Source organism: Watersipora subatra, chromosome 10 (genome assembly GCF_963576615.1).
Source record: "Watersipora subatra chromosome 10, tzWatSuba1.1, whole genome shotgun sequence".
Taxonomy (NCBI): Eukaryota; Metazoa; Bryozoa; class Gymnolaemata; order Cheilostomatida; family Watersiporidae; genus Watersipora; species Watersipora subatra.
Window position 1 is genome coordinate 12,398,417 of NC_088717.1, and position 110,437 is coordinate 12,508,853.

Genomic DNA, 110,437 nt, shown 5'->3' on the forward strand with positions numbered 1-110,437 from the left:
AGTCAGCTTAATTAAGAGAGCAAATGATATAACAGCACTATTTTATAGTGGTTCGGTGATATAGTTTAATAGTGGCAGTGTGGCTGCTGCTTGCTAGCTTTGGTTGGTTGATGGAAATACGCACAACTCAGACCGGATGGTTCAGCTGCTGTGGACACCTATTTATGGTAGTTTACCTTCAATAATGTTATTCTGTTCAGTGGCTATTTCATTTTTAGTTGCCTCTTCCTGATCCCCTGCCTTCACTTCATCTGCCTGTAATTTTAAGTAGTGTTATAAAAAGGGCTTTTTCTTGGCTTTTACTGAAATCATAAAATAAGAGGACAAATTTATTTTAAACATTAAACGCCTCCTTATAAAGTTTACACTAGGAACTTATGTTGCTTGCTGAACTATTTCTTTTGTTATTTTTTCAGTAGATAAAATTTTAAGTTTGAGCAGCATTTATTAAAATCTCTTACTAATTTGTTATAACAAAACAAAATAAAATTAATTTGCTTTTAGTCAAAACAATCATATGCTGATGATCAGTGTTGATGTCAAAATAACATTAAGCTTCCCACCTGATTGGAAAAATAAATACACTTTTTTTAAAGCGAACAGGAAAACAGCTCAATGTGTTGAGCTCATGCGAATGTAGGTGTTCATTGCCCAATTTTATATAACCTTTTTCTTCATGCCTGCTCGTGTATCTGAATCTAAACCGTGAAATTGGCAAATCTTTTTGTCAAGTTATATTTTGTTTACTGTTGATTGTTTTGGTATACTGTATTGAAAATTTAGGCCCATTCTTATAAGGTAAGTCTATTAATAGTATTACCTGAGAATTATGATAAAAAATATACAACCTTTTTTGTCTTTACCTAATGCTCTGACTGGCACTTACCACTTCCATTACATCTGATAAGAATGAATGCTGAGAGATCTCTGATCCTAAAACACATTTAATTTAATTAAAGAAGTCTAAAATCGTCTGATTGGTAAATCAAATAAAACATTAAAAATAGCACCAATTAGGTGTTGTTATAATAACTTGTAATGACATGTGATTTCATTTGTCCTTTTATGTCCTTGTCCTGCTTATCCTTTACCTGTACTTATTGACCTATGAGTTAGGCCTTACTGTCTGAGTTCCCTTCGTGACGTTCCGTTATGCCTTATGTTATGCTAGTCAGTCAGTTGTTCAGAATATATGCAAGCAGCAACAACACAGTGCACTGAATTCACGTTTTAACATTAGAATAATGCATTGAAATTCTGACTTGTGGATAACTTTATACAATTGTAGTACCGTCAGGATTAGCGGAAAAATGTTTTATCTTTTATACATACCTAAAGATATTTCACTCGCAACACTTCCCATTGATTGGACTTCAACTGTAATGAAATGCACAAAATAAATACTAAATGTGTGGATCAGCAAACCTAATGAGACGCAGCTTCTGAAAAAAAGAAAAAAATTTACAAAATGGTTTATTTCTATTTTTCCGCACAATATCTAAGAGGCCGTGAAGTTTAGCTATGTCTGTCAGTGGCTGAACACAGTTCCCTTCAAGTATGCTTTGTGTTTTATTCACACATAGATATAATAAACCCTAGATTTATACGCCTATTAATAGCCCTAGAACCCTATTTATATGCCTCACTTATTTTCATTATTCGCATATTTAGGGTTTATTATATCTATGTATTCACAGCATAAATAAATCATCACTCTTTTACGACTTTAAGATTTAATGAGTTGAGGGGTTGGACAGCCGAGGTAAATATTTTGATACTCTGCAAGATACAAGATTGAAACTTAATTGTTTTTAATAGCATAGCTGGAGTTTTACTTGCATATGAAGCTTTTCTAAAATTTTATCTTTGACGGTCTTAAATCGATTGTACAATGCTACAGCCAAATGAAAGTGAATATACAATAAGCTTCGTTATGACTCCACATGTTGGCGCTCATCAGTAGTGTTTTCAAGCAAAGAATAAAAACATAAAATAATAATAAACTCTAATAAAAATAAAAACATCACAACTTGCATGAGGTTAAAACAGATATTTTATAGATAAAAAGAGCACAAAGCAATTCTAAGTTATCTCTGTTTCATAAAAATGCTCATTGAAATTGATTCAAAAAAGACCAAAATATTATCTACATGTATAATGGTCGACATGTGCTTTAATGTAAGTGATATATGTGTGGCTGCCTTACTGGATTGACAAAGCTTTTAAAGTTATTATATAAGCTGCACAACTAATATTATGTAAAAAATAAAAATCGAACTGAAAATTTATGTATCATTTTAAGTTAGCTCATCGCTAGACGGTGTATTTCAATCATTTTTTCAACACAGCATGAAAATACAGGTTCTTCACAAGAGCGCATAGTAATACTTCTGGATTTGACAAATCATAGAGGTACAACTAATTGTTGTTAATTAGTTTAGCTTCAACATACAGTGAATAAGCACAGGTTAAATAGTCTTTATGTGCACTGAAGAGCTTAGTTGGCATAATATTTAACTTTTTTCTAATGTGTATAGCGTAATATTTAAAAAAAAATATGGTGAAAACTGTCAAAAAATATCAGTTTACTTGTTTGACAAAGTACATTTTGGGATTTTTAGATCAAATAGTAAATAATTTGTGTCTCCTATTGTCCGAAACTGTTTTACAAAGAAGCGGTGACTGATTTCTGTTCTACCAGTTACCGAAATATAAAAAGTTTATGGAGGTGTTTATTTAGATTGACAAATGCTTGATGAATTGTAGATAAAAAAGAGATATTGCTCATATTTTACTGGCTAAAGTATCCTGTCAGGCAATATTCGCTACTTACCTTGTTCGATTGAGATTGGAGAGTCTGTAGCAGGTGACCAAACTGGTTCTGGAAGAGCCCCGTCTTCTTCATTCATTGTTTCTTCATCTTCCTCTTTGACTTGATTCATATAAACTCGGTGTTCTTTTCTTTCCCCATATTTTACTCTCTGTAAGCGAAATTTAGAGTAAACTTGTTTACAGACTCTCTTAAGACAAAAAGTTGTAGAAAATAAATAATGAAGACACTAGTTTCAAGCTATAAAAATATATATACATGTATATACACATACATGTATATTTACACATATATATATGTGCATATATATACATGTAAATACATGTATATATATATAAAATATACATGTATATATATACACATACATGTATATTTACACGTATATATATATATATATATATATATATATATATATATATATATATATATATATATATATATATATATATATATATACATACATATATACACATAAATATACATGTTTGTACATGTATATACACATATATACATACATGTATATTTACACGTATATATATGTGTATATATATGTACAAACATGTATATTTACATGTATATATATGTGTGTATATATATGTACAAACATGTATATTTGCGTATATATATATATATATATATATAAATATATATATATATATGTATGTATGTATATATATATGTATGTATATACGTGTATATATACATGTATATATGTACACATATTTACACGTATATGTATGTACTTTGGCATATATGTATACATTTGCATATACATTTGTATATGTATACACATTTACATGTATATGTAGTATATATGCATATACGTGTAAATTTACATATACATGTGTATATGTATACATTTTTACATGTATATGTAGTATATATGCATATATGTATACATGTACATATTCATGTGTAAATGTATACATGTACTGTATACATGTATATGTATATGTAAATGCATACATATCTGCATATATAAATGCATACATGTATACATATATGTGTATAGATGCATATGTACATAAATGTATACAGCCATACATACCTAATGATCGCACACAAGTGCTACTTGTAAATAATAATTTTTTTTTCTCTGCTATCAAAATATTTACTACATTTCTGACTTGGTCGTAAAAAAGTAAGATCCTTCGGCCAATAATTTCATTGTACTAACTACAGCTAGAGCTAAAAAAGATATTGTATTTTAGCTCTATTTTAGATGCATTTGCTGCTGTTAACCTCCTTTAGTTGTTTACCATTACTATTGACAGCTCAAGATTACTTCATTTTTTTTATGTTCTTCGTCTGTGAAAACTTATTACATGTGTTTAGAAATATTACAGCGATATTTGTTTTTTTCTCTGTTATCGCACTTATTTATCACATCTGATTTACATGTTTATTCCATTCATATTTATGCCTATTTATATGCAGTTATAAGTTATATATATATATAAGTTAGCTCTGAATTATGATCACTGAGTGCTTATATCATAGATTCAAACCTCTACACCATATGAGATAAATTGATATATAGACACATAAAAAGAAAATAGATGAGAGAATAACCTTAATGCTTAATTTCCGTACGCTTGAAGCTCAACTTACACAGAATTAGACAGATGGGTTGAAAAAAAATTATGGTTTCTCAACATTTGTGATTGAAGCATAATATTTGTGTATTTAAAGAATAGAGAAAGCATAATATTATTATGCTTTATTAGTTATCTTGAGGTGTTGACTGATGTTCTAAAAAAAAAATCAAGGAGATTGACCTGCTTCTATACAATATACTTCTACTGCTGCAATAAGTTCTACAGTAGGGTACATAGTATATATCATCGGTATAGCTTCTTCTATATATATATATAGAAGAATATATATATATACATATATACATATATATATATATATATATATATAATACATATATACATATATATATACAGAACTGTATATATAGGACAGATAGTGCAGTTGGTAAGGTATCGGTACCGTGATCATTAGGTCCTCGGTTCAAACCCCAACAACTGCTCTTTTCTGGTGGTCCTTAGACAAGACCCTTGCTTGTATAATGTCTACAACCTCTATGATGAGTGCAATAACCAAAGCCATGCCGGCTCGGACATCGCCCGGTCAAACAAGGTCCGCGCTGCCTGTAGCTGAACCAGGACAAGGCAGTGAAAAATGGGCTACTGGTTCAAAACGGATGAAATGGACTCGGGCTGATAACATGGAGGTCATGCAGTGCTACTTTATGAGTGAACCTCAAAAATGGGGCTACATGGGAAGGATGCGTCAACTGTGGATAAACATGCACCCTGAATTGCCACTAACCGCTAAGCAACTTGTAGCTCAGAGGAGTAGCATAATCAAGCGGCACCTCATATTGGAACTTGAGGTAGATGAAATTAGGGAGCAGTTCACCCAGGTAACCTCGACCAATGAGAAGTGCATATCAACACACACTGTCACACATACACGATCATGTGTTGACTCACGGGTTGAAGAAGACATGCACTTGGACCTTGACCCAAGGGTGAAAGAGCTTGCGAAAAAAACACTCAACAAGATGCTAGCTGCTAATGATTATGGAAGCAAGGTTCCACTACGAAGAGTTAGCAAGGCCATACCTAAGAAACTGTTAGAAGACATTAACTTGGCACTGGAGTCGATCTCAACTGGATCAATCAGTGAGACTAATGCCCTAATCTACAGTACAGCAACCGTCATCTTGGAGGAGATGGGTATTAAGCCACTGCCAACAAGGCTTCAAGCCATTCCATCCTGGCAGCTGAGGCTACAAAATAAGATCAAGGACTTGCGCAAGAAAGTTAGTAGGCTCAGTGAAAGATCTAACCACAGTTTGAAGCGTCCAAAAAGAGAAGCCACAATAGAAGCCCTAGAATCTGCCAAACAGCAGTTAGTAGCACTCTCGGCACGACTGAAACGGTACACCAGAGAGCGGGATAACAAGAGAATGAACAAACTGTTCATCAATAATCCATCTAGAGTGTATTCCCAGTTCAAAGGAGAACTGCAGAGGCCAATGTCTGAGCCTCCCCAATCTAGCACTTCAAAGTTCTGGAAGGACATCTGGGAGAAAGAGACTACGCATAACACCACTGCAGATTGGCTGAAGAGGCTTAAAGAGAGCCATCAACACACTGTGGCTCAGCAAGGACTTACCATCAGCGAAGAGGACATCAAGTTCAGAGTGCAGTGTATGAAGAACTGGGCAGCACCTGGCCATGACATGATTCAAGCCTTCTGGTTAAAGAAATTGACATCATTTCACACTAAAATGGCTAAGCAGATGGAATGCCTAATAGAACAAGGTGACCATCCATAATGGCTAACCAAAGGACGAACTGCACTTCTGATAAAAGATCCAAAGCAGTGGCCGATTCCCAAAAACTATCGACCAATAATGTGCTTGCCCACCACCTGGAAACTGCTTTCAGGAATAGTTGCAGACAAACTGGAAGAGCACATGCGTCACTATATGACTAGTGCTCAGAAAGGATTTGGGCGCAACACCCGAGGAGCCAAACATCAGTTACTGGTGGATCGGACGGTCTGTCAAGACAGCAGGAGAAGGCAAACCAATCTTGCCATGGCTTGGATTGACTACAAAAAGGACTAGGACTCAACTCCCCATAGTGTGATACTTGAGTGCCTCAGTATGTGCAATGTTCACCCTGCTCTTGTGGCATTCATCAAGATGTCAATGACCAAATTGAAGACGGAACTGGAAGCTAATGGCAAAAAGCTGGCAAGTGTAAAAATTAAGCGAGGCATCTATCAAGGTGACTCCTTATCAACGCTGCTCTTCTGCATATGCCTAAATCCTCTAAGCAATATGCTGGAGGAGACTCAATATGGCTACCAGTTTAAGAGTGGCACCAAGATAAAGCACCTCTTCTACATGGATGACCTCAAGCTGTACGCTAACAAAGAAAGTGACATTGATTCGCTAATACACCTCACTCAGGTATACAGCAAGGACATCGGAATGACCTTCGGTATTGAGAAATGTGGAAGGCTAATTCTTAAGAAAAATCATTCTATGCTCACAGATGGCCTAAGAATGCCAAATGGTATCATCAAATATGTAGAAAAAGGGTACAAGTACTGGGGATTATGCAAAGCAACATCAGCCACAAAGCCGAGGTGCGTCACAAAGCCATTACCGAATACAAGAAACGCCTTCGGCAGGTCTTACGGAGCCAGCTCAATGCCAAGAACCAAGTCATGGCAATAAATACCTACGCACTGCCAGTAATAAGATATCCAGCAGGCATAATAAAGTGGACTGAGGAAGCCATCAAAGAAACAGATTTAGAAACTCGTAAACTGCTGACCATGCATGGAGCACTCCACCCAAAATCTGATACTACTAAATTGTATCTCGATAGGAAAGATGGCAGTAGGGGACTCAAAAGTGTACAGCAGACAGTGAAAGAGGAGGAGCAAAGCGTCAAAGCATATGCAGCCTCCATGGCTACTTCAGATAAGTTGCTAGCTGAGTTTCAATCGGCTGCTCTTACAATGGACCTACGCCCTGCTGATGAGGAAATTGACTGGCACACGAAACCTCTTTATGGTGCTTACCACCGACAAATATCTAAAGTTGGAGATCTTCACCAGACATATATGTGGCTGAACAAAGGAAACCTAACGGCCAATACAGAGTCGCTAATCATGGCAGCCCAGGAGCAAGTGCTCCCAACAAGGCAACTCCAAACGAAAATCTATCACACTAGAGACGATCCTAGATGCAGACTGTGCAAAGATGCACCTGAGACCATCCAACGCATCATCAGTGGATGCAAGCAGCTAGCAGGAAACGCATACACTGAGCGGCATAATCAAGTTGCAGGTGTTGTGTATAGAAGTCTATGTGATGAGTATGGCCTTAATAAACCACAACACTGGTGGGAAGCTCCTGGTAAGGTGAATGAAAATGACCGCGCTAAGATCCTCTGGGACTTCTACATCCAAACTGACAAGCATGTCCTAGCAAACCAACCAGATATAGTGGTGGTAGACAAAGAGAACAAGAGGGCTACTATAATAGATATAGCAGTACCCAATGACTACAATATAGCCAGCAAAGAAAAAGAAAAGGTAGAGAAATATCTCCCTTTTGGAGAAGAAATTGAAAAATGCTAGAATGTAAGAACAACTGTAATCCCAGTAGTCATTGGGGCACTGGGCGCAATAACACCGGCGCATAAAATGTGGCTTGCCCAAATACCAACAGTAATCAACTCAGGTGAGTTGCAGAAAAGTGTGCTATTGGGAACAGCTAAGATCATAAGGCGAGTGCACAAACTCCAAAATCTCTGGTAGGAGACCCGAGTTAGAGCAGAATTTACCACCCATACGGGGTATTCGAGGTGAGGAAACAATTTTTTTTATATATATATAAATCTCATAGTCTGTGGTTCGATCTGTTCAGCTATAACTATTAAAACCTAAGAATGAAAGGATTTAATCTGCGCTGGACTTTATGTCCATAACCTTTTGCTCGCCAGGCAATAAATTAGCTAATTACCTAAGCTACACAAGACGCAATGGGTTCATTAGGCGATTTTACAGTTATTTCGGTTAAAATAAGCATAGCACGCAAAGTCACTAAAGCTTGCTCTCACGTCTCTTGTTAGTAGGTTTAACAATACGGATGGTAGCTTACTCGAGTTACTTATTGACAATATGCCAGGCTAATGGCAAGGGGCAGAAAACTACATTACCTGCCACTGCTTGTAAGCTGTTTTTAATATCTGTGCAATGCCAGACATTGGGCAAGCACATGATATAAAATAGAATAATATATAAAACAAAGAAAGAGAAAAAAATAAAATAAAATAATTTTAAACTCTTTTAGGCAATGGCTAATATTTTACTTAGTTTGCATGTGTGTATATAAACATTCAATGAAAATAAACGCATTAGAATTACACTTTATAAATGTTTATAACTAAGCTAGGATTCATCAAGATACTTTTTTGCATTATAGTTGTAAAGAGTTGAGAAATTTTTAAACAGCGTTATAATTATATTAAAATACTGTTTTTATATACATGTAATTATAAATTTTTTTAAATTATTTATTGCCTTTTACAGCAATAATGGAAGGGGCTTAATTATATTTCAGCGTAGATTTTATTTTTACTCTACATTATTTAGGTTAGTTATTATACTGCCTAAATATAAACCTAGAATTATTCTCCACTAGTAACTAACCAGAGTTAATTACTGTAATAATAACACTGTCCTTGCGTCCATCTATCTGTCGGAAGCATAGGCTAAAGGATAGAGAAAATATTGCACATCATACGAGATGCTAACATCAGTGTGGCAATCCACCCTCTAACAACCGCTAATCAACCACTTTTTGTTTATATTAAAATAATTTTGAAGCTGCTGATTTTCTCTGTGCTTTATAGGCATGCCTGAAAATCTCTCATAACATGCGAGACTGCCAGGGTATTAGTCTCTACCTGAGTTTAAGATTATAAGAGTTTAGACAACGATATCATAGTTGGTTATCCGTGGCTGTGGAAATGCCATGTCTCCAATGGATTACATATTACTGAGACACTAACTTTTATCTTTCAAAAACCCACTTCAAAAAGTAGCTAGATTTACTTGACCACAACAATTGTACTTCTCCATTCTTTATTTTGTTGATAATTCCCATATATTACAAGTTTTCCTCTCCTAATTTTTTTCAAAAAAACTCTAAAATTTTATATCAAATAATTGGTAAAATCCATTTTTTGAATAATAATTAATGTTGTAATTATTATTAGAATTTAAAGTTCTTTCTTAATTTAGACTAATATAAAAATCTTCCAGTTAATATTTATTTTTAGCACTGGTTCTATGCTTCAAAAAGGGTAAAGGAAATTCAGCTGAATGCAAGTGTATGCAAACCTTCTGAACGTATGCCGCCACTGGAAGTGAGGCTTTATATAAAACAATGTTTACATGATTGTCTACACTTTTCTGTGTTCTACTCAGGTCTCTAGTCTAAAAGCTGTGTTCATCCGTCTAAAGACACGCTTCGAAGTTGGAAAAAATTTGAACTCGTGACTTTTGTCTTTCTAGACCAAAAGTTTCCCACCTGCGCTAATCAACCACATTGTCTCTTTTTAGAATACTTATATGTATAGTTATTACACCTGATGATCTCTCGTAGCGCTCTGGACTACCAGGGTACAACCACTTCTAATAATTTGAGTTTGCATAAAAATTGCATAATAATGTGCCCTTTGAATTCGCAAAGTATTCTCTAGAGAAATTTGCACTCGTACTATGTACTAGGGAGAAACTTTTAAAAGAATCAACTGATCGATGCTATTAAAATAAACGATCCTTTCGTCAACTGGCAATGATCAAAGGCTGTTTAACCCAAACAGGAGCAAGAAATTTAACTAAAAGAAATGAACATGACTGGAGTAATGCTGCAATACCAAAGTATTTATGGAATACTAACTTTGAGTTTGTTCAAAATTGGTTTTCATTTGAGAGTTTGTAAAAATCTCTCAGCTTGAAGCTATATTTAATTGTGACATCTAAGGGTGTAGCCCATTGTAGTTAAAATAATGGTGGGTTGGTATTATTTATTGGTATATATTATTATGGTGTTAGTATTTATTGGGTATAAGATTGATGTTTATTACTGCCTATTTATTAGCTTGCATACAGTTATAACAAATGCATCTGATTTTCTCATTTTTTACAAAAGATATTCGTTCAATTTGCATAGAAAATTTTTCTTGATGTTTCTAACTGATGAAATATAATATTTTCAGTTGCAGAAAAATACTAACAGTTTGAGCATGAGTTGAACCACTTGGTTATAACCTTTTAGTAAAATTACCACCCAATATGCAGTAAAATTGTTATTTTAAAATTATTTGTCACTTACTTTGCTTTACAAGTGATGCTCTTAATACTCAAAGTTGTTTTTTATAATAAACTTTGAATCAAGAGCTAGTAGATCAGAATTAAATGACATGAGTATTTATATTTTGGGATGACTTTTAAAAAGTAGTATTTTATTGCTTTAAATACAATTGATAGCAAAAGGGAAATATGAAGGCCTTTTGCAAAAATAAAAATCAATGTTCCAAGCTTTTTATAGAAAGTTTATTTGCTTTGCATCAAAAGCTAATAGATCGAAAGTATAGGCTATGTCATGAATATTGTTATTTTGGCATAAAATTTAAAAGCTAACAACTAGGTGTTTTAAATAAATTTAGTAACAAACCAAAATAATTATGAAGCCGTTTTAGATACATGTAAATCAAAATTAATATTTTAAGCTGTCCAAGTAAATTTTAAATCTGAGATTAACTTTGAGTTTGTTCAAAACTGGTTTTCATTCCAAGGACATGCATGTAGTTGAACTCATAGCACTTTTTTCATGTCTACCTCACCTCTGACCTCACCTAAATACTTTTAGAAAAAGATTTGTTTTTTAAAACACAACATCAAATTGCCTTTTAATAATTTATTGAAAAATATTTGCAATAAATCTCACCTTTCCTCTTGACTTGTCTACTACAACAAACTTGTACCTAAACTTTAGCCCTCGGCTCAAATACAGAATTGTCTCCCAAACGCCTGGTTTGACTTCAAACATAACGCGAGAGTTTTTTGGTCTCCACCTTCCTAGCTCTAGTGTGCTTCCTATTACAGCCACTGACTCAGTTAAACTTTCTTGCACCTCGTGGTAGGTTCTAAACACAATCGGCATCAACATCTGTTCTTTTTCATGGGATTCTGCAATGACAAAATCAAATGCGACTTCTGTTTACGTAGCAATTGCCTAGTGACATTTTTCTTTTCTCAACTTGGCAATAGATAGGTTTTTCTTTTCATAAAATTTTAGAAAGCTGCTCCAAAAAGACTCTTGGTAGCACTAGTTAAGTTGTTATCACTCCGTACTTGCAAGCACAGAGCTATTTTAATTTCAAACAGTTCAACAGAATATTTCACTTAATTTTTTTGACGTATTTTTTTACGTCTTTGTTACTTGAAAATTTTTCAACACTTTCCATGAAAATACCAGTTTCTATTTTGATGACAAGTGTAGGCAACTTCTACTAAGTTCCATATATTATCTTGAGGTGCTTGTATACTTGAGTATCTAAGGCATAGAAATTGTGCTGAAGAGTTGATGATTTATGCATTATGAGAGTAATTTGGCATATTATCATGACCAGTTCTCCGCCTGAAACAAACTAGCCAAGGAATACTTGTAAAAAGTGTTTATACATGAAAAATAAGGATTTGAATATACAAATGAGTTAGTTTGTGACTATTAGAATTAACCAAAACAAAAAGCTTAAGAAACTTTTTTTTAAGTAATGATAAGGTGAGTTACTAAGTAAGGAAGAGGTGTTTATAACAAATATAAAAAGGATTGAAAAGAAGAAAAAGAAAACGATAGAGACCAACAAACTGGAAAACGGCTAGTAAAAAGTATGTAAAGTGATAACTAGAAGACAAGAACTTAAAAAAATGCAGTAAATTAAGATAAAAAGGAATACAATACAAAGTGGGCAATGAAATAAAGAAAGACTAAAAAATATTCAAAAATTGTAAAATAATTTGGAATATAAAGTAATAACATATATATTAAGTCACAAACCGGGGCTGTAACACTCCTAAGACCCTTGACTTATGTTCTCTTGTACAGGCTCAACAAAAGTGAAATTATTTATGTCGATTTATATCACTTTTATAGGTTGCAAGGTGTGAGAAAAAAGTCAAAAACTGAACTGAATGAAACTGACTGGCCTTCCTTCTTTTATGTAGGATACAAAAAGAAAAATTTCTACAACATCATGAGTCAAAAACCATATTTAATTTTTAATCTTTTAACTTTTTATGCATATCGAATTTAAAAAAGCTTGCTGACTCCTTAATATAATATTTGACTTACTAATGAATATGGACTTTTCATCCAGTAACAACGAAGCAAACAAAATAAAACATTATTTAATGTCATCACGCAGATGCTTGACACAGAAAACGCAAGCTATTAAAAAATGATAGCATTTTACCTGGCTGAAGAATCTCGGGTAGTAGTCCAGAGTAGTTGCCGAAGCAGTCTTGAACGGTCAAGTCTGTGTCTCCTAACTTTATTGTTCGTTGTACTTCTTTTTCTTTTATAGTTTTATTGTCTAGATGCATGAGCGTCCATCGGTAGTGGAGCTCCACATTTTTAGGAAGAGCTACATATGCTACATGATGTCCAGAGTCCTTTGGAATTTCTAAGGCTCTTATAGATCCTCTCCAGTTCCTTTATAATATTTATGCGTGAAGAAAAGAGAATAAGTAGGCATAAACCATGTTGAATCCTTAATACAGTATTAACATAGTGTAAAGAAAAATGTCAGCTCCATTTTTTCTCCACAAAGCAGTCAAACAACAACACCGAGTGTTAAGTGCCAATAAAATATATACATGTATTGTATTTAATAAATATATTTACACATACACGCGTAACAGGCAACCAAGAAAATACATGCAGAGAGCTTGCGTGCAGAACGACTCTTGCTCAATGATCAATTCCTCCTCCTTTTATATTTTTGAAAATAGTCTAGGCTCCGCTCGTTTTGTTTGTTCTTTAGTTGGTTTCTTCTCGATCTTCTTCTCTGTCTTCTCCTTGGTTTTCTTTTTGGTCATCTTCTTGGTCCCTCAGGCTTCTTCTTGGTCCCTCAAGCTTCTTCTTGGTCCCTCATGCTTCTTCTTGGTCCTTCAGGCTTCTTTTTGGTCTTTCGGGCTTCTTCTTGGTCTCTCGAGCTTCTTCTTGGTCCCTCAGGCTTTTTGTCATTAATTTAAATTCTTATCGGTGGCCAGGCCTCTCTTGGTACCTCAAACACTCGGTTTTATGACCGTGGTGGCGAGGAGGTCTATCGCTGTGACTCTGATCACAGTGCTCTATCGTTCCAATAGTTTTATGTCAATGTAAAAATAATGAGATTGTCCGACTAACAGTTCCATGTATACAATTATGTTTAACATTTATTGAGTGTAATAAGTTGCAATATACTTTAAAGTTAAAGATGACTGTCTGATCTCATGATCATGCTGCTGTTTTACTCACTGTTTTTAAATTTGACATTTAATGTCGCTTAAAAATGTACAAAATTTAATTTGAGCAAATTTAATAAGAGCCAAATAACTGACATCACTTTTAGGTTTGCTAACATTTAAGCTCACAAAATTTATATGTATTATATCATAGTGTTTTGTTTATTTTAACTTATGATACTAGTACTTAAGTTTTATTATTGAAACTTGAAGGCTTTTGCATATTACTAGTTATGTTAATTAAAAGGTTTTGTTGGCTAAATTATTTTTTCTTTAGCATGTTTAATGTGAATAACTTGTAAACTAAAAGGTTGCATTAGCTGAAAGGTTGCTTATGTTCAAGGGTTTTGTTACCTGAAGGGTTTTGTTGGCTAAAGTTTTTGAAAGCTAAGTTCTAAATTCTAAAAATATTTGCAATCCGAACAAAAATTTTTATCGAAGAGTCTTGCATATGAAAGTTTGTTTTACCTAAACAGTTTGTTAACCCTAAAGGTTTTTTAAGCTGACACCGTGCTGTGAATAAAAGAAAAAAGTTAATGAAAGACCGATGATTAGGAGGTTACTATTCAGGTAGAGATGTGGCTAGATTCAAGCACTGTGACTTCAGTAAATTTGGCTAAATCAGCTAACTCAAAGAAAGTCAGTTATGACATTTTTCAAGTGCTTATGGCTAGATTTTCTAGCCAATTAGATGCAAGTTTCAGAGGCTGAGCAATTCGGTATCAACATCCTTCAGACTTGCTAATAGTTGACTATTGTGATTGGATTTACTCTCTCAATTGAATTTTGTCTCCCTTGCCATAATGTTTACTCCTATTATTTTTGCACTTCTCAGTGAGTTTATTCATTCCATGATATAATTTTTATGTAATAACTCTGTTTATTTTTTGTTATCATTTCTCACATTTTCGTGATGGTTTATGTTTACTGTGGTCTTTTCCGTAGCTAACATTGCTTTAATATTTCAGCAAGTTAAACTTAACACCCGCTAAGCAGCCTTGTGACAGCATTGTGCTTTTTCACAACACACAAACTTGTCACGTTTTATGTGTAATTGATTCTTACTCATCTGTTAACAGGTGTACAGTATGTGTTTTTCTATGTTCTGCTAAGTCAGCGCAGCAGGTTGGCCATGCAAGTGAGCCTGAATTTCACCACGCATGTGAATGATTATACTTCAAAAAATGTTTAGTTTTTGTTTCACTGCTAGTTTAGAAAAACCTATTTTCAGTTTTGTCTTGCATATTTTAAAATTGTAATAGTTTGAAAATAACATTGCTTAAAATAACGTTACAATAACAGCCGCTTTTTAAAAATTAAAGCAAAATTTTTACGTTATTCAATCATTTTGCATTTTAGGCACCAGCTAAAATTTAACCTAATATTTGCATCAACTATAAATGATGCAAGATAATATATTTAAAACAAAAACTGTAAAGTCTGGGAGCATCAGCACCTACAATATTAACAGCATATGAAGGCACCTTTTAACATAAATAGTTCAGAACTTATCTTGAGCTCTCGTTATCAAATTTAAAAAGATTAAAGATGTTTGCTTGTCAAAAGATTCACAACTAGAAGATTTCAGTGATAGACATAGAATTCAATGTTTGTTGACTCACACATTCTTGTGATATACAGTTGAAAACACAAGATTAAGCTTTTGTTAAAATTGATTGAATTTAAAAGTCATTTGCACCAAAACTTCATAAAGGTGTTTCAAGTAGTCATTTGAGTACACTGACAGCATTATATACTTAGCTTTAGCGTAGCAGTTATTTAAGTCAATCTTTGTTTTTTTGTTTTGAAATTCCTGCTAATAAAATCTACTGACTTTGTTTTATCAAGTTGTTTACGAAATCTGAACTTATCAAAAAAGTTTAAACTTATATTTTGGTTTCTTATGTTAAATTTAATAACAAATAACTAACAGGCCATAAAATTCAAAAAGAGGAAATCATGGAGTTGAAAGTGTGTTCAACATATATGATTTTTCATCATCATGTTTATGTAAGCGCTTACCCAAGGTTTGGTGCTCCTCCTTGAAGAGTGAAACCAGTTTCTTCATCTTTCAACTCCTTTACCATTGAAAACTTCACTACTATGTAAGTTCGATTTGCTGAATCTACATCCAAAATTTAATAGTTAACTGAGAATTAAAGTTGCTCAACATAAGAAAAAATTAATAATTAGCACTTTTAAACCTAATCAAGTATGTATAAGCAGGTTCCCTCATCTTAGACCAAATTTTTATCAACTTTGAAAGCGTGTATAGTTCAATTCCTTTTTAATTAAATATCATATTAAAGCTTGAAGCTTGCACAAAATCAATAAAAACAACTACATGTAAAATCAAATAGAGTCAATAGCTTTTTTCCAAAATTTTTCAAAGAAGTGATATTTTAAAGAAAACTGAAAAACAATTATCCCATTACGCCGAGTCTGATAGAGTGTGTATATCTGTTATGAATAGAAAAACAAACAGTTTTAGTGACAAACTCCTATTTCTGAAGCTTTCTAGCTTTGTCTTATTTTGAGCCTTTGTTACAAAGAATTTCAATCAGTGTGTCAAGAGAAATTAACGTTCTGTCAGGAGCAGATTTTCATTTCTCGGTTGGTAAAAAATGCTTTTGGTATTTTGCCAATAGAAACTATAGCCCAATGAAGTCAAAACTTTGGAATTATGTTCCAAATGTACTACACACAAAGCAATAAAACTTCAATAATTCTATGTAAACCAAAAATTTAAATTATATAATTTTAGTTTTATAATTCTACATGTATGTAAACTGAAACACGGAAAAACAAGGCAAAACTACACAGCTGGGCTTACACGGATTAGGATCAGGTGAGATGACAACTCCCCAATTACATGTATTTCAGACTTATGACTCAGTGTGTTATATAATTATTTTGCTATAACTTGTAGTTACAGTGTTTTAACCTTTAGATGAGTGGGCTAAACCCAACAAAGCCACCTATGCAAAAATTTAAATCGTTTCTATTCAAATTTTATTTGTATCATTACGAACAAACTCAATTCTGAATGGGTTTTACACTAAAAACATCATTCTATAATAAATAGTTTGGTTAAAACCAAACACATTATTTTTTACTCATAAGATGCTTCTACTTATAACAATAAATTAAAATTATTCAATTCTTATTGTAATATATAAATACGTCATTTACAATTTATAGATACGCCAATTTCAGGCATGTAAGCTTGTTACAGAATTTACAAAAGCTAGCTTTCTTATTTGTGCTTTCAATTTCAAGCAATACATTGTGCTACTGGCTTTGGGTGAAATTCATAGAAATTTTTTTTTACGACTGAGCACCCAAGGTTTGAAGTGCTGAAAATTTGTATTTTGAATGATGCTGTAAGAAAGCTGTTATAGCTTGCCCATAATTTGTAGTAGGACACAAAATAAGTATGTATTAGAAAGCTGAGAAAATTCTGTACAAGCTGATATATTTTTTTTGTTAACATTAAAAGATCTTATAAGTTGAGTTGCATTTGATTGAATTTCTTTCAATTTCCTAAAATGAAATTCATTTTCGGATTTCATCAACAGATTTAAGATCAAGTGTCAAATCAGAACTGAAATGTTTCTCATTGAATAACTTTTCCTAGTTTTAGAGCACTTTGACTGGGCTAAAAAATTGATCGAGAGACTAAATCTTAGGTTTTTTGTCTATTCACTATGATGTCATGAGTCATGTTGTTCTTCAGGATTCTTAGCAGAAAATAGCAAGTAATACATTTGCATATTTGAGTGAAACCTTTATTCAATATAAGAACCTAATCGCGGTTCAAAGAAATTTGCACAGTAAATGGAAAGTACATGCAAGTGTTTTCTCATAACTTTTGCAACATTTTTATTTGCTAGTTATGATTTCTATTGAATTTCTGCATGATGAAATAAAATACTACAGTACGGGACTGTAAGATATAACTGCAACAACACACATGTTTTAAACTTTGTTTTAAATAAAACATTTTAACTAAAGAATTCCAAGAAAACTTTAATTAAAAATAAATAATGTTAGCCCAATGTTTCTCATTTATGAATTTAAAAATTGGCTTGTTTTGCAGCATTGTTTTCTGGATTTACTGCTGCTGCTTTGTTTTATGTTTTAATCATCTTTTTGTCAAACATGTCCTAGATCACTCTCAGGTACAAGCATGTCAATTGCAGCCTTTAAAAAAACTCAAATTCACTTCTAGTTGTTCCATTGTCTGTGGATTGGCCCAATAAGCTTTTATAGGTCATATTACTGAGGTCAAATAATGGCAACTAAAGTGAAGTCATGCTTCACGTCCATCAAACGTAAATAATAAGAATAGCGTTATAAACACTCGGGCTACCGAGAAAAACCATCGAGACTGAGAAGAAACCGAAAAGACCGTGAAAGAGAAACCGAGCAAAGAACAAAGGAAAGGGGCGGAGCCTAAAACGAAAGCGAAAGTGAAACGGAAGGTTTGATCATTTTGATAGAGCGGTATGCGCAACCTTTCTGCATGCTTTGAATGTGGTTATTGCCTGTCATGCATCTAAATTTATATATTTATTTAATAAATATATATTTTACTGGCACTTAACACTCATGTTGTTGTTGGACCTCTTTGTACTACGCAATAGTCTGCGTAGTACTGCTCTATACTTGTCACAATTGTCTTGCTTCCCGTGTGAGTTTAGGCATTTTTCTTTTGGCCAACAATTCTAGGGTAATTTTAACTGACGTTTTCAGCGTGAATCCATAGAAGATTGACATGTGTAATAAGCATATGCACAATTCATTCCTTAGCATAGCCATTTGCAGTTTAATGTATTAGATAAATGTTTCTTTGCAGAACTAGAGGTTCCAAGCTCAAATCCAACGCACAACGGTTTTTTTATTTCCGAAATTTTTTTGTTATAATGGGACACATAGACCGGACATGGACACAGACCACCAAAAAAATACAAACACAGAAAAGGCAAACAAAAGACAAAGTTTGAGGTTTTTAATATTATTATTATTATTATAGATTTATACTAGCAAGAAAAGAACAACTAAAAGCCTAAGCAATGCACTTATGAACCATGAATCATGCTAAAAGCCTAAGCAATGCACTTATGAACCATGAATCATCTTACACCTTAAACTTGCAAAACACTTCACAATTGAATCTCTGTTGAATTTTACCAATTAACAGTTGAATTTAGAAGCTGTATGGTCTCAGTGTCTGTTAACTGCCTTTGGGACAATTGTATCACTCTATGAAATATGCTGAAGTTTTTTTTTGAGAATCTAAGGCTAAGCTATAATGTTGGTCTACAAGGTTTCATACTCAACTTCATTTCAAAAGATTAGTGTAAGTTCTCGGTCTATCAACCATGTATCTTAGTTTTAAAAGGAAATGACTAGTAATTAAAACATTTTAAATACTCATAAAATGAAAATTAATGTTTACACCATGTTTATTATTTTTGTTTAAACTTCCTTTCAAATGAAATATTTATAGCATTCTAAAAGTTTCGCTTGTACACAACGTGTTAAGAGAAATGTTATGTTTACAACTTCATATGATTTTGTCAGAATCGAAAAGTACCTAATTTTTTAGAGTAAAAAACATTCTTTGCAGCTGTTTCATTCGAAGCGCATCAAATGAGTTGGCCAAAAGCTGTTTAGCTACACAATAGCAATCTGCCCATGTTGTAACTTCATAGCTTTATAGATTTATAGCTATAGACTTTAACGCAAGCTGACTAAGATGCCCTACTATCAAAGGAAGGCTCAGAATGCTTGCTCAAGCTCAAGAATATGTTACAATGGTATATGACTGCTTTTGTAAGGGTACAGTCAGTCATACTATTAGAGAAATTTGGGCATCAGTAAAGATTGTAGTGGTTCTGGAGGCAGTCACAAACTAATAGAAATATACATGAAGACCATTTCAGGTTCGAATTAATCTTATGTACAAAATATATTTACTCCCTACCAGGTAGGTTAAAAATTGGGCCTTTTTCCTTTACAGTAATAATGGCAAGCTACACTAAAAAAATTAATTTGTTTTAAATTTTCAAGTTTTACCATAGGAATTATCAAATCAATTATTTTAATGTGAATATTCTGTCTGTATGTTACTTATGACACCAGTCAAATTTGTCATAAAGATTTGAGTGAATAAAGATTCAACTTTGTGCGGCTGTCAAGAGCGAATAGCATTGAAGACCGCTTTGTGCTAGAGTTATTTTCATAGCCTGTTGTCCTAAAGTATTTAAAGAGTTGACGTTGCAAGGTATGTTTAAAGAGTCTTAACAACCACTGTGCTATAATTCTGTTGGTCATACAAACATGGTTAACATTCATTCAACTCTACCTGTCCAATCACTGATCTCTGTTGTGTGCTCTCCCTCGATGTTTTTCATCGGAACCCTTGCAATTCGCTGACGGGATGTTGATCTGGACCTTGGCATTCTGAATCTATAATGTTACACAAATTGACATGAAGAGTATTTTTAATAATCACTAATAGCTTAATTTGTTTTTACAATATGTATAGCATATTTTTCTAATTAAAAGCATTTTATAAGTTTTTATTTGTTATTATATTATGCACCATTTTCACAGCATACAAAACTTTGTTGCCATGTTAATCTGTTTATTAAATTAAAGGCCATATTTTGCTCCAAACAACAAAAACTTTGTGTCTGCATAATAATTACCTTTGTCAAATATAATTTCAGGTTATAGCTCAGACTGCCTGTAGCATATACATTGTCTCCTATGTACTTTCGGCACTATTCTACTCTTTTGTCTATCAGATTATGTAGTGGTCGGATGTTGTCAAATGTTGTGATAATTTTATGGTAGACATAGAGTAACTGAGCATGCAAGAAGCCTGCGCATTATTCTTGAAATTCAATGAACATTGAATTTCATAAATATGTTTATGCTTTCCTATTACTAAACAACTAGCTAGTTGAAACCACTTAATTCACAAAACCGCAGCACTACTAACTACATTACTCATTTTGTGAAGTGGCTGTGTGGCTGACTCCTTTTACTTCAAATATTTTGTTTATAGCATACTAAAATAAAATTAAAAGTTATATATTCTTATAATCTTCTTAATAATTCTTAAATTGTATATACATGGTCAGGCTAATATTAAAGTTTATTAAATATGATAAACTAAGTTTGTTTTACCATTAATAGTTGTAGTAATAAACACTAATTCAACCTATTATTATATTCCACTAAAATTTATTTTTATGTTTTTACTTTATTAAGTTTGCTCAAAGCAACAAAATGCCTACTTTGTTGTATTAAAACAAGCAAGTGTTTTTTAAAGAGTGCTTGAATGCTTTGACACTTGGTAAATTTGATCTAGTATTCTTAAATTTTAAACTCATCTACATGACAAGTATCATAAAACCAATTCCAAAAAGTCACAATTTGTATCTGTAAAAGTAAAAAATTCTATTTATTGGGTCTGTCGCGGGTTTAAAACAACCAGAAACACTTATAGTTTAAACTGAGCCTAGTAGTCGACATGAGCATCTGTATAGCAAAAATTTACTAATAAAAATTTGCAGAGAAAATATATTATTTTCATAGACATCAGGTGCTGATTTTGTTGCAACTAATGAAAGCTTTATGGCAGGGTTCAACCTGCTTATTTTAGAGCTTTACAAATAGCGTCAACTCAACAGTCATATATATAAAAATGTGGCAGTAAGTTTACAAGTACGTGTCATGTGAATATTTGAGGATGTTGCTGCCGCCATATGTAAAAAACATGAAATATTTAAATCTGTGAATCTGAAAACTTTCATTTTGCTTAAGTGAGTTGAAAAACTGCAATGCTATTATTATTATCAACAAATGTCAAAAGCAGTTATTAAATTATCTAATTAAAACCTAAATAAAGTAACACTTGACAAATAATTGCCCAACTTGCTAACCAGTTATTAGTTAGAACTCTGCTTTACAATATACAAGAGAAGGTGAGCTATTTGTACAGTTTAATACAATATGTAGTATACAATTAGTACAATATAAAACATAAGTGTTTCAAAACTATTTGATAGCCAAAAGATATTAGAATAGCCAAGGTCTTCTAATATCTTCTAGAAAAGGTAACTTCATACACAAAAGAATATGAAAGCTCTTCACAGAGACCAACTGATAATATATTCTTTGTTGTTAGTCATTTATGGTCAGTTATTTAATATGTTCAATATCAAACTAGAAACATATCATCTAAAAACAAACTCCCATTTACTTTTAGCATTTTATAGAATACCCAAAAGGTCAAATATCCTCTAGACTTATAGTAATTTCTGTAGCTTAAATCAACAATCGGATTTTTGTGCTTCAAGAAAAAATATTAATTTGAAGATTTTCCAATTTATCGCCAAATTAAACCAATGTGTTTTCCCATGACCAAACAAGAGTGAAGCGATTGATTGGGAGATTTATGATTAATGCACATGTGCACACAACTCCCGAAAAATTATCCGTTAACGGCCTTCAAACCCTTGCAACGAAATCCTATCAACAAATTAAACTATTTTCCAGTAAAGTCGTTTAAGTATAATAATGATACAAAACGCATATAAACCTATTTAAAGATGTTACCAAGCCTTTGAAAGGTTACAGCAAATTCCTAAAACTAACCCATCTGATCGGATTATACATAAATAGACAGATTTATTAAGACGAAAATCGTCACAAAACGCTTGAAAATCTTGGTTTAATAAAAGTTAAGATCGGAAATTGAAACGCCGACCGACCGAGAATAGAACGATAAAGTCTTGCGCATTTCACACAAAAAATGTGCACTTTTCACCAGTCTGTAGCATTGTCGAATTACCGAAGGTTTCGGAAATCGTTTTATTCTTGCCGATTTCAATTTTTTCATTTTCAATTTCATTTGCCGACACATTTGAGTACTGTACTTTCATATTCTAACTGATGTCCAACGAAGTATAAGTAAATGAAATGACGATGATATTTTTTAACAGTTCTTATGAGATTATTACAATAATTAATTATAAATTTGGATGACTACAGAACAATGATTACGTAGTACACATTTTCTAAAAATCTAACGCAGTGTAAGTAAAGGGCAAGACGATGATATTTTTTCTAACGGTTCTAATGAGATTATTACAATAATTAATTATAGCTTTGGATGACTACAGAACAATGGCTACCTAGTACAGATTTTCTAAAAATCTATATCAGTGCATTTTACTTCTAATATTGGTCGATATTGCATTTCTCTTTTTGCAGGAGGAGAGATATAAACAAATAATCTTTTCCTTTCATTATTGCTATTTGTAGTATATAATAACACCCACACCCAGTACATTACAGCTACCATTGCAGTTATCCTATTGGACTGCTAATATTGCATTTTTCAACCGTCAGTACCCTTTCTTTTTTCCATTATCACTTTGGTCGTGGGCTGTATGACAGTGGAATTTCTAGTAAATGTATAATTTTTAGGAAACAAAGCTTAAAACTAAAGCAATCAAATAGTCAAATATTTAAATGATTAAGAAAAACTAGCTATTTTTGGTTCCCCTACTGCAAACATGTGTGTTTAAAAGTATTTAGACTCTCACATGTCTTAAAAAGATCAGTTTAACTGGTTATAGCAGAAATACTAATTTCAACGCTTATTGCATAAAATGTACATAATATAATATTATTACCTAATACTATTATAGTGACAACTTCACTAAATGTAATATTTAGTAGGTAATTAAACTATACATAATATTACAGCAGCAACGCTTTGATATTGTAATAAATTATGTTGCTAGATATAGAAAATAGCAAAAGAATCTAAACGCCGCATCACATCTTATTCATAGCATAATTCTAAAGGTTGTTTAGGTGTAACACTTACCCTTTATTTAACACTTCCAATATGCTGTGCTAATTCTTTGTTTTATATTTACTTTTGTAAAATATAGCAGTTTTTCGTGATGTCACAACTTTTGTGCATTAAGGTTAGTTACCCAAGCAGAGTTTGTTCATGAAATCATTACTATGTATTTCAGCAATTCCTGACACTTGTCCTTGCTATTACGAGGCACTGCAGAGCTAGATTAGAAAGTTTATTTAAAAATACTGTAAAGGTTCTCTTTACTCTCCGCAAAGAAGTAAAACAACAACATGAGTGTTAAGTGCCAGTAAAATATATATTTATTAAATAAATATATAAATTTAAATGCATGACAGGCAATAACTACATTCAAAGCATGCAGAGAGGTTGCACATATGGCTCTACCAAAATGATCAAATCTTCTTCCGTTTATAGTTTTGTTTTTGTTTTAGGCTCCGCCCCTTTTCTTTGTTCTTTGCTCAGTTTTTCTTTCACGGTCTTTTCAGTTTCTTCTCGGTCTCGAAGGTTCTTCTCGGTAGCCCGAGTACCCTAACGGTGGCCGAGCCTTTTTCAGTGTCTTGAAGACTCAGCCTTACGACCATGGTGGCCAAGAGGCCTATCACTACGGCCTTGGTCACAGTGCTTTGCTGAAACAATACCAAAGTCTGGTTATAGCAAGTTGTCCATTAAGAATGTGACATCTGACAAACAAAGTGGACTAAGTCTGTAGCAAATCTGCTTTTAATTGACTTTGTTTTATAGAGTTGTATAGGTGATTGTAAAACTTGTGAGGACAAATGGTACATTTATCGGAGCTAATACCCCTTACACGGTATCATTCCTCAGCCTCTCAGCATCGTTGTTGCAAAAAATTTAAAAGCTAATGCCTGTTTGTTCAGACCTCTACTATAGCATGGCGAAAAGAAATGATATGAAAATTAGCTACTAAAATAAAAACATAATTTCGGTAAAAGGCAGCACTAGACAGTCATAAAATTCTAAAGTATTAGTAACAGCAGCGGGTAACATGAAAATTTTAAAGAAGCACCAGCACTTTTGATTTGTTTATATCAGTGAACTCCTAGTTTTTAACATGCAAGCATTATTTTCTTCGCAGAATTATGGCATATATAACTGTATTAACAACGATGAAGGGCATTGAGCTGAGATTAGTGTGTATTGTACAGTATAGACTACCATTGCTGTTTGATTACAAAATAGTTTTTAAAAGACCGAAATTTCAAACAGCGAATTTTTAGTTTTAAGCTTGCTAGAAAAAAGGACAAATTTTTTCTTATAATTAAAATTGAAATTTAGAGAAAGAGAGGTAGCTTCAGATATTATGCATTTGCATGATTACAAAATACCACTTGAAATATATACTTGTCTGGCAAATAATTTTTCATTTGTTAAAATGGTTTTGCAGCTTCTAGTGCTTAATTTATGTGGTCTGACAGCCTGGCAGTCTGCCAAGTTGCAGTCAATGCTGTTATCCAGTTTATAACATAAAAAGCCAAATCCTTCTACAGGCTTTTCAACAGAGAACAATAAACTAGGAAAAAGCTAAAATCTGTTATAGAGTTCGATTTCTGTTATAAATTGGGCTTTGTACTGCCTCACTAACTGAATAAGTGTTTGTCTTTAAATTAAGGTCAAAAGGTTAAATTTATTAAAATTATTTTGCTGAAATTTTTGTAAACATATGATTAATTAAGGAGTCGTTTGCTTATATGCAAACTGTTGCAGTGTTAGTGCCTAGTGATGATATTCCATTGCAAAAAAATCGTTAAATTAAGTTATAAAATTCTCAACTATTTTTACCTCACATGGTATAAACAAATCGCATACAGCCTCTAACAACTATTATGAAAGTATTCTGGCTAGCTCCTTTCACAATTTTTCCACTAATATTTGTTCTCTTAACAAAGAAAGCTATTTTAAACACGATGTGTTAGCCCATTTATTTGATTTGATTGGCTAACTGTTACCCTTTTTGTGACTCTTGTTTAGTATGATTCAAAAAACATTTTAGTTTGAACTAAAATTATTGCCAATAAAGTAAACAAACTTAGGTTTTTTACTTTAAACTGAGCAGAATTTCTTCTATGTTGATGCAGATAGTCTCCAGGCGAGTTTTAAAGTGGCTGGTTCTCAGAGATCAGAAAGAGTTTTGAAATCAAACATTTTGGCCGACCTGGCAAAAGGCACAAAGCATACGAATGTGAAGCTTGAACAAAATTGGCTGAGAAATGCCGAAACTCATATTGTTTATACCGACTATCAGACACGCATGCACACTCACACGCACACACACACTCACGCACACACAGACAGGCACACACACCTGCACGCACACACGCACACAAACAGACAAACACACACACAAACCCACACACACAGACAGGCGCACTCGCACGCACACGCATGCACACACTCACGCACACACAGACAGGTGCACACACCTGCACACACACACGCATACACACAAACAAACACACACAAACACACACAAAAACACACACACAAACACACACAAACCCACGCACACACAGACAGGCGCACACACCTGCACGCACACACACACATACAGACAACCAGACACTCACAATAATGAATTGGGATTTATTAACATACATGTAGACATGAAGAGATCTTTTCTAACATTTTATGTTAGTGATTGCCTGATTTGATTGGTTTTATTTAAAAATTTTCAAATATTTTTTTACTTGTTAATTGATTGATTGATTTGAAGCTGTAAAAGAAACAATGCTCATTACTTGCTAGTAGAACAAAAAATTTGGTTATTTAAACAATGTTTTCAGACTTTCATGTACTCAGCTGGTGCTATGAAGGGCTTGCAGTTAACAATAATTTATTGCTAATTACAAACACAGTAAACGATTTAATGAAACTAATTCATATAAACTACATATTATACAATACCTATTATATAATACTGGCAAACACCCACAAGACCGTTGCAGTTTTGTGCTGAGCCATTTGTTAGACCTTTACAAAAGCTAATGTAGTTATTAAAACATTTTCATTGGACTAGATTTAGCTTATAAGAAAACTATAGCGAGCCATTAGAAATTGACACAAACTTTTTGATGATCAAATATTAATATTGGTAACATAAACAGTATTCTTGCTTCATAACCACTAATTTTGGAGTTGTCTTTTTTTTGTGCCAAATTTCAAGCAATTGGCTATATAGGTCAATTGTAGGTAGCTACCAGCACTTTGCTTATTTTTCTTCACAGCCATACCACACAATGTGAGTGCAAAAATACAACAAATGTCATCTTATTGCATGTTGGACAACATTCCCAAGAAACAGCTGGTTGTCAAATCAAACTTTTGATTATAAGGGCATTTAAAGCTGAATTGAGAGCTGGAACTACTCGATGACTTCAGACGTCACTTTAATATATCAAGTCAATTTTTTATATTTTATTTTAGATCTGCAAGTTAAAAACTGAGTAAAAACTGTAATAGACACTGGTACTAGTAATACTTGTTCCATTAATCAATCACAAATAATATTATATTTTAAATGACTCTAAGATGTTGTAAAGAAGATACAGAAAGGAAACAAAAAATATTTAGCTCTTTAGTTTTACGTGTTAGATTACATCGATGTTATAAAAAAGCAAGTAGAGATGCTATCAACAAAAAATGCACTTCAAAACTTTTATGGATGTTTATGGGTATTGAGTGTTCTCCTGCAGCTTCTCTTTCTAATGAGGCTCCATGAGAAGTAGCTGAACTTTTTTATTAATATTACTTTATCACAAGCAATACCGTGTATAAATTGTGATCATATGTACATGTATCATTTTAGGTTGTTCAAAAGGGTTATTACAAGCATAATTATTTGAAATGTGCGCAAATTGTAGTTGTTGCTTTATATGTGATGCAATTTTACATGCATGAACTGTGTACAATATTATTTTTAAATACTGTGGAATCCATAAAAAACACAAGACTGTATAAATGCAATACTTTGAGCCATTCCTAGATCACACATTGTTGGTCAGTTTTTGGCATTTATGGTATAGCTAGTTTTTACTGCCGATTGCTAAATAATTTTACAGACTTGTTAGTTTTGGTCCAACATAAATTTAGATGTGTCAGTCATGTATTTTCTACCACAAGTAAATGTTTATCAAGTGTTAATGTGGCTTTTTCTAAGGTTGCCTCTTAATCCAGATGGTGTTTCTTTTTCTGACCAGCCCCCAGCGCTTTAGCCATTTAAAAACAATAAACACTTTTGGGTAAGGAGATTTTACTTTTGGTAATATTTGTTATTAATAGCTAAGGAACTTTACTATTCTCCAATATTTCTTATTTATTTCCAATGTTTTATTTGATACATTATAAAATTCTGATCTTGGAATTTTGCTTAACCCCGTAGCACTGAAGAAATAATAGAGGCCGTAATTAGAGTGTTTTATATGAGCATTTCTACGAGTCTCAACTGTTGACCTTGACCTTTATATGAGCATTTCTACGGGTCTCAACTCTTGATCTTCAGTTTGGTAGACCAACAGTATTACCTGTATTAATCAACCATGTTATGGCATTGCAGATTCACCTTCTGTATAATAAGAGCAATGGTCCGTGATGTTCCGTGATGTTCAGTGATGTTCCGTGATGTTCCGTGATGTTCCGTGATGTTCCGTGATGTCCCTTGATGTTCCGTGATGTTCCGAGATGTTCCGTGATGTCCCATGATGTTCCGTGATGTTCCTTGATGTTCCGTGATGTTCCGTGATGTTCCGTGATGTTCCGTGATGTTCCGTGATGTCCCATGATGTTCCGTGATGTTACGTGATGTTACGTGATGTTTAGTGATGTTCCGTAATGTTCTGTAAAGTTCAGTGATGTTCCGTGATGTTCCGTGAGGTTAACAAATTGTTACGTAAGGAGGAGTTATAAGAGCAGACTCACTACAAATTATTTAATGTTTAAAATCAGGTCCACTCTAAGTAATACCAAGCTTAATTGGCAATCCTAGCTCAAACTTTTACTTTCCATAAAGATGTGTCACGATCTATCTGATAGGAATTTCAAGAACTTGCTTTCACATGCATTAAGGGCAATTGCCTTCAATGAATGGGTTCATGGATTTTTTTCATGAAACAATTTTCATTGAAAATTGAAGAAATCTTGATCATCACCAGCCTTAATGATAGGATAGTACAGTAAATGCTCAAATAATGCCTCCTATAACATAAATTCCATGATAGCTTAATGATAAGATAGTACAGTAAATGCTCAAATAATGCCTCTTATTTAGTAAATTCCATGATAGCGTAACGATAGGATAGTATAGTAAATGCTCAAATAATGCCTCCTATAACATAAATTCCATGATAGCTTAATGATAGGATAGTACAGTAAATGCTCAAATAATGCCTCCTATTTAGTAAATTCCATGATAGCGTAATGATAGGATAGTATATTAAATGCTCAAATAATGCCTCCTATAACATAAATTCCAAGATAGCTTAATGATAGGATAGTACAGTAAATGCTCAAATAATGCCTCCTATTTAGTAAATTCCATGATAGCATAATGATAGGATAGTATAGTAAATGCTCAAATAATGCCTTCTATAACATAAATTCCATGATAGTGTAATGATAGGATACTACAGTAAATGATCAAATAATGCCTCCTTTTTAGCAAATTCCATGATAGCGTAATGATAGGATAGTATAGTAAATGCTCAAATAATGCCTCCTATAACATAAATTCCATGATAGCTTAATGATAGGATAGTACAGTAAATGCTCAAATAATGCCTCCTATTTAGTAAATTCCATGATAGCGTAATGATAGGATAGTATATTAAATGCTCAAATAATGCCTCCTATAACATAAATTCCAAGATAGCTTAATGATAGGATAGTACAGTAAATGCTCAAATAATGCCTCCTATTTAGTAAATTCCATGATAGCATAATGATAGGATAGTATAGTAAATGCTCAAATAATGCCTTTTATTACATAAATTCCATGATAGTGTAATGATAGGATACTACAGTAAATGATCAAATAATGCCTCCTTTTTAGCAAATTCCATGATAGCGTAATGATAGGATAGTACAGTAAATGCTCAAATAATGCATACCTACAACATTTATTCCATGATAGCTTAATGATAGGATAGTACAGTAAATGCTCAAATAATGCATACCTACAACATGTATTCCATGATAGCCTAATGATAGGATAGTATAGTAAATGCTCAAATAATGCCTCCTATTTAGTAAATCCCATGATAGCTTAATGATAGGATAATACAGTAAATGCTCAAATAATCCCTCCTATTACATAAATTCCATGATAGCTTAATGATAGGATAGTACAGTAAATGCTCAAATAATGCCTCCTATTACATATATTCCATGATAGCTTAATGATAGGCTAGTACAGTAAATGCTCAAATAATGCCTCCTATTTAGTAAATTCCATGATAGCTTAATGATAGTGTTTGATAATATTTGTTCCAAGGGGCCTAGAAAATTTAACTTGCCCTCCAATATGATACAGAATTTTATTTTTATATTTGATATAAAAATATGTATGATACATACATATATAGTTTATATTCTTGTAGCACCAATTTAACCCCGTAGCTATAGCAACATGAGACACATTGGTGAAATCGACAAACTAATTCATAGAACTGTTAACTAGCTTTCTAGGAAAAATATAGGTTTGTATTGCAGCATTCCAACTCATGGGGTGATCTTCTTGTCATTTCTCGAAAGACATTGAGCTATTCTCTTGACCAATCAGCTTTTTGCTCTCTGATGGCCATTTTGCCTCCTTAAGAGCTTGGATGATATTAGAAATATCTTGAGCTACAAAAATCAAGTTATCTCCCCTTACATGTAAATATCATAATGCTAGTTGTTCCTATTGGCTGTCACAAAATTATTCAATTTTAATTTCAACAGTGTCATTAATGTTGCTTTTGTAAATATTTTAGTTGCAAATAAGTTATCCTTATCTCATGTAATTCTCAACTTTTTAATTTAACAAAAAAATTTCTATAATGCAAGTAAAAAATCAACTACTACACTTTTTAATCAAGTTGCAAAAAATATTAGACAACCACTATGAACTTATGCCATGACTTAAACAGCCATTACTTAAACAGAAAGAGCCTGGCTTGGGTAGATCTACAAGTGTTTTAGTTTTGATCAAGTTCCTTACTGCCGGACTTGTTCGACAAAAATAATCCAATTTTGGTTTGTGTGTAATTTTGCAGCCTCGTTACCATCTGTCCATATAAAAAGAGTTTGTTAAACACCAGTAAAAATATTTAATACAATATTTATTTAAATAATAAAAATGGTAATGTAGGAGTTAATATACTACATTAGTTCATAATAGAGATGATTTTGGCATTAAAAATTCATAGGGCAAGAAAGGCGTCACCCTAAGGTCTGCCCGTAATCTGTTATGACGAACAAAAGAGGAACTGCCGAAAGACCACGACAACTAAACGTAGTGTTAAAACTCTCAGTTCACCAACTCAGTCTGACAGCTGTTCAGTTTGATAACTGCACTGATTGGTTAAGCAAGACCAGTGCAGATTAGCTGCACGTGGACAAGCAGCTGTCTGTGTGTCATCTGTTGCAACCAGTCCGTAAATACATATATGTACAGGTAATATATTCCCACTACTATTCGTAGGTTATGTAATTCTATTATTACAACTACAATATGGTGATTCAATTTATTGGCGACAACTTTTAGGTAGACGATTCGAAAATCACAATCATTTAACGAGATGTCACCTATCGCATAAATGGTATAATCGTGTAATGGAAAATCATCTCACACCTGATTATTTTCAGAGTGAGCGAACCTGGAAGTTAAATGCATGGGTCTTCTAATCACATCACAAGCTCGTTCTATAGCCACCTACACGGGCATTCATAAAATAAATGTTTTTAATTATTCCAAGCACACAACAGCTTCTTTTCGAGTTGAAATGTTCAAAAAACATTAAAAGTTGACTTGCAACAAAATACACATTACAGTTATTTCGTATCAAAAGATTCACCATGTCTTACTCTGTTGTGTTGTAAGTGCCAAATATGTAGAAATGTGATTAAAAGCTCTTAAAAGCTCAAAAACGAAAAGCCGCCGTAGATTAGAATATCTTTACTTTGATGAGCTAGCCACGAAATTTGGTTATCGTCTTGTCACGTATGTTCTCACATGAATTGAAAGGCCAATAAACAGATCAATATAAAACTTATCGCAGTCCTAGTTTATGACAAACACTTCGGGTTTTACCAAAGACCCCATATCAAATATAGATGCTCGCTACTTTCCAGTTTTCTTTCGGCCTGGTCTAATTGGCAAGTCATAATCTGATCGTGTGACCCAATACTTCGCAAATAATTTTCGCAGCACTTTTTGATTATCACAGGTGACCAACAGGCTCGTCATGATTATCAGACAATGATATGTACTCCTTCAAGCAAAGGCTAAAAAATTAAACGAACTTTTACGGTAAGTTATAAGATATCACTGCTAAAAGTGACAGCATTACGATGACGATAAAATAGGCGCGTAAGAACAATAGACATGGTTTTATTGAATGCGTAAAGTATATTTGTGAAAATATTTCGACGAATAAGGTTGCATGAAAGTGTAAACAGAAACCATCTTTCACAACTACATCACATTTTAGCCGTTTTGGAAAGGGAATTCATACTACGGCGGTCTCGTGAGGCTGCGATTAACTATTCGTTTTTGAGCTTTTAAGAGCTTGTAATCACCTTTCCACGTATTTTGCACCTACAACACAACAGAGTAAGACATGGTGAATCTTATGATACCAAATAACTGTAATGTGAATTTTACTGCAAGTCAACCTTTAACCAAAGTTTGCAAGTTTTGCTACAACATAAAAGTAAAAACTTAATTTTAAAGCAGATGAGCATTTATATCTTGCATTGATTTTGCAAGGATTGCAAAGTTATAACAATTTATATGCATCCCTATTGTATATTAAGTTTTACTGAACATGTGTTTATGTCGCGATAAATAAATTAATTTATTAGGGAAAGAGTTAATTATACACATAATGATTACTCATGATGATCTCTTACTTTGCTCAGGACTGCCAAGTGTACTAGTTACTTAATAAACAGTAACAGTAATAACTAGATAGTAATAACCACAGGCAATAAAAGCTAGAGCTGTGTACATAACCAGGTTTGCTCTTCAAACTTTCAAACACCATTGATTGTAGTGAGAGCTTTGGCTAATGCGCAGTAACATTGAAACTGTAGTACAAATGCTTTGAAAGTGAGCAGTATTATTTGACCACTGTATCAACTTCACGCTAATGAGTATTTGCAGTACACATGCCGTTTCATGTTTTGAAAAATGCTCATTTGCGGTATGCATGAATTGCTGGGTTTCAAGTAATGTTTGATGGAATTAAATGCCCAGTCGACTGCAATTAGCAGTTTGCAGATTTTTCGCGCATTAGAATGCTGTACTGTTGTACAAAGTTACTACATACTGAACTGTGATGACTCAGTGCAGTTTTAATGAGTCACAACTCTGACCAGTAGTAACTTTGACTTCTGCTTGACTTTAAAGTATTAACTGAAAGTTCATGTTTCTTCTTTATACCTCTTTGAAACTGTAACTTCTGCACATAGATGCACAATTTTTTCAATTGTTTTTGTAATTTTTTGATAAAGAAAATGTTTGTCGAAAACATTTCAAAACATTATTTTGCTTTTTAATTTATTACAAATATTAGATGGTAATTTAAATATTGTGCCAAGCTCAATTCATGGCACTTCATTGAAATAGCATGTAGTATGTCTTCAATTCAGTATATTAAGCAGCTGCATTCAAATAGAAACAATTTTTTTACATTTCAGCCAACTTGTGGCTGAGAATGTCTTAAGTTTAAACTATGATGTCATTAGTTTACTGAAATAACCATTAAAAAGAGAAACCAATTGTAGAAACCAATTGTAAAAAGAGTTGAAAGAAATAATGAGACAACACTATGAGTTCTAATAAATGTGTTGTGATGAGAGTAATTAATACTAAAACTACTAACCAGCAAAGTTCAGGCACATTCTCAACCATTCATCTTCAGTGTAGCCTGTGTTCCTTGTAAGTTTATCATCTAATAGATGCTTTAGTCTCATCGCTACCACATTCGTTAAGGCAGTGAGGATAATTGTCTAGTAAAAAAATAGAATGACAAAGGTAAAAAGAAGTCTGATGAAATAACAGCAATAAGAGTATATGGTAACTAAATGATTCAATGTTGTCTATGAGTAAGCAGCAATAAGAGTATATGGTAACTAAATGATTCAATGTTGTCTATGAGTAACAAAAACAAGAAATAAGTGAAAATGTCACTAAAATCTCCAGTTCACTTTTTAATTGCTTTGAATTCATCAGCTCAAACTCTTTGGAACTCAACTAAATTTTTTACTAAATTGTGTTTGAGTTTCAGCTTTTAATTTTGTTTATTTCAAACTAAACTTCATTTCAGAATTCTTCAAAACATATTTTAATGTTCATTATTTCATTCAAGTTTTTACATGCTTTACATGCATCGATTGCCAATGTTTGGAATTGTTACCTCTTTATTTCTAGAATCCATTTTTCCATATGGTCTTTCTCCAATAGGAATTAGAAGTTGCTCCATAGGAACTTCAACAGGGTTCATCTCGATCCTCAGGCTGGTTTTACTACCTTCCGTATTCTCATCGTCATTCCATAACTCTCGTAATTTGAATGTCTTGAAAACTAAATAAAGTCAAGCTAAATCATTTTGTAAAAATTTATGAAGCAAGATATATATATATATATGTATATGTATCAAATATATGTATCAAATATAGAAAAAATGTATACATTCAACTTATATTTATATATATTTTTATACATATTTACACATACTAGAAATTCCTCTGTTGTACAGCTCACAACCAAAGTGATGTTGGAACAAAGAAAGGGCACTGTTGGTTGAGAAATACAATATTAGCAGTCAAATGGCACTGCAGTGCAATAGGATAACTTCAATGGTAGCTGTAATGTACTAGGTGTGGGTATTATTATGTACAACAAACAGCAATAATGAAAGGAAAGGATTATTTGTTTATATCTCTCCCCCTGCAATAGGAGAAATGCAATATTAGAAGTAAAATGCACTGATATTATTAGAATAACCAATATTATCAATATAGTGATACAGTAGTAATAAAATACCAATGCACAATTCTGTTTACATTTCAAAACGTCATAGCTAACAATATTAAGAAGTTGTGATATTTATATAGTTTTTTAGAAAATCTATTTAACAAAACTATTTAAAAAAATAATAACAGTAACATATTGCCCATCATCGATGTTGTTAGTGTGACTATAACACTTCAATAGTCATCCAAACTTATAATTAAATATTGTAAAAATCTCATAAGAATCGTTAGAAAAAATTATCATCGTCATTTCCTTTACTTACACTGCATTAGACATCAGTTAGAATACCAAAGTACTCAAAAGTGTCTAAAATGTCAGTTCCTTTTAAATAGGCAAAAAAGAAACGACTATATTTCAGTACTTTTACGTTAATTACAGAAACCTTCGGCAATTTGACAATGCTATAGACTGGTGAAATGTGCACGTTATTTTTTCGTGAAATGCGCACGACTTAATAGTTCTATTCTCTGTCGCTCAGCGTTTTGTTTGCCGGTCTTAATTTTGATAAAAGTAAGGCTTAGCAAGTTTTAATAATGATTTTCGGCCAAATTAATCTGTCTATTTTTGTATAATTCGTTCAGATGGGTAAGTTTTAAGATACCGCCGACACTTTTCAAAAACTTGGTAATATATTTAAATAGGTTTATATGTGTTTTGTGTTGTTATTATACATAAACGACTCTACAGAAAAGTGGTTAAATTTGTTGATGAGATTTTGGTACAAGGGTTTGCGACGTTGTTGATGAATAATTTTCGTAAGTTGTGTGCACATGCATTTATCATAAAAACTCTCAAACATTCGCTCCACTCGTTTGGTCGTGGGATAAATATATATCTATATAGATATATTGTATGTTATATATTAGATACTTATATTTTTATATCATATATTTAACTCTTAAAGTTTGTCTGTATGTATGTGTGTCCTGGTTTGTTATGTTTGGCTATAGCTATTAAATTTTCGAATTAAAAGCTCGCATTCTGCTAGATATGAGCTAACAAAAAACACGATCGAAGGTTAGTGATCCAATTGTCTAACTACAAGTCTACGAAGACTTTTATGACTTATAGCTATTACAATATACTGTATCCACCCTTTTCTTGATTGCGCTAAATGATGTATTAACTGAAATTCTATTAACTCTATTAGTAGAGTTAATAGAATTAACTCTATTAGAACATAAACCTATTTTTCAGCTTATTCCTTCAGAGGGTGGGCTACTCAAACAAGGATGTTTCATAGTCAGAAGTTTATGCCTAATTCAATTATGATGTTTCTACACCTATGTGTTTGCACATTTCTGAGCTAGAGAGCACTTTTGAAATGGGAGGGGGCAACTCTAAGTTTGCTTGGAAAACCTTACATACCAGACAAAGAAAACTATTTTATAATCTTGAAAATTAATAAAGTTTTTATTTGAGATTAGGTGAGTCAACTCTCAACATTTCTTAACCCATGCCAAGGATGCAGCAAGACTGCTTGTTTCACTGTCTTGATCAGTCTATAGATGAATAAAACCCTAGTCAGAGTGACTAAACTTCAATATGAGACAGCCAAACAGTATTCAAACAAATGGTTAATATTGGAAGAAGAGAAAAGCAGAAGATACAGCAGAAGAGGTGAAACTAGATATTTATTACTTCACAAGTTCATGATGATTACTCCATTATGATGGTACTTTGGTGGGAGAAAAAGAAAACATTTTCATTTTAGTCTGCACATTTTGTGAGCAGCAAAACTAACTCTTTGCAGTTTACATGACGTATTATAGCCTACAATTTGGACATAAATGTATAGATAAATTACACGTATGATCCTTCATTGGTTTTTTGCATATGACCATACAAACTACACTAGATATGGCACGCTGTACTATGCAGAAATGACTAATCGGAAAGTATTGCATAGCAAGGTGTATGAGGCTCTTTTGAAGAAGTGGTAGTTTACTTATCAATCACAACATCACTGTCCATTCAGCTCTATCGTTTGTGATCAATCTATTGAGCAAACAGTTAAAAGAGACTCAAAGTCTCACGATGGAATCATAGGGTTTAACAGGAAGTCATTGTCCTCTAAACGCTGGACTCCATCTCATCCGGAACGAACAGCTGTACATACAGACATGGAGAAGATGCCAGTGCTTGGTGATTCGGATGCAGCAAGTTGTGAGATGCGTAAAAAGGCATTGAAGGCTGATGAAAAAATGAGGAAAATCATGAAAGACTCATAACAGCGAGAATAAATCCATTTGCATTTCAAACCACCAAGATGGTACATATTACCAATGGTGCAAAAGGCTTCATTGAAGTAAAGCAGGATCTTGAAATGGCAAATGTGATAGGAGAGAAACAGTTTTCAGAATTTGTCCATAAAAGGTTAAGCACCCAAGAGAATGATTTCAACGCATCCATCAAATCAAACAAGCTTAAAACCTTCACCACGTTACCATCAGCTAAGAAGAAATCAAAATAAAAAGTCCTAGAGTGTTCGCACAGACTGTTTGAGAATTTGGTAGTCATCAGCCAACAGCGTAACTTGGATTTGAGAAAAGTCTTATCATTCTTTCTTGGCAACACCAGCTGGCCTCTGGCTATCTCTGATGGCTCTATATTAAAGACTGCTAAGTTGACTCTGATGGCTGCTGTTGAAAAAGATGTTGCTGATCGACCATCAATCTATGTTAACCGGGATCAGCTACCAGTCTTTGACGTGGTTGTGGTTGATGCTATGGCCAAAATTCAGACCCTGAGAGCTCCTCCAGCTTTTGCAACAAATAGTTAGTATTGCAATTATATTGCAGTTATTGTTATTTTTACTGCAGTTATACTGCAGTATTGCAGTTAGTATTTTGTTTGTGACCCACACCTTGATATCAGCATTAAGAAAGGTGAGAGAAGTCGTAGAAGTATGAAAGGAAGGCAAAAGGTTGCTGTGTTTAGTCCAAACTAATCATTGCCAAAATGGTCTGAATTTTTAGCAGATGGCTCAAACAAGACTGTCCTAGTGAAATTTTTGAAGGATACATGAAGCAAGTCAACTGCGAAGCAGACACTAGGTCTTGTAATAGCTTTTTATCGAGGATGCCACATTATCAGCTATGACTTTGATGGATCAATCGCTGTAAGCCAAATAGATAATTTGACATCAGGCCACACGGAGGCAGATACGGCATTTTATCACTTATCGCAAAGATAATGGAAGACAAACCCAGCTCAGAAGTTCTAGTCAAGTGCCAGTACACAAATGTTTTCCTAAGCTGTCTATCTCTAGTGGATGAGCTGCTATCACAGAAACTCATTTACTGATGGGGTGAGGAGCAGTTGAGATATGTAAACATAGGCTGTCTGTCTACCGTCCTCACACCCGAACGGTGCAAAGCCCTGCTCGGGCTCCATGCTCTAAGTGGATGCGACAGTGTAAGCGCATTCTATTGCAAAGGGAAGATAACTTTCTTCAAGCTGTTAAAAAACCATCCTGAATTCTGTGACACACTGAAATCATTGGAAACAAATTTTGAAGTTGATGGTGCAATAAGAAAATCTAGTGAAACATTCATATGCAGATTATATGGTGAAGAAAAAATTCCATTAATGAAGCACGGTATAAGATCTTCTGCTTACCATCTCGCACATCACAATCAAACCTACTCCCCCCACTAAATGAGTTAAATCTCCATGTATCAAGGCTGCCTATCAGGTCACGATATGGAGAAGAGCCAAGCAAATCATCATCAATGCCCCATCCCCCAGCAACATGGATGGTTTATGGAAGGTGGAGAGCTTAAAGCTAAATGGATGAGACAACAACCAGCACCTCCTTATGTGCTCATGGACATGTTTTGTCAATGCAAAACTGGATGCCAGTTTCGTTGCTGTCAGTGCAACAACACAGATCTCAAGTGTACGAACATGTGCAGATGAAAGCCGCTGTACCAATAAAAATAAAGAGGATGGAGACACGATAGTACACGGTTCAACATAATAAGCATTAATGATGAAGATATGTATACTAAAATATTATATATACATGGTCTGAATCTTTAAAAATACTTTTCATTTTGTTTTGTCAATCTGTAATGATATAGGAGTTGCGGAATAACAAGGACAAACTGTAAAGCTGCCACTACATCAACCAAACTGAGAATACATAATATTATATAATACACTTCTAATATTATTCTAATACTTGAATAATAAATATTTTAGTGTTATTAAAATTGATTTCAACTCACGTTATTGCTAATTATTTAGTATTGATATGCCATTTCCATTATCACATTGTTGGCAGAAGCACATAAAACATTACAGAAATTTATTTAATTAAAATAACACATTAATTATATTGCTCAAAAATGAACACTCTGAGAGGTGTAGAAACCAGATATTTGAAATCAGCTCGAAATTCTGACCTAAATGCTACTCTTATCACATAGCCCACCTTCAAAAGGAATAAAGCACTTTTTTGACAGCTTTTTGATGCCCTCCTGCTCTACTATATGAAACGTGATGATTTTTCGTGTATCCGTGAACTTGTATTTTCATTTTTTTCTGTAAGGTTCAATTGCTAAATCGCGGTCAAGGCTTTTCACGCAAACAATCGTAGTATCTAGAGTAGGAATAGCCTCTACATTTTATCTCCATTCGGTCAGACAAAGACAGTCTGGTACCTCAGTTTTAAATTTGTAGCAGTATAGAGAGGTACTAGTATCAAGTGGTACCAATATCGTCCGGATCAAAATGTTTATGGATGGCTATTGCTGTAACAGGAATTTTTTTATACACACACTTCTATGCATGAACTGTTGTTATTATCATTGTTGTTATTATTCAACAGGTTCAAGATTTTCATATTTTTTCTCAGTTCGTATTAATTGTATCGTTACCAAATCATCTTTTATTGTAATCATGACTAAACAGATTTAATTTAGCTATTACGATTATTTCACATCTACATTTAAACACTTTTATAGTTGTTTTATTTTGTTTCTCAATTCATTTGACCTGCACAGAATCTTTTCCTCATAATATGAAGTTTTAAAGTTACAGTTGTAGTTGTTTAACAAAGTTTGAAAACCTTTCCAGTTGTTTTTATTTTCTCTTAATTTATTTCAACTGAATAAAACACTTCTTTCATAATATGTAGTTTGAAAGTTAGAATGACAAATGCTGTTATTAATGTTAAATACTAATCAATTTTCTGTCCAAAGACTTTTTTATTACCCGAGCAGCGCCGGGTAGCACAGTTAATATAAATATAGTTAGGTATAAATATCAATATCTGTCCTACTATAGCGATAAAGTTTTAAGAATGAAATATTTACTGCTAACTTCAGTTGAACTCACAACCTCTAGTTCTGCAGACAACCATTTACCCAATACACTACACTGCCCAACTGGCTCTACATTGGGATATAGTTAATGCATACTTAGAATACATGCCAATCTTTCATGGTTTCACTTAAAACACTTCAGCTAGCGGTATGTGTAAAGCCATACCAGAAGAAAAATGCATGTCCATAAGTGAAGAAAAACGCGGAAACTCAAGTGGTAACAACACTATTGCAATCAGTATAAATCCGTAGTAGGCACTGCAGCCAGGACGGTATGAATTATACAGAAATAAACACAGTAAACAGAAATAGCTTAGTACATAGTTGATGTTGAATATGTCGATTAAAAGTAAAACTTCTGTACAGAACTTTTTTTTATTACCCATGCAACGCCAGGCATTCTCCTAGTATATGTATACAAGATCGATCGTCACAACCAGCAAACTACACTGCGATTCAAAGCCACCAAAGCCCAACTCCGACCCCCCTTGTCTTTAGATTTGTACATATGGTGTTTGGTTTACAACTTCAACTGAAAGCTTTAAAAAGTTTTGAGGAACGATGAGAATACTTTTCAAGAACAGCATACGGCATAATGGCAGCCATTTTTTACGGCGTATCAAGCTTGTTTTCTAACTCCATAATTTTTCAGTTTTATGCCTCAAAACTTTGAAAGCAATAACCAATAACTGTATCGGCTTAATATGCTTTACTGGGATCAAGTTCCATGTTTAACTTGGTCTAATACTTTGGCATATTTGCAACACCATTTAGCAAAAACGCTGACACCAGTGGTATTAATGTCGCTCTGGCCGAGAGTAGAGAATACAAAATGTCAGCAACATTAGCCTGGCTTCACCTGTAAAAGGTTTAAGGTTATCTTTCCAAAATTCTGACGAATTAGTCGAAAAATAAAGCCTACCCTCTATTTGAATGTCGCCTTTAATAGAAGCCACTCTAGGAGAAAGGTTTAAAAATTATGAGCAACATGGCATTCAAATAGAGGTTTTACAACATTTACTTTTTAGTGAGTGATGTAAGGATTATATACAATAATAAGGTAACGCTAAAAAGCCCCTTTTTTACACTAAGTGCCTTGTCAGTGCTGTGCGCGCCATAAGCTGCACATTTATACTACCTAGCCTATATAAAATCTTTGTAAGTTTTTGTTTAATCAGCTGATTTTGTTAACAAATATACGAGAACCTTCTGACATCACAGCAGGTACTGCTAAAGATTATAAAAACATCGATTTTGTAATCTTTTTAATAATGGAGCTGTCTTTGTAATTTGCTCATCAAATAATCAAGGTATGCTCATAGGCAAAAGTTGACGAATTCTACTGGTTCAAGGGTCAACTGCAATGCCAACAAAGGCTTAAAGTTCAACATGTATTTTTTACTTCGGCAATCTGTTTAGCTGACAAGCAATAGCAAAGTACATAACCCTCCTCTTGTTTTTAAGGCACTATAACATGAGAAGTAAAATGCTAATGGGTTTTCTGATGTGACCTTGACCAGTAGTGATCAACATTTTTAAGACTGAGAGCTACTTCAAGGAATTGAGTTGTACGAAAAGCCCAGTTTAGTAAAAGCTTCAACAATAGCAAATTTGCAAAGATACATGTTTAATAATATTACTAGCATTTGTAATACTACTATGTGGAGAGACTGATAACATCAGTGTTAAGTACTCTCCATAATTACACAACGATGATGGCAGGAATATTTGAACTTGCAACACTTATTAATAATCTGCTCTAATATTTGAAAGTCAGGAGTTAACACCAAGTAAATTGTTAATAGAGTCACAACAAGTTATCCGGTCTTTCTCAACAATTTTTTCTATTTCTGTACACGATTTTCAGTTTAAGTTTGGTGTTTTCAAAGAACACATAGTATTTCTTCTTTAGCTATATATGTCTATTAGCAGACAACCAGGCACTACATTCTGTTCACCAGTGTACTGTAATCGGGCCAACAATTTGACACTGCAAGTCTCAGTGAGTATTGATGTGTATCAGTAAAGCATGCTCTGTGTTTGTCCTTGTTAAAGTTATTGTTAAAAAAGGGTGATTCACAGAAATAGGCTGAACACAGGAAGGCAGACAACTTTTATAATTGCTGTGCACACATCTTTGTATCAAGGGATCAAAGATTTAGTGCAGACTACTGGGTCCTGAGGTACAGTTCGTTTTGCAACATTAATTTTTCCTAATCACATTGCGCAATGAAGCTTGCATGCTGGCTTTCTAAGTGGAGCTCATTTTTACAAGAGCTATTTTTAAAACATACGTAGGTGAGGTTAAGCGTTTCCTAGTGACCCCTGATCTTTGTCATCTGCACACTTTGCAGTTGAAAGATAATACCTTCACATACAAGTGACCCAATATATGAGAAACTCGAGGTATGAGCTGATTTTCTAGCAAGTTTCTTATTTAAAATAAAAGTATGTAATCTTTAAAATACGAGCGTCCGAGACACCTCCTGATGCCCACTACACTATATAACCAAGTATGCAAAAGGCCACATGCAACAAGCGCATCGTTTGGTCTTTCTACTCAATCAGTTTGAAAAAAAATTTAAAAGGTTGCCTTAAATATATTGTGACACGGGGTAAAAACTGCTGAACCGAAAACAGCTACTTATAATACGACAATAAAATTAAAGTAAGTTTAATAAAAGATTAAAAATTTGCTTCAAGTGTGTGTTTAGTATGCTAAATTTGTTGAAGTTAATTTCACAGTGTCCATAGCGTAGAATCACAAAGGTTTAGTGTACCGATCGCGTTGCTCTCAAATCTCTCAGACAGCCGTGATCCACAACGTCTGTGTGAAGGGAAAAGCTTACAGTAGTGCGCATAGAGATGTTACATTTTATTGCAGATCATAACAACTAGATAAGTATTGTAGGAGTTACCACCATTGAAAACACTTATTTCTATCATAATATCCAATTTAAGTGGTGTTTTCATAGTATGGTAACGGATTAATTTGTCCTTAGTGATTTCATATAGGAAATAATGTTTTGAGACACGAGTAAATTGACCTACAAGCTCAGTCCTAGCGAGCATTAAGCTCGTATGCCGAAGTATGACTCTAGATCAACTACATACTAGCTTAATTGATATCAATCACTATCACAAGCAGTTGATATGCATCCCTAGTACCACTTCAGAGTAAAAGGACAAGTTGTTATCTTTTGAACAAAGAGCTGATAACTACAGACTTCCCAAAAGATCTAGTGGAACACTGGCATTTGCTTGCTCTTTGAAAAGTTGATTCATAAAAAAGCAAAATTTGTATAAAACAAATAAAAAATAAAAACTATACTTAACTAAGTGTACAGTGAATATATTTTAATTGTGATGCTGTTTAATTAATCTTTTTCCAAATGCTAATGAGTTTATCTGGACTGCAGTGCAGATACAAAATGTTTGAGTCTTTGTCCAAATGTCTTAAGCATTTGTATAAGTTCTTTTATTTTATAATAGTGAAAAGATCGCGTGAAAAGATAATGCATTGGCTGACTTGGCTAACCTTTTGAAGTTTTCAGATCATATTTTTGTCTTTATTACAGCTTGTTACTAAAATTTTAATATTTTTTGTCAATCAATACTTGTCTTTTTTTCGTATAATGTTTTTTTAGTGGTGATTCAAAGATGTATTATGTAGCTATGTATATTGTTTTACTTGTAAAATGTAAATTAGTAGAAGTACGTAAATACTATATGTACCATATAATTGTGTTTTAATAAAGTTAAAAAAAATATATTTGTGCACAAATTTAAAAAGGTTTGTAAAATTATAAACTTAGTAAAAAAGAAGTCAAATCACTAAACAAGCATTTCTGTAGAAGAGCACAGTTAGGAGGGCTTTAAATACCCACACTTCAAAATTTCTAAAACATTCCAGCATTTTGAACGTAATCAATAATTTTGAATTTTACTCGAAAATTAGCTTTTTATTTACTATGCTAGGCACTATCTTTATTAAGCATAACTGAGTTGATTTGAATGGACTTGAGTTGAATAAAAAAAATTAAATTGTCATAAATATGAAGACTTCTGGTCTCTCACCAAACTAATTGATGAAGATTGTTAACCATACCAACTTATAAAACTTTTTGTTTAATATTATCTACTTGAGTACACAAACCTGATATATTGTACATCTCTTTGTTATGTGCCTCCCAGGCAAACCAAGCATTCTTCTCTTGCTTGATTCCTTCCCCTCGCAAATGGAGCAACAAAAAGTCTTTTTTGAAATATTTCATTGAGAGAGGAAAACCAGAGCTGCAACAAAAACCCGATAAAACACATACTTAGGGAGAAACCTAGAGATATGCATGTTAGTTCCTATTTCATATTTTCACGGACAAAGTTGTAAACTCTTGACCACACTATTGGTTTAAGTAAATATTTTACCTTGTCTGGTAATAGTAGTAGACTGTATTCATGACAAAAGGATATATGACGTATATAACATTACTAGATGAATGCTTGGCGTTGCATGGGTAATATTTTGTAATAAAAAGTGTTTTTGCACAAAATTTTTTGACTGTACATAAAATTTAGCTGTTTGTTTATTTCTGTGGGCGCTATAAGTTTCATTAAGTTTATGCTATATTTGCATATATTTATAGCACTTTGGAAAAGCCTGAGCACATATTTTTCTTTTAGTAGTTCAAGCATGCTAGGTGAAGCGTTGATATTTTAACCAATCACAATAAAAGATTAGCAGGTATATAAATATGAGCGCAAAAACTTCATAGTATGGTAAATAAGCCTTGTGGTGTAGGGATAGCATGGCTGTCCACAGAATTTAGGTTTTGAATTTCAATTTCAGTGTGAAGGGTTTTATTTGTTTCAAAGATTTCATCGCTATAACCGCACATATAGACAGCAAGCAAATACTTAAAATTATATACATATAGATCTGTCATATGCCACAGATATATGACATATACTGACACATCATATATCAACATGACATATTAGAATATAATATAAAACAAAATAATGTAATATAATATATTTTAGTATATTATAGTGGGATATAACACACTATATTATATGATACAATATGATGTAACACGATGAAATATACTGTAAAACCTCTAATTGAACGCCACCTCTATTTGAACGTCACCTCCAATTGACCACCATCCTGAGAGAAGGGTTGACAAATAGACTGCCACTCTCCAATTGAACGCCACTTTCCATTTGACCACCACTTTGACATTATTTGATCTTTCCAAGCCCATAATATCAACTTATCAGTAAAAAAGTGTCTAAAAAATTGTATTAATAATGAATCGTTTATATCCATAACAATTATTTCTCTCGTTGTCCAATTCCAAAGCTTTTCGCTTTGTTGTTAAAACTTTGAAAACAACACCATAGCAATAACCAATAGCGGTCTCAGACTAGTAGCAGTTCTTTGTTTAACGCGGTCTTTCTACTTCAAAGTAGCCTACATATAAAAAACGACTTAAATTTACGATGGTAGGTAAACGTTCAAAGCAACACTTTAAAAATAATTAATTTTTCAGGCTATTAGGGGCTCTTTGTTTAATGTGGTCCTGATACTTCGAAGTACATGTATATATAAAACCGATTTAAATTTACGATGGTAGATGAAACTGAAAGCATCGCTATAGAAATAACTACTGTTTCAAGTTAATAGTAGTTCTTTGTATTATGCGATCCTAGTACTTTGAAGAACCTGCATATAAAACTGGTTTGCAAGTTTTGGACCAAAAGTTACATTTACTAAGCAAACTTTTACTAATAATGTTAAATGCAGCGCATGAAAGGTTTGCTTTGCCAAAAAATTGTTTGGACGGTAATACGGACTAGTTAAGCAGTGCAGAAGAATTGATGCCAAAAGATATTGTGGAAGGTATTGGACAACTAGAATATGTTTGTTCCATCAAAAGCAACAATCATACACAGCTATCCAGGCAAACGATGAGAATATTTTTATTTTAAAAACGTAAATTTTTGTTTCTGCATGTAATATAAGCATGATTTGTTTATGTCACTTGTTCATGAATATATATTTGTATCATTTGATAGACTTTTATTGCATAACTTATAAATATGCAGGTTTATAGCATGTTATTTAATAGCATCCTTGTGGCTATCTTAACACGGCTTACAGGAGATCGACTCTTATAACTCCACTTCTATTGCACATAAAAAGCTAGTTTTGGCTCCAAATTGTAGCAAACATATCAGTGAGTGAAATGAGCTTTTATTCAACTGCGTTAAATATAAATATAAAACAGAAGTATCTTTTCAAATTTAGAATGAAATAAAAATTGAAAATGCCAACTAATGGCAAAAGACACAAGCTATAATATCATCGCTGGTCAATTGCATGCAATGGATATCAACTGTTAAAGATATTTCTTTGTTTTTCAATGCATATTTATTAAGAGATCTTTGACAAGTTAGAGGTAATTTAGCAAATTTATTGCATCCAAAAGGTTTAATATCGCTCCGCCAAAAAGAGAGAGCAAAATATAGGTGCATTTGGCTTCTCCCATAATAGGGTTAAATTTATTTTCTGAAAATTCTGACGAATCCTTTGAAAAATAGACCGCCAATTGATTGCCACTATAAAATAAAATTGAAAAATAGAACGCCATGGCATTCAATTAGAGGTTTTACGGTATAGATTGTTATTGACAGGCAACAAAATTATAATTCTACAAGTTGTAGCAACAAGTAGTGCAACTTTGGTTATATTATGGTTATATTATGCACACACTTGTTATTATATGCGTATCCTTTAATACCTGTATATAAACTCCGCCCTCTTAGTGTCGGGTGTGAAGTACTCTCTCATCCAGCCCATTCGATCTTCTCCCAACTCTATGGGTGGTCCAGAAGCAGCTATAAATGTCTTTCCTTTCTCACTGATAGAGTTCATTTGACCTTTTTTGAGCACTAAATATAACATTTCAATAATTATATTTAAACATTAAAACATTTCAATAGGTAAATTTAAAACATGCATCTTGTTTTTGTAAATTAGAAAGAAAAGATTTTATATCTTTCAAAGCTTAGTTGCTTTTCTAAAGCATTACTTCACAGCTAAAAAGGTATACACTGTGATTGTCACTTTTTCTTGGAGTTGCCTTTCCGGCTACAAAAAGACTCACCATCAAATCCGAATTACAAATGGTTGTCTGGATACAAATACAAGAGATATTAGGGTATTTAATCGCAGTCTATTAAAACATATTCTCACTCATAGCATCAGGTTTACTCAGCTTGAAGTCTTGTAATACATTGTCACATTCATTCATATGAAGTTCTATCATTTCTGCTCAGTCAATAACAAGTCAACACACGCGCGCACACGCACTCGCACGCACACGAAAACATGTAGATTGATTTTATTCTTTTGTATCTGTTTATTAGTAAAATAATAAACATGCACATGTATTTTATCTAGTATTAATCTCGGCAGTTTCGGAGAATTTTATCATTTTTAATCAGATAGCCATTCCCACGCGTATGTGGATTTTGAATAAAAATCAATGAACTGTTTTCACGGCAGCAATCTATGAGCAAGTTGATTTTAGCAACAGTCCTTAACGCATGCGAGTTTTTGTTCAGATGAGTGTTTAAGACGCTAGTTCTTGGAAACCAGAAGAATCTACTAGATTTTAAATAATAGATAAATCTATATTATAAAACTAAATCTTTTTGGTAGCGTGGCAGAAAACTCTGAGCATATGCGTGTAATGTTTTGAATGGAATCAGCTAAAAATATTTGGAAACGCATAGCTTGTACCCAAACTCGACACAATGACAATAAGAGTTTTATTAATAGAGATGCTGGCGAAGAGGATTGCTATTAACAGCTATTACCAGTCTTAGGCTCTTGTGGGCTTTTCATAGTTGCAAACATAAAAGGAACCAAAGCTAGTAACAACTGTATCACTGAGTACTCACATAATGGCTGACGCATCATGCTGTGGTTGTTGCACCGTGTGACAATCTTTTTCCGTGCCTCTATCTTTATCTCCACAGCCTCTCTGTTTACGCTTGATTTGAATTTGCAGAAGATCTGCGGTAAGTGAAGTAATGTTTTCATCCTAAAGTGTTTTGGTGATGGAAGCGCAGGCTTCTGTGCAATAGAAGATATCAAGAAAGTTAAGGAACTTCACTTATTTTAAATAACTGGAAATTTGAGTGACACCTTGTAGAGTCAAAACTATTCATACAGCATCATCACCATGTGTTTGAACCAGTTCATCTAAGCGACTAGGTCGATAGACAAGTCAGTTTCTCCGATAGACTAACAAAGAATCGATCTGGCACTCGATCAAAGGGTGCGAATTGCTACAGCTACATATTAATAAAGGAACAGCACGTAGAAAAAGACAGAGCTTTTGCACTTTCTCTGTATATATTTAAATGTGACTTTCATATCAAAAGATAAATACTGTGCTTATTTACTTCTATTGTAAGTTACTCTGAGATTAGTGTGGTTCAGTAAAGGAGTTGGTCGACTTCCTTTACAATTAGTCAGCTCAGTGAAAGATTTCATGAAAGTTTGTAATACCTCTACAAGTACCTCTCAGTTTGAATGTTGTATCTCTTAGCTTTTGATTGGTCTGTAAGTTTGCAACTAGCCTGACTGCTTATATGGTTTCAGCTAACTTGGAAAGGAAACAGCACTTTATCGTTGTAAGTTTAAATATACTTTAGTTTACTTTCAAATTATTTCTTTGTAATCAGTTGAAAATGTTTTGTTCCACAGCAGCATATTTTGCGTGTAAAAAATTGTCCTACAAGAGAATCTGGTTAAGAAAATCAGATTTATTTTGTTTGTTTTCTAAAAAATACTACCTTCTTTTTTAGACCAGAGATAGCCTTGCTTTGTCGTAGTGGTTCGTTTTTAAATTAAAAATAAATCGGCATACTAATTTCATCGTTAGAATTTGGAGAAATCGTGGCCATGAGGCATATCAGTAATCTGATTCATAGCAATGCTTTTTGGTTGACACTTTTACCATTTCTATACCAACAGCAACACCTTTTTATATGGCCTCTATTTCTACAGCAAAACTATGTTGGAACTGCATTGGCCTACAAACATTCTTGTCTCCACCACAATATATTTTTCTGTCTTGATATTACTTCTATGGCAACATTCTATTAACTATTCTTAAACTGTTTCACCTTTTAAAAGCAAAAACTCTGTTTTTCAACAGACAAATTGCTTGGGCAGACAAGAAACCTTCTTATTAGACATACTGTAGCCAGTTTTTTCCAACAAAGATTATCGTGTTTACGTAAAGCTGAGAACTCATCATTAAGGAAGTTGAAGCATTGCTCACTAACAGAGCCCTGCTTACTATAGTAAAGACTGAATAGAAAGAGAGAAGATACACCTCTACACACAATACTTTTAAACTTCTGCTGGATATTTGAGTTACATTCAAACAAAATTGTTAGATTACCAAGCATTTAATACATTATTTGTTTCTTTCCAGATACAAGTGTGACTACATGAGTTTTATATTGTGTTTAATGCATGAAAAAAAACATTACACAACATTATTTATCTGTATCAGAGCATTTGTTAGTTCATCGTCTGTTGTATTATTTGAAGATTATACCTTGTGGTCTACACAGGCTTGCGCTAAATTGGTGAGACCCACTAGCGTGTCGTGTTAGAGGATCACTCGCGCCAAATTTTAAAAGTTTTTATCAGAAAATGAAAATATTTTATTCTTATTTGAAATTTTCTTTGTTGTTTTAGGGGATCTAAATGCTAGGATGCTTGAAAATTAAAAGCAACAAAATTTTTTCCATTGTTTTTGGAGGCATATTTTTCTTTTGAGCTTTTTAACCGCAATCAAGTTTTACCGATTTTAATCTTGAAACATCCTGGAAGTCAGATCATTTAAAACAGCAAAGAAAATTTCAAATCATAAAAAATATTTCTACTTTTTGATGAATTTTATTTAAATTTGACGTAAGTGACCCTTTGAAAAAAACGATTTCAGAACTGCTCAATGAGTTAGTCATCATCTGGCTTAGGCCTGAGCAGGTACACCTCTAGTAGTCACCTCTATATAAGCAGAGTTGCGCTTTCTCCTGCTCTTCAGTTTACGTGGCAGTTTTGTTGACAAATATGTTAATTTCATTCATAGTCCTTAAAACTTTAAGTATTACTAGCTGAAAGGAATAGTAAAAGGTATAGCAATCTATGTTATTAAAACAGAACACAAGCTCAGGTATATCAACTATAAATGTCCAACATTTACTGTCTGTAAGAGGTATGCATCTTGGTTTGTGACTTGAATATTCTGGTTAGTCAGCTATGCATGCTTTATAACAATGGTAACTGACAGCAATAACAATGCCTCACATGCTATGCGCAAAAGTACATTACAGCTGTTTTATTTAGGAGTTATCTTCTTTGGGACAAGACAACTTCAAATCAAATGCCATTACTTTGACAAACCACAGCAGATATACAACAACAGCACCTCTCTTACAATAGACCAAGATACAATGCAATTGTTTTGTTTAGGAATTATCTTCCCTAGGACAAAGTAACTTTTAATTAATTCCCATTGCTACTTTCTAGTGGTGAATCACAACAGACTCTTCGTTTTAAATTATATGTTATAATATGTTATAATATAATATGTTTACATGCCAGACTACCTGATTTCATTTAAGGATCACTGCTTAGACTTCATCAGTACTTTTAATACAACAATTCTTAATCTTTTCGTTTATAAAAGATAAACATATTTTAATGACTGATTTGAAGCTATAGTTCATAGTTACACATTTATGCATATACATGTACATAAATTTGTGTGACTAAATTTAAAAACCACAATAACTCTCTCCACAGAAGACTGTTTTATGTTATGGCTGTTTACCAGTCAAAGCATTTTTGAGTGTTTATTTGCACAGTAAATACTCCTCATAAGATGGTCCTAAACATCACTTGATTATACATTAACTTACTGTCTAACTAACTTAGTACTAACTTACTTAATTCATTACCTTGGCTCCTTTATAACACTATTAGGTTACCAATTTCTAAAATCTTTTGCTCAATTTACTCAATAATTTCTGATTTTTGCCTTTTCATTTCTGTTTTGGACATGCTTATAAAATAATTTCTGTTGATGACTCGCTAACACCAATAACATTTTATTCATAGAAACATTAGAAGAAATATAAGCATTCAATTACGCATGATCATACTTTGATGTGCTCGACAAGGTTTTATCAGTTTCAAATAGATTTTAGTTGCTTCAAAAGTGGTTTTCCTTAGTCTAAAAATTTGATTTTTGTACTCAACAGTTTGAATTTTGTACAGTTTTTTTTTCGGGAAATCCGTTATGCAGCTAACATGGAAAATTTAAACGCATGGTCAAGTGGTAAATGTTAAAATAACTTGACATGGGGAATTATTATTTATTTTGGAATATATAGGCAAAAGCTCGGAAGCTTTTAAAGATAAAATTGTGATGCTGAGAAGTCTAAAAAAAGCTGCAGCGTGTGTTAGCAAACTCAACTCACCGAATTTACAGGAGGTACCACAATGATCTGAGGAAGAGCTGAAAGTTTGCCATTTGGAACTTCCTTGACCTCTCTTCTTACACCAGGAGTGTTCTTGTCTAATTTTCTCGTAAGGTAAGCCATGTCATCAGGTCTTTCTGCCTGACTTCTTCGCAGCCACATTCCATGTTTCAGGGGTTTTAGTTTGTTTCTGTCAAGATGTTTTTTTAATTCTTCTGCTACAAACAACGAGTTTTTTTGGCAACTTGTATCAATGCAAATTGGAATGCAACCGTACTGGAATGTGTTACATGCACTGCCACTATAGTATTTGGTATTCTGCTTGCCAAGCCAACCTGAAAAATCAACTTCGTGTAAACAGTAGTCTGCAAGAAGGTTAGTAATAATAACATGATGAGGCTAGATCTGGCGGTTATCACTTTTGATAAATAAGACTTCTGTTTTTGTTTCAATAGGCAGCATTTCACATTGATTGGCATGTGTGAGAGTAAATTCAAAGCTTAAGTATCATGAATGGACAATTACTTCAAATTATTAAACAAAGAGGCATCAGTTATGATATAAAGAGTGTTTTGTTAGTAATTAAACGTATATTTGTCAATAAAAGCAAGTTGTTGGGCAATCAACCAATCGGCACAAGTAAAATAATGTGAACCTTAGAAGATCAAACATCATTATTATTAACTACTATTACTCTTACTCTTACTATTTAGCTAAATAAGTTTATGATATTAATTACCTCGCTGCACTTACTCACCATAATGGTGAAAAGCAAACACCATGGTATTGCTTTCTGATTTTTATTAAAAAATTCAATCCACTGTATGTCCTACTTTCGTATAGATGTAATGAACCTTTCGCTCGCAAAATAACTTGCTTGCAGTCATGTACTGTATGTTAGATACCATTATATACACTGCCATTGCACTGCCATACACTGCCAGAAACAGCTACCATTCAAGTCGGGCTATAAAGCCAACAATTCGCATCAGGATACTATTGGCTCAAGAACTGGTTTTAGGTAAAAGGAAAAGTTGATGGAAAAGTTCAACCTTTACATGAAGCCTTAAAATTAGTAAAATACAGTGGAACTTTTAGTTACCAAAAATAATTCAATCCAAAAGCTGGATCGTATGTACAATATTTTGTATGCAGAAACCTATTTTGCCATTTAAAGGCCCTAATCCGCTCAAAATATCTGCAAAACTCAAGTACCATATTTTTATAAATTATAAATACATGTAATGGTTAAAACCTGTGACAAGTACATGTTAGAATTACATTTATGACATAATAAATAGAAAAGCACTGCGAAAAAGAAAAAGAACAAAAATAACTAATAAAAGCTATCAACGGTAATCCTATGTTTATTCGTATGTTTACATTTGACCCTCTACATCTAGGTAAGGCTAAGAAAAGATTACAAGAAGTTGGAGAAAGACAGCAAGAAAAGATGGCTGTTCTATTGTTGTCTCGGTTTCGCTCAAAGTAAATGTTTTTAAAACATGAGTAGATAGATTTTACATAAGCATAAACTGAAAAACTACCAGCATACAGAAAACAGAACTTTAATTGCAAGAAACAAAAGTTGTCCTACCTATTTCGTAACTATGTTTGCGGCATACGATAACTCCTAATTATACTACAAATTAAAGCAAAATACTTGTCGTTTATTGACTATGGCTAGCGAAAGAACTTTGTTTCTTTAGTTACTGAACTGAATAGAGAGAAAGTTTTTGAAGAAAGAAACTAGAGCATGAGCCAATTATTATTATTATGATTATTATTATATTAATATTTTTGTTATCATATTATTATTATCTTATCATTTTAATATTATTCTTACATTATTTTTGTATTATTTGGCCAGGCAAGTTTATTTGCACAATACTTATTGCAATTTTGAGTTGTGGAGTAACTATGATCAGTTTTTAGTTTATTAATACTTTCTGTTATTGCTGCCAGCACTAAAGTCCCTTCCTCTTTATAAAGTAAGTATGGTACAGAGTCACTGAAAACAAATTCATGGTTATGGAAGGTCAAGGAATACCAACAGGCAATCATGATTATGTATATGAGGTATGTACGTGTCATGACTCTGCACATGACGCATGACAGTCATATGACTAGATAGTCGTGTGATTAATATGATGATTGTCTAAAGAAACATGACCTCATTTGTACTGTGTTGAAAAAAAAACGAGCAATCTGTCTAACCATGAAGTAGCTGGCTATGCTGAGGAGCCCAAAGTACATTCTCGCTAGAATAAGAAACTTTTGCTGTTTGAGAGCGGAAGGTTGAGAGCTATACACCTCTTACCAGCTATAAACTGGTGAAATACAATATTTAAAATTTTATGATTAAAATAGCTTAAAATAACACTATTTATTTCACTTGATGCCGCTATGACAGCATTTATCAGGTTAATACCAATTTTCACATTTAATAAATGTGTTGAAATATTAGTAAGTGCATGATCGAAATTACACCAAACACATTTTAAAAGCAAGGCAGAAGAGACCCTTCAGCGGTGTGTTAGTCGTTTTAGAGCATTCAGTGATGTGTTAGTCATTCCAAAGCATTACTTCATATGAATAAATAAAATCATCTTTATTGAATTAAAGTTCTCACATATCTGGCAGTGAGAAATTCTTTTCTCAAATGCGTAGTAATCTTGGCTTCTTTGCAAGTCTCGCCGAGTAAGAAGTTGAGCTGCCACGAGCCTTGAGTTCTTGGAATACAACTTCTCACGTGTTTCACTGACTAGAGTTTTTGTATATTTGTTAGAACAAAGGCTCGTTTCACTGAAAGTTGTCATTTTTACAAGTGTAATAGACAATCTGAATTTAGAAGTATACAGAGAACAGTAGCGTCATGCGTATTTCCTAAAGATATGACCTGAAGAAAGACGCTATGTAGAGCTTTTGAACATTCTGTATAACATTACGAGTCATGGGCTAACAACTGAGAAACTACTGATATAGGATAGAAGGTAATAACATACACATAGGAACATCTAGGCCTATATTGTAAGATCTACATATTTAAACCGTGTGACCTTAAACTGCAAGCTTGCAATAGGGCTCTTAAACTGCAAGCTTGCAATAGGGCTAGTAGATTCCAAAATTGTTGCCAGCTGTATAAGAAAGCATACCATTTGTACTCCAATTACAAAATCATTTCTCAGTTTCCATAAATCCAATTTTGTTTAACTATTAGGAAGATAAAAATGTAAACGTCTTAAGGTTGCTGAATTCTTTTCAATGCAATTTGTTAGAATATATAGTAATTTGAAGGATTGCGTTATTCAAAGTTAATAATATATTAAAACAAGATTTTGTGAAGGAAAATCATTGACCGCTAGAAAATGAACTGTTTATTTTTAAAAAAAAAACTTCACAGTGACATGCAATCATACATTTTCTAAAACACTGGGATGGCTTTGTTGCATTCATATCCTGTGTTTGCACGAAGTAAACATGTGTTATTTTGTAGTGTCATTTTTGACAACCTCTGACTTTAAACATAGAAACCATTGAATCTCAATTAAACTTTCAAATAACAAGATTCTAAAGACATCAGATGGTATTAATGTAATAGATTAGAGACTAATTAGCAACTAGTAACAAACAAAGCTAACTAAAGCTCCATGTGTAATGTTTACACCATATTGTAAACCTGTTTTTATCAACAGAAAGCAAGTAGATTTGCGTGAACTCGTATAAGTGTATAAATATGTTTTTGTCGGAATTGCATAAAATTAATAGGTTTCACTCATTAGCTGGTTTATTCAACAAGATAGCATTTCATTGTGATTGGCCAGTTGTTCACTAGTAATTGTAACTAACAGACTAGTCACAGACACTAATTTTACCAATATGTCTGTGTCTATGGCAGCAGGATCTAGTATTTTGTGCCAAGGTGATCAAAGAATCGGTTTAAAACTTTCTCTAAAAAGTCCCAAAGGAAATCTTAACTACATAAACCAAGTCAACATTGTTATTCTGTAAAATAGCCACATTTGTTTATTTATAATCATATATATTTATACATGACTAATAAATTAATTGCTGACAATATGGAATGCAAAGCATTGGAAAATAGGAAATTACAAGCATTTGCTAGCCTTAGTATGATTGTGCTAGTAATAAACTTTGCATAATATTATTATACAAAGTTACAAAGGTCTTACATAATTATAATAGCTTGTGAATTGTTTATATCTGTTTTAGACCGAGGTCTTTTAAATTCGGTTCTAATGACAGAGTTTGTTAATGTTTCTTAGTTTTAGTGGTACAACTAGTTGATAATATAAGGTTAGAATATAAAAGCAGCAGATTTGACACAGCAGCAAAAAAATGAATGAAAATCAGTTGATTCCCAAAGAAGTCAGTTTGATTGACAGTTTAAAAACAGCCAATTTCTAAGCGTGAGAAGCTTTATTCATCCATAGAAGCTAACCAATTTGTGTAGAACTTTAACAGCCTGGTGAAGTCCTGCTTTGAGCTTCCACCTGCAGTAGCCTTAGGTCCTAGTGTAATGCTTTTGATAGAGAATATGTATGTAGGGAGGGTAGGATGAAACTCTCCATCTAGGACCAGCAACTGCTGTGATGTCTCATCATATGCAAGATCAAAAGGGTTCATGATTTGGTCTTCACAAGATTTGCCACAGATTTCTTGTTCTGTTGCAGAATCAGCAGTGATGTCATAGCTGTCGATGGAGCGTTCTTCTCTGTTTATTGCATAGAGAAGGTCACCATTCATTGCCATGGCTCCTAAAATGCGTTAGAAAGGTTGTATATAGAACGATGAAAGCTGGGCCAGGCAAAGATTGGAGTGAAAATATTGGCATATCAAAGGCATACACAATACAGGCTTGTATGTACATACATTCAGGTATATATGCTGTAGATGCTAAACCTCCTTCAACACTAAATGCTAAGCTCTGTATTTTTTTAAATACCAGCTGCCAGCAGCATTTATATTATTGGAAAAATGAAAAGCTAAGCAAAATATAGAAACTTTCGTAGTGGCAGGATAAAAAATATATATATATATATTATAACATACTATTTCATTTATTAACTGTATAAGCAGGAGTTACAGATATATATATATATATATCATATATATATATATATATATATCTGTAACTCCTGCTTATACAGTTAATAAATGAAATGGTATGTTTGTTATTTGTCATAGTTCCGCTAACCTGGAAGCTATGGGCTACATTTTCCTAAAAATGATCAAGTTTTTTAAGGAGAAGTCATTTCACTATTTTCAACATCCTTGCACTGAGCAGTAATGGTGAGCAGCAAGAAAATCTGATTATTGTTTAAAAACTTGCATGTTCATTTTCATGTGAAAAATTAACGGAGATAACATATCAACAAAATATTGGCTCCCAGTCCTTGTAATGAATCCGCTTTGGTTTGTCGGCTCTTTTGAGATTTTGAGATTACAACCTTGTAATGGCTGGGTAATAAATTAGCTTTTGCTCACCTGGTCGAAAATTGGGTTTTCCATAATTCGTGACAAAACTGACATCTCCATCAGAGACTTTCACTTTCTCAATGATGGCCATATCGACATCAGCTAAAACAAGATACTGCCCATCAGCGGACAACTCCATATGTCCTATCATGGTGGGGCCACCTGTTACATGCTTAGCTGTGGCCAAGTCTTTGCTGCCCATTTCCATGCTCATGACCATGTGTCCATCATCCTTTGCCATGCCGGTCCAGTAAAGAGTTGTTTCATCCGAGGAGACGACTCCTGTGATTGGATACGATCCATAACCATTAGAGGTGAGAGGAGTAACGGTGGAAATTGCCTGTCAGATAAAATAAAAAGATTAATTTTTAGGTAAAAAAATTAATTTTTTGGTAGCACAAATTTGACTGAAGATGTTTTTACTGTTTCAGACAAAACTAGCTACCTTGTTGGTTTTACATAATTTATAAACAAAATGGTCAGCCTTATTGGAAAAAAATATTTGATAACCCATTTTGTGTTGAGCACTGCACATGACCAATGAAAACCAAATGATTAAGCTCAAAAACTTTGTGTCATTCAATTGTTCACTATACACAATGCATCCTAATTACCTTGCTATGGTAGTCGTATTTTCTCAGACTATCATAATCAAAAACGTAGAGACCAGAAGGTCTAGAAACAATTTTTGTGATGTACTTGAAGGCGGCAGCAGTTCCAACTCCATCAACTGGAGATCTCATTGCCAGTAGTCCTTGCGATTCTTTTCCAGCAATCAAAGTGCTTTCACCTACAATTATTAATATTATGCGTTACACAAACCGCTATACAGAAATTAACAAAACATAAAATATGCAAAAGAAGAAATAAATACTGAAAACACTTTATTGAAAAGCATGATTAGCAAAGTTAGTTCAAAAAAGTGTTAACAGAATTTTGTTTACCTGTTTCTTTGTTAAACGAATAAAGTGCTGTTTCATCGGCAAAGAATAAACTGTTTGTGTCTATAGGATTGGTCGCTATGGCAACAGCGTGGTTTGTAGGCAAGGAGCCAAGATCTTCAACTAGCTGAGAATCGGGCTGGTTTGAAACACTCAACTTTTTAAGAGCATCAACCTAAAAATATTATGAAAAAAAGAATAAAAAATGTTATGTTTACCAGAAGCTGTACTCTATTGACATGAGGAAATTATATCAGATAAATTTGTAGATGAAATGGTTATAATTTTCAGTTATTTATATTCATACTTCACAGGTTTGTAGTGGTGCACTTTATGGTAAACTTATGAAAAGTCATGCCGCAACATTGCTTGAGAGACTGTTGAACCTACGCACTGTACTTTTAAACAAGGCCTGACACAAAAAGTGTACATACTCAATCCAATAATGTATTGGCAGCAACCATCGTTCAATGGTTAGGGTACTGAATTATGATCGGAAGGCTGGTAGCTCCAGTCACACAAGGACCATTGCTGGCGTTATGAAGGGTATAACCACAATTGCTTCTCTGGTACGCCAGACTAAAGTCTGCAAACTGTGCTCAAAAATTCCTAGATGGTATTTTCACGCAAGGATTCTTAACGTAATTACTTGCAGAGTGCTTAACCTTTGCATTTCATTTGAATGTGTGTCTGAAGGTAGAACTCACCTGAGAGAAAGAGGGTGCTGGAAGGGCTGTGCAGTTCATAATCAGAAGACAAAGACAAGCAATGAGGGTTTCTTGGGATGTCATACCTCCTGTCTTCTATAATAAATTACACAATTAAATGAAAGTCAAAATTTTCACTGAAGAAATAAATTGCACTTTGTCAAAAAAGTTAAAAGCTTTATGAGGTATGCGTTATGGTTCTGTTGTAAGTGTTTGCTTGCAAAAAGTTTTGTTATGAATGTCATAGTAACTTTTAACTTTGGTAATTTTGTGCCTTCAAATATTTTGCGGCAAACAAACTTGTTTGGTAAGCAATTCATGACAACCCTGCAATAGATACTTACGTTATGCTCTCCTAAAAACTGAATGTTTATGCTTAGCAAGTAACAAATTGAATGCTTGACAAGTTGATGCAAGTGCTTTTATATACGGGTGCCATCTGTAGCTCATTATTTATCTACCCTTTGATTGGACAGTGTTTCTCATTTACGTCCTAATTTCAACCGGTCTCCTCCAGCTTGAGCAATCCCCAATGCAACAACAGGTATCCATTTACTTATGATGCAAGAGCAAAGATTGCTAGCAATGGCTAGCAGTAAACATAGTTATGCTTTATGAAGGTTGTTTCTTTTAATTTCAGATGAAGAAAGTGTCTCAATTTACTAAGAATTTTAAATTCATATTATGTTTACCAAATTATAGTATTAGTTTTCCAGATGGGCATTTGGTCATGTCGAGTAGGAGTGAGAAAGTATAGGAGTGTGCGACTTTTTGCTCCTAAAGTCAAGCCTTCACACAGTAAAATCTTGAAAATATGCTTCTTTAGATGCTCCTATAATGCAGTATTGATAGTAAAATATTTCAGTGGCTGTACAATTAACACGTAACTCATCATGCTCTGCAACGATGATAATGCAGTGATTTTAAAATTTTGCTTTTAAAATATTGCATAAAACAAGATTTTTTATCATAAGTTAGAAGCGTTTAAGTGAAATACAAATGCAATTTATTTTAGATTTTTGGCGAATAAATTGTTGATGACATGAAACACTATTTTGCGTAAGTGTTTTTCCTGTCTCTTTGTAAACAGAGTCAGTCTAAAATATTTGCATGTGTGTTGAAAAGTGTTTAAATTGTTAAAAAATTTTCAGTTTGTTTTGCGTAGGCCACTTGTCTGTGGCAAGAGATAGTAAGCTTTCACTTATTTTATACGCTGTATTAAGTACACCACTTCTCAACCCTTTCGCAAATATGTATAAATCATGGATGAACGGGGAGTAGCACACAAATTTTTTCAAAGAGCTAAAATCTATTGGTTTTAAAAGTAATTCAAAAAGGAGCTATCTAAACATACCTCTACTCTCTCATTTAAAAACATGTTTTCGTTTACAGACAATAGCTTATTGTCTTTCTCAATCCACTATCATACAAAGTCAGCCAGTGGAAAGATGAATCATAATTTCCTGTGTGCAGGGCAGCTGCTCTATTGTCAAAAAAAGGAGACTACTGCTGACTGCCGCTAATGGCTGCCGTGTTTGCTTCGGCCTATTGTGAGTCATAATCTGACTATATGCAGGTGTGCAGAGTCGATGTCAACATATTAACAAAGCGATAGCTGCATGCAAAACATTGTTTATTAAAGCCTGTGGTCTACGCAAGCATCAACTAATTGGTATGATTTTTGGTACTGTTTGAGTATCATGAGACATAACTACAACTATCTTGGAATTCTGATATGCTGCTTGAAGAAAACGCAGTTGAAGAAGTGAAATTCTTTATTGGGAAAATAAGTCAACTTCTATGACTGTACTGCAGCTGCTCTGCTCTTAGGCTGTCAAATACCTGATTTCCTTAATAAAATTGTTATATTAAATAGAAATTAATATATTATATTATTATAAAAAAATTTATATTATTATAAAAAAAGTTATGTTAAATAGTGTGCCTTCGGGCACTGAATGCTTATGCGCGAAAATGAGGCTATGGTTTTAAAATTTAACTTTTATGTTTTTACTTGGCCACATTACAATTTTTATTCCGTTTTGTTGCCAAGAATGCGCTAGGAAAAATTCAAGAGTGCTTATAATGTGTGGAAACATCTACAGCTTGTTGTGTTCCATGCAATACACTAGAATTTAACTAAAAGCAGTCGCAATTTATTCATGTTTCAGCGTCGGCGTCTAAACATCGCTGCTTCAGTTGTAGCTCTACGATAGGACCTAACAGTAACGTGTTGTGAGAAATCAATTGCACTACAAACACCTTTCATTAGCAAAGCTAAATTACTATTATAGAAGATGAATTGTGAGCTACCCTACACATGAACTCTCAGTAACACAACTCATATAAGAAACATGGCGTGGGCAGAACACAACTGGCAATCTCATGCTCGACATCTGTAGCCCATATGCACTCTTGCCTTCTCGACGTCAAACCTGCTCTTATGCAATCATCTATGTACGTATTGCTTTGTTTTTGAACACTTGAACGGCGTTGAATTCTACAAGAAAACAAATTGCCTCTTATGGTATGTTGGCTAACGCGCATTTGCATCATATAAAACAGCAGATTCCCATGCGACATCAAACATTTTGATTGGCTGAATAAAGCAGTATTTGTAACCAAAAGAAAAGTTTAGAAAAGTCTAGATGTCGCTGAGCAATGTGTGGAGCCACAAAGAGGGAGAAGTTGTCGCATCACTGTTTTACAGACTTTGCATAGCTTGAGAATATAATAATGACATTTTAGGAAAAAGCTCTTTATAATTAGCATGAAAACCTAACCATTAGTTACCTTACAAGCTGTGTGTTAACATCACAGTTATGCATGCATGTTCATGTGTACGGTAGCTTACAATCAATCTTCCGAGGGTGTCAGGGTGACCTAGTGGTAGCAACCCTGACTATCAACCATGGGGTTGGTGGTTCGAGTTCTGCTTAATGCTGCTGTGACAAAAAGCTCTCAGCAAGATTTCAATCCTAAATTACTGGGTCTTTTGGATCTAGACCATAACTTGGAGGCTCCGTGTACCACACTGACAACATGAGCACGTTAAAGATCTACCTCTGTCCTTATGCACATTGGGCAGGTGAAATAGCTACCTGGCTCTGTCAAACTGGACGGTGTTGCAAAATGGATCTCTTCAGGTTAATCTGACAGTTTTAGAAAAGGTAAATACCGATGACAGGGTCGCCTTCACTCTACCAGACTGCTTGACCTAAGCATGCATCGTTAAGATGCAGGTCATCGTCGATATCAACGGACAGCCATACTACTACTGTGCATGTAAGTCTCTGTAGGCTGACCAGTACACACTAATGCAGTATTTCAGGGGTGTCCTCTCGAAGGTTATTTGCAGACTGCACCTAATACCAATGGCATCATCAAGGTAAAGCAGATATGTTGCGAAACATTGCAGCTGCAGAATGTAACCATTTTTCCTAGTGCATCCATGACAGTCTGTGCAATGCGTATCTTTTCTGCGATGATGATTAGCTGTCACAAATATATGTTTCCACATTTGTGGTTTGCTAGTTTTTCAAAGACAAACATTTATGCCTCTTTTTTGGCATTAACAAGACAGAGAAGGCTGCCGAAAATGCAATCAAATCAGGCTCCAAGTTATGATACGCTGTAGTAAAAACAATCTTAACATTTTGGATATAGTAGGACAAAAACTGAGCATGTGTTTCACAAACATCGCACAAATATATGCATATGTCTTCTTATAATTTAGCATCAAAAGTTGCTGGAGACCAAATGCCAATTTTCATAAAGGCTCATTCACACTCTACCGGAGCATGTCGGAGTTGCCCTCTCGACAATTATTAGTCGCTCTCATCGACTATTTGCACTGTAAGCTGATGGCATCGCCAAAGCAACGCAAATATGTCGCAAAACTTTGCAGCTGTCAAACGTTCCTGATATTTCTTTGAGCATCCACAACAGTCTGTGCAATGTGCACCACTTCAGTGATGATGATTGGCTATCACGGATTTCTTAATCTATATTTTCCTTCCTGATAGTTGCTGCCAACTTAGATTTCATCGTTTCAGTGACCGCATGGTAGGCCTATAATATGCTGCAGACTACTAGCTGATGTCTACTCAGATGGGTTTGTGATAGTGTGAATAATTTTATCACAGACAGTCATCAATTTAAAGTGAGTTTACCGCCGATGTCTTGCGATTCAGTGTGTGCTAACATGAAAGAAGCTTTTCAAAATTGCTCACTATAAGAGGGAAACTACATTTATTTTTGATCGTTTATTCGCTTAGCAACTTTGTGTATGCACAATTTTTACGGATTACACAACATTTTCACGAATACAATTTTTTATGAATTCTGGTTCAGGTCAATCGACTTTATTCAATTAATATTTCATTTTGAAATATTGTACCAGAACAAGTTTTTTATTTAAAATTAAGTTAAAATGACTTTTTTTGTTTTAAACTTAATTATTTACTTACGTTAGGCTACCTTGTTTATTTATTCTAAATTTTTTTTCCACATAGTTATTCGCACAGATATTTTGATTGATTTAAATTACCTGCTCAAACATGGAAGCAAAAAAATGAAACTGTTCTTAATAAGCTGTATATTACTGTAAATAAAAAAATATCTGAGCTGTTATAATTCAAGCAAGAGGTCAGCCTTTGTTATAGTTATCCAACTAGCTTACCAAATACGATGCATTCAAAACTCTACGAACAAAATTAGTTCATCCTAGGAGTTGTCTTAACATGAAAACTATTATGTTAGATCAAACATTTCTGTAATAGTATCCTATGGTTTAATCAACTTGTTTTACAAGAGAAAAGTTTATGATTGCTCACTATTATCTACTACATTTATTTAAACTAGGCAATGAAACAAAGTGTTACGCAAAACTATATAAAAACGAAGTTGCAAAAATCAAACTATTTGTTAGAATTTAAAAAGTAATTCTATTTCTGTTTTTCTGTAAAGATATTAATACAGTGGTGTAGGGGGCAACAAATCTAAACTACATGTAGCTTAATTTGCATATTTTTCAGTATTATAAGACATTTTTAGTGTTATCTTTAGCTACCAGCAAGCCCGACATTGGGAGGGATTTTTTTCATTTTTAGTCAAATAGTTCAAAAGTCGCTGTTTAAGCGGCTGGTTCTTAAAAACCAGACAGAGTTTTAAAACCAAATATCTGTGGGAAGTTTGGATGAAATCGTGCAAAAAATATGGAAACGCATAGCATTTATGCGGACTAACAGACAGACACATAATGACAACGTATGATTTATTAATATAGATTTTCAACAGCTTATCCACTTTCATCTTCAAAACTGCAATGTTTGGAGAAACTTCAACTGAAATCTTAATTTAAAAATTGTTGCAAGTGCGGAGGCGAATATTTTCAAAGGTTTCAAATAGCATGTTATAAAGTTCCAACGTTAAGATGATAGTAAGCGGAGGTTTGACTGTACATGTATAGTACAAGTGCTTGTATCTAAGGCTGTCTCTGCGCACCAAGCGACTGGCTGGCTTCTACTGCTCCAGTTGCTAAAAGCTATAAGCCTGTTATTAGCTTTTTGTCTCTTCAATTTCCGGTCACACTCAAAGCAAAGACTGGAATTGATTAGGGGCTAGATGCTCAGTTTACTCGCTTCAGTTGGCTGCTCCCAAGAGGCGTGAGGCCTTTTTTCTTACATAATTCTTACATAACAACGTAATTAACTAGTGTTGTGTAGCTTTGACCCATTTACAAATATAATTAGAAAGCAATTAGGTGTTTCACTGAAAAGTCCTGGAGGGCTTGACCTTGATTGGCTAAAACAAACTGTTCTATTCACCACTGTAGACAAAAACGTCAACTGTACAAATTGATAAAAACTATTGCTGGTCGCGAAACAAAATAGTCTTGGAACTTTTGCAAAGATCAGCGTTTTGCTATCCTTTTGCAACATTTTCATGGTTTTTTTTTCAGCAAGCGATTTTATGACAGATCTGCAGTGTCTAACAGTTTCAGTATTTCAATGACCGTAAGCAGTGAAGTTATATAATGAAGATGACCTAATGTGTTGATGTCTCTACGAATAGCAGCATTTAAAACAGCTTGACAACTTCTGCAGTCTTGTCTCGTCTTCAAACATTAGCCATTGTGTTGCTGGGAGATATTAGCCGCAATTATATTCTCTCTTTCTAGTACGCATATTAAATGTTCCTTTCAAACACTGTTATATGGAATGACTTGTATATTCCAAATAGGAAAAGACAACCAAATCTTTGAACAGCATAAAAAGAGAACTTCATAAAAGTTATGAGTCAATAATTATGGTGAGTCATTCTTATGCGGAGTGCAGTTTCGTATGTTCAGTTTCATGTGTGAAATTTTGGACCCCAGCTCAGGTTTTTTCATTTCACATTAAAAATAATAAGCTCATATTTTACTGATAACCAAAACAGTTGCTCAGCTGCCAGTCGAGGTTTCCTTTCCAGATGTGATACGCAGATCTGACTTCAATCGTTTAATCCTTACTTCACCCCAAGCCCATCTATAACATATTTTTTGTTTTGCTATGGTTTACACACACTACCTGCAGATCTGCAACGCCTGACCTGCAAAAATAGGCTTGGGTTCAATTTCTAGAAAGGACCCGATGGTGACACGGAGGAAATCCTACCTTGACCTACTCTCTGCAACTGGGCATGTCTCCAGTCGTGGAGGTTTCTTTGCTACTAAACTCAGACATGTTATGCCAAGATCACCGAGCCATTGTTTGTAAGACAAAGGCTTTTAAAAAACGCACAGCTTCTGCTTATAGTAAGCTAAGCAGTCATACGCAATCATTGAATGATCACTTACGCGTGCTACCTAAGCAAAAAGGTAAAAACTAAAAACCTTCAGAAACTGTAATTTTGTGACTATCTGATCTATTTGAACTAGTATGTACAACTTGTCTCTATCCATCACAGCTCTAAAATCAAGGTCCATCTATGAAAAGGGTAGCGTACACAAGGTCGGACATGTTTGCTAGATCTATTAAAATAGCATGCTCACAATATATATGTTTATGTGTATCGTATGAAGCGTGAAGTTATTATTTTGTGAAAGAAACATTACAATGAGAAATAAAAGTATTTACAAATATTTTAATCAAATAAACTATCTGGGCAAATGCACAGGGATGAGATTGATGCACTGTAAATAGCCACATAACAAAGAAAGCAAAAAGCTGTAACCATGGTTACTAGAGAAAAGCGTGTCAATAAAGAACGATTCATAATTTAATAAAAGAGGAAAAGCAAATCAGGTCAACATTTTTCACTACAAACATGAAAATTTCTAAAATGATTTTAAGAAAAGGTAAAAGATTTGTTACATCTGGTGACAGACGCTAAAACAGAAACTCAGATACGCTAATACAGAGAATAAACGAGATGAGTTAAGCGTAGGCAGATCATTAATGTCTCCTCTTGTAATAAGATTGTCCATCTGTCAGAGCACCCGAGGGATATTGCCGTGTCTAATCTATATCCAAAACATGTTTTCAAAATATGCAGCAAAACTCATTAGCACAATATAAAATAGATTACATAATTATTTCATCGACAAACTGTGACACAAACATGACAGTTAGTGTGAGGATATACATTTAACGATAACATACGGTACAATAAAAGGAGGATAGATGTAATCTCATATGGAAGAGAGCAAGAATACATTGGCAAAAATCATAAGAGTGTCTACATAAAAACTAAGCATACTTGCATACGATATAAATTTACATAGATGTATTCAAACACATAGATGTATACAAAAATTGCCATTGCACCCCAAAACTAAAGTGACTAGATAAAATGAGGCAGATCATGTGAGAGTTTTAGTTAATTCCATCAGTGAACAAGACGATGTGCTAACTGTGTTTTATCACAAGAGAGTGACTGCGGGTCACGTTGGTTTGCAGAGCGGAAAGAAGACGCGCATCCAATCGCTGGAAAATGGCGGGATGGTGTGTGGCTTAACCAGTTACCAACTGATGTGAGCATAAGCTGCCAGCGTGAATGACTCAAGCAGTTACGGGTTGGTATGGATTCTCATCGCTCAGCACTTTCTGCCTGTAAAGTAGGTACAACAGTAAGTATATCATGTTGTGTAGGTTACATCTAGATCTAGTCTCATTATACAATCACTAATGTTACATGCTGCGAATTTTTGTCATATTTTTCATCTTCAGAGAATGTAAATGGTTTTGATCGCATATTTAATTCTTCGAAGTGACTCAAACCTCCGATTTAAAGAAGATATTTTTGAAAACATCGTATCAACAACGTAGCACTGCGCATGATGTAAACATCAATATTCGTATTATTGCACAAATCTTTGCAATCGGAGGTTGGAGTTTCATCGTCTTCATCGGTGGCGTTGACCTTAACGCATTTTAATAGTGTCAGCCGCAATATAAAATATGCGCCCGCTGTAGCTAAAAGCGCAGCAGGCTAATATAGAAAAAGCGGAATTGTGTGAAAATTTCTTCGAAGTACATGTACATAAACTTGTCAGCTACGAACACTTGGGAGTTGTGCGGTCGTTCCTGCGTATCATGTAAATACATCCTCTCCATTACGATGATAGTGAATGAGTAGCGAGGAGGGAGTCTCCATGGTAGCACATATTAGTCAAAATGAAGCGGGTTTTTTTAGAGGATAAATCCTGGCGAGATGCAGCTTTGATGCCTCATTGTACAGTCAAGTCAACACTCTAATTAGAATAAACTCAACAAATTGGCAACAAATTTGTAAATTTTTATCAGGCATATGACTCCACACAAAAGTTTGCACCAAGTAACTGTCGAGGTGATTTGAAACACTGCAACTTTATAAGTGAGAAAGTGACGTCTGGTGAAAATTCAAAATAACACATAAAATTATAATTAATACAAATTCTATAAAAGTTAATTTCAACTTCCCCTAGTGTTATGAAGGTATCTTTGCAACAACTCCTGCCTTTGAAAATACTCAAGGCTGAGATCATATTTCTGTTTCATGTTTCTAAGATAAAGTAGCAAACCTTTTTATCAATCACCAATATATTTAGTTTGTAGGTTTTCTGAAGTATTCATCATTACCTGTTTAAGATTAGAATTAAGTACAATGAGCTACGGTGTATTATTAAAATATTTGATCCTACATATTAAAGCTTCGATGTATAAAACAAATCCAAAAGCGAATTTAATTTGCAAGGAGTTGTCTAGTCATGATAGCTATCTCTGCCGTGAACAGACAACTCCTTTCTTGGATCAGTGTAACTCAATTTAATGAAAACCTGCAAAAAGCGAAGACAAATTTTATCATAAGCTATATTTTACACAGAAAATGGAAAAAAGAACAAGCACATTTGAAAAAGTGAGACAACAATATTCCAAAGTGACTACATATAAACCATTCAGCCTGTCCTTGGTTTTTAGTATTCAGTATTTGTGGAGAAGCTGACCAATTCTGTGAATAACAGATATACTATAAGCAAATTAGGTGTTATGTAACATTTAATATGAATCTGAATAAAACAGATAATACTACAAATTTTAATAGCCATGTTCTGGCCACAAAAATTTGAAACTGGATGACTGTGGGTTTGCCCGTTTAAAGGAATTCCCCGCTCACGCACCCAGTTTCGGGATGCTGCTTCATTGTAGTCTGAAATTATAAGACCACCTACTTATTGCCTTTATTTTTGCATTCCTGCTGGAGCCGTGTTAATTCATTCAATAATAGGCATGCTTAAAGCTAGAAATTGCTCCTTACTCTATCAAATTTAAACTGAAGCCTTTTCCTCCTTTCATAGAAGATAAAATTAGTGTCATGGGATTATCTTGTGAGCTGTAAAGCATTATATCATCACTTGTCTTAAATGTTGTGTAGTCTCACACCATCATGCAGTTTGTTCATGAGATTATTTCTGTTTACTTTAACTTCTTTGTTACATAAATGTGTATTTAAACTTGGGAAATTACGTGCAGCGTCGTATACAACACGTGTCAGAGGTTGGCCAGCTCAAAAACAGGTGTCAACATTATGGACACTACCCGACTTATAAACATGTGGGTTATGAACAACAGCAGATACGAACGATGTTGTGCGTATGTCAAAGATTGTTTGTACAGAGATGCCGTAAGTCAGATTTTATATTGCACGCCCTTTTCCGGGTAGTACGGCTTTCCGCCGCCGATGTCAATCTTTCCAAGTAACTGTGCAGCTATCTTATTCGCGACGGTGCAGCAATACTTCCGAAAAAAGTGCAGTAGCATTTCTTTTACAGCAGTACTGTTTCTCTCCAGTTGTACACATATTTATAGCGCTTGTTTTATTATTATTTCATGTTCTTTTAATGCAGTACAAACCAATATAGGTTACCTATACATATATATTCCTATATATGTATAGGGATATAGGTTACCTATACATATATAATCCTATATATGTATAGTATAGGCTTCTCCTATATTAGCCTGCTGCGCTTTTAGCTACTGCGGGGCGCGTATTTAATATTGCGGCTGACGCTATTAAAATGCGTTAACGTCAAATATCAATGTCAAAAGCCAAAGAGGAAGGACGTCACCAATGAAGACGATGAAAATCCAACCTCCGATTGCAAAGATTTGTGCAATAATACGAATATTGATGTTTACATCATGCGCAGTGCTACGTTGTTGATACGATGTTTTCAAAAATATCTTCTTTAAATCGGAGGTTTGAGTCAATCATGATACATATATAATCCTATATATGTATAGAGATATATGTTACCTATACATATACAATCCTATATATGTATAGAGTTATATAATCCTTAAACATACGTTCCGTACAAAATAACAAACTGAGATAACTTAGGAACAAATTCGCTTAACGAATAGCCATTCAAATCGTACCTTATTCATAAGTTGGGGAGCGTCTGTATCATTAAATAATGGTTCAAAACTAACGGACTGAATAAGAAATCTCGTAAAGGAAAAAATTATCGACGAGTGAGCACCAGGATCACACCAGGATCACACCTTGGTATGATTCTGAACTGATCTTTACACAGATTGGAAGGGTCAAGTGATGTTGATGTGATTCTTTGAACATGGCTGCCAGCGAACAGATTGGAAGGATACAAGGTAAGGAGAAAAGATGATAGACAAAAGGTAGGATTGAACCGGGCAGGAGAGAACATGCAATAGCAGCGGTGAAGTAAATTATTGTTTATTGGTGAAAGCTTGTTCACAATCCAGAAACATTCTGGCAATGATTGCATCTGAAGAAGACTGTGTGAGGAATTCAGACCTCAGAGCAAACTATCCACGATCAATCTGCTGACTAATGTTATGATTTGAAAATGTATTGCAAAAGGCGGAACTGATCGCCTCCATTTTTGGAAAGGAATGATGAATGCTACCAAACATGCGGATTTACTGCAGAGCCCTAGAACTCTGTTTCAATAAGATTATTGGGTGTTTGAGGACCATAATGCACCTTTTCAGCAAGTGAGATCGGTGAAAAGGGAAAAGAATAAAGAAATAATCTGTCCAAGTATCTAAAGATATTTTATTATTCCTCCTGTTGCTAACATAATGAGACTTTCATAGAAATCATAGGTGTATGATTGTCATCGGCCATCTCAATTATCAGCTAAGTGGTGAAATCAGTTTAATAGATTCATTCTTGGCTCCGCTGACATCTTTGTTTGTCATCATTTTCGTAAGCATTCATTTCAAATACTTATGTATCGGGATCACAACAAAAATATTAGCTGTGAAGTTATAATAAACCTTCATACGTATATACTACATAATGCTGGAACAGCACCCTATGGATATAGCTATGTAGCTATAGCTTGTACATAGCTATATCTGAGACTCAACAGTGGCAAGCGCCTTCAACTCACTCATCTGCGAGCAAACTTTTACCTCTTTTGTCACTTGTTAGAAATGAATTTACACAGAACTTAAGTAGTAGTTTTATCAAAAATTATCAATATTTTTCCATCATTTACGATTATTTTTGATGTTTGAGGTGATCTGATTGCCAAAATGTTTCAATATTAAAATTGACAAAATTCGATCAGGATTAAAACACTTGAAAGAAAAATCTGTGCAAAATGACTTTACTAGTTGCTATGGTTGTGAAGGTTGATATCAGCTATTGCATTCAAGTTACAACGTTATGTCTTCATTCTGTCGATCTCTTCGCAACTATTATAGACATAATCGCACTTTCAACTGATCTGAGTGTTTTAACAATGATCAAGTCTTGCCAATTTAGATTTTGTAGCATCCTGGCAGTCGGATCATCTCAAACATCAAAAGCGATCGTAAATGATAGAAAAATACCAAAACTTTTTGATAAAATCTACAAAAATTTTGTGTGAGTTCATCTTCAAGTGATTTTAAATTAAAAAAATATAATTTACTGGAGGCAAGAGCAGAACTCTTATAAAAATAATTGATAATTTTGTAAGAGCAAGTCCAGAATCTTCTTTTCTGCTAGTATAATTACCGTCTGATCAAACAACAAATATATGCACAGTAAATAAGTATGACAACTCCAATTTTTAATGATTGCGACAGTAAAAGTAGCAGACAACTCCTACTTACTGAGTGAGCCGAGCTGTGAAATCATTGTCTATAAGCCTATTCCTATCCGCCTGTTGAAACTGTGAGCCCAGCATATCAGAGTAGGCAATGGTAGGCTGGTTCTCGGATTGCAGCTGAATGGTCCAGAATGGAACAGGTTTCTTGCGGCATCCACCAAACCTCCTGAAAATCACCAGTCAGAAAGAATGCATTCAAAAGCCCTGCGAGATATGCACGCTGGTGGCTAGCTTTCAATCCATCAAAACATTATTTGCAGCCTGTCAACATGTCATATCTGCTAACAAAGTGTCTACTACAAACAATCTCTGCCTTGAATGTACATTACAACACACGATAGAGTAACCATCTCAAGCCACCATTGCACCAGATGACACATCAAGCAGCTCGCACCAAATCTCCCCAAAAGAACACTAGAGTTGCTTTTTTATTTTTATGTTGTATTCTTGTCATTATTAGCTAAGTATTACCAAATATTTTTTTCACACAATCCAGCTGGAAAAATACTTTCGCTCACAAAGTTTCCGATTAAACAATTTTGTGGAGGAATTGTCCCAAAATACAAAGTATGTCGTCAAATGTATACCTATAGTGTCAGCCAATATGTTTGCTTGTTAAGTAAGTCACTCCTTACATGGCAACTCAAGCATGATGGAGAGGGGAGTAATATGACTCACTTGTATAGCAGTATGATGATACAGCTGATGATAGCGATCACTACTAGGATGCTTGTCACCACTATCACAACTGGTGCTGATTTCATCACGGGAGTGGCATGAGATGTGCTCGCACTAAATATTAAAGTTCAACAAACAGTAGTAGACAACTTCCACTACCAGATCCAAAATTAGTGAAATAATCCCACAATATTCATCGTGTAAGCAATGTAAATTCGTAAGCATGTCTACACACTCTGATGAAATGTATTGCAGACGGATAGTGTAGGTAGTTGCTGTAAATAGACCACCCACACTACTAAACAATGCGTCCTGTTGCCAAATAGATTGACCAATGAGAATTGATCTCAGTTGTACAAAGCCTATGACATCTGTGGTAGATTTTCCAGTATCATAACTAGCATACCGTCAAGATATTTGCAATGCTTTTAAGCAGCAAATTGCCGTGTTATATTTTGCTCAAAGAACACACAGAAAACATTAACCCTGGAAACCAGATAAAAAATTAATTAATATTCAAAAGATAAATTAAATTACAGAAAAAGATTTTAACATACTTAGTCACTAAAAAGTTATTCGGATCGTTTCATAACCAGTTACACTTTATACTAGTAGCTTTGCTGTTTACGTATGTTACAAGTGAGAATAACTTTGTTCACATTCCACTAGTTGTTTGTGAGAAACCCTGTAGTTATCGTCAATAGAAACGAAAAAAGTTGAATCGAGATTCGTAATAACCAACTCTTTTTAGCCAATCACAGATGCGTTGGCTCTATCTTCACAGACATAGATCAACATGTTCGTTTCAAAATCACGCATCAACAAGATGTTGCCAAACAACACTTTTTGTTAGTGCATATAGCCAGGCCATTACAATAAACAACACAACCCAAGCTAACGCGGCAAGTTAGCGAACAAAGCCATATAAACTAGATCACAGATATGTATCATAGCAGCTCTCACCTAGTGACTAAAGGAGAGACAACAGTAGTTACAGGTTGACCAGATGCTATCCTTAGTGTGGGAATAGTGTGGCTCTGGATTCTGTCTTCAACTAAAAAAGCATAGAGGTTAGCAGTAACTGGAGAGCTATGATGAAATATATGTAAAAATTCATTATTGGAATTGCCTTCCCATAAACTTCAACATAATATAAATGATTTTCCAATGTTAAACCAATGCTGGAGAGCTATGATGAAATATATGTAAAAATTCATTATTGGAATTGTCTTCCCATAAACTTCAACATAATATAAATGATTTTCCAATGGTAAACCAATGCTCCAATCTCAAGTCTTGAGGGAATGACAACTTCTACTGACCAGCAAACTTGGCAGTCTCAACAAAAGAAGCAACTATATAGACAATTCCATTCTCACAGACCTGCAGGAGCTGAGGTAGCGGATAAAATAGAGAGTGGACCGCCCAAGGGAGGTGCCGGCTCACATCTGTCATCAACGAGAACATACCCGTTGACACACTTCTCACAGTACTTGCCATCTGATCCATCCATGCAGTCTAAGCAGGTGCCTACATAAGCATCCAAAATATACATGAGCACACGTTGTTATCTTATAATGATATCACCCGGTAGCAAGTACGCCCAATCATGGTTTGATCTCGGAGTTCTCTTGTTTAGCAAAAAACTAAAAACTGTTTCTCTTGAATCTCATAAATGCGCCAGAAGACGACACTAAATAAACCAACTAGGAAAAAATGTTTCAACATCTCTATAAAAATATTGCAACCAAATGTCTGGATCTGCTATCATTTTTGGTATGAGAAAAAGTGAGTAATGGTGCAAGCTTTTACATGTATGTGGATCTATGGAATGCTGACTAACAATATGTAAACTAGGGACGAAAGATAAGTAGAATTAGCTCACTTTACTAGATTCCAGCGGGATGCTCACATACACTATCTTAATATCAGTACCTGAAGGACCTGCGTAAAATGTCTGAATGGTATTATCAGACAGTACTAGACATGGCGACTACTACGTTTACAAACATTGCAAACTTTCAATTTGATAGTTAATAAATCTCAAAAGCCGCTACAAACACGCCATTACGATCAAGACGTTACATTAAATGCACGTGATAATGAACAAGCATGGCTTTGAGAGCCTACTAAATGCAAAGTCGCAACAAAATTGAAGAGATGAAGGTTGTACGCATGGAAATGAGATCACGTGAAACGTGTCACAGATGTCCATGGCATCAGATCATTCATCTGAGGCATGATTACCCAAGGAGTCGTTACTCTTACTAAATAGTTAATAGAAGCTAAGACTAATGTACAAGTTAAGCTAATAACGGAATGAATAGATATCACGGGAAACTAATCGAATAGCAGTCTCGTCTATATGTCATTTCTAGTTAACAAATCACACAGAATGTTTCTCTTATGATGTTGGTCAAAATGCTGTACATAAACTAAGAAACTAATCACCAAGCTAGTTTTGCCATGCAGTTCTACTGCAACGACATTAGAGGCTCCTACAACATAAATAATCCATCCCAAGAATGTTTACTTTGTAGGGATTTTACCTTACATGAACAGTAGAATACATGTAAATAGCCTGACCCGTTCCAAGATCTTTCTAAACTCTCCCCTTTGGCCATTCAAATAGGAAAAAACTAAACCTAACTTAGCAGTTGAGCAGTTTAATTGAACTACTGCACGGTAACTTGGGTATTATTGGTTTCAACAACCTTTCTCTTTTTTCTTATCACTTTCATTTGGTTTTTAGGGTCCTTGTTTACAGCACTTTTACTAAGGGAGTGCATCTCTTCAATATCATATTGAATCGATATTGTTCAATTTTTTTTTAGACAGCGAGGTGGGGAAAAATAAATGCGTCTGAATCAAAGTAAAACAAAAATATATATTTGCTATCAGCGGTGTCTCTCTGTTTATTCGTTTTTTCGAAGACAGGTTTAGAGATTAGAATAAAAGATTGATTCCAATAAGACACCGATTCATAACGTTCAGATTGGCAGACGGACACAACTAACACCCGCACCAATCGACCGATCAGAATAACTGTGCAGCTACTTATTCTCTTTGCTTTATCTGCACACATGATGATCTCCCATAGCATGCCAGACTGCAAGAGTAATATAGAGATACTCCTTAAAGTCATCTTCTCTCTCAAAGGTGGCAAGAGAGAAAACAACATTTTTAAGGCTAACTATGAGACTCACATTATTCCAATCGAATTTAAGAACTTGCACCAATTTAACGCATTACATTATATGAAATTCCTTACAATAGTACGAAGTAAAAACTTTGCATAAACTATTTACGCAAAGTGGAATTTATGTTATAGGAGGTTTACGTTATAGGAATATCTACAACTGTACTAGTCTAATCCATAGAAATTTCTCAAGTGAATCGACAAAGCAAATCATACCAAAACAACAAGCAGAAGCAGGAATGCTTGGACAATGTACGGCATAATGAGCAGGCCTCCAGTAACTGTGAAAGGGACAATAGAGACAGGAGGTTAACAAATGACTGCTGAGTAAGGGAAGGAAACAAAGGAGTGCCGCGCGCGGAGCCTAACCAGTGCCAAAATGAATGAGTCAAGCTGAGCAGTCATAAACAAAGCATGAAGTGAAGCGCTTTTCCTTGTGTTTAGACATGGCAGCAGATGGCAGGAATTATGTTAGTGTAGGGAATTAAGATTTCCTATTGCAAATATGCCATCGTCACCCCATTAGTAATTGTCTTCTCCCTTGTGAGATACTATCTTTGAACAACCAAAAGGAACAACAATAATGTGTCCTACCACGCTTCCAAACGACGACGAATGCTGACCTTATCTCGAAAGGAGATATTTCCTTTTTTTGTTGATAGAATGGACTGACAGGGTGGCAGACGATAGTCAAACACAGATAACCAGCCCTTGAGGAGACATCAAGTCAGCAATACAAATATTTAGCGGAAGCACCTTTGCTCGGGAGACACAGAAGACATATTCTTAAAAGACTATACGCATCACAAAGTTCGCGAGTAATGAGCGATCAAGTCAAGCAAATTGTAGACAGACAGGAAATAGCTTTACCCATTTTTTTGCTTCTTCCATCATAACTTCTTTATGGCAAAATAGATTTGCATATGAAAATAAACATCACAAAAATTATTTAAATAAATTTATGAATTTTGCTACCATCGGTCTAGAAATTTAAACTGTATTTCGATTAAATAGTGGCTGGTTTTGATGAGCAAAGCTGCTGAGTGAACACTCCCAGTGTGAATGGTCAGACCTGGTAAATGAACACCACCAGTATGAATGATCAGGCCTGGTAAATAAACACCACCAGTATGAATGATCAGGCCTGATAAGGGAACACTACCAGTATGAATGGTCAGACCTGGTAAGTGAACGCCATCAGTACGAGTGGACAGACAAGCTACAAGCTCTGGCTGTTGGTCACACCTCAAGCGACACACGTATAGCCCATGCACACTTCCTTCCCGCTTCCACTAACGTGATACAGGCTACTAGCTGGTCAAACTTGGCAAAGACAACATTGGAGGAAATTGCTTTTAGCTTGTGCGGCAACCCCCCAACAAGTGGAAACAATGAATCAGGGTCAAAACAAGATAACAAGTTGTCTAATCTGTCACTTCTAATCCATTATAATATTAGAATTGTGCCAAGAACCGATGAGTTGACAGATTCTCGTTTATACTTTAAAGAACTTTAAATGTGAAAACACACTACGCGATATTTATCACGATATCGTGCTGGATGGCGCTAATCTACGCTAGAACTCGCTGAGCGAGCTTTGGCGCTAATCTGCGCTAGAACTCACTCAGCGAGCTCATGCAGAGCGATAACGCTAGACATTCTCTATCACAACTTTATCGCGAGCCAGATGCATTTCGATTGGTTGGTTTTTTCCCAGAATGCATTTTTATGGCGGGTAATTATTTCTATTGATGTTCACCAACGTACAGAAGCAAAATTTTGCTATTTTGTTACGATTCAAACATCACCAGAACGAACATTGAATTGTTCAATAAATTCAATAAAAACGTTTCCAGTCCTGTACGACATAACACACAAAAATTACAAAAAACCAGTTGAAAACCAACATTTGGAGTCAATCCGTTGTGCAGATTGATTATCTTGAGAATGGTAAATATGTAATATATTAAGCATAAAAAACTACTATAAAGTAAACTATATATAAAAATCGTAAAATATCACTGTTAAAAATACAAGAATAGTTTTTTCTTACGTCTTCTTGTAGTGTACAATCCGTGAAAGTGATATATGCCTGATAAAAAAAGCGGAAGTTGTTTACGTCGTTGCCTAGACAGCGCCATATTGACTTACCTAAATTTATCAACAACTCTGAAGAAACTAATGATACAGAGTTTTATTGGCAGTTTGTGAGCGTGCCCACATCATCGTTTGCTGGTGAATCGCTCAAGTGCGCTTAGGCACACGCCAGCGATATCTCCGCGCCCCTCATGACGCACGCGATAAAATCGCCTAGTGTGTTTGAACCTTTAGGCTGACTACAATGAACAAGAAATCAATAAATGGCATAGGGATGCCACGGGTGAGGCCGAGGGTGATTCCGAGGGTGATGCCAAGGGTGATGGCAAGGGTGATGCCGAGTGTGATGCCGAGGATGATGGCGAGAGTGACGGCAAGATTGACACTGGGAAAGTACAAAGCAACCCGTCAGCTAAGCAGCAGTATCATAGGAAGATGAGAATTGAAAGACCAACAAAAAGTGGAACGAGCGCACCAGAAGCAAAAAGGATGCAGTTTCCCATATCACAGCCTGAAGTTATAAACATAAAATGAAACACAATTCACTAGTTGTAAAGTACGCTCTGCGCGAGTTTCCCATAATTGTAGCCGCTGTCACCATCGCCAGCTGAGCTATTATAATAAGCTATCAAGGAAGAATACCCAGGTTAACCATTAGGTTATTGTAATGAAACTGCTGCTTTCATAGGATTCGCGAAGGATGGTTCAAGGGCACATTTGCTTAGTTTTTGGTTTTATAAATTGTCTCCTTAGCGCAATGCATAACCACTATGTGTTATATCTAAACCGTTTCCTGAATTCGTAATATTTGACTTTAGTTTACATTTTCACAGGAACTTCAAAACCTGGATAGTTATGAAGGAGTTGTGAGCACTATCTAATAATATACATTTATATTATATGTCTTAACCGCCATTACCAGTTTCTTGGCAGAAAAATATATTTTAGATGCTATATATATTAAACCATTTATTTGATCCTTTTTTTGTTTTATGATTCTTGTATGGCCTAATTTGGAAAACATTTCGGTTTGAAATGAAATTATTGCTAACAAATTAATATAAATTTCTACTCGGTGAAGTGCTGAAGCGGCGAAAACTGAACCACGAAACAGAGAGGGATTACTGCTTTGTTTTGTGTTAAACAATTCACAGTAAAGAACTTTTTCAAAAAAGAAATTTGAAGGCTATTCGTAACTCTGGGAAAAGTTTCAGCTCCAATACTTGACGGCTGGAAAAGGTACGCTCAATAAGAGGTTCACTGTTGATCAAAAAAATCTAGCACAACACGGGTCAGTATCAATAGCCTGAGTGAATCATGAAAATGACAGAGATACTCTTAGAGTAAATAAATGGGTGGACTGTAATGTGGGCAGACGCATCTTAGCTTGCTTTCTTAAAAGAATAACTAAGCACCATTTACATGTAGTTCTACGATTTCTTTCAATTGATGAAAATTCGACTTTTAGTTGTGATTCATACTACAAATGGAACATGATCATCTACAAAACTGCTTGTACACTGGAGAACAACAGTATGCGCTAGATTGAATTTCCCACATGAAAGTGGGCTCACTAGTACTGAACCCCCTTTAAGTACAGACTAGATGATCAGTAAGCCGCTGTGAAAGAAAATTTCTTTAATGTTCTTGTGGCTAATCGAGTGATAGTTCCAAATTTGCCTCTTCACCCACCCGACCTACCTCAAGTTAGCCGAGTAACAACGACATTTGCAAGCTAAAATATTACGATTGATTGCTTGAAAAATGCTTAAAACTGCGTAAAAATTGCTGGCACCAGCAACACTCAGCTAAATATGTCAGATTACAAGTGCCAATAATATGCAAAAAAGTAAAAAATGAACCAACCGATATTTAGCTGTGGCCTCATCTACAAATATATATGTTAATAAGACTAAGAAAAAGAAAGATTCAGCTAATAGTGACTATTAGCTGAAAAATGTCTCCGACCGATATTATTATTATTTTATCCCAAGAAATTATATTTTCAGCGTAAAGTTCTCCTTATAGTTAGTATTTTAGCATGAAAAAAAATTAATTACACAAACCTGTTCTAGTCTGACAGAGTCTTGTCTTGTTATTACACTGACAGGGTGCACAGGTGTTGTTTATATTGGTATAGCTGCCAAGAGGACACTTGTCTGGGTTGGCAGCAGTCTGCTGCTTAAGGGTCACGGGCTCAGTACAAATGAAACCCTGTTGAACACTTTGAGGCGGCTGCAATAGAAACGGTACCCAATATCTACACACCGTAAATATAACACACAGACAAACATAGGGTTAGCCATGAACCCGATATGAGTGAAGAACGATTTAAATCTTGGCGTCGGCTGTAGGTCAAACCATTAGGTAAATAGGTCAGGTCTCAAGTACCAACACGCTAACATGTTATGAGCATATATATATATATATCAATAGAACTAGTACATCATAACAATACAACCCTCTCTCGTACGCGTGATTCGTTCTTGTAACGCACTTGAAAGATGAGATGAAAGTCAAGCCTTTGGAAAAAGAGGAAACAAGCTCGTGAAATATTAATGGAGTTCAGAGAAAGGCAACTAGGTACTAAGCCACTATTATTATAGTAATGAGTAGGGTTAGTGATTGCATTCCCCAGGGTACAAAGAATTGTCAATCGCTCGTTGAGTTTATACCAATGAATACTAAAATGCAGAAAATAAATGTGAGTAAAAGTTTTTAATTTTACGTATTTTCGTTTACCGGTTACAAGATAAATGAAAAACAATTAAAGATGAACTTGCATAAAATTTTAGTAGACTTGATCAGAAAGTATCCGTATTTTTCTATCATTTGCAATTGTTTTAGATGTTTGAGGTGATCTAATTGCCAGGATTTTTCAAGATTAAAATCGATAAGACTTGATCGTGGTCAAACGTTCAAATCAAGCAAAAGTGCTACAAGATAGACAAAATCAATTAAAATTTTGTGGAAGTTGATCTTAACCCTTTTAGGCCCAATTGAATAAGTCCATTGCACGCATTCAGGCCCTATTAATTGATAGGCTGCTCACGAGTGATAGACTCAGTGTTACTAAATTGCTCCTATCTCCTTTTTCTAGTAATTTTATCTTAAGCCTGTTTTTATTTAGGAAGAAGAATTCTCAAGCTGCATTTCTATATCCATTATTGAAACAATGTAACTATGTGGAAGCAAAGAAACTTTTTATGAGCAAAATAAAAAAATTGCTTCAAATGACTAAACGATTAAAAAAAGTACCAGCTACTAAAAACATGAAAAGCAAACCCAACTTGGTAAACTATAAGTTTAGGTTGTAGGCGCATCTGTTATAATATGCAGTGAAAAGAATTAGGAAGATCCGTGCATTAGAAGCTGAGATAATTGTACTTATGTAAAACTTGGTTGGTCAACTTCTGATTGTATTCAGCTAATATTTAGCAATTTTAATTGTTAATATGCCCAAATTTAGCAGCAAGTGGTAAAACTGCTTGAAAATAAAATCATCATCATCAAGTCACAAAAGACTACTATCACAGCTGTCAGACTTTGTCAGATACTAGAACACAGAATACAGATACTTGCTCAGCTTTCATTCAAAGTTGAGCAAGACATCAAAAGATATTATCAGTCTAGTATTTACCTGTAAGTAAATCTCCTAATCACATCTGTTTTTGAGACAGACTGTAAAACGTCTAACTGAATGCCACCTTTATTTGAATGCCACCTCTATTAGACCGCCACTATAGAAGGGTTGAAAAATAGAGCGACATTCTTTAATTGAACGCCCCTTCTATTTGACCGCCTTTTTGAAATTCTTTCATGTTTACGAACCCATAATAGCAAATGATCAGCAGAAAAGATCAATAACAATTAATTCTTTCGTTGTTTTTAGTCGTATCGAAGTTACGTTTTTCGTTAAAACTTTCAAAGCAAAATCATAGAAACAATTAATAACTGTATAGTGGAACCTCGGTTCTCAAACGCCTCGGTTCTCGACCAATTCGGTTGTCGACCAAAAAATTTGAGATTTGTTCGTCTCGGGTCTCGAACGCATATTCGGCCGGCAAACGTATATTCGATTCTCAACCAAACCATAGCATGCGCGTTAGAATTGAACGTTCGGAGCAGCTCTGGAAACAGCATGGAAACATTCGTTAATAAAGGGAAAATCAATTTACGCTTTATAAATTCTTTACAAACCGGAAGAAACCATCTCGGACGACGTCCCTCTACCAAAGAGATTTGCTGGAAAGACAACTCTTCCTGTCGAGTTACACTAAATTATTTTGAAGAAGGATCCTCGTTCAAAGATGTGAAGTAAACGTGCCATTGCTGTTTATATTTTCTTTTTCACACGATTTTTGATGTAACTGATCTGTTGTATTTTTGTAGTTTCATTATCAATTTCTGCAATTTTTGGTATTGTATCTTAACTTAAAATGTTTTTGATGTTTCAAGAGCAAAACGTACGAAATGTTTACTTTTTGTTTTTTTTTCTAATCATCAAAGATAGAAAACATTTTATTAAAATTAAACACCATCTATATCTACCCGTTTTTATTTATAGGATGTAATATACAGTACAGTTTTTGATATTTCAACGTATGTGAGAAAAACGGTTTATATTTACGATGGCGCATGAACAACTACTTATAAGCTAAAAGATGCGCTTATGCGGCTAAAGGTTTATCATTATTTGTGTGAAATGCAACAGGTGAAAGTTCTGCTATGCTAAAAAAATTGTTAGGACGGTGATATTGAATAGTTCAGCAGTGCAGAAAAAGAATTGAGGTCAGAAGACATTGTGAAGTTATAAAACAGACAAGGAAATGTTCGTTCCATCAAAAGCAACAATGACAAGACAACTGGCCAATCAAACGATAAAAATAATGTTGTTTCAAAAATGTAAATTTTGTTTCTGCATATATTATAAGTATGGTTCATTTATGCCACTTGTTCTTGAATATATATTTGTAGCATTTGATAGATAATTATTATATAACTTATAAATTTGCAGATTTATAGCATACTATTTGATAATATCATGGCGGTTATATAAATTCGGCTTACAATGGTCCATAACTCCTTTTCTATTACACATAAAAACCTAGTTTTGGCTGCAAACTGTAACAAACATATCAATGAGTGCAATGAGTTAGTACCATCGCTAGTACCACTTTGTGGACGCTTTTCTACTGATTAGTTTCTATACTGGGTTGTAAAGATCAAAGAATGTCAATGAGGCTGTCAAATTGAGGTGACAGGGCTCTATGTTTCAACCTTTCTCCTATAGTGGGTTCAAATAGAGGTATTACAGTAAGCCTATGCGTCTAGTGTTCACAAACCTTAGTTTGCTACAAAATGGCTTCCATCCGTTATAGACTAACGAGTGTTTTTTGTACCAAAAATTGGTGTTCTCGTTTTACGAAACGACTGTTTACAACCATTTACGAAAAACATTAATGAAAAGTGAAATGTGATTATATTGCTACAAATAAATTTAATTTAAACTGCTGTCAGTCAGCCTTGAAGACTTCGACTATAAAAGGTCACCCAGAAGCAACAAGTAATTACAATATGGAAGAATTCTAGTTGGCCTCCAGCTATAACAAGATGCTTTACTCAATGTCACAATAGTTGGAAGAATTTTAGCACAATCTTGAGCACTGGCCAAAATACTGTTTGACCTCATTAATTAAACCACCATCTTTGTAAGTCGTCAAACACACTCGTCAAGACAACACTGCTTGTCTTGCCTACAATTCTACTAGGATAAATAATCAGAGTAAATAACGTAGACTGTCACTGATAGCTTTAATTAAAGCTAGCTGTCCCTTGCCTCTCTCTCTTCTCATTCATCTTTAATATATCATCTAATAAAAATATTGATCTTAGCTTGCCGTTTCCCACTTCTGTTCAATATCAGCCAATTGCGTCATGTCTTCTTCAATATTGATACTCTCGAAGGACTTGAGCAGATGTGCGCAGAGTTGCAAGTATAGGCCTAGAGTACTAGCAACTTCTTAGCGTGGCTAAGAATTATACGAGTTCAAAACCGTCTCACATTGAGGTGGCAACCGTGAAAATAACAAAAATTATATTATATAAACGACCAAAATGTTAACGATTCCATAGGCATTGTGTTCATTGTATATCACGTAACTTGAGAAGTCTTCAACTCTCGAAGCATTCTATGTGACTTCATGACGCCAGTGCTATGGTTTTCCCCTACATTAAATGTTATATAAAGCACTATCTGGTTCAAATAAATAATATACATGGATATATTTAAATATATAAAATATTAGTAATAATTATTAAATATATACAATTCACTCATAAGCGCTGACACTAAGGCGACTAGAAAAGCAAATACAGTGGACACCCCACTCAGGTTACAGCAAATACAGTGGATACCCCACCGAGGTTACTGCGAACCATTATATTACGTCTTTTTCGCCTTACGTCATATATGATGCCTTATACCAAATATCATGTTAGCAGAAGGCATGCACTTTTATACCATCTTACCAGAAGGCATACACTTTTATATCATGTTAACAGAAGGCATGCACTTATATATTATCTTAACAGAAGGCATACACTTTTATATTATGTTAACACAAGGCCTACGCTTTTATATCATGTTAACAGAAGGCATACACTTTTATATTATGTTAACACAAGGCCTACGCTTTTATATCATGTTAACAGAAAGCATACACTTTTATATCATGTTAACAAAAAGCATGCACTTATATATTATTTTAACAGAAGGCATACACTTTCATATCATGTTAACAGAAGGCATACACTTTTATATAATGTTAACACAAGGCCTACGCTTTTATATTATGTTAACACAAGGCCTACACTTATATATCATGTTAACAGAAGGCATACACTTTTATACCATGTTAACAGAAGGCATACACTTTTATATTATGTTAACACAAGGTTTACGCTTTTATATCATGTTAACAGAAGGCATACACTTTTATATAATGTTAACACAAGGCCTACGCTTTTATATCATGTTAACAGAATGCATACGCTTTTATATCATAGTAACAGAAGGCATAGGCTTTTATATCATGGTAACAGAAGGCATACACTTTTATACCATGTTAACACAAGGCCTACACTTTTATATCATGTTAACAGAAGACATACACTTTTATACCAAGTTAACACAAGGCCTACACTCTTATATCCTGTTAACAGAAGGCATGAATTTTTATATTCTGTTAACAAAAAGCATAAATTTTTATATTCTGTTAACAGAAGGCACCAAACAATTACATTATGTAAATAAAAGGCATGTACAACGTGTAATTTACACACGTGTAGGCATGTAACATGTTGAACAGCAATAAAAACAGGAAGCAAATGCAGTTAGGAGACAGACATGTAAACTAGACACGCTACTACAGATGTTGAGCATAACTACTAGACATATTAGGGTCAGGGGCAATAAGTACAGTCATACCTCGACATACGAGTGCCCAAATTGCGAGAAACTTGACATACAAGCTGACTTTCCAGCAAGTTTCTTTCTCGCGATGCGGAGTAACATTTAAGCTATGAGCCGCCTCTCGATGGCCACTTTATGGCCAAGTCTGCGAGAAGCCGCTTCCAACCACAGCATCGCTCAGTCTTTCTCCTCAAATCAGTTTAAAAAAAGTTTTTAAAAGTTTGACAAAACGTTATAGTGAATGCGATGCGAAGCGCATAACCCGAAACAGACACTAAAAATATATGACGACAAAATTGAAGTAGGTTTGGTGAAAGATTAAAACTTAGCTTCAAGTGTTTGTTTAGTAAGGTGAATTCATTGAAGTTAAATTCAAAGTTTTTATTACAGGTAACACATTACGCATGTATTGCAAAAGTTTAGTGTACTGAACGCAATGCTCTCCATTCTCTCTCAGACCGTCATTATTTGCAATGTCTGTATCGAGGTTAAAATCTCCCTACAGCAGCATACAGAGTGATGTTGCATTTTATTGCAGGTCATAACCAGTAAATATGTTTTTGCTAGTTTGTTAGTGTAGGTACTGAATTACAAAAATTAAAAACATGTTTTCTAGCATAATATTTTGTTAAAGTGGTTTTTTCATTTCATGGTAACGGATTAATTTGTACGTATCTATTTTAAATAGGAAATAATGCTTTGAGATATGAGTAAATTGACATACGAGCTCAGTCCTGGAATAGATTAAGCTTTCATGTTGAGGTACATTATGACAGTATGCTAAATAGGCTAATAAAGCCTATCTGATCAATACATGATGACCATCTTAGCTTCACCAGGGTCAATAGGTAGTAGAGAGTATAACTTGTCTGTCAGAAATGTCCCCATTCAGCTGCTGATGAAAGTGAGCTCATATGAGAGAAAAAAATTGACGTGAGAGGAATTCTGTTGGCCCGAGTAGGAGACCACTAGAAATCTACTACTATCATGGTCTCATTTCGCCCAACAGTTCACAAGTGCATAGCAAAAGAAGCAACCAAGTCAAGCGAACTGTAGACATGGGAAATAGTTTTGCTCGAACAAACATTGATGGCTCCTTGCCGGCATCGACAAGACAGAAAAAGCTGCCAAAAATGCAATCATGCTAAAAGTTATGATACTCTTGAGTGAAAACATTCTTATCATAGAGATAAAGCAGGACAAGAGCAGAGCAATGTTCACAAACATCGCACAAATATATGCATACGGATTCTTATAGTTTAGCGAGAGGGGTGGCTGAGGACCAAGTTCTGATTTTCATAAAGGCTCGTCACAATCTGCCAAATTATGCTGGCGTTAGTCTCTTGGTGATTACGCATAGACTATGAGTACTGTAGACTGATGACGTCATCGCAGCAAAGCAGCTACCGTAAAACCTCTAATCAAACGCCATGGCACTCTATTTTTCAACCCTTCCCCATAGTGGCGGTCAAATGGAGATGACGCTTAAACAGAGGCTGGCGTATTAGTTTTCAAATAGCTCGTCAGAATTTAGGGAAATAAACTTAACCCTTTTAGAGGTGAAGCGAATGTCGTCGGTATTTTGCGCTTGCCTTCGGGCGAAGCGACATTAACCCTTTTGGATGCAATAAGTCTGCTAACTGGACAATGATCGCTAAATAAATATGCATTGGGAAGCCGAGAAATTTCTCTACCCATTGATATCTCTTGCTTTCGATTAACCTGTAATGACATTATAGCCTGTGGCCCTGTGCACTGCTTTGAAATCTGTTGGCGAGTTCAATTTTTTTGTTCTAAATTTGAAGGTATATTTCCATTTCATAAATATATTTAACGATCTTGCATAAAGGCCCATTGGACTCATCGATATGTTTGCTATCGTTTGAAGCCAAAACTGGCATTTTATACGCATTAGATCTATAAGTTATGAACATCGATCCATTGTAAGCCCGGTTAAGATAACTGCAAGGATGTTATCAAATAATATGCTATAAATCTGCAAATTTATAAGTTTATAATAATAATTTATCAAATGCTACAAATATATATATATATATATATATATTCAAGAGCAAGTGGCATAAATGAAACATACTTATAATACATGAAAAAACAAAAACTAACATTTTTGAAACAATAATATTTTCATCGTTTGCTCGGCCAGTTGCGTTCTGATTGTTGCTTTCGAAGGAACGAACATCTTCTGTCTGTTCAATACCTTCACAATGTCTTCTGACCTCAACTCTTCTTTTGCACTGCTGAACTAGTCAATATTAGCATCCAAGTAATTTTTTTAGCAAAATGACACTTTACCCGTTGCATTCCGCTCAAATGATAAACTTTTAGCAGTATCGCTAAGCACAACTTTTAGCCTAAAACTAGTTGTTCATATACTATCGTAATGCAAACCGTTTTTCCCATACGTCGATGTATCAAGACTGCGTTAAACAAGGAACTACTACTAGCCTGCTACAGTTATTAATTATTTTTAGGGTGCTGCTTTCAAAGTTTAAGCGAAAAAATGAAAATCTATGGAGTTGAAAAACAGACTTTGATATGAACAGAAACAAAGAATTAATCGTTATTGATGTAACCGAGTCATTAATAGTACAATTTTGCGAACACTTTTCTACTGATCACTTGCTATTATGGGTTCGTCAAGATCAAAGAATGTCAAAGTGGTGGTCAAATAGAGGTGGTGTTCAATTAAAAGGTGGCGATCCATTTTTCAAACTTTTTATAGTGGCGGTCAAACGAAGGTGGCATTCGAATAAAGGTGACGCTCGAATAAAGGTGGCGTTCAATCAGAGGTTTTACTGTATGTTGCAAACCAAAGCAGCTGTCAAACTTTGCCAATATTTCGCCAAGCATCCCCACGACAGTCGGCGGCGCAATGTGCACCACTTCGGGAATGTGTACTGGCTGCTGCGGACAGCTTGATCTATATTCCCTTTTTTACGATAGTTGCTGTAGGATTGGTATTTCAAAATTTTAGTGACAGCATTGTGAGAATGATATGTCGCAACTTAATTGCTGATACCAACACAGATGGGTTTGTATTAGTAGGAACACTTATCGCAGATGTAGTGTAGGATTACTACTGATATACTACGATATATGTAGTATGTATCGGTCTTAAGACTCGAGCAGGTCACATTGACTCACGCTACTACGTAGCCACACTGCACTAGAATAGAAACAGCCAGAGCAAATTGGTCGCATATGAATAAAAGTTTAACTAACGAAGGCCATACCTATTGCATTAGAAGAAAGGACTCAGTACATTCTCCTGACAAGAAATAACCTCTCACACAATCGCAATGAATGACTCACGTGTTGCATCTGGTGCATATTGAAGAACAAAGGAGCAAAAACTAGTAATAAAATCCCTTTTCCCTACATGAGCTATAGTGACTCTTTATTTTGGCTTACATACTTTAAAGATCTGAAGTGCATGAAACAAACTTCCAACAAAATTTTTCTCAAAGAATCCTGAGACTAAACTAAAGTATCGCTGGAAGAAATGAACGTTACTATCATTTACAGACTACAAACTTCATTTAATAGGAAGCACATTTTAGCTGAAAATCTGCAAAAAAAATTAAACTTTCATCCGTGCAGCAAATGTAACTAGCACTGGAACACACTTTCAGTTTGCACATAATCAAGCAACCATCACTTGACAGAACTAAAAATTTAAATTATTATTATTTGCACTTTAAGAAGTGCATATTAAATACACGTAAATTAGACAAATAACAATAAAACCGGGCAATATGTTAAATTCTGTCAAAATTTCAAAAGACCTAATGCGTAGCTTTATTTATATCATTTACAATTTCGTCGAAGGTTGGCCGATTTTAAAGCTCAGTGCTTTAAAAACTCATTTGGCCAGATACAGGGTTTGACACAAAGGGATAAACCTGGAAGCCAATTCAAACAGTTTCCACAAATACTTGGTAGGATCGAAGATAATGAAGGCGTCCTTGAAAAAACCTGAAGAGACAGGATTAGAAATCACCTCTAGTAATATCATGAAAGGTTGGGTCAACTCAGTGATGACATTAAACATATTTAATCCCTATTACTTATCGATTCATATCATCATTTAAACAGGAATTATAATTGCAGCTTGAAAGTCTACAAATTATGCAGAAAGCGGAGAGAGAGTGTAGAATAATTAAAGAGTTTCACAGAAAATAAACCAAACCAACCAGAAGAAGGCATGTCCGCAGCTGTATGGTTACATTGGTGTCTGGTGTGAGATCAGTGATGGATGCAGCGAGCATAGTGCTGTCACAGTTCATATGAGTTGTTCGGTGATGAGAGCCTGTGTAAAGACAGTATATTGTACATGTCTACCGTGACCCTGAGGTATTATGCCTGGCTGACCATCCAAATGAGTGCCAAAGATTTTGCCTTAAACTTTTGTTGAAAATGGCCATCAGTGTTTGTTCAGAATCAGTTTCAAATCTTTCCGGGTTCATAGCAAACTCTGACCAAGTAGGCCTAGTACATTTTGTGTTTAACTTTTATCGCAAGGACTGCGATAATTGTAATGATTCTTTACCGAAGATAAAAATTGTCAAGGATGGTTAAGAGTTACATTTGGTCTGTGATTTCATTGGCCAATAATATACAATCAGCGCAAGTATCGAAAATAGAGAACTTGAGTAGGACCTACTTGGTTCAGCAGAACAATACCGACAAGATACCCAATTTTTAGCATCCCCAAGACTTGTCAGTGGCTCAAAAAAGGTATATACATTAGAGAATCAATAATAATATAGCCATGGTCTGCCATTGTCCGAGCAAACATCGGCATAAATGAGATCGATACGATTAGATCAACTGAATTCAAAAGGCTGATCCTGTTGTTAATGTTATAGTCCAAATATTATTAATGGATGAAAGCCAGTTTTGAAAGATCGACCTTATTATGCCAAAGTACTAGAAACATCCCAAAGCGATAAATATGGCCGATAATTTGCGAGCACATATGGCTGAGTCATCCATTGTTGCTATAAACCGAGATGCACCGTTTACATAACCATTACAGACTTTACTTCGAGGTTCACTAAGTCACTGAATTGGACATCACGATTGAATTAAAAAGGATTGACCTTGCAAAGTGTCAGACTAACTACCAATAACTGGCAAATTTTGCTCGGTTTTTGATGCCGAATCCAATTTGTATCATAGACGAGAATAGCCAGGCCTTATAAGGTACCATCCTTAAAAGGAACAATGTAGTCATGAAACAAAAAGAGCAAGTCCATGATGAATAGTATTAGATATCTTTACAGCCCTAACCCATATAAGTGATATATAAGTGATGACTGTGTTCTCAAGTCTAATTAATCGTGTGGAAATAGTAGTTTTTCCTCTTTTCCACATTACCCAACATGATTTAGGGGTGAACTGAAATAGGACATCATTATATTAGAATATTGGAAGGATCATACATGATTCATCTACATGAGGACAACTAACAAACGCAGAGGCAAGCTTTGGTATAGACCTTATGCCATAACAAATAGTTGCACTAATGTTAAGTGTAAACTAAATAAGGTGAGATGGTTCTCAACAAAAGAATGAACTTTGAGCATATAACATACAAACATCTTTTTGAAAAACAATAATAATAACGCATACATAAGCAGTCAATTATAATAATTAACTTTCATTGAGGGCATATAGTGCAATTGGTATACGGCATAAAAATATTTCTGCTTGCATTTTTTAATGACTGCAGCATAATAGAAGTTGTTTCCACATGAGAAAACTCCAAAAATGTAGTTTAAACTTAACTGTAAAGCGTTTCAGATACAGTTTAAATATTAAGCAAAATGGCTAAGATCTTAAAAAGACGTGGATGTTTTATAAAAGTATTTACTGAACAACCGAGTAGTGAGGATCACTTTATGAAAATATATAGGATTTGAACTGCTTTTTGGCAGTAGTTATAACAAAACCAAATAATTGACACGCGTATCCAGGTTCAGTCTTACTTACTTTTAAAGACTAGAAAAAGTCTATACCTAAACCTATGCCTATACCTAAACCTATACCTAAGCACAAACTTTTATCAACCATTGTTACGCGAGGATATACTGCTGTCGAGGATTTTGGCCATTACTCTACAATTCTCATGTATACGGCTAGAACTAGCCAAACCAAAGACCTCTACATTGACCTCAAGCCAGAGCAGGCAGTCGTGTCAAACGCATGTGTAAATTAGGCACTGCCCACAGGTATTATAGAATCTGTCAAGTAATAAAAAATAGGTTCCTAGTAAATGATGATTAGCTCGGAAATGGTGTTTGGAAAATCAACAATAGCCCAGGCGCACTTGGATCAGCCGTATCTGATTAGCCGTAGCTCGGTGCAAAGCAGCTCCTAACATGCACACTGCCAATCAACTTGATGTTTTTATGATGTGAGTGAAACCGGTCTAAGAGATTATCTAAAAGCTGACATCAAGAAAAAAAATGGAGCTCCTAGGTACCCGTGTTCGTACAGTTACCAGCTGTATGCTTGTAAGCCCAAAAGTCATTCAAAATCTTCACAAATTGTAGAATTGTTCTACTAAATAAAGCTAAAAATGTTTTAATAAATGGAAGAAATAAAAAACCGGGTTAACACGCAGAGGTAGAAAATCTCTCACTCTTTCACTACTGCACTAAATTCGCTATTCTGACCAAACTTATTAAAAAAATCGATATACCGCTAGTATTTATGCAATATCTCGAGAATCAATGCAGATATTGCTTCACTGTAAAATGCATCTTATTCACACAAAAATTCTCTACAAGATAAGTATAAAATTGTTTCGTGAATCCCACTCTCGCAAAATTTCTGACGCTTCCTTTGCAGTGAACGAACGCAGTGAATTTCTTATTTCCAATATAGCGATCTGATTTTCTCGTTTTGAAAAATAATTACAGATGGAAATGCTTAGCAAAAATATTTTTGATCGGTTGCATGTGATTGGCAACAAGGTTGTTTCGCTGGAGACAAAATTTGACTGGTCCAGCTAATCTGTAGGCTTCGTAATAAAAAGAAACGTGAAACCTTATTGATTAGATGAATCATCGACTTACGGTCTGTACTTCGAATACCGTGATTGCCGATACAGCGACTCACAGTAGTAAAAGAGTTAACACAACATATATAGCCTTTTTAGCACATGTAAAGCATGTTACACACAACAAGCTAGATTTATGAGGAAGTAAATTTTAGCTGAAACTGCCAAGAACAGCGATGAAAGTCTATTTTATTCGATTTAGGATTCCTCATAAAGAAACAGCTAAAGACTTATATTTGCTGAATGAGAAGTTAACAGGACGGTATAAATACGTGTATCTCTGAACTTTTGATTAAACGAATACCTTCTCAGAGGAGCATCAAAGCATACTTTTATAATTAAATACCAGGCACTAAACGGGAAATGTTAATTGTACATGTCATCCAGTAGAAAAAGTACAAGTAGCCAAGAATTGTGCATAAAACGGATTTAAAAATATTAACACTTCCAGTCTCGCTGATCAGTTTTGCCAAATTCTTCAGTTTTTAATTTCAATAGATTATATCATGCAGTTTATAATGATATAATGATTGCAGATTTTGATAACATTATGTTGCATTTCAACATAATCCCCTCAGATTATCATGCATTTATCAAGCACAACCATGTCCTGTGTTACTAGATAGAATGTAAGGCAGTGTAAGGGTCTTCACTCAAAGAGGCATACTCTGTATACTCTGTATACTAGTTGTCTGTACTGAAGTTGTTACAGATAACAGCAGTTTATGTATTGCACATCACAATACTCCTTTCCTTCCAGAGGTTTTGCAGAAACATTAGAGTAACTTTATAAATATAAACAAAATGACTTGGGAGTCTAGAAGTTGTGACAAATTGAAAATTGTTCCTTTTTGAATTTAGATATATATATAAATTTGCTATAAAGCTGCAAATTTATAAGTTATATAGTAAAGATCCATCAAATTCTTTAAATAAATATATTCAAGAACAGGTGACATAAACGAACCATACTTATAATACATGCAAAAACAAATCAATTCATAAAATTCCGTAAAACATCGATTAGCATAATGTTATTGAAGTCTTGAAAGCTTGAACAAACATCAGAGACAAACAAGCGTGACCTTCGACTGACATTGCATCTAGTTAAAGTGTCCATAAAGCCAGAAAGAAACGTCTGCACCATCTGAAAGAAACGTCTGCACCATCTGCGTCTCATCTGAACCCTATTATGAGTCTCATCATTTCCTTCTTCATCATATTTCAATGATAAACTGGTGGTCAAGGATTCACCAGATGTTAACCTTTATAATCCTTTGTATACTGCCTGACACTAGGCGCTGGCGTACGACGAGCTCTCACGTGTCAGTGATGACCAAAAATGCGTCACAATAACCAAAACTTTCGTCCATCAACTTATGAGCGACGCCAGAGGCAACAAGCTATTTTTTGCCTGGCCTTCAAAGCCTTGCACTTTTAGCATAACACAAGCTGTTTCTCAGAAATTTTATACAATTTTAATTCAATTTTACAACAATTTTCTATTTAGATTGATTGATCTTTACACAAAGATTCTATTTTATTTTAAAACTATACTTCTGTTAAGTGTTAAGCTCACCACATAAAATTGGCGAGTGAACTGAAGAAGATTTGCTGCTGGTAACGAGCTGTGACAGCGGCAACAATGCTGCTGTATTTCCTCTGTTATGTTCAACCTTTAGGTCCTCACAAGGACCAAGATGTACACCAGTCATTGACGCTGATGTTCTCAGTGTCAATGTCATGCATGGTAATTCAAATTCACTGTGAATCAGTCTGGTTTGTACACTACATAAACGGCAGGCTAAATCCTGGTTCAAAACAATGCACAAAACTTCTGCATCACGGGCGAGCCACGATGATTCATCAAGGGCGAGCCACGATGATTTTCATTGTGAATGCTATGGTTATTATTTTGAAAAAAAGTCTAACAAGGCAATCAATACGTTTCTAATATGATGGTCAATTAAAAAATGTTCTGGGATCCATGCAAACATTTTGCAAGTAATTTTCCTACATCAAACAGCAGGCAGCACTACTTTTTTAACGAACTTTATGAAAAGCGTTTGCTTGCACACTCGCCAACTTCCTACAGAGGAGAGCTGTTAAATTATGTTTTTCCACCGATCTTTATGACTAACTATTCAATGAAATTGACATAAAAAAAACTGTGAGCTTTAGTAAACTCCATGTTAAACTGTAAAATATATATGAACCATGCTTCAGACGATTCATATGCAAAGCACTTTCGGAAGTAAGGGAACGATTACCATATTTGTTTTCCGAAATAGCCATGCACCGAGAAGAATAGATAGCTAGATCAAACATGGTACCTTAATTTTGTATCTTGAGTAAGCCGTGAGCATTCAATTATGCAAATTCTTACAAATTAAAATCTTTAGCTCATGCTTAGACGAAGGAAACCAAATCCAGAGGGAGGTGCCTTGCGCAAAAGCAATTGTTTTGCATCAAGTACTCGAATCAAAGAGCTTACTATTACATAGAAGTGTTATTAGCTTTCATATGATTAATTTCCGAATCTGGTGCAGCGAGCCTACCTTTTTGTGACGGCCCATAGCTAATATTGAGGTAGAAATGGCAGATTTGGGTGTCAGTAAAGTTGAAGACAGGAGTACTCCAGCTGACATTCAGACTATAGGCGCCTGAAATACAATAGCAATGGTGTGATTAGACCAGAGAACAGCGCAGTTCAGCAGTTCACGAGGTATTGAGTAGGATTAGGTAAGCCTGAAGCGGTCACACCGACACGAAAGACCAAGGTTACTAGCCAGATTCTAAACATTTCAATGCACTCTGGGTTTGTTGTCTATGCTGAGAAAATGTCGTTGGCTACCCACAAAGGTCATTGCACGAAAGGTTATTCATGCAGCGAGGACAGCTAGATGTGACTCAAAGTCCAAAAGACTGACCACTGTTAGGTGCGTACCCTGCATAGCAGTTTACAGTTGCAACTAGAACAGGTATGTCAATAGTCTTGGCACATATTAATCATCTAGATAGATATATATATATATATATAGATAGATAGATACATACATATATATGTATATATATATAGATAGATACATATATATATATGTTGCTAAAATCTTTTTCCGTCTTTGTACTTATACAGGCTCGGTGGACCACTTTGAGCGATATATCAGTGAAGTCTCAACCATTATCTGTATATATATATATAGTATATATATATATATATATAGTATATATATATATATATATAGTATATATATATAGTATATATACATACAGTATATATGTATATACAATATATATATACAATATATATATACAGTATATATATACTGTATATATATACTGTATATATATACTGTATATACATATATATACAGAAGAAGCAGGGAAGCAGAAGTTTCACAGCAAATATTTAACGTACGTACGAGCGTAAGTACTCCTGCGTCAGACGTGAAAAATGATCAACATTTTGAAAATTGGACCTTGAACTTTAAAGTTAAAACTGATTAACCAAATAAACTGAACCAATGTGCAATAAAGAATTAACCTAAATGCGCAAAAATATTCCAAGAGAAAAACTCCAAGCACTTGAAGGAAGGGTAGCCTATCATATTACAACGAATACAAATATTTCAAGTAAAGACACTAAAACATATTCAAACAAGTAAAATTACGTTAATTTTTGCAATTTTGAGAAAGAAAACAATTTATGGGTAAAAAAGCCATTATCGACTAACAATAATGTTATAGGAAACAAAACATGAGAGCTTCCTGCAACAAGCTTTGACATCAGCAAGTATATAGAGCAGGGCCAGCCTGACAAATTGCATAAAACTGTGACAGCCAGACATGTATCACATACAGTTTGATAGCCTGCCATATGCTGCCATTTGTCATGTGGATTTGTGACAGCCTACCAAATATAGAGCTGTAACAGCCAGCCGGATACGATAGTTTGGACAGCCTGCCAAATATCACAGAGTTGTGACAGCCAGCAAAATATCACATACATAAGACATTTGAGCAATTTCTCAAACACAAAAACACACCACAGCATACGGCGAGCGGAGCAAGCATCCCTCAAAATACTAAATAGAAACATTAGTGCCTGCTGTCACACATGTACCTTTAAGAAAACAGGTGAAATTGTCATCGAGAGGATAATTATTATAAAAAATGATAGTGTATATTTGAAGAAAGCAGCAACTCATCCCTTTCAGCGAATACATATTTGAATCTCTTAGCGATAGTGTATGCCCTAGGTTTTCATTAACTTGGCAAAATCTGGCATATGTAATAATAAGACAAAGAAATGGCTGGCAGCTAGTTATTAATGCTGCCTTATGTCACACTCTGCCTTAGAGAACGTAAACATTATAAGATGGTTTCATTGCTTTCACCTAAATGTGTACTTCAGATAATCTACAATAGATGAAACTCATCACATAATTAGTTTAGTATTTGGAATATCTTACTCAAAAACCACCGCTAGCATTCCCTGAACCTCTGACCATGTGACAACAGAGCCTGGATAGATGCAAACAAGTGGAGTTCACTGCCAAGAAATGCTCACAGCATTCCTTCACTAACAACAACTTTTGGCACACAAATAATGGAAGAAGCAGTTGAATATAAGGTTTACTAGATGTGTCAGTCTGTAGTATTTTAACCAGATAATTTATGTAAGAATGACAGGTCACATAATATATTTTACATTATCAACAACGTCGACTATGCTTTGATGTTTTTATCCTTTTTAACCACCCAATGTATAGTTACACATTTATATATATACTGACATCACTCATTTTTGACCCCTCTATGCTGGACACACTCATCCAACAAACCTACAATCGCTCAGTTTGGGAGGTCATCACTAAATTTTACATGGTTCAAATTTGTAAATTGCTTTTATAAATATTGAAATCACCAGTTCAGTCACAGGCCTTTGTATGGCTTTATTTCCCCATTCAGGTACTTGATGTCTTCGTCAGTATAATGGCATTTATTGACCTACCAAACTTTTTGAAATACTTAATTATCACCGATGCATATGGCCATCGCTGTACGGCCATGTTTTCAACTCCCAACATGTCCAACACAATGCTCTCACCTATTGATGTAATATTGAACATTGAGATTCCCGCTGGAGGCCTTGTGAGACTGTTTCCTGTTGCGTCTACAAGAGAGAAATACCATGTACGGTCTATAAACATCAATACCTCTAGAGAGGCAGTCAACAACTTATAATTTGAGGAAGGCACGCGTAGTTGTATTTTATGGGAAATCATTGGTTTGAATAGTGTGAAATGGAGCTGAGGAGATAATACAAAGCCTTGTCAGTCCAACAGTGTCCTTCCATCAGATAATACTGGTTAGCAATGTTTGATAAAATCTATATTGCAACATGAAATTTATCTGCAGGTTTAATAAGACTAAGTTACTACCAAGAACAAAGGCCTGGCATATATAAGTGTCAGGTGCAAAAAGAAATATCAGCTGCCGCCCTCATAAGAGTGAAAAGCAGCGTATGTTCACCAAAATTCTTTGAAAACTAAACCTAAAAATAACGGATATTCACGAAAACAAGGTCAATTGTCTAGACCTATAAATGTAGGGTAATGTCATGGAATAAATATGACTGTAATGAATAAGTCATTGGACCAAAAATAATAAAACTCTGATATAAAAATCAAGGCAATAAACTTTTGATTTTCATGGAAATGCAAAAAAACAATCTGTAAAACAGTCAAAGAGGATGATAACAACAGCCATCAGGGGCTAAAAGCTTAATAAAAATTCATAAAGCCTGATTTTTTCAATTGAGCTTTACAATAAAGTGGGCTGAAAACTAGACTGTCTTCAAACATTGATCTCAAATCACAACCTTGTATAACTGCCTATAGTAATGAATATGAAAAAATCACATCATTCTAATTTCCAATAGATTCACTCGTAGTGATTTCGCAATTAATATGCAACTGTTTTGGGAGTTAAATAAGATATTTATGATAATCGTAAGTATAACTGCTCCGATGATGCGTCTATTTAGACCAATAATCTTCCCATCGATCACAAAGACTGCTGCAACTTCAGTTATTTGCGACATGCACAAAAAGTCATTTTCTCTTTCACCACCAACTCATTAATAATTCTAAAAAATATCAACGATAACTTTTGGATGATGTGAAGAGATTTCAGCATTAGTCAGTAATACGGATGTGATTAATAAAACATTACACATTACGTAAGCTGTTTGCACCACGATTCAATAACAATAAACAACTTCACCTCAAATATGATATTGCATTACACTCTGGAATTTACACAGTGGTGTTAGCAAGGCTAACTGTAGCATTCATAGGATTCATTAGCTTACTGTGAAAGAAATGGCCTAATTTACGTTCAACACACCTGACGTTCAACACACCTGACGGTATCCATAAGACGCAAAGTTATGCATTACCAAAATAAATGAAAAAATCAATCAAGGTTAAAGTGCATTCATATAATGCAGTTTATCATATATATGGATTTGCAAATAATAAATTTTAAAAATGTAGTATTATTCACAGTTTTAAAATACTCTATTATTTTGTAAAAAAAGGATAAATGGCTAATAAACTAGCAGTGGCCATATTATATGTTGCCAAACAAAGACACTTTACTGGTTGAAAGCATATATTCAACCTGAAAACATAAAATTTGCGCTAAAAACCTGAGCTACGTAAAGGAGAATGAGCTGAAATAAATATAGGAATATAAGTGTTAAGAATATGCATCGCTATATAGAATATGCATCGCTATATGGAATATGCATCGCTATATGGAATATGCATCGCTATATGGAATATACATCGCTATATGGAATATGCATCGCTATATGGAATATGCATCGCTATATGGAATATGCATCGCTATATGGAATATGCATCGCTATATGGAATATGCATGGATTTCTAAGCATCTATGCATAGATGAATAAAGCAGTGTAAGTGATCAATTTTTCAACGAAGCTGTAACATCAATACGATCTTAAAAAGCAATTGCATAGCAATGAACATGGTTTGTTGTTCTAAATTTATAATCAATAGCAAAATTTGGGATAACTACAACTGACTTTCCTGGTGCATTGACTTGCGAATAGTCACTATGTTTATTCCAATTTAAATTTTCTGTAATAAATACTTCTAATGATTAACAAATAAATAATCATCTAAAATAGCTGTGAGATACAACTATCTTCCAATAGAGCTATTATAGCAACTGCTACTGAACTATGTTTTAGTGTTAGTGTGGGTGAAACCATCTGAGACTTTAAATAAAATTGAACCACTAGAAGGTATAGGCCTACCGTGACCGTAAAATACTTCTCCATACAATGGTGTCTAAACCCAAACAAATATATCTATATGTGCTTATATAATATTTTAGTTCAACCGATAATCCTCAAATACAAAGATGATATAGTACCTTACATTCTCATAAAATATTGTTGTGCTCATCTACCAAAGCTCATTCAGTTAATGAAATACTATATGAAAACTGGCTTGTACGCTTATACGAACATTTAATGAAATATAATAGATATATCATTCCATAATGCACAAGGTGATAAAGGAGATTGCACCAAAATAAAAATGTATATAGGCCTATATTACAGGCCTACCAGTTAGCTTCAAGCATTAAATTGTAAAATAAGATGTATCAATAATTATTTTTACCTGCTGCGTCTGACTGGTCATCGGGACTAGGACAACGATTTTCTGTTAGACATTCCGTAGCAAGCAATGAAAGAAGAGCAATATATATGTGCGTCAGCTTTATCAAAGCCATGATTGCAGTATAACGCATTGCCTTGAATGAACCATCATTGCTTATAAGTGTGGTATCCGGCTAGTAGTACGGGACGCTTTATCTTCGCACAGATTATTTGAAGTAGAAATAAAGAAATTCCGGCACTTCTAAGGTCACGCCGTAAAACTAATCGTAGCTTGAGATTTTAAGATAACTTGAGATCTTTCGCTTCGAACACGGCGATAGAACGGTGTAAAGCGCATCACTATGACGTGGGCGAGCAACTCCTAGTTTTATAGAAGCCGAGCTATTACGTAGGTTTGAACAATGTGATTGAAGCTGATCAGTAGCTGACAAGTTTCAAAAGTTGAGACTAGAGCATCATAATTCTAACAGCAGATAATAATATAAGTAAGGAACAACCACTTGTGTTTTGTTCAACCACTTCTGCAATCTTTTAAAACAAAGCTCAAACTACACCTATTTTTTGACCAATAATACCATTCACCGTCTAGCGTTACTTATTTTAACATTTTTATATTATCCGTTGTTTTCATAACTAGAGATTTATTGTCATAGATATGCATAACAATTTTTACAGAGCTTTTATCTGTACACTTTTTGCTTAAGTAATACTCATATCAATCTTTAAGCTTGCTTTATACATATTTTATGCTTTGAGTTCCATCATTATTATACTAGTTAGACTATTCATTAGTCTTTTAGTTAGACTAAAGTTTTTTGTGTTTGTATTTTGTACACTGCCTTGTCGTTAGTTTACTTGCTGTAATACCTTGTAAAAAACATGTTGTAAAATATGCCTATTGATTACCACAATAAATATTGTTCATATATGTATTGTGTTTAATACAATTTATGAAAAACTTGTTAAAGCCAAAAAATAAGAAGTAATATTACACAAAGAGCATGAAATGCATAAAAACATAAAAGTGAATTAATGAGCAGTGAAAAAAATTAAGCCATTGTGAAGAAAATTATGACATAAACAAAAATTAAATTTTTTAAACAAAAATACAGAAGCATGTACAATTTTTAATCACCATTTGCCTAGTTAATTGCATATTTGGTTATTGATCTGCAGTTCTGAGGTTTTGGTTGTAGAATTATTAACAGATGTTAAAATAATTGTTTTAAGACTAAGTTTATTTCACTAACTATGAAAGAAGTTATTTACAAGTACCTTATTAAAGGTTAGCAATAGGTGATACAGTTGGGCTGTGTTCAACCATTTTGTGGGTAGAGAGTGAGTTGGTGCACAGTAATGCTCGTCCCACAATGTGTCTGTGAACAAAGTTTTGTGTAGCTCAGAACATAGCCCCAGTCCCTCTTTTACACCTCCACCCCGTATTTTGGCCTTTAGACATTATTCTGTATAATTGAATGACAGGCTTAGTATACATATACTTTACTCAGAGATCTTACAAAAAAAAAACATTGAACAGGAGTAATAGTTTTAAATTTTATAAAGGATTTTATTTCTGTTTAAAGCTTGCTTCAAATTATTAAAACTGAAAATATTTGAGTGGGTTACTGTTCCTATGTCTTTTTATCTAGGTATGGCTGTAAATGTCATATTCTGAAGAACACTGCTGTGCTTTTAAATATTTTTAATGGAAATTCAAGAATATTTTGAAGCATTATAACCAACTCAGGTTCACAAATCTAATTTTATTTCAATGTTCATGTTTAGTCAGAATTGACAAACTCTAAAAATGTATTTACAAGAAAATTTTCATACACAAACACAATTTTAAACATGCGTCGGTTCGCAATAGTTAGCCAGATTCATCTGCTCTTCTTAAGGAGGAAGCAACTCTAACATAAGAACCCATTTAGTTGCAGTCCGCATTTCGGACTACTATAAAAATTATCGTATTTAGGCTATTGCTTGTTATAATAACAACTAGCAAGCATGGGGCAAACATAGCTATTGTTTACATCCTTAGACATGCATATTGCTCAAGCTTTAGTTTTGCATCATCAAGGGAAGGCAACTTCAACTACTTACTCAAGCTAGGAGTTTGCACTATTTCCAAAGAAACTACAAAATGCCATGATGTTTCCTATATATAGAAATATTGTTGTGTTACTTAACAGCCTTATAGCCTAAGAGCTAGCTAACTAGCTCTTTGCAAGGCATCTTGGACTATCATATATTGACTGCCTCCGACCCAGGGGAAAGCAGGAGGTTTTGCTTGCACAATAGCTATAATACTAATAATTAGACAAAACACGCAACTTCACTACTTTCCTAATTAAAGGTGGTGATTGCTTGTAAAAAGAAATGTGTTAAAGGATAAAATATACAAAGATAGCGTTGTTTATGTTTTGAACTAAGTGATGAAGTATTTAAATTTTCCTCCTTACAATTTAAAATTAGCTTGTAACTCAATTTACATTTTTATACCTGAAGAAGCTTTACATTTTTACTCTTGCTTCACTTTCTCACTCTACTCTTTAAGCCCTAGAACTTAAAAATGCCCAACGGCAAAGACCCATCTTTAAAATCTCTTATCCAGGTCCAAATGAACTATTAATTTTTTACTGGAAACTGTGTGAGTTGGCTCTAAGGGTTGAGAAGATATTCTAAACATGTAGTAAGTAAGAAATTTTAGGAGCCTAGTCTAATGGAGACAATTCAATCTTTAAATTTTCAGTTGTCAACAAGAATAAAATAAACAATATGATTGCCGAGTTTAATTTTTTAGGTACTTTGTTATTAACTCCGTCATAAGCGTTAGAAGCTCTCGTAGAATTGAATTGGATTGATTCATTAATTGATTCTGCGTATAAATATCTGTGCCATTGTTGAGAAAAAACTAGTAAGGGAAAATCTACATCTGCTCTGCACTTACTTACCTAGTGAGTAAGTCTCAAGCACAGGAGTATAGGAGCACAGGAGTCTCAAGCACATAGAGTAGTACTACAAGAACATGAGTATACAAAGGTTACAATATTAAATATGGTGCAAATGCAAAGAAAGGCCTCTAAAGTGTTGTAATCTATAATTATTTTCTACATTATACTATCTTTGAGCGTTTAGAAATGTTGAAATTGAAAGTGTCAAAACTAGTGCTACCGTGTCTATTGGTTCACACTGTTCTATTAGAACACTTTTGGTATCATCTGTGTAGGCCATGGGCCAAGGCAGTTTATCTTGCATTTCCGTTGGCACCACTTTTTAGCGACAATTTCCGCAGTGATTCAGACTAATTTTGGTATGGAAAATCCAAAACTGAAGAGTTGCCGAAGCTGCTATTCCCACTTCTATGAGAAATTTGATGAAAATGATATTTTAAGATTTATCTCCCCTGTAAATATGATTCCTTTCATAAAAGCATCAGATTTGCAATTTTTTATCATAATTATTTTGCTGTGATTTAAGATGTTCTTGTGAAGTCAAAACTTATTTTCTATCTATTTTCAATTATTCAATATTCTACAGTTTTTACAAGCACATGTAAACTATATACATTTATATGCGTATATGTACAAGTGTATATAATTGTATAGTTTAATAGCTTTATTTTTCAAAAACATTCAAAATACTATAACTATGTTTTATAACCTGACACTGATGAATCATAGAAAAAAATAATTGGTGATTAATATTAGCATTATTATTTGTAGTATTATTAATAGCTAATATTAAGTCTTACAAAACGAGCTGGAATATTTCAAAATATTGCATATCCTAACTATTTGTTCAATATGTTGAGTTCTCAGTCATTGTTCTCACCCTCGGCATCCTTTGCTACTCCTGCTACAGTTTTGTTTCAGTGCACGCACGTGCAAAGCTTTCTGTAAGGCAGCTTTGCCATGATACTGGCACATGAGCTCCCTCGGCACCTGGATTTTTGACACTTCCATAAAACTGCTTGTAGAATATCAGGTAGGGCAATGATTTTGGTATGACACTTTACAGCATACTCATCGTTTTTCTTACCCAGTATCTACCCATGTAAAGATGGAAATGGTGCATTAGCAAGTTGTGTTGTTGACTCTTTCCATATGCATGTAGATAGCTGCTCCATAATTGACACAATGCACATGCCTTTTCAGCGAATGAAGGGAGAGAGGGACTGACTTGCCTAGACCTAGACACAAAAAGCCTGTTCCTTAGTCACTTTAAGTCTGTGCCATTTTCTTGGGTGCTGTCTTTTTGGCCATAGAGTCTGCATGCGTAAGTCTCACAGAGAGAACAAAGTTGCCCCAAAACTTAAACGATTTTCAGAGTCCTTTCATTGCCTGCTGAAGGTCGACTTCTGTTTTGATGGGTTTCCTATGATTCTTTTTCCCTTAGCCTGCAAAGCATGAAACTGCATCACAGCCATAGAAACCATGCAAACTTATGAGATTTTTACATTGGAAGTTTATCTTCGAGCATAGTAGCCTTATTAGCTCTATTCTTGCTAAAGTTTTCGATCACAAAATCTACACAAGCAGCTTTGTACTTCTTAGCATGAGCAAGAACACATAAAAAAATGGTATCAGTAAGTTGACGGAATGTTGAAGGAATGGCACTGGTAAGCAGGGCTTGAATAAGCCCTATGACATCTACAAGAATGGCTCCACGTCCTCAATAGCTTGGAGTCACTGCATTTATGGTAGTTTGATCATGTCGGCCATAGATGTGAACTAGTCCTCTGAGAAGGTTTTTAACTCAGTTGCCCTCTGGAAATCTGGGCTGTAATATCCACAAGCTGCAGTTAGAGGCACAGCTCTCTGCTTGTCTCCTTACATAAAACGTTCCAAGATATCATAGGTAAGTAATGAACAATCCTAATTGATTCTGTTGAGGCAAAATTGATCAATATTTTCACCACTTAGTAGTTGTGTATCGAGCATTACGCAAATATACTTGTCATAACACTTGTTATGAGAGGCCATCTCTAAAGCAACCACATCTTGATCAAAGTTCTACAAAGTACACTTTCTTTCTGTTTGATAGTTGCAGCATTCTTCAATCCATCCGCATATGTAGACAGGTGCACCGCTCTCGCAAAATTAGCAAGTTGTTTACACGAAACCATGCTTGGAAGATGTCAATAGGAGTTTAAATTTGTTGTGAGGGCCATAGCTGCTTGTAGGGCGATATGATGCCAATCATTGGTGCCATACCAGTACATGTTGGTCTGCGAAACAATACGGGACACTGCTTATCAATTACTTAATCATAGTCAAAGCAACTGAAGAAATCATATCTTAGGTTAATTTACAGGATAGATGGACATACCAGCAGACACAAGTTTGGCCACATGAAGGACAGCTTTGCAAGTACATGTAGTTGATTTGCGTGAGTGGTACTGCACCTTATTTGCACAAATCATGCATATATGTTTAAATGTAGGTCTTGATGCATATAAGTGGACAACATAATATAATTGGATCTTGTGATTTTCTTTGGCGGCTCATCTTCATCTTGACAAGTTGTATCATGAGTAGCAGGTTTCCGACTCTCTTCATGTAGCTAAATGAATGCCAGGACAACATTGACTGGGGAAATCCCTATCACTTAGTCAGCTTAAACCACTAAACTAGAGTACATGCATGATAAACTAAATACATGCATGATTTGTCCATTTAATAAACAAGGGCAAGACTAATGATTAATTCCGGCTGAAAATGAAGTTATTTTTCAAACAGAATACCAACATCTTGATCAGTAGCCACCACTACTGGTTTGTACACATTACCATGTCAGCATTCCTTTCATATTAATAATAATTATTAATTATGTAATTAAACAATATAATAATTATTTTATAGAATAATTATAAGTCGCATTATCTCACCTTTAATGTTTGAGTGGTAAAGTGTTACAAGTCTAAAAAAATACTTACCGCACTGTGTTTATCCTAGCAAGCTCCATTTTGCTGTTGTTAGTCAATCTCTGATAACATGTTCTGTGAATCTGGGAGTTCTTTCAGACAACTTGAAGGCATAAACCATTAAAAACAGTCCTTTCAGAATCTTTAAAAAGTGTTTTTCCAGCTTTCTAGACAGTGACTCAGTGTTTGACCTGTGTGCTTAGTCAATGTTTATCAAATTAATTTCTTGAGAGCCATGTATGTGGGCTTCGTAAGTGATGTCAAAGCTCAAACTATGAATGCACTTATTTTGTATCTTATTATTTTTTATGATTCATCAGTGTCAGGTTACAAAATATAATTATAGTGTTTTTAATTTTTTTTGTAAAATAAATCTATTAAAGCATACAATTATATACACATGTACATATATGTATATACATATACATAGTTTACATGTGCGTATAACAATCGTAGAATATAGAATGTTTGAAAATAGATAAAAATAAATTTTGACTTCACCAATAACATCCTAAATCACAGCAAAATAATTATGATAAAAAATTGCAAATCTGATGCTTCTATGGAATAGTATTGTTTACAGGGAACATAAATCCTAAAATATCAGTTTTATTAAATTTCTCATTGAAGTGGGAATAGCAGCTGTGGCAACTCTTCAGTTTTGAGTTCTCCATATCAGAATTAGTCTAAATCATTGCAGAAAATGCCACAGAAAGGAGGTGCCAACGGAACATCCTTTCTAGAGCTATTTTTCCCGCTGGCCCATAGCCTAGTGTGATAGATAATGTAACAAAACAAGTTAACAGTATATGTATACTGGGAAAGATTACCAAACTTTCAGATACCTTACAGCAGTGCGTATGATATTTAACGTTGAGATTTGTCTACTCATTAATTGTAGAGCACAACTCCTTATCCTACTTACTGTGTTAAAACACTTGGTTTATTTTTGTACGCGTTAGCTTTTTCACTTTATTAAGGGCAAAACTCTGTAATATGTTTGTGAATAGTTTAGTGGTTGCAATTTGTTAGTTTCAAATTGTAAGCTAAAATATATTAAGCAGAAATGTATAATAATCATTATATAGTATGAGCATAGGAAGCACACTAAAATTGACAACTCTCCTCATTTTCTTCTATTTTTTATTATTGATGAATAAAAAATTTCACTTCACATTTATTTATTACAACTTGAGTGCCGGCAGGAAAGCTTATGCGCATGAATGTCAGCGGAAGAAATTTATTCACAATTATCATTTGTTACTATTACTATTATATGCAAAAACTATTTGGCTGTCAATTTCTCTGCAATTTCTGTTGTAGAAGGTTTCGTTCAATATAACACGGTTTCTCAACAAATTTACAAACATTAAATTCAGGTTAGGCTTAGCAAGGACCTTTGCGACTACAGAGTGAAGTAGGCCTACATGAAATTATTTTCTCTGACCTTTTATGCAGTACTACAAGATATCGGCAAGCGAAAAGGAGCTGACTGCAAGTGTGAACAAGGTGTTTTTCCTCAGTTGAATAGCTACAATCTTAGCAAATGCTCTACAGTAACAAACAAACAAGATATAAAACTGATGCAGTGGCTTCTATAGAGAGAAACTAGACTTAAATAGCTATTCCTTGGTATAAATGAGAATTGCATTTCCTTGACGATATATTGTTGCTCTAAATGCCAATAATATGGTCTTGGGAACTGATTGTATCTTGATGATGTACTGCTTTTTTATTGGCATCTCCTGAGAAAAACAATTGAATGTATATAAATGCTCATTTACAGCCATTGTACACAGACTTTTAATGTCTACATTAATTATATCTCTCTTTCCTTCAAAGAGAAATGGAAAGTTCTAGAATCTATTGTAGACTCGACTATATATAATTAAACAAACAAGGTTTATAACCTGAGAATTTCAACGGCATTAAAATTGATGTGTTGATAAGATTGTTGTGCTTGAGCCGTCTGAAACTAAAAATATTACAAATCAGCCGGCCCTCGGCGATACGTCTTTTTTCATGGGTTTCTCATAAACGTAACACAACGGCATTTGATAACAAGTTACCTTGTGCAAGTTTATTATTGCTAGTAGCAGTCTTGTTTTACTTCTTGATTTGAAGATAAGGTAAGTTTGGATTAGCTAGTCTGGATTAGCAACTGAGCATGCGATGTCAGCATCTACGCTTGGACTATTTCTAATAACTTCTCATGAATGGATCGATTTCATCATAAAGTGTTTCAAAACCGACTGATTAATGCGATGAACATAGGTGCTGATTTGCAAGTCCTTTATTTGAATATGGTGGGACTTTTCCTATAATATTCAAAGCATTACTTTATCAATGTTTACATTGTTTGAAAGCAACACATTTATACCAGAAGTGTGAAATTAGGATGAAGAGATTGGCGCCTTGGAATCTGACACAACTGTTTCAAAGGTTAATTATGTGCATTGTTGATGAGAGCTCTACGATTAGCATAGGATATTAAGTCTGAAGTTTTCATTAACTAAAGTAAAGGGCTCAACATATATTCATAAAATTTGAATGAATACATCCACTAGGAAAAAAGAGTATCAATTTATACTCACAAACAAAGAAACTGTACAAATTTACAGCGAATGCTATAGATTCTTTTTACAACATATTCAAATATTATACACAAAGATAAAATATATATTTAGATATTTTGAACTGTTAAAGCATCATGGAGAAAAAAATAAATATTCTATAAATCTCTGAATCCAACAAATAATAAATAATGTACAACTACTCGGGCCTTGGGCTGCCCGCCTATTCACAAAATGTTTGATTAAAAGCTGGCAAGGTAGTGTCATCTAGCAATGACACTATTGAATCCATAAGTTCGTCATCAGTGACATTTGACACCAGTGGGTCATTGACATCTGCTGCCGTTATATCTAGGGAAGCAGAGGTTGACGATAAGTCGCAGTCAATGAGGGATATCGGAGAATCGATAAAGGGTACGGACGATGAGTCAACGTATTTATGATTAGTTGCGTATGATTGTTCAGAAGAAGATTGATCACAAAGTCTAGAGAGAGGATCAGTTGCTGCGGACATTGCGTGGTACGTTGGTTCAGCGATTGCAGGAGAAGGTGGGTATACACTCGGACTAGAGGCGCAACTATAAGAACTATGACAAGACCCAGGACTTGACTCACCATACAGGCTTGATCTTGACGAGTCTGGTGTGTAGCACGTGGGTGGTCGCATAGCCATTGGATTGGAGATGTTTTGCAGATTGTCATACTGACAGCTAACAGCAAGTGTGTTGTCAAAATATTGAGGTTCTTCGGGTGCTTGCTGAACGAAGCTTTGTTCAGGGTTTGTTGGGTTGTAGTGATAGAGGAACTGCGGTTGTTGCGCTGTCTGGTAGGTGCTGTTTTGTGGATAGCTTCCTCCACAACAAGATGATACTTCATTCGTGTCAATAGGAGCGATGTGATCATTGTTGTAGCTAGATTGGTATGGGTATGCGTCTCTCGGTGCCTCATGCAAGCACTCCTCTGATGACCATGTATTAAGAAAATGCATAAGTTCTGAGTTTGATATCTCTGATACAGAACTTTCTCCACTTTCACTTACCGAAGGAGACGGGAGACAGCTTCGAGACTGGCTAGTCGATCTGTGTACTTTTTTCAGTGGTACTAGACCGGATGCAGTAGAATGTTTGTCTCCTCTTTTTTTCAAACTCTGTCGCTTAGTTTGCGTCATAGCTTGAGAGGTGGTCGAAGGAGAGGTCGATCGCTTAGTCGTTGTCTTATCAGGTGCGCTGTCGCACTTTCTGAGCTGCTTGAGTAGATACCTTCTGTGGTTGACTTTACGTTTTGACTTATTCTTACTGTCAAGTGCCATCATGATGTTGGTAGACGCTGAGTCAACAAATTGAAGTAAGTCGCTCTCTTCCATTTCTCAATCCTATTTCAGGCGTGGGCACAATGCGTTTTTAATGGTCAAATAAAATATGTTGCCAAAACTTAGTCTGGATATGAGTAAGCGATCAAAATGATGAAGCTTATATATGCTCCATTCAAGCAGCCAATCAGGTATGTTTATGCCTCGGTGGTTATCTTACCTATGAGATGGTGAGGGCCAGTTTTATCTCCGGATACAGAAGCTTGTCTCATCTGTCATTATGAAGACTAAAAACTGAAATAGTAAGCTTGTCGCTTAGACGACTGAGTATGCAAATTTTTGGGCAGCTGTAGTATAACAAATATCAGCATAAATATATCTACATGTATACCATCCTAGACACTCCTATGACAAGTTACAGAGCTTTCCATATGGCCGGCTGGCTGCTCTCCAAATACATTCGAGTTTCACCAAAACCTTTGAATTACTCACCAATAGTCAAGCATAGAAACTGGATTCACAAGTTCGCTCTTTCGTTGCAGCAGATCTGCGCTTTATTAAAAAATCCATTAGAATGGCACTGGCTTATTAATGGCTATTTAGA

General features: G+C 34.4%; 4 protein-coding genes across 5 annotated transcripts; all 4 read right to left on the minus strand.

Moving 5' to 3' along the window:
• Window positions 1-30,182: 30,182 nt before the first annotated feature.
• On the minus strand, window positions 30,183-34,795 carry LOC137406534 (uncharacterized). The gene is made up of 3 exons (XM_068093129.1): window positions 34,493-34,795; window positions 33,959-34,085; window positions 30,183-30,716 (listed from the first exon to the last, which is right to left on the minus strand). The coding sequence occupies exons 1-3, from the start codon at window positions 34,577-34,579 to the stop codon at window positions 30,610-30,612; spliced, it is 321 nt and encodes a 106-aa protein (XP_067949230.1). The 5' UTR covers window positions 34,580-34,795; the 3' UTR covers window positions 30,183-30,609.
• A 21,238-nt stretch (window positions 34,796-56,033) lies between these two features.
• On the minus strand, window positions 56,034-59,539 carry LOC137406281 (uncharacterized). Its single transcript, XM_068092822.1, has 6 exons — window positions 59,505-59,539; window positions 59,161-59,256; window positions 58,457-58,628; window positions 58,127-58,302; window positions 57,522-57,852; window positions 56,034-56,791 (listed from the first exon to the last, which is right to left on the minus strand). The coding sequence occupies exons 2-6, from the start codon at window positions 59,242-59,244 to the stop codon at window positions 56,454-56,456; spliced, it is 1,101 nt and encodes a 366-aa protein (XP_067948923.1). The 5' UTR covers window positions 59,245-59,256; window positions 59,505-59,539; the 3' UTR covers window positions 56,034-56,453.
• A 6,729-nt stretch (window positions 59,540-66,268) lies between these two features.
• LOC137406006 (multiple epidermal growth factor-like domains protein 9) lies at window positions 66,269-100,165 on the minus strand. Of its 2 annotated transcripts, XM_068092506.1 has the most exons (10): window positions 100,027-100,165; window positions 97,416-97,481; window positions 94,864-94,968; window positions 89,433-89,548; window positions 79,811-79,979; window positions 73,832-73,978; window positions 73,412-73,502; window positions 72,449-72,562; window positions 71,775-71,936; window positions 66,269-67,254 (listed from the first exon to the last, which is right to left on the minus strand). In XM_068092506.1, the coding sequence occupies exons 1-10, from the start codon at window positions 100,154-100,156 to the stop codon at window positions 67,206-67,208; spliced, it is 1,149 nt and encodes a 382-aa protein (XP_067948607.1). In that variant the 5' UTR covers window positions 100,157-100,165; the 3' UTR covers window positions 66,269-67,205. The 2 variants fall into 2 exon arrangements, with proteins under 2 accessions (XP_067948607.1, XP_067948608.1); XM_068092507.1 differs by lacking the exon at window positions 97,416-97,481.
• Window positions 100,166-108,543: 8,378 nt separating this feature from the next.
• On the minus strand, window positions 108,544-109,893 carry LOC137406790 (uncharacterized). Its single transcript, XM_068093402.1, has one exon. It carries the CDS (start codon window positions 109,885-109,887, stop codon window positions 108,748-108,750), a length of 1,140 nt encoding a protein of 379 aa, XP_067949503.1. The 5' UTR covers window positions 109,888-109,893; the 3' UTR covers window positions 108,544-108,747.
• Between the last annotated feature and the right edge of the window lie 544 nt (window positions 109,894-110,437).

Excerpts from the sequence above, each read along its gene's own strand:
- LOC137406534 (XM_068093129.1), bottom strand. The coding sequence starts at position 34,579 with ATGAACCCTGTTGAAGTTCCTATGGAGCAACTTCTAATTCCTATTGGA. Across the intron at positions 34,086-34,492 it reads TGGATTCTAGAAATAAAGAG|ACAATTATCCTCACTGCCTT; the intron begins GTAACAATTCCA and ends TTTTTTTACTAG. Across the intron at positions 30,717-33,958 it reads AATGTGCCTGAACTTTGCTG|CTCAAGATATTTCTAATATC; the intron begins GTTAGTAGTTTT and ends TGATTTTTGTAG.
- LOC137406281 (XM_068092822.1), bottom strand. The coding sequence starts at position 59,244 with ATGACATCCCAAGAAACCCTCATTGCTTGTCTTTGTCTTCTGATTATG. Across the intron at positions 58,303-58,456 it reads TTCGTTTAACAAAGAAACAG|GTGAAAGCACTTTGATTGCT; the intron begins GTAAACAAAATT and ends TAATAATTGTAG. Across the intron at positions 57,853-58,126 it reads AATACGACTACCATAGCAAG|GCAATTTCCACCGTTACTCC; the intron begins GTAATTAGGATG and ends TTTATCTGACAG.
- LOC137406006 (XM_068092506.1), bottom strand. The coding sequence starts at position 100,156 with ATGCGTTATACTGCAATCATGGCTTTGATAAAGCTGACGCACATATAT. Across the intron at positions 79,980-89,432 it reads TGCGGACATGCCTTCTTCTG|CCGCCTCAAAGTGTTCAACA; the intron begins GTTGGTTTGGTT and ends TTTCTATTGCAG. Across the intron at positions 73,503-73,831 it reads CGCTACCTCAGCTCCTGCAG|TTGAAGACAGAATCCAGAGC; the intron begins GTCTGTGAGAAT and ends ATGCTTTTTTAG.
- LOC137406790 (XM_068093402.1), bottom strand. The coding sequence starts at position 109,887 with ATGGAAGAGAGCGACTTACTTCAATTTGTTGACTCAGCGTCTACCAAC.